The sequence below is a fragment of the Corvus cornix genome, chromosome 1, assembly GCF_000738735.6.
Source record: "Corvus cornix cornix isolate S_Up_H32 chromosome 1, ASM73873v5, whole genome shotgun sequence".
NCBI lineage: Eukaryota > Metazoa > Chordata > Aves > Passeriformes > Corvidae > Corvus > Corvus cornix.
The window spans coordinates 67682984-67804879 of record NC_046332.1 but is presented as its reverse complement, the minus strand read 5'-3'; the positions used below and the strand labels follow the sequence as shown (position 1 = coordinate 67804879).

At 40.1% G+C, this 121896-nt stretch overlaps 2 protein-coding genes and 1 long non-coding RNA gene across 9 annotated transcripts; 2 read left to right on the top strand and 1 right to left on the bottom strand.

Moving 5' to 3' along the window:
* The first annotated feature begins 355 nt into the window (after positions 1-355).
* Positions 356-7929, top strand: COMMD6 (COMM domain containing 6). Of its 2 annotated transcripts, XM_039549359.1 has the most exons (7): positions 356-407; positions 608-666; positions 1222-1287; positions 1456-1532; positions 2776-2944; positions 4050-4202; positions 5218-7929. In XM_039549359.1, the coding sequence occupies exons 1-7, from the start codon at positions 359-361 to the stop codon at positions 5266-5268; spliced, it is 624 nt and encodes a 207-aa protein (XP_039405293.1). In that variant the 5' UTR covers positions 356-358; the 3' UTR covers positions 5269-7929. The 2 variants fall into 2 exon arrangements, with proteins under 2 accessions (XP_039405293.1, XP_039405354.1); XM_039549420.1 differs by lacking the exon at positions 4050-4202.
* On the bottom strand, positions 7484-16992 carry LOC120409718. Its single transcript, XR_005601487.1, has 2 exons — positions 16934-16992; positions 7484-11408 (listed from the first exon to the last, which is right to left on the bottom strand). It is a non-coding gene; the product is annotated as an uncharacterized LOC120409718 (long non-coding RNA).
* Positions 16993-17255: 263 nt separating this feature from the next.
* On the top strand, positions 17256-114255 carry TBC1D4 (TBC1 domain family member 4). Of its 6 annotated transcripts, none has more exons than XM_039549011.1 (21): positions 17256-17913; positions 72019-72621; positions 73989-74078; positions 77256-77360; positions 79900-80032; positions 81853-81944; positions 82714-82824; positions 83482-83601; positions 87116-87190; positions 88167-88393; positions 90271-90420; positions 96421-96581; positions 97509-97718; positions 99623-99625; positions 101283-101441; positions 102769-102927; positions 103371-103615; positions 106328-106487; positions 108405-108574; positions 110215-110391; positions 111983-114255. In XM_039549011.1, the coding sequence occupies exons 1-21, from the start codon at positions 17443-17445 to the stop codon at positions 112208-112210; spliced, it is 3849 nt and encodes a 1282-aa protein (XP_039404945.1). In that variant the 5' UTR covers positions 17256-17442; the 3' UTR covers positions 112211-114255. The 6 variants fall into 6 exon arrangements, with proteins under 6 accessions (XP_039404945.1, XP_039405054.1, XP_039404997.1 ...); XM_019292171.3 differs by lacking the exon at positions 17256-17913 and adding an exon at positions 66407-66548; XM_039549120.1 differs by lacking the exon at positions 90271-90420 and having other exon boundaries at positions 17257-17913.
* Positions 114256-121896: the final 7641 nt, after the last annotated feature.

The following is a 121896-nucleotide window of genomic DNA, read 5'->3' as shown; positions in this document are numbered from 1 at the left end:
GGGAACAGCCGCAGCGGGGCGGGAGCAGCGCGTGCTCCCCGCGCCGCAGCCAATCAGCGCGGCGTTGCTGCCGCTGCCTCGCTCTAGGGGCGCTCGGAGCCAATCAGCGCGGCGTTGCTGCCGCTGCCTCGCTCTAGGGGCGCTCGGAGCCAATCAGCGCAGCGTTGCTGCCGCTGCCTCGCTCTAGGGGCGCTCGGAGCCAATCAGCGCAGCGTTGCTGCCGCTGCCTCGCTCTAGGGGCGCTCGGAGCCAATCAGCGCGGCGTTGCTGCCGCTGCCTCGCTCTAGGGGCGCTCGGAGCCAATCAGCGCGGCGAGCGCTGTGTGGCGGAAGCTGGGCCTCGGCGGGCGCGCGGCGCCATGGCCGCCGGCTCCGCGGGGGCGCTCGCGCGGGCGCTGGGGGCGCTGGGTGAGAGCGGGGGGAACTGGGGTGAGGGAGTGGGGGGCGCTCGGGCAGCCGGGGGCTTCTTCTAGGTACATACAGGTTAAAGTTAGCTGTATTAAGTGAGGGTAAATGCATGCATGATGGCCTAGGCATTTTTCAGAGAAAGATTAGATTTATTATTGTAATACTTCAGGTGTTTTCTTCTTATCGCTACTGTTTTTCAGATGGTGGTGGTGCAGCAGATAAGATTCGTTTAATACCTCAAGACTTTTTTGCAGAGCTGGTAAGTAGAGCGATAAATGGGATGGGAAAGGGCTTCTGGCATCTAGAAACCCTTTTTATTTAAGCTCTTCTGGATTTCGTGTGTTGCAAAGGGAGCCTTATGTATGTTGTAGCTTGAATTTACTCATAAAATAGACCAGTCCTGCTAAGAGCAATGGGTTTGCTTTAAATTTGTTTTTATCACAGAAGACTTATAAAAATCTATTTTTGTCTATCATCTAAATGATATATCAAGGTAACTTGTCTAAAAAACTTTTGGCTTGTTTACTGTAGTGTGCACTTGAACAGTTAATACGAAACTGGTATGTTAATTAGCAATAGTGATGTAGAAACTAAAGTCTTGATGTGCTTCATTTTTTTTTCTTGTATTTGATGGAATTTTAAAATCAGTCACTTCAATTACTTCATTCTTTACTCTGCACTCTTCACTCTTTTTGTCCATTTTTATATTAATAGTTTTCTTTTTTGTTTTGTAGTCTCCCAAGTATTCAAATTATCTTTGTCTCGTGTATTAAAATATGCATTAAGAATGTCTTCAAACATGTCTTCTTCACAGTGTGAACAAATAATTCAACATCTGAACCATAACATCCCAGGTGTAAATACAGCTGAATTGTGTCAGGTGAGTTGGCACACCACACTTGTAAGCAAGTATAGTAGCTGTATCTGCTGTTAAGGATAGAATTCCCAAGTGGATGTGGGGTTTCTTGTGTGTATGTGTATATATACAAAGATGCTTTTACTTATGCGTAATTTATTATTTGTAATTGTTTGAATATTCTGTTTCTAGAGAATTCAGACATCGGGGGTTGAGATTAATATTGGTGACCTGGCAAAAATAGCTAACATTCTTTCATTTCTATTTAGGTAAGCACAAAATAATTTACTTTGCACCATGTCTTTTTTCCTTCCATCACAACTTAAGGGTGGTATTGAAGTTATATTAAATGTAGGTATAAAATGAACTGATTTGGGAAAAGGGCAAAAGTTTGTAAATCTCACTACACAAAAAAGAACTCCTTGGCTTAGTTTGTGTCATTAAAAAGTGTAGTTACTTAATATGTAGTATCAGTTTTTATAGTAAAAAAAAAAGAGAGGAAGTTGTTCCAAGATGCTGTCTACAAACTCTAGAACTAGTGGCAAAGTAGAGGAAGTTAAGCTCACTTTTAAATCCAAGTTAACTGGGCCTTTGCCTGGAAAAAGTGTGTTTTAAAAACTTCTTGTGTCTTGGAGATTAGAAATCAGCATTTGTGCCTTTTTGAGGGATACAGAGCCGATAATACTGCATTGTACCATGAGCTGAGTTTTTAGGTAGTATTTTTAGTTGATAAATTTATATTTTTAGAAAGATAAAATTTTCAAGGTCTTGCTTGCTCTTTTAATATCCAGTATCTAAACATTTTATGTAGCATTAATACAACTGAGGAAAATATACCAGTAGAAATTTAAAATACTACTTTTCCGTCTATAAAATAGAATGCCTGAACTTATATTCGACCGTGCTACTTGGAGGACTAACTCACTTTCTCTTGTATTAATGCCTCTTTAAGAGGAATGAACCTGCATGAACAAATAGAGTAGGATTTTTTTGTTTACTTGTTTCTGTAGAGGAAATCAAGTCCTTTAGACTTGCTGCCTTTTCAGTTGAAGGGTTTATGGCATCATTTGACTCCTGTTAGTACCCATTATACCGTGACCTAGAAGTCCTTACTTTTGGTGATACTTAAACTCCACCTGCTGAATATTTAATTAAATTGCCTTGTTTCTAAAGCAATAATGCTCTTTAACTGCTCTACGCACCCATCCCTCACTGACTTGTGCCTTCCAGTTGCTACAGCACTTGGAGGCTGTGATTATTTTTGGTTTGATGTTGTGCAAGCCCAGCAAATCTAGGTCTCTGCATATTAAGACGTATTAAAGTCATGTTTTTTGCACATGGATACAAAAGATCAGTAATGTTCTGGAAAAAAGGTGATCATGGGCTGCTGCATTATTTTAAAGTACACTTAAGGTAGAAATAAAAACTGGCTCTTTGGGGTAAAGTGAGAAATGGTATTAAATTTGTGGAGAATGAAATTGATGCAGTGATCTCTGGATGTATCTATTATAGCACAGCAGCCAGAAACAATCTCTCTACTGACGAACTCGTCACCACCTTGGGCAGTGCTGGCAGCACGCTGCCAAAACATGCAGTTCAAGTTATTCGTCACGTGTGGAATGAGCAGGGCAAAGCCATTGCTGTGTCAGAGGATGCAAGAAGTATGGCCACAGTGGGGCAGGTAACTGAATGACAAAGTGCAGCTGAGTTAATGATGAACATTTCAGAAATGTCGGTGTCTCACTGTGTGTCTTGTGTTGTCAGGCAGGCAGTGGTATTTTCACTGCTGAAAGCTTTCCTCCCTGTGTGTGCATGTACGTGTTGCCAAAAATCTATCCAGATAAAGCAGCATATACAATAAAGGTTGTCTGCCTGCTGAACAGTTTTCTAATATTATTGTTTGGATGATAAATTCACATTTCATACCTTTTTTAAAAATTCATGCTTCGTAGTACTCTTAGGGAAGATGAATGGCAGTCAGTCTGGCAGACTATTGTATTGGCTCATTATGTAAATCTGTTTTAAGTGTAAATGGTTTAAAGTTGATAACACCAGCACTTGATTGCTTATTCTTTGTCTCCCTTAAATGTAAACATTATTTTTAAAGATACTTTCTGTCAATTTTCAGCATTCCCTTTTTGCTTGGAAAATTAGCAGTCTGTTTACATTTTAAGATTTTTTTTTTTCTGACAACAGTTTAAAAGAGTATACAATTACGAAAAGAGAATCTTTTTCTGAGTTGTGACAGCTTCTAAAGGCCCTTCTTCACAAAAGGTTAAAAATTGTAACTTACTTGTCTGAAATGTATCTGCTATGTATACTTTGGTTTATCTAAAATGCAGTTATGAAATGCCATGAATTTTCTCTGTCATTGCTATTATAAATTATTTGGTTTAGACTTAGAAACTTTGGTTTTGATTTAGAAGCTTCTGAAAAAAAGAAAACATGACAAAAAACCCCCATGCATGATATACAAGCTGGGTGAACTCTGTGGCTTAAGCTTCTCTTACTTAGAATTTTAAAGAGTGTACTTGACTATCGATTGTACCTGAATAAGGAAAACAGATAAAGTGAAATAACTTGCTAAATTACTTCTTTGTTCACCATTAAGGGGAAGGGCAGATGATTCATATTCACAATAATACCTGAATGGTTATGTTTGCTTTCCATTTGGATAAGAACTCCAGGTGTTCTGTATTGTCTGTGAAATATCCCTCCAGGTGAACAGCAGTGGGAGGATAGCTCTCTTTCCTTGATGCGGTTGCCAATGATTTTCATCTCTGTAGTTTGTAGATCTGAAATGGAAACTGGGAGTTGCGATGAGCTCTGACACCTGCAGGTCTCTGAAGTACCCTTATGTCACAATGACACTAACAGTGGCAGACCCTTCAGGACAAATAACAGACAAATCTTTTGAAATGACGATCCCACAGTTCAAGGTCTGTAGTGAGTGTTACTTGAATGTTACTCAGTCTCCTAAAAACAACAGTGCCATTGTTGTGAGGGTCAGCTGTATACCCTGATGCATACGTTTGTGCTGCTTGTTTACTCATACAGTCATGCAAACATTAAGCATTAAATAACTAAAACACAGAAGCTAAACACTTACTTCATATTATTTAGTTCTACATCACTTACCTGAAAATGTTAATTTAACAGTAATTGATCAGTTCTCTTAAAAATAAACTAACAACCAAAGTCAACATCTTTCAGAGCTTGCCAGGTATCATTCTGCCATATTAAAAATTTGTAGAATGTTTTTCATCTACGGAACTCTTCCCCAGCCTCAAAATCTAAAACTTGGCTTAAGTCTAACAATTGCTAATGATTAGGAATGGGGATCAGTCTGCTTTGTCACTGCTGACTCTTAATTGCTATGTCTCCATCTATGAATTGGTGTAACTTTAATTTTTCATAAATGTGGCCTTTGTATGTTCCTGTTTAAAGGGTTAGTACATCACCTAGACTATCATACAAACTTAAGTAGATCCTTGAAATTTGATTGGCAAATATTTGAGAAGGATATTCTGAATCCTTGGGTGCTGTGAAATGTATTCATTCCGGTTAAAGCCTATTTAATAATTTGTTGTTCAGCTACTTTAGGAAATGAATGCTACATTTGAGAAGTGTGGATTATTTCAGCTGGGAGTAGAAACATTCATGTGAGAAAGGTGGTTTTTTTTTTAGAATTTTATTTTTTATAGCACGACAGCTACTTTGTATTTTTCTTATGTAGCATCTTTTCCTATTAATAGGCATCACCTTTGTAGATTTAATTGTTAATCTGTTCAAATGCCAACTAGCCCACAGAAGGAAAAGCAGAAACTTTTAGGTTCAAGCTGTACATGGAAAGTGAGAAATAGGGACAATGTGTTTTATCTAACACACTAGTTTGAACGTCAGTTCCAGCTTTTCTTCAAGCAACTGAAATTTGTCTCAATTCTTGCTTTTTAGAACTTCTTCAGACAGTTCAAGGAAATGGCATCTGTTCTTGAAACAGTTTGAAGGGAACTTGTATTTACAGTGACATTTTGGAGAAAGACCAAGTAAACTTTCCATCCTGACCAGGGAATAAAGTGCCATTGTTCAGCAAGGTATGTATCCTTGTCTTCTTGACAGGAATTGGTCAGCATCACCCTTGCATTGCTGTGAAGATTTCTTCGCTTTTGATTACTTGAAGCCAACTCTGCAGTGTTTGTGAAAACGTGTCCAGCTTTGCTCGTCCGGTAGACAAAAGATCAGGATGTGTATGGAGAAGCATCTCTGTAGACTTCCTAATACCCAGGAGTAAGAAACTACACACTGAACTCTGTAGTGCAGAAAGACACCTGAAAATGTTGACTGGGAAGATACTGAGAGAAGTGTAAATCCCATGTTAATATTTTTGTCTGTAAAATTGGGATGGGCTTGAACTCAACAGTAGTACTACATATAAGGAGAATATGAAGTTACGTGTAACAAGCATACAGCTACTCTTGAACAATAGCATTGTCAGGTAGTTGGTTGCAGCTATTTGCAGATCTGGCTTCCAGTCTTTTAATTAACTGGAGAATGTACTTGTCCTAACAGCTTGTTTATTTCAAATATTTATTTCCCACCACCTAGGCTTATAAAGACTGAATTAATCCATTAAGTTTTTCCAGAGACCCAAAATTCTCTCAAATGAAGCCCAGGGGCTAATTTTATGTAAAGCTAGAAAGGCAAATTTAATTCAAAAGTATTTTAGTGTGCTTCTGCTTTTTCATTTCATCATTTCAAGCATTCTGCTTGATGTTTTGGTCAGCAGTGTTCTTTCTAATTAAATTAGAATATTGACGCAGTTGCCTCACTTCACCTTCTGAACTAGAAAAGTCAAGAGGAAACTTGAAAATTCAGGCTGGAGAGGTAGACAAACACATCAGAGAAAGGACCACACTAAAAGATTTCTTTGGATGTTGCATTGTAACAGGCAACCACTGGACTGTGCTCTGCACACTTGCCCTAAGAAGGTGTCCTAACCAACAAAATTTTGACTTTCATGTTGAACTATGGGGGCATTTCTAAAAGGGAATGATAAATCCAATGTGCTTGCGTGTGCTCTTCTTAGATTTTTTTCCTTGAATTTTCCATAGAGCAAAACACACACTGCAAATATTGTGGGATGTAATAAAAGCAGTACTGTTGCATCTCCACCACCAGATGTGCTGGTGGTGTAGTAGAACAAGTAAATCTGAAGAGAGATAATTCACACTGATAAGCAGATTGAAGTTTATGCTTCAACTTCGGGCTGGTAGAGACTGAGTACCAGCTTTGCTGGGACAGGTCCTCAAATTATTTCAGGCCCACTTAAGATGTGAACATCTACTCTACCTTTCTAACTCAAATCTTTTAAAATTAACTTTTTAAAAAGCTGGCTCAAAGTCATTGATACAGGTTATGCCTGCCTTTTTGCACTATGAAAATAAACTGCAGCACATTGTGCATGCTGCATATGCTACAATCCTTTCAGGAATGCCCCTATTTCAGGCATTATGCATGATGCATAAAAACAGTACTTCGAATTGATTAGAAACCCAAAAAAGTGAAACAGTGTTGGCTTTGACAAAAGTTTTCGGCCATGGCCCTGGATCTGGATGATGCTTCCCTTATGCTGGTTGAAGTCTGAGGTGTTTGCTTTGTGGCTGGGGAGAGCAGATTGGTCTTTTCTGGGACCCTCCCAGTGGAGTGTCACAAAATGCTCTTGGTAGCAGACTTCTGATTTGCCTCTTCCCTTGTCTGTCTGCAAGGGCTCAGGACTGAACATAGAGCAAACAAATGTGTATGGTAAAGTGATGTGAGCAGCTGATTTTTTTTGTTGTTGTTTTTTAATTTGCAGAAGTTGAAGTGTAAGGCTCCTGTAACTGGAAAACGTTGTCATGCTTTGGCCTAGTGAATTAATTGTTTAACATCAATGCAAGAATTCCAGAAAAGAAAAAGGTTTTTTTATTTTAGTAAAGCTGGAGGCTTACAAATAACTTCCTATGTGTTCTAATGCACATAAATTCTTCATATATCTGGAAATAACTTGTGCCTTCATTGGAACTGCATGGAAAGGAAGATTTAATTAATCATGTCTTAACAATTCAGTAGATGTTGGAAGGTAATGAGGAAACTTCCAATTACCATTTTTGCTTGCTCCATCAGCAAGAGGAGAAAGTTGTCAGCCTTTGTAAAGACTTTTATTTTGTCAAGTCAGATATTCTAGAAGTATTGATGAATATTTTTTTTAAATGTCCCTGAACTCCAGCATGTAATTCTGCCTGGAAGATGCTTGGACATGTATGCTATACCAATTTACTGTCTTGGAGATTTTCAGAGGAGTTATGATGTAAAGTTGGCTATGTACTCAAACTTTTGAAATGTGTTCTGATCACTATCAGCAGGAATTCCTCTACTGAGTAATGGAAGAATTAAGTACTTCATTAAAAGGAAACCAAACTAAAAACTTAACAGTTTTCAGGGTAGCAATACTAATATGTCCAAACAAGCTGGTGATTTGTTTGTCTATATGTGTAGAAACCAGATCTTTTCAAAGAGAATCAGGAGTCCTTGTGTGTTCCTAATTCTAATTGTTGATTAATAGAAATTGTATAACATGAATATTTTTCTAAGTCCACAGACAGTCATTAAACATGTCGGTAACAAAGACAAAGCTGGTCTGTGTTTTATTTTAAGCCTACTGCATGGAAGTGTGTCTTGTAAATACTGCAGTGAGTAAAGTTCAGGACTAGACAATGACTAAATTTCTTTCCTTATTAAACTAGGATGTAGTTCAGACATATGCAGTCTTTCTCTGTGATGGGGTACCAAGGAGTTAATGGGTAACTGCAGGCTGCAAGGACTCTTCTTATCAATTACTTAAAGCTAGACAAGATGTTGTATTGAACCAGGAAAAGACAGAGGACATATGAGATTAATGTAATTTCCTGCAAAATTTCATTAATTTTCTTAGCAGTATTCAGGAGACAAGTAAACATTTTATTTTTTTCAACATTTGCCTAGAACAGAGCAGAGGAAGGAAGGGGGGGTGGGATCTTGCACTGTCAGCAAATCCAGGGGAGGGAATAATGAAGGAATGTCCTAGCCATGACTGTTGTATTCATCACATGACTTCATTACTTTTTTTTTCCCATAAATTTCAAACACACCAGCCCACTTGCTGAAAGCTGTTTTGTAGAAAGCTCCATAGAAGGAGTGCACAAATGGCTGGAGCATGTCTGTGCACTAGTGTTTTATATGTTTAGCTTCTGCACACTTTGGCCAAGTAAAAGCATGTCTCTGTTCTTGCTTCCATAAAATTGTACTGCCTTTCTTTAACCACATCTTGAAGGTATGTGACCTTCTTGTTCATCATGAGCCCACCCCCTTTATTTTTCACCTTTTTAAGCCTTTGTGCTCCATTTGAACACTTGAAGACACATTGCCTTGGACCAATTAAAAACAAAGGCAAAGAGGTGATAAATTGAGGGAAGAATGTTTCTTTTTCCTGTTTGCCCTGTTTGAATGTTTTATTACCCTCTTGTCTGTAGGTATAATGAGAGGGTAATTTCCACTCCTTTGCAGAGGCATGCAGGGTGGTTCTGTTAAGACCTTGCAGGTACTAAAAAACCACAAAAACGTGTCTTGAGTCATTTGATCTACCTGCAGAAAAAAAAAAGCCACATCTCTGAAGAACCTCTACTACTGGCCGGGGGCTATGGGGGGAAGCACTTGAAACTGAGCAGCCTCTATCCTGTCCAAGACTCTGGGTGATCATGGTAGGGCTCCTTTCCCAGACAGACTTTTAGTACAGTTACATACCCATTGGCTGGGCTGATAACTTGCTGGGCATTCGCTTCATTAGGAAGCTGGATTGGTGCAGGTCAGTACCTGACCTGAGTGCCTCAACCTCAGCTTGCATGGCATGCTGTTGCAGTCCTTCCTTCCTGAGGCTCAGCCAGCTCGTAACTGCATTTGCTTGTCACTGTGGAATTTTGGCCAAATGCTTCCTTTGCTTCTGCTTTTATTGTACAGCAGTGTCCATACTCACTCATACAGATCTGCTCTTGGCTCTTTAGCGTATGAGGTGCTGTGGTTTAACCCCGCCTGACAACCAAGCACCACACAGCTGCTCGCTCAGTCCCCTTCTGCAGGACGAGAGGGGGAATTTGAAAAGTGAGAAAACTCAGGAGTTGAGATAAAGACAGTTCAATAGGTAAAGCAGAAGCTGCACAGGCAAGCAAAGCAAACCAAGGAATTCATTCCCCACTTCCCAAGGACAGGCAGGTGTTCAGCCATCCCCAGGGAAGCAGGGCCCCATCCTGTGTAAGGGTTACTTGGGAAGACAAGCACCCTCACGCCAACTGTTCTCCCCTTCTTCCCCCGACTTTGTATACTGAGCATGATGTCATATGGTGTTGGATATCCCTTGGGTCAGTTGGGATCAGCTGTCCCAGCTGTTCCCTCCTAATGACTCATGCACCACCCCCCTCACTGGTGGGGTGGTGTGAGAAGTGGAAAAGGCCTTGGCTCTGTGAAAGCACTGCTCAGCAACAAAAGAATCATCTCAACTATTATTAACAATGTTTCCAGCACAAATCCAAAACAGCCCTTACTAGCTCCTGTAAAGAAAATGAATTTTTTCCCCAGCCAAAACCAGGACACAAGCACACAAGTCAGAAGGATGATGCTTGGCATTCCTCATACCCAGTCCTGGGTGCTTCCTGCTTCTTGTTTCCAAGGCTTTTCTGAGAAAAGTTGGAGAAATGACCTGGCATTTAGCTGAGTTACTGGGATATGTCTCTTAATTATGTATGACTTTGTGTCATTGAGCAAGTAAGGAAGCTGAGATCGCTGATCTTCTCTATGAAGGAAGGCTAATTTTAGTACTTTTGGGTTTTCTCTTCCCTAAACTTCATTTACCTGCAATGGCTAATTACAAAGCTTCCCTACTTTGAGAACACTTTCTGTTTGATATGTGTAAGTGCTGTAGCTTCCAAATACTCCGTCAGTGTTTACATTACAAATATTGTTACATTTATATAAATTGGAAGTTTTAATGTCAGTTTTTTTACTTCACATAATGAGCTTTGGAAAAATAAGGAAATTCTATTATTTCATACAATACATCTCTGTGCTAGATAATAATTCCAGCGGACTTTGTCCCAGCATCGGTCACCAGGTGGCACTGCTGCATACAGTCTTGCCTCACAGCAATCGTTTGACAGCATGTCTATGGGATAAGGACCTCTGTAGCTTGGATCTGGAACTGTACGAATTCATGTCACCATAACTTCCATCCCACTTCTAACATTGTAGGGAAACAATCTAATTTCCCTTTTAATTATTATCAAGATGAGCACAAAGATTTCCAGTTACATAAACAACATTCAGCATTTTAATGATAACAATACATACCTTATATTGCATATTTGCAGCAGTTTAAATCAGTAACTTAATTATACTGACATTCCTGCATTATGACTTTCTCTTTAAATAGTATATTGCATTTGGGGCCTATTCTCATTTTACTCTTCCCAGTTTATACATCTCTCAGGGAGATTTTTCTAGATCTGTATCTTGATCATAGAAAAAGCATATGCATTTCTCTATCCAAGGTTTTCATGCTGTTTGACCACTCTAAAATCCTTCTTCCATATTTTGTTATGCAGCCTAGTTATCAGTGTCTTTATGCCACATTTAGGAGTATGCTTCTCAGCCACTGAAAGTGGCCTGGGAGCTTAATGCCCCTGTTAATTACCTCTGAATCTGAAAAGTCATGTTCAGATGTTCTTGGTGTTACTGAAGCTGAAAATAATTTTTCTGTTTCCCATGAATGTCATTGCTGCTGAGTCTTTGGCAGTTTACAGGTGTTTGTAAAAAAATACTCATCTGAGAGCTTGCCCAAATGAAAGCAAGACAGGCTTCCTTCCCAGTGATGCTTCTGAACAGGGAAGTCCAGGATGCTGCAACCAGACATGAAGCTTCAGAATGGTACTCAAGTTTACATTTAAAATGAGGAATGCAGTCGCGTGTCTGGCATGAATCACTGGTGTGCTGTGCCACACTGCTTCTCGCAGTTGGGAATGTGGGGAGAGATGAGAGATGCTCAGCAGTCAACAGAGTCAAGACAACAGATGTCGATTTACCTAGGAGAGAGTCAAGGACGATGAGAAAGAGGATTAAGGGATTCCCATCTGTTCTTTTTTTATGTTAGCAGATACACTGGCACCATTCTTGGTATTGTGTTGGGCCTACCAGTGCCCCGTTGTTCATGCTAAGCTGTACCTTCTTTTACCACACATACAGTATGAAGTGGAGAAGCTACAATAACACTTTAATAGTGGTACACTTGAAGTCATAATGGAATTTGCATTTTCCTCTTGAGGAGGCATAATTTGTGCCCTTTGAAGTACTCTTGCCTTCCAAAGCAACTCTCTTCCATGTGATTTCTGCACTCTACTCAAGATTTGCTAACCTTTCTAGCCTGTGGTTCATCCTTTGTGTTCATCATAATATATTTGTGAAAAAATATCAATATGGTCCTTTTAGCTTTGGAAATGACAAGAAATTCTCTTAGTTTCCATTGCTAGAGAGTTGGAGCAGACCAGGATCCCTTCCAAATCCCAAATGAGGTAGATGTAGTAGGCACTGTTACGGAGAGAAGTAGACTGCAGCAGTCACAGTACTTCATCTCTTCCTCCTCATTTTTTTCTCTTATTTGTATGTTACTGCTACTGCAGTGGCTGGGGAATAGTAGAGAAGTAAATGGCTCCTTTTTATAAAAGCAGAAATAATTGGGAAGTTCTTGCTGCAGAAGTTGCTCTACCTCCTGCAGTAACTAACTTTGCAGCTGATCTGAGCTGCTGACAGCCACCAAACTCTGTATTACCTCAACAACAGGGATTGTAGTAAGATGATGTGACACACTTCTGGGGGGCAGGGGCCTTATTATAAACAAAACAAAACAAAAACCCCAACAAATTTCAAATGTTTCCACATGGAAAGATTCTATGATCACACAGGACTCCAGATTAAAACTTAGTTTTAAAGAAAATGCATTGTGGTTCTTCACTGCATTCAAAGTCTTTTGTCCTGGAAAGTTTCATGGGATGACTGTGATATGAAAAAATGACTTAAGTAAGAATCTTTCCACAATCAAATTTCTCTTTGAAGAGGAAATAAAATAATTTAATGCATTGTCTCTCTTAATCGGTGCTGCATTAAATGGAATAACAATAACTGAACACAGACATAAAATGTGGCAGGTTGCTTTAAGTTCTAGAGATGTTTATGAAATTTCTAGATAGGAATTATTCTCTTACGAACTTTGCTCATTCCAGTTCCCCTAAATCTGTTTTGGAGTGGGTCTTATTGGCAGAACAAATTCTAATCTGTCATTTTGATCAAAAAAGATTAGTGTGATTTACGAAGAAAACACCAACACCAACCCGCCTTTTATCAGATTAATTTTTCATCATTTTTATTGTTTACAAACTGCAGCAATTGTCCCCTGCTATTGACATATCTCTACAAGACCCATATGTCCTATTCAAAACTTTGGCATTGCATTTTTATCTATTGTAATCTTTATACATCCTGCCAAATACACAATTTTCGTTATTTCTAGTGAGGTTTTTTATGTACTTTAAAAGAGGAGGCACCAGAGTTTCTTTAGCAGCTCAAGCTTAAAGCCCTGGTAATAGGTCCAGTCTACTGAACTTTCTAGTACTTCAGTTATATTTCCAGAAGTTATTTCATTACAGTCTTCAAATAAGCCCCAGTAGTTGAAATTAATTAAATGGTTTTAAAAGTAAAAATGCCTATATCTCAGATCTTACAAAAAGGTGATCTTAAAGTAAAATAAAATATGACTAGTTTAAACTAATGCAAATATGGAAATGGACCTTGAATTCTCAGACAGCTAAGTGAGATCATTCTTAGAAAAGCAATTGAATCAGAAGCAATTTCAGCTTCAGGGCATATTACTGAAATAACAGTCGAAGGTGACTGAAGTTATGCATAAATTATGGGATTGTAAAGTCAAGCCTACAGCTTCTCTAATAACTTGATATTTTTTTTGCAACTAAAATTGTGGCTAGAAAGCTTAAGGGGATGGATAATTACTAGCAATTAACAGTCTGATCATGTGAGATGCTGAGGTCTCTCCGCTGCTTAAGAAGTTACTGAGAGCTGTGGTTGCTTACCATTTTGCAGGTCTAAATCCTTTAACACTGAGTATGAACTGAAGATCCAGATATGATATCTGAAATGGCTGCTGTGGTGCCATGTGCAGAAACAGCATATATTATCAAGGTATGGTCTTACAGAACTAAACATACGTCCTCTAATAAACAGAAAGAAAATACATTCTCTGTTTTATTTGGAAAAATAACCCCTACATGTAATACTCCATTGACAAGCATATCAAATCCAAAATGTTCAGAGGCACTTACATTTAATTAACTTTATCTGTGTTTGGTCACTTCAATAATATGCCTTAATTTAAGAGGTTTTACATCTAAAGTCTATGTTTGGAACAAAAGCCAACGGCAGGTTATCAGCAATCCAAAAAAGTCTGATTAGGTCTGTGTTTGGTTTCACTTGACAAACTAAGCATGCACTTGCAGCACATGCTATGGCCACTATTGCCCATAGTACTTTATGTACTTCAGATCTTCCAGTACAGTGTTGCCTTTGGATTTTACAGTTTGTTTCAAGAAGCGTGGTCAATGCTAACGCTAATGATAATAATAAAAAAGGAATTGTTAAAAAATTGTGGCTTTTCACCAGAGACTTTGTCTGTCATGTCTCTGGCATGGGTGCTGCGTTTACACTTCTGTTTGGGATGATCTGGAGAGAAACAGTTTTTTCATCAAGAACAGACATATTTTCAAAGCTCTGTGGATTATTATATTTTCAAAGGGCTGTGGAAAGTTGCTTTTTTCTCTGTCCCAAAGTTTTTGATTCCCATGAACTGAGCTATAAGGATTATATATTTTATGCTAATTCCTAACTACATTTTGTAAAGAATTAGAGAAAGATATTTTTTCATTATCATTATAGTTTAAACACTAGAAATTACATGAGAGTCATGTCAGATGTCATGGGCAAAGGAATACTATGCTCAGTATGAGAGAAATTGGAATTTTAAACTTAGAGGTGCATGAAATCTTACAACTGAAAAGAAATGAGAAAAGGGGAAAAGGGGACCAACTTCAAGAAGAAAAGTTATACAACAAAAGGACTGACTTCCTACTGAAACACTCTTAATGAGAAGGGGGGATATAAAGTGTTAGGCAATTAAAGGATAAGAAATGATGAAGTAGATGGATAAAAGTAATGGACAGCTAAAAGGGATTACTATGAAGAATCAATTCATAGAGACGTAAGCTGAAGCAATAACAAAGCACGAAAACTTTGGATTAACATCTGAGAATTTGATTTTGAAGGTAGTTAAAATATTAGTGGTAGCATTTATATAAATTAATTTCATCTTCTAAGGGATTTGAATAAAGAATTCAGTAATAAAAATAAATTAAGTCAAAATAACCAGATCTCATATCATATTAAGCAAATTACCCAACAGAAAGAAGAAACAAATAGCTTTACAAAACAGGTACAATGGTGACAACTGAAGAATTTCACATTCATTTTTCAAATTTTAGAACTTAAGTTCTACCTGGTAATTTGCAATAATTGAAGTACATCCTTAATCAGCTGAAAACAGCTCTGTAACATCTTCAAGTGAAGACTTATTGTTGCATTTGTATGATGCAAGAACATCAAGGCATCTGTAATTGCTTAAAAGATTTTTTTTTTGCTATTTTAATGTGTTTGCATGACTGTCTTCAAGTTTTCTGATTGTTATTAATTATTTGTATTGCCATAGCACCTAAAAGTCTAGGTGGCTGTCCACAAACTGGCTTTGGTAGGTCATATACAAACATAAAACAAAAGGGATCTAGTAGTCCCAGAGATGGTGTTGGTAAGCAGCCGCAGCTATTCAGTATGTTGCAGCCTCCCCCTTAGGCTTCATTGGAGCAATGCTTCATTGGAGCCATTTAATGATGATCCCATCTGAAACCATTGCAAAAGAAAGTATGCAGGGGTTTTACCGCTGCTCTAGTGCAAGCCCAGTGTTTAGTTCACTTCCCAGGTAGGTTAAATTGGTCTTTGCGCTCAAGTGACTGAATTGCAGCTTCACGCTCTAGATGAATTGCCTCACCAAGCATCCCCAAAAAGGCCGAGTAGTGTTGCTGCCCTCTTCACCCCCGAGCAGTCATTCCCGCTCCCTTTGTGCCAACAGCGCTCTCTCTGTAAGTGCTGTCACTTAAATTAGAGGCAGCTCACAGAACTGAACTGGCAGCATTAAACCAGTGCCAGCACTGCCGCCAGGAACCAAATAGCTCCTCTTCCAGGTGCACTGGTAAGAGGCTCACAAATTGTCATTCTGCAATGCTGTTGCACAAAATCTTAAATGCCATTCTCAGCCAAAGGGTTAGTACTAACTGTGCAGAGTGAGGGACAAGAAATTTTTTAGGTTTGTGATCCACAAAATTTGGCCCTTATTTTTCGAATTACCCTGGCTGTAAAATCTACTGTACAGCAATGCAGTTCAGATGATCAAGTGTGTGAAAACAGTCAGTTTGGGAAAGCAATTCCAGTCTGGCTTTAACTTGTACCACTGTAGCACATATTAAAGCTGGTTCATATTCATATGAACATATTCAGCCTGCATAAGACTTTGTGCATTAGCTCCACTGTCCTAAGGGACATTGTAGGAGGTCCCTTAAGGCTTGTAGGATGCCATGATAGAATATATATTTGAGGTCTTACCGAGCAACAATATTAAGTTGAAAATTACAACTGATAAACCAGAATGCATAAAGTAGCTGGTTAAACTGGGAAAAAAAGAGCAAAGTTGTTTGTTCAGGAAATGAGCAGAGTGGTTTGTAACAGTATGAAAATACCGCAAATGCGACAGTTTTTGTCAGTTCAGACTACTGTGGGCTGTGACCGGAGTGCTACATGACCCTTCTCTGCACAAATAATCATGCAGTCTCAAATTACACGGAGTAGCTCTTCAGCTCAACCTACAGATGTTCTATTTGTAGGCAGGGTTAAAACGGTGGCCGTAACAACGTGTACTGGGAGTTACCGCCGCTGCAGCTACGGATTTAAACAGGGGGGCACTCGCTACAACTGGTAATTACCAAAAGGCTACGGATGCTGTGTGGCTGGCAAAGCTTTGTCCAGCTACTTTCTCAGGTAGAGGAGACTAGTTACTAACATCTACAGTAGGTGGCGGATTTGTCGTAGACAAGAAATGTTATCGCGATAGCGATGCGGCCCCCCCCCCCGTTAAAAGCTCAAGCAGGAAACAGAAGCTTAGGGAAAAAGGAAAATTAAAATCAGCCGTAGCAGTGCAGGGGGACGCTGCTGTAGCACGGCCGCGGTACGGCTGGTTCTGCTCGCGGAGGAGAACCAGCCGGGGGAGGGGCGGCCGTGGGAGAGAAGCCGCCGCGGGCGGGGGTGCCCCGGCCGCGGGCTCCTTGCCGGGAGCCTTCTCACCAGCGACTCTCCGACTCGTCAGAATCAAAACCAACTCAGAGAGCGCTTGGGAGCTTCTGCAAACGGGGCGGGGGGGGGGCGGACCCGGCAGCCTCCCCACCTCCTTCTCTCCGCCGCTCGGCGATCTTCCTCCCCTTGCAGACCTCCTTCCTCCTCTCTCTCCCTGCACGGCCCGCCACGCTGCGAGCCGCAGGCAAAGCCCAGCGCCCGCGGCCGCAGGGAGGCCGGCAGCACTCGGCAGAACGGGGAGCGGAGCGCAGCGCAGCGCAGCGCACGTTGTGTTTTCCTTTAGGGCCCGGCCCGGCGGAGCTGTCCCGCCCCTGGGCCGGGGGTGGTCGGGACGCGGAGCCAGCTTGGGGCGTATCCACGCCGCTCCTCCCCGGGGCGTTGAGGAGGAGGAGGTAAAGGAGGAGTGGGGTATCTTGGCCGTCCTTCCCCGGCCCGCAGGCTGACCCCGCGCGGGCAGGCAGGAGGCGGCGCGGCGGTGGGGACGTGCCCGGCGGGATGTGCGCTTAGCGGCGGCCCCGGCCGAGCGCAGGCCCCGCTGGCTGCACCTGGCGCCGGGGGAAGCGGCCGCGGAGAGCCGCGTCCTGCGCCCTGACACCCGCCATGGAGAAGCGAGGGGAGGGCGAGCCGCTCTCCCACCCCCTGGAGCCCGAACCCGAGCCGCAGCCGGCGCCGCCGGCGGAGAAGCGCTTCAGGCTGTGGTATGTGGGTTCGTCGTGCCTGGACAGGCGGACCACGCTGCCCATGCTGCCCTGGCTGGTGGCCGAGATCCGCCGCCGCAGCCAGCGGCAGGAGCCCGGCGGCGCCCCGGGCAGCGGGGTGCCGGCCCGCGAGGTGCTACTGCTGCTGGGCTGGCCCACGCTGCGCTGCGTGCCCGCCAGCCCCGGCCCCGCCGCCGGCCCCGGCAGCCCCGCGCCCGCCGTCTTCATCTTCGAGCACAAGGCGCAGCACATCGCCCGCTTCATCCACAACAGCCACGACCTCACCTACTTCGCCTACCTGATCAAGGCGCAGCCCGACAACCCCGACTCCCCCATGGCCTGCCACGTCTTCCGGGCCACCGACCCCAACCAGGCGAGTGGGGGCAGGGGGCGGGGGCGCTGCCCGGGGTCTCCCCGTTTGGCTCCGCTCCTCGCCGGGCGGGACCCCAGGCACTGCGCTCCGCAGCCGCGGAGGGTCCGATCTGCTCGGGCGGGGCAGGGTGATGCCTGCGGGGCGCTACGGGACCGCAACCCCCGCACGCCCACCCGCGGCGTGGGGGGAGCCCGCCCGGGGCCGGCCGTGCCCACCGGGCTCGTCCCGGTCTGCCTCTCCAGCTCCGGCGGCTGCAGCGCCCTTGGGCTCCGCGGAAAGGGGGGGAGTGGGGGCACAGAGCCCCGCGTGGCCATGGGGTGCCTTGCCAGCCCCTGGCAGGCTGGGGGTACCAAGCTCTGCGGAACGCAGTGCAGGGCGAGATGGAGCCCCTTTCTTCCCGGTTCATCCTCCGTGGGGAGGCCTCGCATCCTGCAACAGCTCAATGGCAAGGGCACGGTTTGCTCCACGAGCAGAAAGCAGGATTTGTGTTAAAGCATCCCAGCAGTGCTGTCAGCGTTGGACAGGGGTCGAATAGTGGAGGATGGTGCTTTGCCTCAGACCCCCGTGGTACAGAAACCATCGTTTGTGACCAGCGGGCCCTGTTGTGCTCACGGGTCACACTAAGGACACCTGGCCGTGCTCAGGCGCATGCAGTAGTGCTACAAACAAGGCTAGGTTTGGGTGGGGACATTTTTGATAAAGTGCCAACTGGAAAAAAAGACCTAACAGTAAGATTATATTTTCCTGACTATCTAGCTGGCTTTGGCTCACACATCAAATATGCAGCAGACTTCTTTCTCTTCCCTGTTTAGAGTATGTGAGCAATAGTGGATGGACAAGTGGGTTGGATAATCAATTTAGCACAATGACAGCAAGAAAAAGGCCATTCGATAGCAGTCCTTTGGTTGAGTAAGTTAGAATACCTTCTCAGTTTTCATAAACTGGAGGAAAAACTCTTGTAATTAGAAGATAGCTGACTTACTGCGTGTACTGAACAGCTGCTCGGGTTTCTTTTGTTTGGGTTTTCTTAAGTGAGGTTGGTAGGAAGTATTAAGAAAACTACTGAAAAGTTTTCAGTATATTAACTTTAATTTATGGCAGCATACTGCCAGAGAGAACATGGAGGTGTTTAGGTTGCATTCATAGCTGTGGCTTAAGGACAGGTTTAGGACAGGTAGTATCCCAAGTGGAGATAACTGTGCATAACTTGTTGGCAACTGCTATGGGTTGTGCTCTGCCAGGAGAGCACGAAGCAAGAGCATGGAGGGGATCATATCTGTCAAGGAAGGAGCTTGAATGTCCTTTTAGGAGTTTGGCAGTATGGACTGAGGCAAACTAAGGTTCCTGCTGTTGGCAGAAGATGCTGAATCAAATTTATTTCTGGGGTAGGTCTGTACTGGTACTGTGAATTTGTAAACCAATCTTGCTTTAAGATAGTGAATCCCTAGTACTCTAGTGAATGTGCAAGCTACTACATACATTTACTTTTGGAAGGCTGTTTCTGACTAAAGCTTTATCTGTATGTCTTTCCTTCTTTCCTCATGGGGAAAGTGCCCATGTGCATTGAATTAAATCAAACTGATTCTGTAGGTAAAGTCTTCCTATTGAAAGAAGTTGTTAGTGTGAGCATATCTTGTTCAGTCTTTAGCTATACCTGTCAAGATTTTTTTAAATATATCCCTCCCAGTTGCGTTACTCAGTGCATGACTTTGAACTACAGTGAGGGTAGTAAATGCAGAGCTAGCGATGTGATTCACAAGTGTCTGACAAACAGGTTTTTTTTAAGGTACCAAAAGGAAAAGAGGTGGATTTTTTTCCCTCTTCCGAGTTTTGTTATCAATTTGTCAAGGCTTGGTTGGCTAAGCCTGTCCAGGTATCTGGCTGTTGGTCTGTGCTAAAGCTTGATCCTGAGCAGGTGAAGTCAAGCTGCAGGTTACTAGCTCTAAAAATCTTCTTTCGAAGCTCTTAATTGTTTATTATAGAATTGATGCTGTCCTTGCATGCTTTCAAGATTTTTACACACTTGTGTTTCGTAGTGGTTATATGAGCCTCATGTTGTGTATTAGCTTAGAAAGTATTTTTCACAGCTGTTATTTTAAGACGACCTCATTTTCCATCTTAGGCTACAGTGACTTTCAGCCAACCTAAGCTGGCACAGCTACTGAGAAAAGTGATCCTGTCCTCTTCAAGCCACAACCCCTTGTTTCTTCCTCTCAATTTTGTCCTCATGGCAGCACAACTGTTTGTGCAGCCATACAGCAAACAGGATCAGGGACTTGACTGGTGTTAAGCTTGCTTTTCCCTTGCCTTCTCTGGAGTATTTCCAAACCACTTCCCTCATTTGCTTTACTATGCAACCCTAATAACTATTTACATCAAGACAGATGGGTTGGAGGCACGAGGTATCAATGAGTGGCCAAGAAGGGGAAGGGTCAGATAGCCTTTCCAGAAGTTCTAGAGAAGATCATTTCCAGAGACGTTGTAGATACTCCATCCCTGGAATTGTTCAAGGTTGGATGGGCTTTGAGCAACCTGGTCTAGTGGAAGGTGTTCCCTGGCAGTGGGGGTGGAATTAGCTGGTCTTTAAGACCCCTTCCAAGCCAAACCATTCTATGATCCTGTGAAGTTATGCTGACTTCAGAGTAGCCAGAGATGACTGCAAAGCCATGGTATTGTCAATTTTGGCAGTATTAGGTTTAGCAGCACACTAAGTAACTCTGGAATGAAGGAAGGGTACAGGAGATGTCTTGTGGTTTCTGAGTTAGAGGACAGCTAGCCATAATTTTAAATGGTGGATGTTAATTATAAAAGTGAGAGGTTAATGATTGACTTTCAAGGGACTAATGCTACCATGATAATTCAAAAAACAGTGCAGGTGAGAATGAAAGTTTTGGCTTCAAGCCTGTAGCTTTGTCCCACCAGCTGTACTGCACAATGTTTAGGGTGCACATGCATTCACTATGACCACAAAAAGGGCTGCTATTCATAGAAAAAAACACCTCCTCTTGCCATTCTCTGCAAATTTCTTTACCAGAAAGCCAATGCAATGTGTGCTCTGATGACGTCAGGTGGGAAGATAACATCATTTAGTATTATTTATTGTGACTAGAGAAAAATGAGAGAGTGAGCTAGTAGTATGAAACACCTTCATATTTTATTTGAAAGCTTGCAAATTTTAGTCAGAGCTGAAAAGTTGGAGCCAGTGGGGTGACTCCTGTTCTGGAGTAGTACTTTGGCAGAGTGTCAAACCCAGAGCTTGTCAGCATGGCAATGGATGCTGAGATGCTTTTACTGGAGGGGCAGTGTGAGTGTGTGCCTCTTTCTTTTGCTGTTCAATTACAAGGGGAGACATCTGAAGCCATCTGACTGGTGGAGATGGGAACAGAAATTTTTGCCCTTCCCCCCCTGCCCCCCCCCCCCCCCCCCCCCCAGAACTTGTTACAGTGTTTGCTGCTTCTTGTAACTGCTCAAAGCAGTAGCCAGCTGGAGTAGATAAGGGTAGTTGTCTGTTCAGTGTTTCCTGGTAGCTTCTGAGTAGCAGCCAAAGATTTGTTAGTTTTGTGTTGCTGTCATTTGAGAATTATCAGATATGCACAGACTGTATGTAGACATCAGATGACAGCATTGTCTCATTTTATATTTGACAGATTTTCTTTACAATCCTGGGAACAGGTTTGGGGTTTTTTTAACCCAAAAGTTGGAGCTTATAAATATGGCAGGCATACCCTTCTTGCAGTTACAGAGAAAAGGCTGTTTAATTGGTATTTTCAAGCTCAACTTTAACACATTTTTACCATGAAATACCGATTTTTATTCTGTAAACCAGATTTTCATTGTGTGGAACAATCAATGCAGTTTGACAATCGCCTTGAGTTCCCTCTTCTCTGGGGGAGAGGCTTATGGTATGATCTCTTTCTGCACTTCTAAAATTGTTATTATCATGCTGATCTAGATTGCGTGTTTCCTGCTTGAAACATGAATAAGCCTGTTTTGAGAGGGCTTTTTTTAACCTGAACTGGCATCCTAAATCAAATTATGCTATACTTGATTCTTATTAGTGAAAATAGTTGTTTCCTCCAGTTAAGTAAGAACTCATTTCATACATTTTGGTTTTCTCTTCTTAAACTTATAAGCACGATGAAAATGTTACAAGGTTTCAAAAGTAATCCAGGCTGGCTGTGAAAAAAACAAAATGTTCAGGTGGACAAACCTCAGCTGAATTTAGCTCTTGTGGGTATAATCTGTGGCTGTGTCTTTGTGCTACACCCATGTATTAAGGGTCTAGACTTTCTCAAGGTGAAGCAGCAATAATGGAGCCTTTTTAGTGACAGCGTAAAGCTGTGATAAGAACTGAAGAGACAGAAGGACAGAGACAAGAGCCGGAGACAGCTCACTTGTCAGAAACACTTGTCTGTTCCAAGAATGTGTTTCTTTTCTGTTGGATAATGTGTTTCAGTAAAGCAAGGAGGTAGGACAATTGTTCTGGAAAAGCGAGGCAATCAGTACAAAGTCTAGTCAAAGGAGGCTTTTATGCTGTATTAATATCATGTTACATAAAGTTTCTTACTGGAGAATGTAAGTTAGCAATGTTTGAAGAACAAAGTTTGTCAAGTTTCCATGTGTATTTCTGTTGTCCTTTGATTTTTATGTGATATAGGAGCATGAGCTGAATGGCAATAAAGTCATGGTGTACGAAGTACCTATATACAGCATTGCTGGAATTCATATTAAGGTATTGCACTGGTTGAGTTGTCTGATAGATGTGTTTTGAATAGGTATAACAGACATGACAAAATAGATACGCTCTAGGTTTTGAAGGATTCTGTAGGAAATGGGAGAGATAACATTTGGTTGATAGCACAATTTGGTTGCAGAGGAAAGATTTTCCATGAGAAAGATAGGTTGTCCCAGTTTTTACCAGGAAAACAAGTCTTGGAGGGACCAAAAAAAAAAAGAAATGTTTTCTAAGTTTGTGGGGGTCAGAATTTCGTTCATGGGTTGAGAAACTGAAAAGGAATGACTCAGAACAAAGCATGGATGTTAAGGGCTAGCAATGAATGCAGAATTGTTTGGTGAGCAGCTTTATTGTCTCTAGCTTACATGGGCTATACAGCCTCAGATGAAAAGTCTTGCACTCCCTTTTTTTGAAAATGAAAGTTGAGAGCTTAAGGTTTCATTTTAATTTCCTTAATAGATTTGGCACTTTTTTTTTTCCTGAAAATGGGAGTACCTGTCATTTTAGGCTTGTAAAGCTGTCTTTAAATTTTGAACATCTTGTCCATAATAGTTTTTTTCTATGTCACAAACAGAAGAAATAATAAAAACATTAAAATTGTTAAGTGTTTCTAAATGGTGGTATGTAGCCTTTTTATTCCTGGCTAATGTTTAGGAGAGGAAAGGGAATGGTTTTAAATACCCTAATCTGTTGTGTTTGTAGAAAGAATTAATTCATATTTCCTTTTGCAGTTCATGAAAACCACCCATTATTTGAGTAATAGAAGCAATGTCTCAGAGGACTGTATTTTAAAAAAGGCAAAATAAAATACATGAAATTATGTAAGCTCACTGAGACTGGCTGTAGGTAAACAATGACCAGATAATAAGGCTGTCTTAAAGAAAGGAGCTTGTGTGTATCTGAGAATACCAAATCAAGGCTTCTCTTCTGATTATTTGTTTCTACAGGGTTTTTTTTGTTCTGTCTTTCAATGTAGGGGCAGTTTCTTTTAAAAATAATTAAATAGAAACCTGTCTTAAAAAAGGTTTGGCTAGCGTATGTGTGTCTTGGCAAGAAGGAGAGTCTGATTTTTAGGGGTGATGAAAATCTCAGACCAAAATGGTTGAAGGTGGTTATTTATAAAAGTGAATTCTAGAAAATATTTCATTTCTAAACAGTCATTACAAAATAGTGGTGTTCTTGATGCCTATCAATCTCTGCTCTTTGCTAGAGTTTGGTACAGCATTTGATGTGCACAGCTCACCATTCTTTGCATCTCTTCCATTGATCTTGCCCATTTAAAACTCCCTGGACATCTTGAGTTTCTCTGAGGTGAAGTGGCGAATGAATACTGCAGTGAGTTGGGAACAATTCAGAGATTTCTGTCTGGTCTGTAGATCATGCAGATTTTCAGCAGCATTGGCACAGTCCCCTCATGGTACCAGCTGTCCTCTGCCACTTGGTTTTGTTTCCTTTGTGGTTTCAGATACTATTTCAAGACAAGAGGAAAAAAAAGGAGTTTATTTCCAATGTGGCTTTTGTCACTTGTCACGTATGTGAATTGTGGCATCTTCCACCTTTGTGTTACATCCTGTTCTGAGGCACCTTTAGAGACCACAAGGAGGTAAAAATACCTACAAGACCTTTAAGGGTAAAAATCTACTTGTAGAGGTCATTAAATAATATGATGTTTCAGGGCTGCTGTAAACCAAATTTAAGGCAGCAAAGTGAAGTGATTTAATTTAGAAACAGGCTCTGTGCTTTTCTGCTCTGTATCGCCTGTAATATAGTATCTATCACCTAATTTTCTGACACTAGCAGATACATCAAGATCATATGCAGTTACATGGGTTCGGGTTCCAAAATAAAGTGGAGCATCACCAATGCAAGATAGCATATGATCATTTCACAAACAACTACATCGTCCCTGGAGAGGTCAGAGTATAAAAAGACAATACTGAATGTCACCGGGCAGGATTAAAATATGGAAGTGGTTATACCAGGGATGCATGAACTATGTGACTTCCTATTTTGTGATTTATTTTGGGTACCAGAGAGCATGCATAAGTTTTGGATATGTCTGTTTTCATCCATGAACATGTTGGGTTTTTTTACTCCTTTTTAGGTGTATTAATCAGGTGACATCTGGTAGATCAGTGAGTTGGACAAATAAATATTCTTGGTGGTCCTGTAGTTGTGAATTACTCTGGTATTTCAGTTTTCCTCTTGGCATTGGTCAAAGGTAAACCTGTTTGTGCTGGGTGGGTTTAGTTCTGATAGTGTATTTAAGACTGAAAAGAACATAAAAACCCAAGCAAGCAAACAAAACCACATGCATTTGACTGAAAGGGCTCACAGTAGCCCTTGAGTTTTATATTTTTATAAAAGTTAACTGTGTATCTTGAAAAATCCATTGTTGTTATTCTGAATGCAGAATAATTATTTCTGTTATAATAACAGTCTGTTACTGTGAATGCAGTCATGCTCTACCAGCACAAAGCCCACGGTCTCAAGCCGCTCTCCCTTCCTTGCCTCTACCTCTCTGTAGCAGCCACTGCTTGAAATGAACAGCAACTGTGCCCCCCTGTTGGAGGCAAAGCCTACTTAAAGCCATCCCTCTTAAGTGAAATGGGCTGCTTAGCCCCCCGCCCCCTCTCCCTGCTGCAGGGAATTAGGATTTAGAGTGAGAAGTTAATTACTTGGTCTTCTTCTGGAGAGGGTGGTGCTGCCAGGATTTCCACTGCTCCCCTAGCAGACTCTTTCTGCACAAAAAAAAGGAAAAGCTTGGCACCAGCAAGACCATTAGGTATCGTTTTATCTTCCCAAGATCAGACTTGGTGTCTTGACTTCAGTTTCAGTGCTTAAACGTGGCTTTTCTGTCCTTTTGTGTGGTTTTAGTTGAGTCAACTGAACAAAAACCTTCAACATGTACTTCAAAGGCTGTCATAGCATGAAGTTCAGATAAGGTAGATGGAATATAGTAAATACATGTAAAACATGTCTTACATTTTATTTTTCTGTTCAGAGCCTCAAAAAGATGCCATGAGCTAATAATTGCGTAGTTGTGTTACAACTCCTTTCAGTTTGATCATTCATAAGAGTGGCAAAATACTTCAGTTGAACCACTGCAAAAAAGAAAACTTTTTATTCATTTTTAAATTTTTATTGGACTTCTAATGCTATTCAGAAACTCTGCTTGGTGCTTTGGAGGAATTGTATCTATTAAACCACATTATCTGAGTTTATAAGCTACTTGTAGTAGTGAGTTGTCTTCATCTCTGTTCAAATCAAGTTGCTTTCTAATGGAATCTATAATTTCCTTTTTTAAAATCATTTTATGTATTCTGAATTAGGCTTTTACGAAAAATATTTTCTAGAAATTTGGAAGGGTAATATGCTAAGGATTTTCTTGTTCTTCATCTCTGGAACTGCTGAAGATAGGTAGGATTGCATAGTATTGGGCACGTGGCACTTTTCTGAAGGATTAAATTAATTTAAAATGCGAACATGAGAGAGTGTTATTCAAAGCCAGTGTGAAAGACTTGTAGAAGCTGTTGGGTAAGATAAAACCAATACCATAAAAGTGTGGCCTTTTTCCAGCTCTACCATCCCTAGCTCTGCAGTTTTCCCTCTCCCGTTACAGCTGACTTTAAGGGTGTATTTCAGGCATGAAGTTAATTTTTGTGTGTTGATAAACCTTAACAAAGAGCTTGCTCTGTTAAAATGACTGGAGTTATGCTTTATTTCATTACTCTTCCTGGCAGGAACATGTAGCAGTATCTACATAGTGCTGTTTAGAGATCCCTGAAGCATTGAAAAACATGTTGAGGGAAGTCAGAATACTATCCTCCAGGGCATAGCAGTGACTGCCTTCCAGACTCTTTGTGATTTTGTTTTTCCTAGCAAGATAAATAAATATTTATTTTTTAGAATGCTGATGTTAAATATATTTCATGTACTATGTGACGCAGATATGGGTTTCCTGTTACGTTAATTCAGAAAAAGGGCAAAAAGCAGCAATGTCCCTGGTACTTTGGGAACAGTCAGTGTGGTCTGTGGGTTCTTAAGTGTTTCTGAAACAGTAAATATTCAGTAACAGAGCAGTGAAAGGCTAGGATGTGCAGTGCTAACTTGTTGAAGCATATTTTTATGTGCCTGCTCATAGTTCGTTTCTTGCTTTGGCTTGATTATTTCTCACAACTCCATCTCAAGTTACGGTAAGATTTCTAAATAGAAAATAGAGTAGGCTAATATATATTTAACAGTGCTGTATTTGCCAGGGAGGAACCATTTCTGCCCTTCAGCTTGCTTGCTGCTTGGCTGAAGGGCAGAAATGAAGCATCACACCAGCTCCAGCTAAACCCTGTGCTGAAAGCTGATGTTTGACCTTCAGGTGCTGTACAGATGCAAAGGTCTGCAATTCCTGCCTGCCCCAGCTCTGTCACAGTGTGCAAAATTATAGCTTTGGTAGTCTAAGGTGAAAAAATTAATTCCTGCTTTTGTGCAGATTAGAAGGTGGAGGGATTGTGTGTATGACCTGCTGCTGTACTTGGCAATGAAAATAAATACCAGGCTGCCCTCAGTGTCATGGTACTTCTGTGGCAATCTAAGCAGTTAGGTCACAAATTGCCAAACAGGCTACTGTAACTATGCTTTACAAAAACAAAAGAACAAGAACATATCTTAAGATCCCAAAATGCTGCTCTGATGTGCAGATCCCATAGCAACTGGTAAGACAGTTTTCTATGGAAAATATTGCTCTTTCTGTAAAATTTGGTTTAGGCTTGTGTACAAGGCTTGGTTTTTTTAGGGAGAACAATTTCAAACAAGTATGCCTTTTGTAGACAGTACTTCTGACCTGACTTTATGGTCTTACTCAACGAGGGCCTCATTTTCTGTGCAGCACAACTGCAAACTTCAGCAGTACAAAAAATAACTTGTAAAGAGGATACACTTTTTTTTGTAAACCAACTACATTATAAATAGATGCAAGATGTTGGCTCTTCTTCAGCAGTAGTTTTTTGGGTGAACCATGCCAAAAGAAGATCAAGTGAGCCTTTCAGTAGGAGCAACACACCATACTTTTATTTGAGTTATTCATGAAGAAACACACCCAGATTATCCATGGCATATGTGTGCATATATTCAGATTTAGCCTTGAGAAAATTTGCTGACCTAAACATGGAAGCAGAGTGGGAGCAAGGCAATATGATTAAAGCCAGCTCAGAAGGAGTGGGTTTACATCCTGGCACTGTGCCTTGGATTCCCTGTCTGCTTAGTGCTAGGGAGAGCTAAAAATATCTGCAGTTTAGTGGGATAGTGTGAAGTTTACAAAATGAATCAGTTTCTTCCATATTGACCTTCTGTCTGCAGAAATCACCACAGAAGAAGGTGATATAAAAAAAAAATTATATAGAGCTATCAATCAATCTTTATGCATGCTGTGGAGTTTTTTAGGGAATTTTTTTCTCCCTTGTTCAAGATGTATGTTGTCCTTAAAATATATAGCATTACAGCTGTGAGTGCGAGAAACATGGAGACCAGCCCAGACTGCTATGTTTGCTTGAGTTTTGTGTTTCTTTATGTAACCAAGTATTTTATTTCTGTATGATTGCTTACTGTTCTGCATTTTACTTAAAATCATAGTCTTGCTGGTTGTAGCTGTATGGGAGTTTGAAAGAGAACTTCATGTTTAGTGAAAATTAGAGGTTAAAACCCATTTTTAACAATACCATCAGTAGTAAGCTGAACAGAAGCTTAGCTGTGGTGCCTTTTTATTTCTTATCTGAGTTTAAATTTTTAAGATTTGACAACCTATTTGATATGCTTCTGCCCTGAGTTCTCACATGACCGCCATAAAAGGTTAGATTTTGAGAAGACAATTTTTGTATTTCTGCAGCATAACAGAGTACATGCTTTAGGATGTTACTTCTAGAAGTGTCAACCTCAGCAAGACAGGGATGTATACGTATATGCTGCTGTTCATTACCTTTCAAGTAACAAATCTGCAAGACTCACATTATTATCTGGATTATCATAAGCTTTCCTATTATGCTAAGCTTGAAGTATCAAAATGAAACATTGGAGTGCTATTTCACTGTTTGCCAAGCCAGCCTGTAATACTGAAGATTCTTTTAGCTATTTAGTCCTGCTGTTATGCTTTGCAATTCTACTATTAGACTTTATACACGTAGTTTACCATCACCTGAAAAACTGGCAGAGTTCCACTAGCTTTGACACTCATGTTGCGGATTTTAAAATTCTTACCGTAGCTCTGTGGAAAGCTCAGAATGTTCTGTGGAGTCCCACAGGTTGTTGCTGTCCTTGTGGAGACACAGCACTCAGCCCTGTCCTGGGCTGCTTGGTTAGAAATAAAGAGTAGGCTTAATAGTGTCCTGTTACACAGGTCAGTGAATTCACTTGAGCATACTGCTGCCACGTGGGCTCCCCAGCCATGTTTCAGGGAGCAGTGTACACAAATTGTAATGGATCACTGCTCTTGGAAGGGCTGTTGTTATGCACCCACAAGAGCCCTGCATGAAACTATGCAGGGTCTGCTTCATGCTTTCATCCCTGGTTTAATTGCTTTGGGTTGGTTTCAGAGAGCTATTCAGTGAACAGCTTAAGACTCTGTCCAGAGAGCCCTGCTCTGAAATAGGATCCAAGGCACGCAAATCATTGTCAGAATTGCACAGTGTTTTCCTGTAGGAGCACCAGCTGCTAGAAGATAATACTACTTCACTACTCTGTTACTGCTTTAAGTGTCATCCTACTAACAAATACAGCAGTCTCTTACTATTACTACGTCATAAAAGTAATACTCTGAAAGTTTTTTCTTCCTGTACTGTTCCTATTAAAATATGAAAATATCTTTTAGCTCAGCTGAATAAACAGGTGAGTAAGGATGTGACAGGTTTCTAATTCAGTATGGATTGCTATTGTCATTTGTAGACCTAAGGAAACAGCAGATCTACGTGCCAATAGAAGTTTGCGTGACTCTGGTATGCACCTGGAGTGTTCTTTGGGAGCACTTCTTGAAAGGATGTTTTCTCTAGTTAACCTGTGAGTTTTCTCTAGATCACCTGGGAGTGATCACAGTGTGGGTGGGATTGGGAACTGCACCATGAAGGTAATGGGGAATGTGGTACAGAAATCAGAGCTGCCCGCAGAACAGTAAAGAACACAGATCCCTTACTGATTGTTAACAGATGCATTACTTTTCAAATTTTTGGGCTTTTCCAGTCTTTTTACCATATGGGTATAGAAGTCCACTGCTTATTGTTTTCTTATGTTGTATCTGTTGCTCTTCTGTTTCTCTCAGCTCCTTGAAATTGTACCAATCCGGGATTATAATCTTTGGTTTTTGCAGGAGTTGTTGGTACTGCATGCAGTATTATCAATCATGAAGAGTCATGATTCTGACCATAGGGGAAAAAGATAATAGTCCCTTTAACCCTACTACTTCCCACAGGTCACCGGCCCCAAATTAAAACTTGAAAGGAAAAAAGCAGTCATTCATTATTTTGGTTACTTGCTGCCAGGAGCTGAGCTTTTCAGATACAGCTATCAGGTTTATAAAAATTTTAACTTTATTCCTGTTCATACTGCTTGTTCCAAGTTTCAAATTTTAGAAGTATCACCAAGACTAGTTTGGGGTTTTGTTGTTGTTGTTTGGGTTTTTTGTTTGTTTTTTGGTGGTTTTTTGGCTTTTTGGGGTTTTTTTTCTGTTTTCTTATATTGATATTAACAGGTTTTTTAAAATGTATGTTCTGGTAACAGCTGTTTATTGAATAGCAACTTAAACAGAAAATTTTATGTGAAAATGCATGATGTTCATTATAATTTTAATAGAGCTGTTCTGCTGGTCTAATGTTTTTACTTGCTCAAAGTTCCTTTGCATTTAAAGTTTAGTTTCACCTTCACACCCTTTTTTTAAAATACATGACCTGTCACAAATTTATTTTTAAGTCATACTGCCAATGGCCGATGAGCAGTGAAAGCTAGTCTCCTTGGTAACCAACACAGTTGTATTGTGTTTCAGAAGGAAGGTATGAGTAACGAAAGATCCTCAAACAAATAAAAACCCCAGCCTCTACTATAGAGGGAAAGTATGCTGTGCTATATGGTAAAAGGCTGCAGTATTAGCAAAGTAACTCCTGGAGCCTAATATGAACAGCTGAGTCATTTATAGCTGCTAGTGAGACAAATTGCTGCTGAAGGATGCTTGTTATTGCATGGCTGCTGCTACAGCTGGTGGATTGCCTGGTTAAGAGCAAAGTAAACTTGAATCCGGTAAAAACTGCTGTGAAAAGTACACTCCAGATAAGCATACTTTAATCTCTGTAACATTTAATTGGTTCAACAGCATTTTCTAGTGCCTCAGGTTTTCAAATGTGCAGACATACTTATGACATTGACATAACTATAAATTTCTAATTTATTCTTCTCTGTCAGTCTCCTAGTAATAGTAGCAGAGAACACATTCTTTTTTACTGTTAATACAGGTAGGGTTCATATATCAAAATATAATGTTGATATCTGTCCTTGGGAGTCTCCTGAATATTGCTTTTCTGCTTCTTAATGCAGTACTAGGCTGCTATTGTAGGTCACTATGCTGATGGTCATGTCTATGTAATGAGGTTTGAATGTGTTTAATATGAGCCTCACAGTATGCAACTACGTAAAATTAATCTGCTCAAAAATTTCTATTCACTTTGTTATCTTTGAACATCATGTCCTTTGGAAGATTGTTTTGACAGATTAGTTAATTAATTTTAAGGCAAGGAGCGCTTCTACCTTCCTTAATCTTGACTTTGCCTCCCAGCTGCTTTTTACAAGCAAGCAGACTTAAAACTGAGCATCAAGGATAATTGCAAGCCCCAAGCCCTGCCCTAGTGCACTGTGGCAAAGGGTGAGTAGGTAAAGTTCTTAACAATCCTTCAGTTGTCTCACTGATCTTAAAGAAGCTAGCAAATTGATGTGACTTGAAACTATACATTACAAAATTTCAGAGTGCCATTTCGGAGAGGACAGCAACATAGGTTAAAACAAAAGGCAAAAGCTGGGCAATTCCCCTGCTCCATGGGGGAATAGTAGTGCTTCCATGGGAGTCTGCTGGAGGAGTGATTAGTGGCCACTCATAGGAAAGGCAAGCTTTTAGTGTCCTGTATGATAATCAGGCTCCTGAATAATTAACCAGTGACTGTGACAGATACACTCCTTCTGTTTCTTGAATCATGCTATTTCTAACACCAAACACAGTTAGTTGCCGGTTTGCTTACAGATGTGGCACTACAGCTACAAGTTTACAGTTTAAGTCAGTATCTGAATACCTTCCTGGGCGTCATACCTCCTGTTATCCATGTTACCACTTGTCTGCATAGTTTGAATAACATGAAGGAAAAAACCCCAAACACAGTAGTAATTTTTTCAAGCATATTACATCTAGGCACTCACAGATTCGAGTCCCACAGAGAACCAGAGACATGCCCCCTGTCTTTTGACCAGGTAGCTCAGAGTGCTCCGATAGTTCTTTGTTACCCAGTAGCTTCTTTCTGTCAACCTGGATGGTCTCAGCCAGAATGCATCAGTGCACACCTCTTGCTTGAGCCTCCAGAGTATAAACTAACAGATGGTGTTGGCTAAGGAACGAGGGGACATTAACTGCATCAAAATTGCTCATTAAAAGATGCTGTTGCCTGAAAATGTTTTTGAATAGCTCAAGCATGGAAATTCCATTCATAAAAGCATTATTTCTTTGTGCCTCAGAAATAGGTTGGAAATAAATTGATATGATTGGATTAGATGTAGGTTGTTTTAGAGATGAGTAAATTAAAAAAAAAAAAGGTGCTAATAGAGGTGGGTTGGCTTTATGTGCAGAATGCTTATTAGGACTATAAACAAGGTCAGTTATTTTCAAGAATAGATTTGAGTCACTGGCAATTTTTAATAGTCCAGATTAACAAAAATGCCTATTTCATGTGTTTGGGGAGCTCTAATGCTTGTGTATTTCTCCAGCTTTTCAGTGAAGGATGATTGTGTCTCAGTACAATTTCCCTGCAGCTTCCACCATAATTACATTTTCTCAAGCATAAGTGGCTTTTACTTTGCTGTTTCAGAGTCTAAGTAGCTAATGTTTATGTGTTGCATCTTTCACTGTGTATCCCAAGAATTCCCACACGCAGGAGTATAAAGCAAAAACATCCATGCCTCGCAAAAAAAGATACATGGGAACACTTAGACCTTGTAAAGTAGTTTGGATGTGATCAAGCATAAGTGAATTTTTTGTAGCTGGTTCTGCAGTTTCACATAAAGGCATCTGCAGCTATGGTGCTGATGGCTGCTTTGAACAACTCAAGTCCTATTTCAGCAAACGTCAACCTCCTGTTTGTGGGCCAGATCATCTTTAAATGTCCGGCTCGCTCTCTATTGCATAGATAAGTTCCTTTCCTTCTAGATCCCCTGCTGAGAACATGGGATCATAGCTATAATTTCTAATAAAGTACCTTACTCCAGGTTGTTTCCCAGCTTGTAAACAACCTTTGTGACCTTGCAGTCATGCCGCCGCCTTGTGAGCTGCAGTTCCTGGTTGAACACAATTGCCCAGTGTTACAGCTGGGCTGGCACAAAAATGCCAGTTCTTGCACAGAACTACATTATTCTGCTGATTTTACATGCTTAAAAACTTAGAAGTGGTGATTCTTTCCAAGCTGATTTCTAAAGGCATGGGCCTTTCAGGTGTTCTTGGACAACTCTGGCTGACTTCAGGGACTTGGCTCATGTAGAAATTTTCCTGAAATTGGCTGCAAGCCCAAAATTTGACTGGGAAGGTTAATCTGAAGAGTGCTATGGTTAGGTCTTGTTTCCAGATGAAAGCTTGTTTGTAAATTTTGATTTTTACCAAGGCAAATGTTCTTTCATTTATTCATGAGCTGGTTTGAAATGTGCTTTAGTAGAAAAGTGTGTAGGATGTCACCTATCCTCTTCCAGCAGGCATACTTTACTATGAAGTAGAAACTTCAAGTAATTTCAAAACATTCTAAGAATAAGCTGTTACTTGTTTTCCCACAAACTTAGGAACTGAAGAACATGCTATTGGATCTTTTATTCCAAGTACTTCTTGTAGTAGATTACAGTTTTATGTGACCTTCTCATAACTTCAGGGTTTTTTGGAAAAAGCAGTTTTATTAGAATATGCCACAGACATTAAGAGTGAGGGCAAACTGAAGAATTTGCACAAGGCATTTCGAGATGCCTTGAAAGAGTTGCTTGTGGTGATTTTATTTTTTAACAGAATCCAAAACCCAGGCAAAAGTGTATTTCTTTCTTAGCAGTGGCTGAACTTTTTTGCAGATGTCAGTCCAGAAAGGTTGAGAAAGCTGTGATCTGAAAACAGAGCTATTGTGTCATGAACTACTGCCTCATTTGAGCAGCCTTTAATTGTAGGAGTTACATGTAACTTTTAAAATAAAACTATTGGTCGGGGAGAGGCCAACATCCAAGGTGGTGCTCTTCCTTAGAAGAGTGGACATTATTTTACATTGTTGAAAGTGCCATCAAGCATTTCCACATGGATTTTCTGGGCTGGAGATAGAGAATGATGTCTCTTTCTGTCAGATATTTTTGGCTGAGAAGTGATGAGAACTACCAAACTACCAAAAATGTGTGGGGAAAAAGGAATGGAGCTTAATATGTGCAGAAAGGTCTGTTTCCTTTAAGCTCACCAGGACATGGGACCTTTATGACTTAAGGTCCACAAATTTGGTGGGCAGCTGGTTTTGCTATAGAAATGTTAGTGCTTCACTTCTCAAACATTCAGTTTTCTGCAAGCAGCATGGTTCTAGTGCTTTTGAAATTCTGAATGTTCAGAAGCATTACTTCCATTCATGTTTTCAATAAAAATATTGTGTTTTCTGTTGCATTTTAAGCACTGGTGCACTGTCGTTTCCCTCCAGATGGATTGACAGACCAACAAGAGGAACTAGAGAGGAACCCTAGCCTTTGGGGGTGGGAGTGGCTTTATAAACAGAGGTCATTTTAAGGTCATCTTCAAGAAGGATGGAAGATGTTGATGCAGTTAGCTGATCCTTTGCTCATGGTCTCATATTCTTACTTCTGAGCAAATACTGGGAGACGGAGCATCTTCCTGGCACAGCAGTGTTAGGGTTATGAAGAGGTGAGCCTCAGCAGAGCTGTTGGTCCTCCTCTATACGTTTAAGAGCAGACAGTGAAGACAGGACACATGGGCTAGATATTGTGTGCCGTTTGGAGAGCTGGTGAAGTCCATACGTGTGCAGTCCAGTGCTAAGCCTGCTTGTGCAAGAAGAGAGCCCTAAGGAGATGCTTTTCAGGTCAGAGTAAAACTAGGAGGTACTTGCATGTCTTGTCTGTAAGCATCTAGAGCCAGGAGTGTGATAGATGTTCCCCTGATGTTATGGGAAAGGTAGATGAAAATCTAGTCAATTTCTGTAAATTCAGAGATGTTAAGAAATACTAGAGTTTATTAATTCCTTGCGCAGTTCAGTCAAAGTAATTTCATTTTCAAGAGAAGGGCCTTCCAATAGCATTAGAAGTAATTTCACAGCTTAAATGAATTCAGTCATGCCTCTGTAGTAAAGAGAACATTACCCTTTTTATTACCATCTGTGAAAAATGCATTCAGCTGCATTTGAATTCAAGACCACAATGGTTAGACTGGGCTGTGAATAGCTGAAAGTGACTGATCTCATTTTTGAGAAGGTATTTCCTGATAAATGCATCTGTTTATCAAAAAGAGTTTCAGAAGGGAAATGATTACTCATTTACTGAATTTAAAGGACAGGCTTTTATAGCCTAAATTTTAGTAACCACTCTGAATATGCAGCAACTACTTTTTAGAATGGTAGCATGTATTAAGGGCAGATATGACTCTCTTTGAGATGAATAGTCTGTCACCTCTTAAAAAAATCACCATTTATCTTAAATGTAAATGTGAAATTCCCTTTGAGATACATATTATTTAGAAAAAAAAATTGTGGCATTTCTTCAGATTTCCATGGCTTTTTGGTGATTAACACCTAGATTACCTGTAAAGACAGGTTAATTTGTCCACACGCACTTCTATTTCCCTTTGAAGTTTCCAGCTCTGTCTGTTGGTAATGGCTTCTTGGTCTCTTAATTTTCTTTACAGAGTAGAGAAACTGCAGCAGTTTTTAATCACTTTTAGGCATTTCTGAATTTGAAACAATCAGCTTGGACAGGCTGCATTTGAGACAGAAGCAGATTTGGTGCCCTGAATCCATTCAGTATTACAAACTTGTTTAATAGGTTTAAGATAAACATACTTTATTTTTAAGTATGAGCTGACGTGCGAAGATCAAAATTCTTTGCCAGCTGTGGGCAGAGACAAATGGGCCTAACAGGGACAGAGGTCTCTTAAAAAATGTAACACTTTAAAGGGACAGCATTGTGGACCATATGCTTTATTTTACAATTAGGCTTCACAGAAACAGCCAATTTTATTTGATTTTGGTTGTTAACTGTTTTTATCAAATGGAGTTTATCCTGTGCCTTTACAGGTCCAGCTAAACTGCACTTCAAAAGAGTATTAAGAATCAACCTAACTAGATGAGAACATAAAAAATTCAGAAATAAGCTGAAATACAACTCTCTTGCACAGAGAGGATCATGGAGTCTGGCTTTTGTTTGACATAATGCCACAAAGAGTGAGTGGTGTCTAAAAAAACCCTGAAACACCACAACAAAATACAGACGTGATGGAGGGTAGTCCTTCAGTTTTATTAACTTTTCAAGAAGGTTGGAATTGGTGATGTGGGGAACTGTATCCTCGCCTTTTGAGTAAGAAAGTGACTGGGGACAAAAACTGTCACGAGTCTCATTGTTACATTTATATACATGTATATACACACACCCCAAGTGTGGTATATAAAGAGAGGAGAAATTCCATTTGTTAAGACTCTTAAAGAGCCAAGGAGGTTCAGAAAGCTTTGGAACAAACTGTGTGATGGGAGCAGTTGAGCGTTCAACAGTTATTTACTCTCATATTGTTTCAATTAGGATTGCAACAGGAAGGAAGTTTCCATGGGAGATTGCCTCACGTACCCATCAGAATACCAGTTTATTTTAGTTGTTCAGTGCAAGCTTTGTATAGCTCTAACACGAGTTCAGCAAAATTGCTCTGTTTTGCACAAATAAGCTGCACAAATTGCACTGTTCTAGTTCTCAGATCAAAGGTAGGTGACAAATTTGTCTTTACAAGGTGAAATCCATTGGGATTGTTTCTTGATGTCAGAAAATAAACTAGGTCCTTCCTTGGTACTTGTACTATGAGAGAGAGACCAGGAATGGTTTTCAGCTTGTGATTCTGCTTTACTCTGTCCATGACATAAGGTCCAGGTTCACACTGCGTCCTACATACTTCTTATCGTTAGACAGAGAGCCCCCAGAGCAGGAGGAGAGCTGTGCTGCGCCCCAGAAGTCTCCTCAGTCTGAAGAGCAAACCTACCTCACTGACCAGAGGGCGTCATGGAATGGCCTCACCTCTGTCATATCAGAGTCATTTGGCATGTGTTACAGAAGAGGGTCACAATCTGCCTCTGGAAACCAGGCATACCAAAAAAACCCCTTTTCCTCAGAAACTGGAATTGCTTTCTTACCAGAACATTTATTTTCTGCTGCTTTCTGCCTTTTCAAAGCAGATGTTTGGCAGCTGACTGCTTGCTGATTCCTGGTGTGGAAAGAGCCAAGCTGCATCCTAGATCTGTTGATTAGTTGGAGCTGAGGCTAGTCCCCAAAGCGCTGAGCCTGTCCTCTGAGCAGTGAATCAGAACACGAGAATTCCATCCAGGCCATCACTCAGATGATACAATTGATTAAAAAAAAAAAAAAAGTTACATGCGTTCTCACTTTACAGTGGCTCAAGGTCAACCATGTAGAACCTTCTGGTTTAGGGTTCCTAATCTACACACAGTCCTTTAAGCCTTTATTGGAAACACCAAAATACTTCTGTGGAACATAACCTTCAGGCACCATGGACAAGTATTGTGTTATGCAAGAGCTATTTTTAATGTATTAAAGATTAACATGGATGTATAAAGTTAATCAGGAATAAACATCCTGTGCTGATAAGGTAAAAATCATTCTCCATTTGTTAATACTCCTATTTTTAAGAGATCCCAAATTAGATCTAAAGGTTGCTTTTTTATAGCCAGACATTGGTCCTTGGAGTAGTCTGTCAGGACTATAACTTTTCTTAAAGAAATGCATTGTTTACAGTGACTGACCTTTTTTTCTTTGACTTTTCATCTTTATTACTAAATAAAAAAGTAAATCTGTCCCTTCACTTTTCCACTGTTGCACATTTAAATAGCGGTAGAAAAGAACCTAAAATCTAAGGAAGCAATGACTGTAATAAATGTTCTTTGACATCTAGCGTGTATATAGGCTGAGAAACCGTTACTATTCATTTTAGAATATTAATTTGCATTTTATGGTTCCCAATCTAAATTTGACCAAAAAAATGCCGTAAAAGCACATAAACCAATAAGGAAATGATGAGCAGTAGCAGTTCCAGTGATGCATTCTGAAGGGTTTTCTTTAAGCACGACTTGAAAGCAGAGTCCTAAGATTTCCAAATACTTTTCAGTAATCTTGCAAATTTTAAAGCTCAGATATTTCACATGGTTTGTAACCAAAACAAAATGCTCCCATGTAATTGGGGAAAGCGTAGTGCAAGACTGCATGATTCTGCTGAACCTTTTTTTGGCTGCATCTCTCATCAGTCAGAAACCAAGGTTATGCTTATTTCTGGAGTTTGCTTAAGCGCTCAGCAATTATGCTTTATGATTAGCTACTACAAGTTCTCTCGTAGTCCAAATAAGCTTTTAACTCTCAGAAGTGGAATAGGAGATTGTAATTTGTACTCAAGAGGTTTCTTGGCAGAGGTTAAATGTAACCCTGCTCCTTGGCATACATTAGAGAGGCTTTAGCATTGTCCCAGAATGGTAGGACTCGCATTCTCTCACATGCAGTGCCCCCTTAAATGCCAGAAAGTTTTTATTGCCTCTGCAGTTTTTTAGTCCTCCTGGGCACACAATCTGGCTACTTCCAGGGCCACCTTTTCCCTCCCCATTTAGATGTAAAATAACACAACAAAAACTAGTTTGCAGAAGCAAATTAGAGTATTAGGTATTTGGAAGCTGTGGCCTTGAGGATGTTTTCTTTGTCCTGCCCTGGCAGGAGAAGAGGAAACCGCAGCAAGCATGTGTTACCTTGCTTCCTACTCCTACCTATATTTAAACCTTTTCCTCTCACAAGCCATATGCTGCTTCTCCTTTGGAGGAGTGCGAAGTATTGGTAAGGATGTTAGGAGAAAAATGCCTTTAAAAAGGCAGTACATCACCTGGAGGAGGAGGTTGCAAATGTGGGATCATTGGACTTACTTCCCTTCAGGCTCCCTTCCAGTGCAAAGGCAGTCTGTAAAGCTGTCCTGGTTCAGTTTCTAGTATTTCTAGCAGTCAGCAGGCTGTTATCCAGAGTATTTCAGTTTGTGTATAGTTTAATTGTTACATTTTAATTGAAGGGGAAGGATGTCAGTTATTTAAAGCTTCCTCCAAAGGTTTTCACAAATTAAATCTACTATAACAATGACGTTAATTGCACCAATAAAGCACTTGAGTTTCAGCAAAAGCCTTAGCTAGCTCTCTTGGATATATTTCTTGAACTGTTTGTTTCAGCTGCTTAACTTTAATTTCACTTGTTCGAGGGCTGTCGGAAAGGTTACCAAACTGGCTGAAGATGTCACATCAGCTAGATACATTGGAAGGCAGCTTAAATTTTTAAACCCTAAATCCTGTAAAATACAGATAAACAGGGAAGATGTTTCTGCTACAGTCATTTCATCTGCTTCTATATTTAACTGTATTGCAATTTAAGTTCCAGTAGCTTAGAAATAAAGGAGTAAAAATATGATGCTTTAAAGCAGTAACATTGTGCTATTCTTTCCTGAAAAGAGTTAGTATATTAGATAAAATATGTCATAAGTGACAGGAAGGATTAATTTTGACAGTAAGCTTTGAAGTGATGTGGTTGGACAAAAATTTTAGCAGATGTGGGTATTTGCTGAGGAATCTGGATTTGCAGACTGTTAAATGTGGTATGAATTACAAATTAAGGCTACTTGAAAGCTCCTTCACCTTCTATGCCTGCAGCTGTGTTCTTAGACTCCATATTCTGAGACGTTTTTCTCCTCCCTAATTAGAAAGTGCTAAAGAGTAACTCTCAGTTTTGTTAGCTAATTGTTCCTTAATGTTCAGTAGCATAACTGAGTAACAGAAATCTACAAAAGCATGCATTTTGCTAGTTACCATTATAAAAAAACAGCCAAGAAAACATTTCTTTCAGAAAGGAAGAAAACTGTAAGTTTTTATAATTTCTGTTACAATGCTTTTTTTAAAAAATATGTCTGTTATAATGCTTTTATTTTAAAATAAACCTGAATGTTTCTTAAGGGGATGGAAGCACGTCTTGCAGAAGAACTGGGCAAACAGCACCAGGAACTGCTAGAAACAACTTGGGAACAGCTAAAGGGAAAAGGGTTCCAGGGCTGTTCACATCTAAGTTTGGATATCCATTGGTCGAGTTGCTGTGGCTTTCCACAAGAAAGCTACAGACAAAGAGAAATCCAGACCTCTATTTACAAGTGATGCTGTCATTCCCTGACTTTTTTTCTTTTAACTGCTAAATGGTTAAGCATCTTCCATCCAAGCACATTGTTCTGAATGGGACATCATCTTACAACAGGTCTGTAGTCTTACCTTTTTTTTTTTTTTGTTGTGGCTACAGCAGTGCTTTATTTCACTGCAAGTTGAAAAGCTTGTATCAGACAGGTCTTGACAGGCAGGTGCAAAAAAAAAAAAAAATCAATATAATTTAAATTAACTAAGGGCTTCAACTCATGTTGCTGAGTATTTGAAAAGGCTGATTAACATTTACTTTAGATAATGGAAAGTTTGGCTAGGTTTTTCCGTGGGAGCCAGTGACTGACAAAATCAACACCTTAATCAGCTGCTATGTTCCTCACGCACAGTCAAAGCTCGTGCGTGTTTTGTCATTAACCAGGAATGTTTACATGTTTCTAACTGAAATGTTAGTTCAGAGCAGGTGTCCCGTGGACCTGTTCTGCCTCCCAGCAAGGTTACCTGCATTCAGCTTGTAGGCTCTGCCCTCAGTTATCCTGATGAAACTCCGGACTCCTGATAAAACTCCAGACAAAATTTGCAGCTGTAGGAGAAGGTAGTGCAAATGAAGGCAAAAGTTTGCTGTTGCATTTTGTTTGTCAGCATAAAAAAATACATCTTCCCCTCAAAACAACAAAACAATAGTACTTGATTTTTTAATTTTAAGCTTCGTTACCAGAACTACCAATGGAACTAAAAAATGGTTGGATTATGAAAGGCAGGTTGTTACTGAAGTACCAGAAAGTGAACTGTCTCTGCTATTTTTTTGAAGCTACAAAAAAGCACTTGTCCTAAAACACATGAAGGTGACTTGTATGGGCTGCATTGGAGCTCCTGTTTTCCCATGCAAAATCTGTACTCTGCCAGTTTTACTATTGCTTGTTTTCATCTACTTGCCTTTCTTTCTCTACGTATGCTGTTACGAGAGTTCTGTGGTGTTGCCTTGAGAGTAAAACTGTTTAGGATGATGATGACAGATTTGGCTCTTCAGAACAGGTTGCCATGTGGGTTGTACTTAAAATGTCATCTGGAATAGTCCCTTTGGAGAGAAGTTCTAAAATGGTTTAGCCTTCAATAGGAGACTCTGATTAGAATAGCTACACTGTTGGGACAGCCATTATTTTTGGGTGGACTTTGTCCTGGATAAAAACTTGAATGGAGATGAGAAAAAAAAACAATGGAAGAGTGCAAAAATTATAGCATAATGATCTGTATAGATTTATAAGTTGCTTAAATACTGAGATCTCTAATGTATGTAGTGTTTCTGTGTCTGATGGAGCTGAGACATCAGTGCTGTGGAACTAGTGCTTCAGAGATCTATGAAAGTGAGGGAAATAAAGGAAAGGAGGCTTGCTTTGGGCAATGGGTCCTATTCCCCAAACATCTGGGGGGCTAAGGTGGAGTCTGATTATGATGTTCTTTCAGTTGTGGTAGAAGAAAGCTAAAGCTGGGGGAAAAAATTCACTGTATTACACAGAGAGAGGCTTTAGTGCACCAAGTTATGCATCAGGCTGTTACCTTCTTCTATCCAAAAGGTACCTTCATGTTATAGCTGGGGTTTCATATTGAGAGGTAGTGGGAGATAACAGTGAAAATCCTATGACTCTGCGCTGTATTTCACAAAACACTACCATTTTGAAAGGACACCTCCATCAGTGATACAAGGTGCACCTGTTTACCAAAACACCATTTTGGTGATCGGATTGGAGCAGGTATTAGATGTGTTATGATGTTGTGAACCCACTCCCATTAAATTCAGTGTGTTACGATGAGGATCAGTCATTCTTGGAGAAGAGACTGCTGAAACAGTAAATGTTAAACATATTGATACCAAGAAGCATATGAAGGCATCACTAGTTGTAACATTATTGGAGGATAATGACATCAACGAACAGCTTGTGCCTTGCAGGATGTTTAAAGTGTTGTAAGTACAGTTTTGAGTGGCAGATTTAATCTAATTAGCATGGAGCTGGTGGCATCAACAGTTGCAGTCTTTCTTGCACAGCTGAACAGTTAGAGTCAGCGCTGCATTGCAGAGGGAGCTGTGCAAGCATAAATAAAGACATGATCTTGTCCTTGAAGAGTTTCCTATTTCAATTGGTGTATATCCTGATAAAGGTATCTGCTCTGGGAGGTGGCTCTTGACTCCAGCATCAAACAGATGGGAGTCTTGTGTTTGAACTTGCCCAGCTAGCTCCCTCCGGAGGGTACTGGCTCTGTCCACTCTGGCCAGCATCTTCTTGGAGTTTTATCCAGATCTCTTGTGGTCACAGGGCCTCCAAGCATAGATAGTCACTTTGCATGGTTCAGGGAGCTAAAAACATGAGGTGGGAGTTAGCAGTCGCAGGAGTGACACAGTGGCATGGTGTTGAAGTGATTCTGTCATGTCCTGGGAGTTGGCTGAATCGTGGAATCACCGAATATCCTGAATAGGAAGGGACCCACAAGGATCATCAGTTCTACTCCTAGCCCTACACACAATCACACCATGTGCCTGAGAGCATTTTTCCAATGCTTCTTGAGCTCCTGATAGGCTTGTGCTGTGACCATGTTCCTGGGAACCCTCTTCCAGTGCCCAGCCACCGGCTGGGTGAAGAGCCTTTTCCTTACATGAATAGTAGGGGGTGCTGAGGGCAGAAAGCAGCACTTGCATGTAAATGTTGGAGATATAAGGGAAGAAAGGGTCAGATTTGATGCAGTCTCACTGTTTTTCTGTATTGCCCTGCAAGCAGGTGGTGCTAGGCTTAATCCTTAATGTTTGAGGAAGCCAACGGGGAGAGGTGCTGAAAGCCAACAGGGTACTTGGGAGTGAGTTTGTATGCACAGTGTGGGTGAGCAGGGATGAGACTTTGGACTGAAATTCAAAGCAAGTGGCAGGCTGAAAGGAATCAAACAGCATTTTCAAGGAATTTTATTTTGAAGGCCTTAAGAACATCAGTGAAAATTCTTGTCCAGCAGCTTATCCATGGTGAACGAGAGAAAGCTGCTGAATGACTTGATAAACTGTTGAGGATCTGGGTTTTTTAAAGGAAAGCAGGTGTGAGGAGACCTTTTTTGACTGACTGCTGTATTTCTCAAGAGGAGCTTACAGGCAGCTGTAGCCACTCAGACTGGTGGTATGAGAAGCAAATGACTGAACTGATCCCAGAAAAGCTTCTGGGTGTGTAGGGAGAGTTAGCTGTTGGGAAGCTGGTCACATCTGACAGCAACTGTGTCTACTTACCTTTGTAAATTAAGTAGTCTTAACTGATGAAGAGGCAGCTTCTCTAGGAAGAGGGAGCTCCTGTAGAGAACAAATGGGTGATGTTGGACCATCGTCTTCGTTCTGATGAATGTGGCAGTTTTGGCATCCGATTTTACAGCTCATTTCCCTTCCATTTACGCATGAAGTAGGTAATTAAAAAATGGTTCTTTTTATTGGCACAAAATAGAATGTTTGTGAATCATTATTTATCTTCAGCAGAATGCCTCTTTAAGTAAATGAATTAGCTATTCCTAAAGAAAATTTATCTATGCATTTATAAGTTTATAACTTATTTCCAGTATTATGCAGGAATATGAAAAAAGTGTTGTAAATTCCTTGGATTATTATTTGTGTCAAATAAGGAGTTTGCCAATGCTTCTCTTAATGAATGATTAAATGCTTATATGATGCTTCACTGCCTTTGTATTTAAGTAATAATTGAACCTAGACTCCAAATTGCAGAACCAGAAGTATTTCCCTAATGTTTCCACAGTCGAGTTGTTAAATTGCCCTCAGATTAAAAGTGTCATGATGAAAAAACGTAATCTTTTCCGCCAGGATTTGTGAAATTTTGCATTGCCGTTTAATATCACTAATGAAATCGCTTCCATGCCAGACTAAAAAAAAATGTCAAACTGTAGAGTCCCAGCTTATGCTTGGGTGTGATTATGGATTGTGGCATTTGGTTGCTGACAGAGCTGATGCTCTCTTGCTCTGTATGGTTGCTGAGTGAGTATGGAGTAAAGCTTTTTTTTTTTTTTTTAAAAACTACTATCTGACTTTAAAAAAGGTCATTGTCCAACAGTAGCAAACACAGCCATGTGCTGAGGTTCTGCAAGGCACTTGTATTCTGGGTTCTCTGATGCATGTTTCTTAGAGCTTGCAAGAAGAAATGCATGCATCACTGATTATTAAATTACAGCAAATGCAAAATACTGATTTAAGATCTTCAGGTCTTTAGAACTAAACTGTTCTCTAATAGTGTAGAACCTGAGTGGTACTTATGATGTTTTTAAGGTGTTTTCTGCTATGCTGTCTTGATACTATGATTTCTCTGGCTTATTAAAGCAGGTAGGCAAGTAAGGCTCAAATGTTCTGCAGGAATTACAAGGTCAGGTATTGAAACCAAGCTGTAGCTAAAGAATCTGTTGTGCAAATGATGATGTAGACTGCACTTAGGTATGAGCTACAGACATGGATTGAGAAAATGGAATAGTAATGGGAATGGGGGTGGAAACCAGATGAAACATGCATTATTTCTTACAACATATATGGGGTTTTTTTGTCTTCTTTGCCTTGTTACAGTTAGAAATGATGTGTTTTGCCCCTGCTCTTTATTCCTCCACTTGATTGCACTCAATAGCAAAGATGGTTCATGCTGCTTTGGTGGTTAAGAGTGCACATAACATTAGCACAAACACAGACTTCCTGGACACATGCTACTGCTATCCATAATCTGGTACACCACAACTGCAGCCACCAGCTTCCTAAGGAGTGTGTATTTTTACCTAAGGTCATTGTTTCATTGACCCAGCTGTATGCTGAACTCTTTCCACTCTTCCAGCAGTTTCTGTTTAAAGAAATGTAAATATAAGTATTCCATTCATAAGCTTACTGTTTATTTAAGTGGTCCAGCAGTGGTAAGATGCTTCTACTACACACATTAGAACAATGCTAGAGGAGATAAGAGGGACAGAAGGATTGTTATTGCAGGAAGAGTTGAAATCGTCTGAGGAGAAAAAATAATCTGCATCAGTGTGTCTTTGTATTCTTCTATGTAATTTCTGTGGTCTTGGAGCTCTGTTACAAAACTTTTTTAAAAACCCCCAAGTCTTATTCCCTCCTTGTAACCCTGTATTAATTCATTGTGTTTTTCCATTGACTGTATCTCTATTTCTGTAAATCTATTTCCATTGATTGTATCTCTATTAAGGCGGGAGATTACTTTTTTGAAAAAAGTTTTATGTCCATTCTGTTGTAGTTTTTGGAGTTCCTTAAACAATGTGCTCATGGAATGGGTGCCAAGCTTCCACATGTTCGCCATTTTTAAACCTGAGTACTAAAACCCAGTGAAATTGTGTGCAGTCATATACAAACAAGTGATTTAGATCTAACTTGGCTACTTTAATGCTTACATTTTACAGAATGGTAAAAATGGAAGGGTTTTGGCCCCAAATTAAGTTGTTTCATTTATCAAAAATCGTAAGACCTTAGTTAGAACACATTCTGCACTTGTGCACCTCACTCTGAATCTACTTTTTAGAACCTGCATGTGTTTAGTATTTCACTACTCAAGTGCTTGCATTTATCATCAATGCAATAAACACTCACATAGCAATATATCCCTTATGTAGAAAAACGTTAGTTCTTTCCTGCTTCCCCCACCCTTTCCCACCTATCTATCCATGACCAGAGCTGAGTGTGCAAGGCCTGGCCTTGCAAGACATTTGTCATGCTGGATGAAAGAGGCTCCCTAAGCCGCTGCTCACAGGGGTGAGCTGTGGCTGCATGTGTGCTTCTGTAGCTGCTTTCAAAAAGGGAAGCTTTGAAGTGCTTCAAAGAACCCAGCGGTATCTGTACCTTTTGATTAAAAGGATGTTCAGTACAAATAGGAGAATATACTGAAATACTAAGATAAGAAAATTTTGTGGTCATGAACAATAATTCCTAGGGGAGAGCTGATGGTGACCAAAGTGTACCTAAGCAAAACCGTACTTTCACCCAGCTCATAAGGGTTGAATAAACAAACAAACAACCTTGATTAAAAAGAAAGTGGACTGAAACACAGTAGGGACTGTAGTTACTGCCCTGTACTAGAAGACACAATTTATGGGTAAAGCTAAAGTCTTCACACTACTGAGTTTTTCTAAATGTCAGATCAAATGTGTTAGGGTTTAGTTTTATATCTTTTACTGCCAATACTAAACAAATAATGGGACTAGCTATATCTTTTTAAGTGGGTAACCCTCCTAAAAATGTTTTTACTTACGTTGAGTTGGTTTTTTTTTTTCCCCCCCTCTACAAAAATGAGGTTAGGGTTTTGGCAGAGGAGAATTGTCTGTAATGTAACAGAACTTAGTTCATCTTATGCCAAACACCAACACTTGATATCAATAATCGTCGACTCAAATATTGCTTTTGGGTACATTAATCATTCCCATTGTTCCATAACACAGCAGGAAAAACAGCCTTTAACAATTGCTACCGGGGAAAATTGCACAGTGGGAGCTGAAGCAGTTCTTGCAGTTGTGTAACAAAACTCCAGAATGTTGGCAACACTCTGGACCTGGAAGGGGATTCTTGTTGGTGAATGCTAGCAGTGGTTGCAGACTGATGTGCACCGTCTTTTTCTCTCTTTGTGGTATTGAGTTACACTGCACATGCAAAAATGTAATTTTTAAAGGATGTGTTTTTCTGCTTGCTGCCCCAAGGAGGGTAGCTTGTAGGGAATATATGACTGGCAGATTGTGACAGTATGAATTTGAATTTCCTTACTGAACGACTGTCAGTGTACATTTGATGGGTGATGCATTTGTACTGTGTAGTCAGAGCAAGCTTTTTTAGCATTCAGTGGTGCTAGCCTGTGCTTTAGAGCATGTACATTTTAACAGAAAAGAAGGTACAGGTTATTTCCCTTTGGTTTCTTCCTAGTAAGAGTAACTAAAGTAACTAAAATCCTGAACATTCTCTTCCCTCCTGTACCTCTCTTCACATTGTTTTTGCCGCAAACCATGCTTAGAAAGAGTAACATCACTTCTTAAGACAAATGGTTTTAATTAAACTTTAGGTGAAAATCCTTCTGACTTCAAAGGATGAAGATCATTTGAGAAACAAAGATATGTTCTGAGGGAGGCACAAGATGATGTCTCCCCTGCTCCCAGTTAAAGGAATCTATTTCTTTACATTTATAGAAAATAATTTGAAACTCTTTGAGGTTTAGGTACACTGTTACCTTGATGCTTTATGAAGTGGAGGAGCATGAGACTTTCATATCTTGTTAATTGGTTCAGTGTGCCTTCGAGTACATTTCCACTAAACCCAAGCTCTCATTCATTGGCTATGGCACTGGTGTGGAAAGTCTTCAGACCACCCCTGGGACTGTTAGAGGTGCAGGTCAGAGCACGAGACGTGTTCCAGCTGTTGTTAAGACCTGTCTGCTTTGCAGAAAAGGTGCAGGGAAATGAGCTCAAGTGCTGACAGCTCCACAGTAGCTCTGCCATAGCTGTGTTTTCCTTGGAGTGGTAACACAGCAGGCATACAGCACTTCCCTCCCACCTCAGCCAGGTGTCAGCACAGCCAGCGTGGGAGATGCTGTGCAGAGAGCAGGTGAGCATGTGGAGCTCTGCTTGGGTAGGGTGATGTGGTCACTCATTAGCTGCAAATGTGGCATTTGCCTGATAACTGTGCACTGTTAGGTGCACACTTTGACTTTTAACTGGTCATTGAGACACTTAGCATTTCTAAGTCTCCCATTAAGATTTCGAGTCTCCATGGTAGTACAGTTGGATACAAAGGGACTGGAGTTGGGGTTAGAGAGGGATTTCTTTATTAGGAATTGATCCATAGTAGGACTTACCACCCCATACATGCATAAGATTTCTAATGTGATCTCTTGAGTGTTTTAAACATTTATTTCAAGTTAGTAATTCATTCCCCTATAGTGCTTGAATGCTTCCTTTCAGTTAGTGGTTTCAAAGGATTTTTAAAATATCCATTGGCTGGTGACATATTGCTCTGCCTTTATGGTTCCAGATACTAGGATCTGGGTAAGTTGCTAGCCTGAGTCTTATGCCTGAGAATAAATATTACACCCACAAAATTAACTTGCCCTGTCTCAGGCCATCTGAAAACAATTTTTGTTCTGGGTGCGTTCATCTAGTTTGCATTTTGTAGTGGAAACCTCTGTGTTCAGTATTTTGTCTGCATGTCTACTGGCTCTACAGAAGGCCTCTTCTGTTTATGTTGATGGCTTTGGAGAGACTGCCAGACCGAATCACTAATGTAGCAATAGTGTTTTATAATGCTGCAAGATAGTTCCCTTGGCTCTATGCCATTTTCAGGAAAAAAGTCTAGGTAGGGAGTTATATGCTGTCAGGTAGTGTCTGCCTATGTATCAGCAGCAATGCTGTTCTTCCATTAGAGCTTTAGTTTGGGAAAAAATCCTGACCTCTTCTGGAATATTTCATGGTGTGATACTTGGCAATGGTGACCAAAATAAAGGGTTTTTCCATTGTAGGATGTATGGTTGACAGGGTATATTCTAAGTTTGTTTTATTGGTCCTTTTAAGTAGGAGCTGTAAAGAGCAACTTCTGCCCACTTCGCGTTGGAAGGGGCTCTCACTAAAGAAGAGCTCTTACTACTGCTTGTGCTGTTTTCCCCAAAGCACTGGGAAAATGCTAGCTGCTGCTCTTCTACTTTCTGTCACCATGAACAAAATCCCTTACTAATTTTTTCAGGCTTCGTAGAAATATCTTTTGACTCCTGCCACAATTAATGAAAAGCTGTCATGTGAAAGATGTACATCTGTATCACTCCAACAGCATTCTTTGTATTTAAAGCTAAAGTTCTTCACTCTTACCCAAATGTTTCTTCTTTGCAACTGTCTCTATAGCTATAGTAATTTCTTGGATAATATGCTTTAGATCACAGCTGGGGCAGGAGAAAAAAAGCAGCAGGGAGAATCTAAGTTAGTACAGGTGGTGTTACACTTGATTAAATACTTTGATAATGGCCCTTACTAGCCAAGAATCAACTGATATAATGTAGCTTGGTTTTGTGGGATTTAGCAATACCTTGTTTCCCAGATGATGGCGTTGGAAGGTGTTCAGGTTGCCCTCACAATGCTGTGCAACTTCCAGCAAACAGGTTGTTTCCTACAGTTTACTTTGTTGTCATCACTTGCAGATGACGCTCTCTGACCTCATTTGCATTATTTCACCCACAAACAATTTTCCAGTTGTCAGAAGTCAAATTGCTGAAGATGATCTCTCCTGTATGGTAACTGTAAGCCCTTTGTATGATTTGAACCTTGATACAGATTTGTTAATTTTTTTTCCTTCAGCAAATATAGATGAAAAATCAGCTTTCCTTGCTCTAGTAGTTCAGACAGAACCAGTTGGAAGAGAGGTTACATGCAACTGGCAAGCGCTTATCTTTCGCAGGACTCTTTGAGTCTCAGTATTTGAGCTTCTCTTTTCAGATCTGGTATGCTTTGCTTTGTCTAAAATAATAAAAACTCACAACAACCCAGGAAGTTAAGTTTCTTTGTATGTCTTCCTCAAGCAGGGAAGTTGGCTTTGGGGTGCAAAAAGTTTCATGTATGCATAACTTCATCACCGCTATGAACCAAGTTGTAAAGTTGCCTTTCTGCAAAATCATAGGATGGTAGAATGACGAAGGAGGACTTCTTTGTACAACTGACAACTTTCTAGACAGATTTGTTTTTTCTCCAACTTGCATTTAATTACTTCTATAGTAGACTCTACTGTTTTCTGAAAGTTCATGCACTTTCACAGAAAACTGTCAGTGCAAGACAGTTTCGGTAAAGCCGGTCCCTGAATTAGGGTCTGGCGTAAAGAACCTTGGGCATACTCCTTAAATGTCTTTCTTTTTAATCAGTATTGTTGCCCAAAGTTAACCATTTGCACATAGCAGGACCGCTTCCTCATCAGAAGGGAGTCTGTGTCTCAGACTGCTTTTAAAATGTGTAGTTGCTTTCTGTGAGCAAAGGTCATCGAGAAAACCTTGATTAATGTCTAAAACTTGAGCAAGAATTTTTTGGAAGCTAGAGAATCCCTGCTGGAAGGGAAGGGCTGTAAGGGCTTTCTGCAACTTCCAGAGCTGTCAAAGTGTGTGTGATAAATTATTCAGTAAATGCACATGAGCTGATCCTGTAGCAACTCACTGGAGCTTTGGGATGGGACTCCCTGAGGATCCCAGGCTTGCTAGACACAAATCAGCATAAGCCTCCTTAGGATTTATCGTGCTAACCACAAACTCTGCCCAGAAAGGATCCAGAGCTGGTAGCAGGGACACTGCTCCCTCTGAAATCAATGTCTCTTTTCAGGCTTATGGATTAAGAAGGGAACAAGCTCTTAATGGCCACATGAGGGTGTGGTGGAGGTGGTAGGGCAGGAAGTTGATATTCGGACTGGAGTCTGGATGTGTGACCTTCTTTCTATTAGAGGGTACTTATGGCCTGAGACTAAAGTGGACGCCTTCGAAATACATCTCTCAGATAGTGCTGAATGTCATAGGACATGTTCTGCCTTCCTGGCTGTTGATGCTTTGGATGATAACAAGTGGTACCCCTGGTCAATAAGCTCAAATGTCAGTTGCTCATTTAGCCAGGCTTGTGGGTTAAAGAACCTTTCGGATAATAGTGAACTACAGGAAAAATATATGATGGATTTTTTTTTTTTTAATGGAATTATTGTCATACCTGGAAAAGAAAGTTAAATTCTGGATAGGAGGCAAAATTGAAGTACATAAGTTCTCATAATTAGATAGTTGGATATTAGGAAATACCCCTGCTGCCTCAATCCATTTTTTAAATGGTATCAGTGAGGAATTTACGAAGGATTTGCTTTAGGAGGAATAAATTTCTTAAGAGTAAGCATTAATTTTTGACTTTTACAAGTCAAATTACAAGTGAGAAAAAGGTAATAGGAAATAACTACAAAGAGAATGGTGAGTAAAGGAAAGGTTTTAATCTGCTCAGTATAATTTGAAATACCAGATCGGGTTCAGTAAACTTGATTCTGATGTGGTTACTGCAAAACTTAACCCTGTCCTGAACAGAACCAGGACAACTGGAAAGTGGAAGGCTGTATTTATTTGTGTTCAGAAGTAGCTCTTGCCAGTTTGGCTTAGACAGTAACCTTGGGGTTTGTATATGAAGAGATGATAAAAATCAGAGCTGCTTCTAAGTGGATTCTCTCTCTATTGCTATTTCATGCTTTTGAGTTTATTCATAGGCACCTACACTTGGCACATTATAGTTGGCAATGGTCTACCAAATTCAGTCTGGGGTGCCTGACCAGATGTCATCGAGATGCAGGGCACTCTGCTGTCTGTGTTTCTCCTGTGAGAATTCAGATTCTTCAGTCAAACTCATTTCAGGGGGGAAAAACAGAAATCTCTTTGGGGATGGGACAGGGCAGGATGCGATTCAGCTACAGGTTTAAGTTCCATCTCCTACATGAGGTGGCTATTGTACCTCACTTACATGGAGTAGTAAAACTCCTCTCCATCTTCTGTTAGCCACCCCCTAAATTATTAATCTTGTCTGTTCACTCACAATAAATAGTCTTGCCTAAAGCATGAGAAAGTTGTGTTTTGATTGACAGTAACAGAAATATGGTATGCATGAGTTGCTTTAGCTCAGTTTAGAAAAGACAATCAGCATAAGACGAAATAGTTAAATATTACATAGCTACCTAGGATTTGAAGATTCCTGACTAGCCAAACACAATACTTCTACACTAGCATTTTATGTGCTACTTAGAGTCCATCTTTCTGTTGAAAACAAATATGCCAAAAAGTCAACTTCACTAATTTTTAATATGAATTTGATGGTAGCTTAGGTAGCTGTGGCATTATCTTACAGAATGGCAAAATCCTTGCTGTCTCTTCCAAGGTTGAAGAATTGTTTCTGTGCATGAGGGTTGTGTAACACTCTTTGTGTTCAAACACCTAATCATTTCAGTCCTTGAAAACACATAACAGATATTCCAGCTTGTCAGTATAATGCCCTTGAAAAATACTTTGTGGAAGGAGGTGAGGGGATAGTTCTTATGCATTTGGAAAACCTGAAGTTTTACCATCTAGAAGCTCTGGATGTGCCCTGTGAGACAAGCTGATGGAGGTGTGTTAGGCTCTCTGCTGTCCTGCTGGGGATACAGCTCTGTCTTGTTGCTCTTGTAAAGTTCAGCTGTTAAGTCAGCAGTTTGGCTTAGGAGGCAGTATCTGAGCCAGGGAAATGTTGTGCAATGTTTTCAGTGTTCTTAAATAGTGGGTGGTGTTCAGTGACATGCTGCAAAGTGTAAATAGGAACAGGTTGAGCTTAAACACATGAAATTGGTGTAGCATTGGAGATAATGGATAATGTAGTCTTAATGTGAAACATTTGGCTTAATAACTCTAGAGAGCTATGACTGCAACTGATGAAAGGCTGCAATGTGTGTATGGCTAAGAGGGAGTAGGAAGGAGGGATGCAATTTGTGATCTTCATCATGCCTGAAATAACACTGTGTTAGTGTTTATATAAAACTGTAATACAGCTTCTCCTTCACAAATCGGGAAAATCCAGATTGCTGCAGAACAAACACTCCTGCCACTTCATGAGTTACAGAATTTCTTGTTTTGATCCATTTCCTTCTGTTTCAAAGAGATAAGAAAGATCTAATGTGCTGGGTACCTCAGAAGATTCAGCTAGGCCTTCAGCATTTCCTGGAAAATGAACATGATATTGTCCAATGAGGTGGAGCAGAAGTAAGAGGGCATGGAAAAACACACAAATAAAATGCACAATAAGAATTTCTTTCATATAAAGCAGTTTATCACGTTCTTTGTTTTAAACAGTCTTTCAGTTTTTCAGCTTGTTCTATGTCCTCAGGTAGTTGCTGGCAAGAAACAGTGTGTTATGCCATCTGTAGTGATGTTTACTGTGCCCACACTTGTGTGTGCATTGGCCAGCCGAGCAGAGCAGTTGCCCTCAGTATAAGCTTGTCAGTTCTGCTCTGTGTGGGCATCTGTGCTTTACACAGCCACTTGGTCATGTTCTCTTCTACACATTCTACTTGTCCTTCCCCAGCAAAGGTTACTCTAAAGGTAGACATAGCAGTCAGATTCAGTGGAAAACATGGACCTTAGGTGCTTGTGAGAATGGAGAAGACAACAAGGAACTGATGATGTGATTTCAGAAGCCTTTTTTTTTAGCTAGGAAATGAGGTGTACAAGGTTTCTGTAGATGGTCCTTGATGTTTCACAAGAGACTTGTGATTATTTCTTCCAGTCTCACAGCTGGACATGCAACGCTTTCATTGTGAGAACCGTGATCACACTGTGATCCCTTACAAAGGCAGATCAGGCACCTCCAGATTATCTGTGGAGCTCCCAATAAGGTCTTTCACTCTTACTTTCTAAACAGTAGGTGTTTTCTTGCAAACACTCTTTCCTTTTGCTGTCTAGGAACTGGGAAGCTCTGCTTTTCCCTGAGAGGTTCAGGTATCTGAAGCAAGGAATGAAGTTTAAATGCTGCACATCAGGTAGCTCATAGCAAAAGAAGGCCACTGAATGTACCTTTGCTCTGTCTGTGCTTGAGGATGTAATTTCTCAGTATTATCCTGACATTCCTCATGATGCTGGGGATGAAATACAACTGTCTGTACATGAGCAGCATTCTTATATCCCTGACTGTCCCCCAGTGAAGGACCTCTGTGATAGACTAGGCTCATCTAAGAACAGAACTAAGACAGGCAGTGTGGAATTCTAGTCTCAGTCCTGTTTCCAAACACTAGTTTTATCCAAAAAGGAAAGAAAAAGCACGTTGTTATGGTCTGTTACACTGTACCTTTAATTTGATAGGTTCATTCTGTGAAATGATAAATGATAATGCTTTGTAAGCAGAGATCAGCCTTGCTTCCTGCACTGGAATTTCATATAAACTGAAGGGTTTATGAAAAATAAATCAAGTTGTAGTTGTTGCTACAAGCACTTGTTTGCTTGTAGGAATGGTTAAGCTGGCTATGCTTTCAACAAAAGTTAAGATGTGCAGACACAGCCTACCATGTTGCCCTGTTTCTGAATCCTCAAAACAAGCTTTTGAGAGCAACTAAATCTCTTCCCAGCTCTGTTGAGTTCAACTGAAGAACTGCAAACAACTTCCTTCCTGAGAGATGAAGTTTTCAGTAGCATGTATAAATGTCCTGTCTGTCGTTCATGAGGCACCACAAATCAGATTATGCTCTTCATGCTACTTATGTGCTTTGTAATGTAAATCATCTTTACTAGTGAATGAAGTATCCAAAATCTCATTTTTTGAAGTATGAAAGAAATAGAACTTGAGGCCTAAAAATAAACTTGGATATAAATTGAGTATAACTTCAGTAAATCAGAGCTTTTAATTCTTTTAATGCAGTTCTCACCAAATTTTTGATAATGCTTGGCAATGCATTGAAGTGTTTCCAGCCAGAATTCACTGTAAAACACCTTATATCTTATCTGTCCAAGTTCACCTTCAACTTGTATTGTTGCCATGTTTTCGATTGCTTGGTGCGTTAAGACTCAGTGCTGTATTTTAAAAAAAAAAAAAGAAAGAAATTTGATGGTGGCTGTTTCCTGTTGCTGAAATTTGAGAGTCTGGCGTCTTCCATCAGATTCCTTGAATGTGTAGAAAAATGATGCTGGCAGGAGTGACTTCAGAAACACTTAACAGAGATACTGAGTGGACACTGCTTGTTCACCTTGTGTGAGCTATTGTATTGTTTGCTAGAACCTGGCTGCTTTGGGAAGTGTCACCGTGCAGTTGAATGTACAAATGACACAGGTGACATGGAGGGAAAGCTTTGTCTTCTGTCATCTTCTTCTTGGAAAAGACGGACTTCATTATTTGGTTCAAGTTTTTGGAAGAGAGACTTTCCCGTCCTTCTCCCTGTGCAGATTTAACTTATTCATTATTTGCTACAAGACGTAATAAAAACTCTTTTTCTTTCTTTTTTCCTTTTTTTATAAATAACCTGCTCTTATTTAAACATTCTGATACAGAACAAACTTTTACAAAAGTGGTACTTATTCTTGTACAAAAATTTTCTTCTTTTTTCTTTTTCTACTGCATAGCCTTTGCAATTACTTTATTGTAAACTTACTACGTCCATCAGATCAGATGAACCTTCATAGGCATTTAAAACTGATCTTGCAGTTTGGTTTGAGAGGAAGACCTTCTGCCCTTTCACAGATCCCTGCTGACTAGAACTGATTGATCAGTCTATCTGGACTCTTCTGGGCATGGCTGTGGAAGGAAGGAGATTAAAGCCTGCACTTCTACAGTAATGGAGAAACAGTGCTGGTGCAGGGGACAGTTTACTGCCAGGGGTCTCAATTTTTCATCTAATTCTTGAGTGTCTCAGAAAAGCAAGTTCTTTTTTTCCCCCGAAAGCAGTTACACTGTAGCAAATTCGATATTGTGACCTTATCCTTTTAGTGGTAAACTTGAGAGATCTGCCAAAGACATGAAATGGCACTTGTAAATATAATGAATACCGTAGTAAACTATTTTCTTTGGTTTTTTCCCCTCCAGAGTAAAATAAAGAATAATTTACTATCTTCTGCTTTTAAAATTAAAAGCATTTGCAGAGGGTCCTCACAGAGCCTAAGAATCTGACAAAACATTACAAATGAGGGTGAGCATTGCAGCCTCACGGCCACACTTTGTTCCAAGAGTCAAGCACTCTGTGCATTTTTGCAAGGTTAATTTAGTGCACCTTTGTATGTGGGTGTTGCTTGGACCCTTCCTTGATGACCTCAGGACGTCATTAAAAGAAAAAAGTCTTGCAGTCTGTTTTCTGGCTGTCTAGATGGGAAGCTCTTGGCTAAGGTGCTCAGCCTAATGTGGCTGATGGTGTTAGAAGGTAAAGGTTAAGATGACAAGATCTCAAGTTAGAATAAAAGTAAAGCAATGGCAGCCAGTGCTCTTTCAGGCTTGTGGGCGTGCAAAGGCTTCACTGTGCGGCTGCTGATTAAATCCAAGCTGAGTACATAAAGCCTGAAATAATCTGTTTCTGTGCTGCTTGTAATAGAGCTCAGGACACATGTTCACATCCCGGTGGAGAGGTACAGCTACCTTAGCACAGGGTGTTTTATCAGGAAAGTGCAGTGTGTGTTTTGTTAGATAGCAGAGGGTGGTGTTCAGATAAGCAGTGAAATGACATAAATGCAGCTTTGTTCTTAACGTGTGTTGTAAAAAGCAGCTCCCCCTCCCCTACTCAGTTTATGAAATATTTTTTAATTATCTGGGAACTTAAAAGCTCTGAAGCTTCAGTTTTGTCGGTTTATGAGCAACACCTGCTGGGTAGAGTCTCAGCTCAGTTCTTTGTATTCAAGGAAAGTCTGCTCATAAAGCCTGTGAAAGTGCTGGGTAAAGCTGGGGAGGCAAAATGGAATGTTTTTTGTAAATGAGTACACTCATTTGTACATTACACATGTAAATTTGTACACTCTTACCTTCTGTGGGTGTGAGCATCCAACCAAGCTTTATAGAAATACAATGATGTCTGCAATCCTATTTGTATGCAGCTATCAGGATAAGTCATAGATTCGTTAAAGTTGGAAAATGCCTCTAAGATCCCCAAATCCAACTAGTAACCTAGTGCTGGTTCAGGTTCACCACTATTCTTGGTGTGATATCTTGAGAGAATACTGGGGAGGTGGTAGCAGGGAAGCTCTTCAGCATCTCAACTTTGAAATGAATCTCTTCCTTTCCAGCTGCACATACGAACCCTTCTAAGGACCAGCTGTTGGGGAGTGGGGTGTTTCGTCTTCCAGTAGGAGTTTCTTCTGTTATCTTGTCACCACTTGGGTAGTTCTTCTTGAAATTTGAGGCTTTCCAATTATGCTGCATATAATTATGGGTTAAGAAACATTTAGGCTGTGCACTGTAGTTTTGATAAATGCTTGGGAGTTTCAGTGTTGGATTGACATCAAGTGTGTGTTTTTAGCAGCTCACTCTTTTTAAAATCCTCTTTTTAAATCCTTCTAATTACATAAATATTTTTCTAAATGTCTGTATGGGTTTTTTTGCAGAATGAAATTGTAGGATATTCTATAAACTGGGCAAAATGATGATCCATTTTTTTTTTCCTTAGAAGAATAAATGAAAAATATTTTACTGTAAATTTATAGATTATGAAATAAGCTGCAACTTAAATTTTGAGTGGAATCGTAATTTCTGAGTAGCAGGTGTGCATCCCCCAAGTTTTATTGAGGTGGGGCTGTTTGTGAAGTCTGTGCATCATGAGCAGTTCTTATCTGCTTGGGAATTCACAACAAGCAGTATAGCTTATAAACAATACAGGATTATTGACAAAAGTTGCTTTCATAGATGACTCTGCCTTTTTTATTTCTGGTAAAATCCTTGTTACAGTCAACATGTATTATACCCACATGACCTCAACTTGATCTTGATTTCCTGCCTCTGTTCATAGACACAGAAAAAAACCCTAATAAAATACTGTGATTGCCAGTTGTTCTTCACCTGTGTCCTAATCTTACACTATTTGTGTATTGGAAATAAACCCTTGGTGTCTTAAACCCTGTATTTCAGCTTCATGCCACTTATGAATATGGTATAATACCAGGATGTTACTACATGTCATGTATCTGTTGTTACCTAATATGTTTCTTTGAAGTGCTGCCTTAAAATTATCCTCCTACTTAGCAATTTATCCTCTTAAACCAGTGACTGATTCCAGAAGTGACAACTTCTGACATTTAGGATAATTTTAGTTTCTTTGACTCAAAAGACTCTTACTCCTTGGTTGTACATAAAAATTTCAGACCTGTCAATCCAGTAACTAGTAACAGGCTTTCTTCTGCGTCCCCATAATTAACTGAGTTTGTGTGTAAGTCTTTTTTTCCCCTTTCTTTCTTTTTCCTTTGATTAGCTCTTATTTCATGGGTTGCTTTCCTCTTGTGTTCTTAACACGAAAAGAGGGCACAAGTTTTAAATTTGCTGTTCAGTAGCTGTTTTTTACCAAATGCTATTGGGGCTTACAAGTTCCTTGCAACAATTCTGCTTTATTGTGTCCTCCTAGAACCCCTGTCTCTGTGGTTAGCCTCAGAGCTGGCATCATCTAAATAAATTGGGCTAACAATGATCATGAAGCTGCTACTAACTGAAAGTAATACAGTTTTTTACATGTTACGTGCTGGTAGCAATTCCAAATTGCTTGATTCCAAGACTGGTGTTTATGTGTGATGTATCTTTGAAGGAGTCCAACAGACTGAACAAGGATTGTGGTAAACATAAGGACTGTGGCATAAAAAGGCTCCTTTAGTACTTCTCTGCTTGGGGAGAGGAGGTGCAGTACTTTTAGTGTGATATTAAATTGAACATCCAAGTCTGAGATAGTCATTCCCACTGTTCCCATGAGGGAAAATAGGATGTTAAAATCTCTTTATGGGATATAGGTTCGAGCACATGTGGGGAGCAACCTCAGCTGGGCAGGTTGTAATGCTGCAGAAAGCTGCTCTCAATTGGCACTTTGAAATTGTGTATGTACCAAGTACTGGATTTGGGAGCGAACATGCCTGTTCTTACATTTTCCTATTACTTTCACTTAGGATTTTGTCGTTGTTTGCTCCAATGCTTCCTAACCCTCTCATGAAAGACTCTGCCCCTTAACAAAATAAACAATACCCGAACAAAAAAATTTACACGCTGGTGGACTTGGCTTCTGTTTATGAAAAAATATGGATGGAGATGTTAATATATTCAGTTTTATTTCTGTTCATGTAAATCCCTTTGAGCTACATCTTGGTTAACAAATTCCATAGTGGCTTCTCAAATGGATTATGTATTTTTCAGATTTTGCTTCTAGCTGACAGTCCATACTAATTTCTGAACCCTTATAAATTCTAATAAAGTTCTCTTGATAAGATATGAATCTATTAAATCTGCTTCCTTATAACTGTTTTGAAGTTACTCAATTTATGCAAGATGTTAAGTTTTTACAAGAACAAAAACACACAGAAATGATCCAATTTGTGTCCTATGCTAGCTTCAGCTCCCTGAGAGCTCTTGAACAAACAGAAACTACAGCACTTGGGACTATGCCAGATGGTTTAAAGATTCCCTAGAGAATAACGAAATCTAACTAGTGCTGTATATTTCTGTCATGTTTGGCATAACCTCTGAAGTTGAGATGTTTGTTGTTTCTTCTTGAAGTTTACCAGTATCTACCATATAGAAATGTATGGAATTGTTTTGGAAGCCCTTGTAGGTGTCACAGCTGAGAAATGACTGAAGCTTGGTGAGTAAGACATACCTTTGTTCTGAGATAGGATGCTGGGAATCACAGAAAAGATAGTTAAGAAATATGCTTAACTTTTATGATACAATGTTTCCTCACTGGCTTTGCAAAACAAGTTTCAGCCTTGACTTCAGTGAGAACAGGACATTCAGACATGAACAAGAATAGATTCCGAGCATAGATAATTCCCAGATCAACTAAGCTCCCCCAGGGGAGGGAGAGTTGATGAGCAGAAGGAATGGAGTTCACTACTTGGGGGACCTTTTTTCTGATTTCGGTTAATAGTTTGTTAATACATGTTCACTGCTAACTCTCACCAGTTGCAGAGAGAAATCTTTCATAATCTGGGATATTGGAAGTAAAAATTAAGCTGTAGAATGACCAAATTGTGGATAAACTGAGTTCTAAGTTCCTCGGTCCAGAGAAAACTGTTGCCTTCTATGAAAGAACAACTCACATACTTACTTCTGAAACTTTAAGTTACTTGAAGGTGTATCTTGCTTTGATGGCCACTGAGTATGACAAGTCATACCTTAGTGAAATTATTAAGAAACTCCTGTAGTAAGCTGAAGTGAATGGGATTTATATTATCCTTCTAAATAACTTACTTAAATATCATGAGAACACGGTTGTGTCTGTGACAAAATAACTCTTCCCTTCTCATCGCTTGCCCATCAGACCAGAAATAGGAGTTTCTATTTCCAGGCCAGACAGGAGCCACATGATGGGATTTGCCATGTTACATCTAAGTATACTTTCACCAAGCCCTAGACATTAGAACTAATGCTGCCCTTCTCCTTTACAAGCATGGAAGATACCTTACTATACAGGTATCCAGCTAAGATGTGCTAATAGTACTGGTGTGGGGGCTGCCCTGGCTGGACACCAGGCACCCACCAAAGCCACTCTCTCACTCCCTGCCTCAGTCGGACGGGGATGAGAAAACAAGAGGCCTGTGGGTCAAGGTAAGGACAGGGAGAGATCACTCACTGATTAGTGTCATGGGCAAAGCAGACTCAGCTTGAGGAAATCAGTTTAATTTATTACCAATCAAATCAGAGTAGGGTAACGAGAAGGAAAAATCTGAAAACACCTTCCTCCCACCCCTCCCTTCTTGGACTTAACTTTACTCCTAATTTTCTCTACCTTCTTCCCCCTCAGCAGTGCAGGCACAGGGAATGGGGATTCATCACACACTGTCTCTGCCGCTGCTTCCTCCTCAGAGTCAGGACTCTTCACACTCTTCTGCTCCAGTGTGGGGCCCCTCCCACAGGAGATAGCTCTCCACCAACTTCTCCAATCTGGGTCTTTCCCCTGGGTGCAGTTCTGCAGGAACAGGCTGCTCCAGTGTGGGCCCCTCCCACAGGGTGTAGTCCTTCAGGAACAGGCTGTTCTAGCGTGGGTCTCCTGCTGGAGTTCTGCCAGCAAACCATCTCCACTGCTGGTTCCTCTCTCTACAGATCTACAAGTCCCTTCCAGGAGCCTGCTCCAGTGTGGGCTTCCCATGGTGTCACAGTTTCCTTTGGTCTTCCTCTGCTCCAGTGTAGTGTCGTCCATGGGCTGCAGGTGGATCTCTAAATCCCCATGGCCCTCCGTGGGCTGAAGGGCGCAGCTTCACTGTGGTCTGCCCCAGGGGCTGCAGGGGAATCTCAGTTCCGGCACCTGGAGCAGCTCCTGTCCCTCCTTCTTCACTGACCTTGGTGTCTGCAGGGCTGTTCCTCTCATGTGTTCCCATTCTTCTGTCCTAGCTGCCATTGCACAGGTTTTTTCCCTTTCTCAAATACATTATCTTGGAGGGGCTACCACCATCACTGACTGACCCAGCCTTGGCTGGTGGTGGGTCTGTCCTGGAGCCCGCTGGCATTGACTTTGTTGGATGTTGGGGAAACGCTGGCAGCTTCTCATAGAAGTGCCCTTTGCTACCAAAACCTTGCCACACAAACCCAGAACAACTACTGAAATGAAGATACTGCTACAGAAGGGGAAGCAGTGTGGGCTTTGCTCTGCAAAACTGCCAGAAATCCTGGGTTAATTTGTCGTTGTGTTGCTAGGACATCGTAAAGCCAGTGCCACTCTTTCTGTGAATGTTGTTATCAAAAAGTTAGCTGCAGTCATTTAATTTATCCTAGCTATTCTTCTTACCTGTGTGGTCTCAAGCAAATGCCCAAAATCTTGCTGTGTATGCTGTTAGGCAGTGTTGTGCAGCTGCTGGCGTAGAAATACCTAGCACATACCAGGCACAATAAATTCAGAAAATAAAGTTCAGCTGTGCTGAAATAAGTAGCATCTGCCAGTAGCAATTAGTGAAGCAGTGCAAAAGTTACTTTACCTGATGTATATGAAAATGTTGCCTAAAAAAATGAGCAGAACTTCCCTGATGATCTCAGAAACAACTTCTTCCTGCCCATCTTGACTCTATATACCTATTGTGCTTTCTTACTTACACAGTGATTAAGTGCCTCTGTGCTCCCTTTTTCCCTTCAGTTTTGTGGAACCCATATTCATAAACAAAACAAAATGCTCTCACGGACTTTTTGAAATATATATAAATAGTCTAATGGGTCTCTGTCACACCCTTAGCTTACTCTTCATGTATGTCACTATTGGTGCAAGAATCACCTTATAAAGCTGTTTCTCTGAAAGGCCCTTACACTGTTTACTTTATTGATTCCTTTATATCAAAGCTTTCTAGGAAAGCATTTCCTTTTCTGTTGATCCTGGGTCTTGTAGGTTGTTTTTGGTTTGGTTTGGTTTTTTGTTTTATTATTAGTAGTAGCAACAGTAGCTCTGTAGCTCTTCTAGAATTTCTCTGTGTTGAGAAGGAAAAGGACCATGCATTTAATTACTTTTAGCTCTTAAATTGAAATACTTGCCCATCGAGCTGTGTCTGGATGGATTTACATTTGAACACCATAACTATCTAATGATATAATTCTCTTCACAGCTACCATAACCAGCTGATGAAATCTTAGTATTTTAAACAGTTACTGATTGACTAGATTAGACTAATGTGACTCCCAGGGAGAGTAGTGTTTAGTGTTCTGTGCTGTGCTAACTTTGCCTTCAGGCATGGTATTCATTATTCCTCTGACTCCTAGGCAAAGTGGTGGTTCAAGACTTCAGTGCTGGAGGAAGTCTAGTTAGGTGGAAGTTCCCTGCTCTTCCCAGCGCCTCATTTCAAAACAGTTGGTAATTCAGCATCTGGAAGAGTATGGCTTTGAAATCCTTCCTTGCTGTGTTTATGCTTAGGTTCTTTCCTGGTTGTTATCTGGGAAGAGTTAATGGTACTACTGGTTGCTCAGGCATTTGATACTGTCACAAGACAGTGCAGTTGCTCTTGTGAACTGTGAGATGAGAAAACAAGCTGGAACATGTACAGGTGTGTTATCTCCAAAGTACTAGAAAACTAGTGGACATTATTTGGCAGGTGTGGAGAAGCTGTTGAAATGCTACTAAGTTGCAATCTATTTTCTTTATACTCCATGCACATTGTTTGATGAACCATGTGCATTTGTCTTTCACAGTTTCCTAATGAATGTTCTTTTGAGAAAAGGAGCCTTGAACCCAGTAGTAACACTTTTTGTCTCTGCCGTGGTATCATCTGCTGCTTGACACTGGCTTTGGTGTCCAACTTTCTGTAAGCAGAGCCTTTTTTAAGGAAAGTGTGTAGTCTGAAACCTCCCACTGCAGTTGAGAGTTTGTGGGAAAATTCCCATTGAATAGGAAAAGAACTAACGCCTTGGTTTCATGTCACTGAGGAATTTCTAGCCTCATTAAGGGAGCTAGAAGTTTTTGCAGTGCCTCACTTTATTGGACGAAGTATATCCACATGTGCTAGATCTGCCAGACTGAATAGAATATAACTTTTCCAATCTCCCAGGTCAGCACTGAATTACTAACCACTTGCCATCTTCTCCTTCAGTGACAGTAGAAGAAGGTGGTTATCGTAGCGAATGAGTTATAAAAGTGGTGTCATCCATGGGTATCATAGTGGGTTTCAACCAAATCTGGGATGATACTCACTTTAGGAGTCTTCATGTTCTGCCATGTAGGAGTCCCAAAACTTTGATCTTGTGACTGGGGAAAAACAGACTTTTCAAAGTGTGTTCATTTCATAGTGAATCAACATGTTAGTTAATCTCTTAAATTTAAAATCTTGGGAACGTCTATCTGAAACTACAAAATTTAAAAATTGCCGCCTTCTTAAACATGGTGCATGAAGCATTTATTTCAGTGTTACCACTTTAAATCTGCTAAAATGAAGTTCATGGTCTTCTGATCTATATTTGAGAAGTGAGTAATGACCATAAATGGGCAAAATACTTAAATGAGCTCTCCAACTCCCCCCTCCCCCCCCAAAAGGAAATGAATGCAGAGAATGTATTAATTGTTTGGGACTGTCCACGTGACAGCCTTATCTTCTCAGGCAAGCCCTTTTAAAAATAGGGTATGTGTTAAACATGATGGAGTTTTGAAAACAACATCTTTAATAAACCTCTTACTAGAACTGCCAAGTTAAGCTAGAATGCAGTTTTCGGGAGAAAATTCCTAGCTAATATCTGAATTTGTGCTTTTATAGTTTGTAAGAACTTGGCTTAAAGAAGTTTAAGAACTGCTGTTCCAGGCAAGCTGTACTTTGCTAAGTCTTTCACTGAGAACTATGTCCTAAACTTGATGAATTGAGTTTTACTAATCTACGTATTCAAAGAGGATAAGGATCATCATGAGACCTCTGTACTGACACTGCTGTGGGTTGCAGAGTACTCAAGCTGAGTGAATGTGAGCTGTATCTGAAAGGTGGAAAAGTATCAAGCCTGACTGGCCTAAACACAGGAGCAAAATACTGAGTGCAAGACCCTTCCTTGCTTAAGCACTGCTCCTGTTGTGCCGTGCTGTCACTGCCATCGCTGAAGTTAACTTTGATACACCGCGGTAGAGTGCTTACATAGAAGTATAAAGAAAGGCACCTATTGTCCGCTCAGGCATCTAAACCATCTTGTAAGTCTTAGACATTCTTTCCTGTTAAGTAACTTGATCCACTTTGTGTCATTATAGTGCTTATTTAAATTTGGATATTTGGCATAGAAGTGTCTTGTGTGTGTGTAGCACACAGAATGTGTTCGGTGATCCACAAGTTTCCGGCAGCAAATTAGGAACTGTGATGGTTTGCCAAGTGTATGCTGTGCAACTCTGGCACGTTTTTCTGCTTGTTGACTGTATCAAAAACTAAACAGTGTAAGTAATTGCTGAGTTGATCTTGAACAAGAATTATTTTGAAAACTGAATTTAATTTTATTTTCGCTTACCTATCTAAAAATAGATTTCTGTTTAAGGTGGTGTAGTAGTAGTCTTCAGCTTTGCCTTCGGCAGGAGTATGTGATCTCCCCAGTATGTGGTCTGAGGCTGAATGTCAGAGTAAAATACATGCACTGCTCTGTAGGCAGTTCTTTAGAAGCAAAGCTAGCTGGGTCTTGACCAATCACCTAGGAAAAATATAGGCCAGGCAAATAGGAGGAAGACTGTCTCCTGAAAGCAAAACTTTATTCTATGCAATCCTTTAATGTTCCTCTATGCAATCCTTTAATGTGTTTTCTGATGCTTTAAGCTTTGGCTAAACTCATGAGCAGAAATGTGAAAGCACTAGCTGTTTCACTGAATCTTTCTTTGCCTGTGTTCCAGCTTTCTGCTACTAGGCTTGTGTTGTGTTGGCCCAGACATGCAGCAGAATGAATTGGAGTTGATGGCAGATGCTTATTATTGCCTGCTGTGACTTTGAGTTTTCTAAACTGTATTTTTAGACTGTACACTAAGTGCAGATGGGTTATAGAAATATTCAGTAATTTGGCTGTTAATCCTTTCCCTTTGTGATAGCATTTCTCTTGGCTACAAGTCCTCCTTATTCCTGTAAAACAGAAGACGGTCAGTATTCCTTCAGCAGTAAGTCAGCTGATGGAGGCAGAGTCTTCTATTCTAGTTTCTAAATACCTCTAGCTTTAAACAAAGTCAGCAAATTGCTTGTGTGACTGCATAAGTTGAATCATGTCAACCTGGTCTTTTATCTCTTTATTGGAAAGATGAATTTTTAATGGTGAAAACTGTTAAGTGGGACACTGTCACCAGAGTGGGAAGCAGCAGAATGCAGTAGTTTTAGAAGTACAGCAGGTCTGAATGATCAGCGTTGGACTAACTGGATGGCAGTAAAAGCATTTATAGCAGTTAAAGAAAAACAGTTCTCTCCCTCTGCCACCCTTCTTTCTAGTTGAGAATAGTTACAGATACCTGCACTTTGGGTGGCATTTGGGTGTGTTTTTATGTAAGATAAGAACTTTGCCTCCATGTCAAATGGCTGGTACATAGCAGGATATGATATGCGGCTTATTTTGTCTCTGTTCATGTTTCACTGTTGTGGCTGGGTTCTCCTATCTCGTGGATATGCAAGTTAACACTAACAAAAGGAGAGTCGTTCCAATTGCTCCTAATTTTTTCTCACATTGCACTGCTTTCTAGCTCATAGATGTCAAACTCCCAGTAATTAGCAAAGCGCAGGGTGTTGATTTCTGAACAGCATCCCGTTTCTCTTTTGTTTGCTTTTAAGTGTACATAGCCTGATCATGAGTGGGATGCATTATTCAAATCCGAGGCAGCGTGGATGCTTCCAGCCCCAAGTCAGGAAGTACTTGGCTTTTGAAGAATAACGGCTGCTGCACGGATTTCTGGCTCTGCTGTGATATCATGAAATGAGCCTGAGGAAATGCCGTGACAGCACTGCCAGCCCTTTGTGAGAGGGGGATCCTTTCTGCTCTCACTTATCCCAGGAATCTGTTCCAGAGTCTTTGTGTTCATGACACTTAAGGTTTGGTGACAGTTCTGCTTGGACATGCCTCTGCTTCTGAGCTGGCTCTCACACCAGAAGGTACTGACTGCTCCTGTCGTGTGTGTGTGAAGTTCATTCATCTCCCGTCTCTGCGTATGGTGGAAGGGATCTGCCACTGCACTTTGTGTGGTGATGGAGTAAGAGGGGTTGAGCTTTTTCCTTGTTTTGAAAATAATTGCCTTGCTAGAATTGCTGTCATTAAGTAGCCAGATTTGTTAGGCATGTTTGTTAGATTAGTACTTCACAGTCACACTAATGTTTATAAGCCTTATGGAATGAAGACGGGCTTTGCTTTGTTAATAAATTCCAGACTGAAATTTTCCATGTGGAAGCTAGACACAAATTAGGAAGAACTGCAGCTTCTCTGCAGGGAAATTCTGTTCATCTGTGAAAATAATGAAATACAGCCAGTGAATTTTGTTCTTTGCGATATCCATAGCATTCAAGTTCTAAGTTTGGATTAAAATTGAAAGCACTGCTTAGTAATTACCAAGGGATGGACTGAAAGTTATCACTCCAGCAAAAACGGGACATCCACCTTTGTTCACTGGAGGCTCTTGTAAATTCAAAGGGATTATTATTATTTTTTTTAATCCTCCCACTTCTGTCCCTGCTGTTCACGAAAGCATGTAGTATTATGATGGAGATGCTCTGCCCATTCTAGAGTTGTGACAGTGTTCTAGTGTTATGCTGCAGCAGCCATGATTTAGTAGGCTCAGTAATCTTGCTGTTTTACAGCTTCAAGATATTGATGATAAATACTCATAACTGAAGTTCTGGTTTTGAAGTTTTAAGGGCTGCTGAAGTTGGAATTAATTTTAACAAGACCTTGCATTACTTATATCGGTTAAAGTGATGTTTCTTTGAACATGAAAATACTATTCTGCATAGAATGCAGTGAAGTGCCTTGATGTATAGTAGAATATTTCTTGGCAGTGCTAATCACATGCCCTTTGTGTGGTGTGCTGCTAATGCACGCGGAAGATGTTTGTTTGTTCTCCTTTATGAATTGACCCTATTACAGGTCTAGTTACAAGAGACAGAGCTAGATCTAGCCCTTGAATTGCAGAGCAGGAGTTAGCTGAGTGCTGCCATGTTATTCTACGCTGTCTGGCCAAATGAATGATGTGGTGCAGTAGCTCAAAAGGTCTCTAGCCAAGACCATAGGGGGAGGTGTGTGGTACAGATAGAGGAGATGGAGGATTATCTGGCTAAAATTGGTGCTGTCATTAGTTTCAACTATCAAAACACTACTGCCTGTAGTAAACAGAGTTTGTGGCAGTGTCATGCTTTACTTCTTACGTTGTTTTTTCAGAGCAGGATCTAATTTTAGGTGATGCAGAACTCGGCCTGTGCCATCTGTTCTGATTTGAGTACAGCTAACTTTTCCTTATTGAATCGCCACGTATGAAATCAGATCTGCTTGGGTGAAGACTGGTTCATATAATCTTAGGCTACTCAAATGTGAATAAGAAATCTGATTTGGGTTCCCAAGTGTGGGGTTGTTTCTTTTTCTTAAATTGCTTTTATTAGATTAATATATTTCCTGGGAGGGAAATATTGCCTCTTGGATGACATTATAGAGCACTTACTATTTGCCTCTTAACTCGCAGTCTTGTTTGGTTGGTTTTGGTACTGGGGTTTGGTTTTTTTGGTTTGCTTTTTTCTCAATCAAGTTTTGTAGCATTGTTCACACTGACGAGCCAAACTAGTGTCACAGGTTTAGTTTCATACTTATGGGTACCCACTGTCCATCCATGTCTTAATGACCTCTTGCCTTTGGGGGCATTGTTTGGTTAATACTGAAAACCTATGCAGTAACTCATTTAACATTTTAATTTTGCTCTACTGTAACAGCTGGTAGTAGATGTCCAGGAAGATTGTCAATGGTCCTATGGGTTTCAGGAGTAAGAATCCCATTTCTGCCCTCTGGCTGCTTAATTTAATTAGACTTCTGCAGGGAAATACTAGAACTTGGAAATACGTTAGTAAGTTTTCACTGTTTCAGGAGTCTGTCTTCTAAACTGATTTCCTAAAATCAGTTTTCCTAAACTGGTTTCTAAAAGTAATTAGGCATTTTCATTCTGGTAATTCAGTATTTTAAAAGCTCCATTCTGCTTATTGTCTTGTCTAACTTTGCCCTGAAATTTTGACAGTAACGGATAATAAGCTAATATCCATCTCAAAAAAAGTTACACAACTTTGATGGTGAAATTTTATTACTGGGATTTCTTGATACACAGAGGAGCAAAATGTCAAAACCCAATGATATATGTCAAAGAAATGTGTAAAAAGCCATACTGGGATGTATGCTTGATAATTACGTAACTTTTCCTGTATCTTGCATTTCAGGAAAATACAGATGCAAACTGTTGTTTAGACTCCATTTGATCCCACTTAGGGATTTAGCTCAAAGTCAAATCTTTATGTGAAAATGCTGTACTCTGCTCGGGTACATCTCAGAAGTAGCTCCTGGTTCTTGATAAGAAGGCGTCACTCTGGGAGTGAAGAGGGTCAGGTCTAGCAGCACAAGCTGGCACACTGTCAGTCATTGGGTACATCATCAACAGCACACAGGTACTCCTGTACTCTAAAGACCAGTAAAATCCATGTGCACAACTTATAGCCTGGCAATGTTAGTATCTGTCTTTAATGTTATACTTGAAGCTGTTTTTTACACCATGCCACTCATAGTACCCATGAAACAACCAACAAGCATCTGGAACTAGTTCTGGGCTGTCTGACAGATATTAGTTATCAATTGTGACATGCCTGTATTGGATTACATTGTTTTTCTCTTCATCTGTGTATAAGGAAAGTATTCATAACCACAGACATTAAACAGGTCTCAAAATGTTAACTTTTCACATTAGTTTTGTCTATAGCCTGAAAAGAAGAAAAAAGTGAATGCTGATGAGGGAGCACCCAAAAAAATAATATAACCTATTAAAAAAGTTTACCTAAACAAAGCAGGGAATAAGGATTGTTTGGGCTGTATGAGCTGAAACCCCTGCTCTAATGGTAGGATCCCTCTATGCATAAGTGAAAATACTGTAGCAATTTATGCGATGCAAAAACTTTTTGATGAGCAGAGATTCTGAAATAATAATTGTGACTTAAATACTAATGTCTAAAGACTAAACACAGTCTGGAAAGTATGGAAATAAAGTGATAAACAGCAGGATACTTAGGATGATGGGTTTCTCTAAGTAGAATTGGAATAACTTAAAACTCTGTATTTGTGAGGGAGATGTCTGACTGAAGAGGGGATGGATGGGTATTCCTTTGGAGTAGAATTGGTGGTGTCTTATCGTCAGCCTATCTGGACATTTGCTGGTGAGGGAGAGAGTGGGAAGGATGTGTTAGGAGGCTATTGGGTATTTTTAGAAAAACTTACGAATTTCCAGTTTTTTTCTCTTAGAGGTGATGAGCAAGAGGCAAAACTCAGTTACTGGAGTGGAAGTGAGGGTACCCTTTAAAAAAAATCTAAATTGCTGATTAAACAGATGACAGTGGTTGCTCTAGTTGATTGTGTGTAAAGCATGTGCATTTTGAATACAATTATCATTTGTCACTGTACTTTGAGTAGAAATGTATGTGAATTGCCCTGTAACAGCTTCTGGATTCTAAAAAGGGAAGTTTTAGTTAAAAGATAGCTAGTTTGTGAATTCTGTTAAAATAGAGAACTAAGAAATTTAAACTCTAGAACTTCTTTAAGCACAGGCTGTGGAGAGAATAAGAGATCGATCAGTGGAAAAAGAGCTGTGTCTTGGAATACAACAGGCAAGTGCCAAGTGAGGATTGTGCACGTCCAGCTGAACTGGCATGGCTGGGAGGAAGTGCACCTTGGGTGATGGTAAAGCAGCCTGGTAATGAGAATGAGGAAAGAATAGTTACACTCTAGTATCTGTGTCAGATAGACTTAGCTTTAACCTCACTGAAAACTGAGATGGTGATGGCATCTAAAGGGATAGAAGCCAAATGGTCAGCAGACCTTAGCGCAATCAAACTTCATTTTGCAATAAATGAACTGGAAGCAGATTTGAGTTGAATGCCCAAGGGATGAGGAGTGTGTAGTAGGAGAAGGGGATTAAGATAAGGTAATTTTCCACTGTGACTTGCAAAAGTATTGGTATATGAGATTGCTGCCTCAGTAGCAAGCTTCAGGTGTATCATGTGACTGAAAGAAAGAAATGCTGTAGGGAGCGTGGATTATTTACTAAGGTGTGACTTTAAAGTTACCTTTTTTAATAGAAAAATTCTTTGAAAAATACTACAGACACAGTGGAAAGCTGTATAAAATACAAAAGCTGTTGTTTGATTATATCGGATTAGTTGCATGTTGAGATCTGATTTCTCTTGCAAAGAAAATTGGATAGATTGTCTCTCTGTTATTGTCAGCAGTAACTTCCCCAATGCATGTAGTGTGATGCCATTCATTATACTTCGAGAGAAAATGGGACATGTTGGAAAGAGGCATGGTTCAGAAGAGTAGGTACTGTCTAAAGAGCAACTTTTGTCACTCGGATCTGCAGTTAGTGGAGTTGGGTAAGTCCTTGTTTTCTTTAGTGAAGCCAAAATGAAAAACAAGCTCAGGTATTGAATATGTTGGTACTGAAAGCAGACTCCTCCCAGGGTGATTTGGATTAAATGGAGGAAGACCCAGGTGTCTGTGAATGACTCTGTGATACAGGGCTGAAATTGTGAGTTTCTACTGGAGATGCTTAGTTTGGCCCTACAGTAGTAGGGCCTTGTGTATGTGTATATATATATATTTTATATGTATATATACACACACACACTATATATATATAGTAGGGGTCTGTGTGGAAGAGAAAAGAGATTTGTGTGTGCTGCTTAATTGCACAATGACTGAGGCAGCAGAGAAGTGTGACCTTAAGGTGAACTGTGTCATAGGATGGATGGGGCAAGGTTTTTATAGTTGATAATAAGTAAGACCTAATGCAATTGCACATGGTACTTCAATAAAATGTCCATATTCTTGCTACCTGTATTCCAAAACTGTCAGTTGAAACTGATGGAGATTGCAGGTCTCTTTTCCACAAAACTGTTCCCAAAACAGTCTTAAGAATAGAAAAGTGGCTCTGCAAAATAAAAACAAAGGAACAGTGATGGCCCTTTACAGAATACAGCAGTAAAATATGCCAATGTGGGCAGAGGACCATGGAAAAGAGAAGGTAGTCTCAGTAAAAACAAACAAATTTAAAAAAATGTGAACATTTGCCAATCGACCTTATGTAATTTAAAACCTTATGTATTGGAAGACATTCCAGGAAAAAATTAGAAATTATTTGCTCTGCTTCCACTCCGTCAATTGTCCATACAGAATTTAGACTTTGCTGGTTTTATATTGTTTGCCAAGAAGCTTGTGGCACTCTGCTGGAGAAATAGCATGTGTAACTGCTTACCTTAACAAATGCTTGACGCATCACTGTCTATGCTGTCTCATTTGTGGTTACTAAAAAAGCCTTTCACACTGTCCCCTTAGGTTCCTGATGTCATCAGCAGCATAAGACAAGTCTCTAAAGCAGCACTGAAAGAAGATGCCAAACCAAGTAAGGATGGTGAAGATGCCTTCTATGACTCTCAAAAATTTGAGGTCTTGTACTGTGGAAAGGTGACAGTGGCTCACAAGAAAGCTCCCTCCACACTAATTGACGACTGCATAGAGAAATTCAGCCTTCATGAGCGCCAGCGCCTGAAACTGTTAAATGAGCAGCGGAATAATGAGTCGAGTTTGGACTTGCCCCTGTGTGAAGAAAATGTGCCAGCTTCTCCACTGGACAGCCCATTTGAGGAGCTGGACAGCCCAAACAGCACTTCGGGGCATGCTGCAATGTTTACAATTGGCAGCCAGACCAACTTGACCAACCTGGCCAGCACTCGTGGCTTCTTTCCAGAGAGGATTTTAGAGGACTCTGGCTTTGATGAGCAGCAGGAGTTTCGCTCCCGGTGCAGCAGTGTCACTGCAGTGATGCAGAGAAGGGTTCATGACACAAACCTGAAAATACAGTCCCGCAGAAGACACGCAAGTGCACCCAGTCATGTTCAGCCCTCTGACTCTGAGAAGAACAGGACAATGTTGTTCCAGGTGTGTACTAGGACGAGCAATTAATTTCCTGTTGGTTCTGTACCATATCTTTTTCCCCTGTGCAGTTTGAGACAAGTTTTGCAAGATAAGTAATATGGATCCAGTATGGCTTCATTATTTGAATTTGTTGTAAAAATTTTTGTATCTGTTCATAAATGGTTGGAATACTAGTAGTTGAACTTTCTTAAGGAAGTCACCTCAACTCACGAGCTCAGGCAAATTTTAAAAAAAAGTATTTATGGAGTAATCACTCAAAAGAGTAGAGTTTTTAGAGAAATAATTCTTTTATATGCAGCTTTGGATTGTCTGTATTAGTAATATCTAGAACCTAGCTGAAAAACATGAATATTCTTTCAAAAAGAGAATCAGTGAAGACTACCATGCAAACAAAACCTCTTTTTTTGTGCACTTAAAAAGAAATTCACAACTTCACGTAAGACTTTTACAGCCTTATGTTTGAGCCAGCCTCTTTCTGATAATTTGTATTAATATCTCCTCTTTCCCAGATGAGTATTCAAACATCTGTGCACTGAAGGCTTCTTCCTTCAGACTCCAGTGGTTATTTGTCTTGCCTGAAGTGCATTTCATATATTTGGAACCTGTTTTGAGAAAACAGAAGGACACATAAAGAAGGTGACCCATAAAAGGAAAAATCTTTGGACCTTAAAATAACGACAGGCTAAATGCCTGGATTTTGTCTTTCCATTTGTTTTAAAGATCATTCTTGTTTTTTATTCTCTTGGGGAAATGATAACTGAAGCAAGAATGCATTGCCCTTCAGAAAGCCACAGCTTATCACTAGTAATTAAAAGGATTTAGCTGAAAAAATCTCTGAGGTCTGTACATTAAGTTCCGTAGGCTTAAGAAACAGTTTGGGAAAGCTGAAAGGTATTTTGCTGCAGAACCTGCTCTTTCTCATTTAGAATTAGTACAAACCAGAAAGTGTTGTCTTAGTTTCTCAGCTTATCTATGGTATAATTTAAAAACCAAAAATCCCCAAATTATTATTTTTTTTTCTGTGGCTTTTAATTCAGCCACATTGTTTCCTAAAGGTTTTAGTATTGTCTGTCAAACGTGTGATCTTTGGACTAAAATAACTTGAAGAAAAAAGGTGGGGGAGGGGAAGAAAAGCTGTCTTCTTTCCAAGTCTTTTTCTTATTCAACTGAGTGTATTGTTCTTGCTGAAATATTCTTACTCAACATAGGCTGAATTATGGCTCCCTGGCACCCTTGTTCCTGCTGAGTAAGTGGTTGTGCCAAAAGGTGCTCTATGTGAACAAGAAAGGGCTAGATTCTGGCATTTTTGTTGCTGTCAGTGCTGTGCCCCCAAGACAGTCATAAATTAGATTTGTTTTCCTCCCCCTCAGGTTGGAAGGTTTGAAGTTAACCTCATCAGTCCAGACACCAAATCTGTTGTGTTTGAAAAGAATTTTAAAGATATCTCCTCATGTTCTCAGGTAAGCACTAAAGAGAAGCAGTATGTAGACCATCAAGAGAAAAAGATTTTATTTGTTCTTCAGCTGTGTTGCCTCACTGGTCAATAGGCAGGAGAAAAAAAGAAATGTAGAATTCTATTTCCAGAAAAGTCCAGAAAGTATGAGTACAAAATAACCAGTCTGAGCTGTGTGATAGCAGCAACTTTGATCACTGGTCAGCAAACAAAGTATAAACTGTTCTGCTTTGGGAGAGTATGGGATATGTTTTTGGAAGTAGTTTAATCTCTATTTAGGATGCTCTGAGTGTGCTGTTTCTGAGCAGATAAGCTCCTGAAATCCTTCAGAATGAAAGGAGGAGAGCATCAAATCAACCCTTCAGAAAAACAGCACTTCACCTGCATCATTTCTTCTGGAGAATATGGCAGTAGGTGTACCTAGCAATGTTCAGTAGTAAATGTTTCTTATAAAGTTAAATGTCAAGGCTAAGAGGTTCACCTTTCCATCTTGCTCTTGTTCAGCACCAGTTACTACAGACACTTTCTGGTTTGAGGTCTTACTTTATTATCTCCTTTCATTTGCCATGCCACATTATCACTTCAGGCCTCCTTTAACATGATTATTCTAGTTTGAAGTACACTTTTGGCGTTCTCTAAACCTGTATTTCTCCTCCAAGTGTTTTCATTTTAATGATAATAACAAGTCTGCTCCTGTATGACTGGGCTACCAATGCTTAGAAAAATTAAGAATTAGGCAATACTTGTAACTCAAGTGGAATCTTGAGCTACCAACTAAAGGTCCAGGTCCTTAAATTGACTCTACTGTTTGGCTACAATTTGTATTGCTTTTGGTAGAGGAAAAAAGCTAATGCAAATACAGAATGGGACAGTATAATCAAACAGTGTCGTAATAGGTTTATAATACAGATCAAAATCTTAAAGCAGGGGTATGGAAAGCAGAATTTGCAGATGACTTGGGTCTTCTCCTGCTTTTTGGGTGTACTGAACTAATAAAAGTGACACTTCAGCTTTAGGTACTGAGCTCCTAGGTTGTATATATACATACTTATGATAGTCAAACGAAACAGTCCTAAGTGGGGACAACTTTTTGTCTGCTGACTTTAAAGTATGCTGACCAATAAGACCATGGAAGACCTTCAAGGCCCAGCTTTCCTTCAGGAAAATAACATTGTACAGTAAACAGTGTTAGGTAATTCTGTGTGTTGGGCTTTGGGTGTGTTTTTCACTCCACCTCTTTGCTTTCATTTGGAGCAAAGCTTCTGTTACTTTGCATTCTTGAAGAACTCAGAGGCACAGAAGAAATCACAATACTTCAGGGATTTTGTTTGTTTTGTTGGTTTTTTTTAATGAAAAGCAGTTACTTCAGAGAAGTCGAGGGGGTTCTGTGTTCAATAGAAATAAAATATTATTTTGTTCAAGACTAAGCATTAGTTTCATAAACCTCATCGTTATTTCCTTTAAGAACTTGGTGCTAGCCCCAGGCAGGGCTACTCTGTTAGGGATTTATAGAGCAGTGATTTACTATGTATTGTGGGACTGTGGCTTAGGAATATTTGTCCTTTCAAGCTTCACAAACAATGAAAAGGAGATGTTATCGTCAGTTTGCATTCTGGATTCTCTTAGTCTGGTTTAATAAAGGTATTTTTTATCTTAAAGCTTAAGCATGGTTGAGCTGCTGCATTCAATTAATTATCCACGCTCCTTAACATTGACAAGCAGCAGACATAATTGATGATAAACCTCTGTGTGTGCAGTCTAAACTCAGATATCAAATAGCTGTAGAAGTTTTGTTGTTGCAGCCTTACCCTTAAGGGAACCCAGAAAAACAGAAAACTTGGCTCTCTCATCATGGCAAGTCCAGCCACCCTCTTAAAGAAATGTGATGGAAGTACTGTTGATTTAGGAACATACCGTGCTATTTGTGCTTCATTAGGGCAAGTGTCACATCCGTTTTCCCCCTGAAATGTTCTCCTATGGAGACTGAGAAGTCAAGACAGCAGTAGACTTGTTCAGGCACTGTCAGCAGTGAGGGAACTGGCATCTCACCAAGCCACCTTTAGTAAATATGTTTTCTTGCAAAATAGAGGTCAGCACTTCACTGTACTATAGATCAACATGTGTATGTATCTGACGTTTTTTATTTTATGCTTCTGAAGACTTCATGTGTCACGAGAAAATGAAGTCAAGATTAGTTGGACCATAGCTCAACTAATGGCATTTGTGTCACCTTAGCGACCCTTTGCACCTATTAAGTGGCACAAATGTGACTATTGGAATTTTGTTTTTAAAAACAACAGTGTGTAGCGACAATGTGTTCAGTCTGTCACGTACTGCATTTCCAATTTTGTCTAGAGTGTTTTCTGTAGTGACAGGCAAGTTGCTTTGCCTCCTCCTCTCTTTTATGATATAGGTGTTTTCTTTGGAGATGGATCCAAGCAGCCGTGTTCTGATTTTGGTTGTATTTGAACTTGAGGGATTAGGCTTTCATTTTGAGAAAATCGACTATTACCATACTCAGATGATAAAAACATTGGCAAAAGCTTTAACAATAGTGAGTCATGTTCCCTGAATTGAGACTGGGAATACAGTGCTTCTTAGGAAGCAGATGTCTTTGATCTTCTCACTGTTGTTAGCAAGGTAGCATTCCCTGTCAAGCTGTTATACTAAGATCTTGAAAGAAAGTATCAGTAGTAATGTGTAGTATGTCTTGAAATTTCTGGTATGTAACTCAGTCTCAAAGAATTTATTTCAGAATTTGGTTGGAATTCTGTATGTGGCCACTTATTCCGTGCTTCTTTTTTTTTTTTTTTTTGATGTAGTATCACAGGAAAGTAAGGGTCTGCTGCTACCCTGATACTTCTCCAATCCTGTGTTTTAGCATGGGCTTATTACATCAGATTTTCACTGTGGAGGCAATTCCAAATGCAATCTAGCAGTTTTTAGTTTGCTTCCCTGAAAATCTGGTTTTGCTAATGGAGTAAATTCAGGTCCAGATTTATTGCTGTATAACTTTGTTTTTGATTGTATAAAGATCTTTATATAACTTAAATACAAAAAACAATTTAAACAATACTACTTGTAAAATAAATCATTAGGAGTATGAACTTACAGTTTCTCAAATTTTTGGAAACTAAGCCTGTTTATAAAATAGTTCCCTAATGCTGTTTTAAAACTCTCTTAGGGTATAAAACACGTTGATCACTTTGGTTTCATTTGCCGGGAATCTGTGGAACCTGGGTTAAGCCAGTACATTTGCTATGTGTTCCAGTGTGCAAGTGAGTCTCTGGTGAGTATTTATTAATGATCCTAACGTTTTCATCAGAGCATTTCCAAGGCATTTCCTGAACAACAGGAGTCTCTGTTATTCTGCTGTGTCAGCTGAGCCTCAGTGGTCACATCTGCTCAGGTGCAAGATGTCAGCTGTGCCTATGCAAATGTGCAATAGGAAACGCATGCGTTCCGTTCGTGCACAGCTGTATCCTGCTACTCTGCTGATGCCTATTTCAGTAACAGATAAATCCACATGGGTGTGTTTGTGCATGCAGACTGTGAGCATATTCGGGCTCTGTATTTGATTGTAACTCTTCCAGTTCTAACTGTTGAGAGACTTGGTTCCCCATTAGACATGTGAAGACATGTATTGAATCGGTAACAAAGCTGACAATAAAACCCAAACATACCCTTCAGGGTAGGGTTTAAACTATTGGCTGATCCTGCATGTGTCTTAAGCCTACATCTGGCTTTAGCTTTTTCCCTGTAGTCTGTTTTGTTCCTCAGGAGAAGAAAACAGCAGCATCTGATCACAGAAGAAGAAAACCATAGTACTCGTGCATGTATGTAACTATAAGAAAAGTACATAGGACATTGTATAAAGTATGTATCAGTTAACAGAAGTTTCAGATGCTACTGATTTTACTGATAACAGGTAGCTTAATAGTGCGAGATGCATACAGTAAATTATTTTGACTGTTCCATTTTTATTTTAAAATTCTGACACTTTAAAAAGAAGTTGTTTCCTGTTCTGAAATGTGTTTGTTTCTGATGGCTCTGCTAAGAGCTGCTAGCTCTTTCTCAGATAAACCTAAAAATCACTTTTCTAGCTAGCTGAAAATGCAATTTGTTAATCCATTGACCAGCTTGAGAGTGAATAGATTTACATCAACAGAACTTCAAACAGCTAACAGCTCTAGATGTACAATGGCAGCCGAGGCTGCACTTTTGTCAAAATGGGAGCTTGTTATGAAATTAGCTTTATCATTGCACTAACAGGAAATGTTACATCTGACCTATCGATAAATCTGACCATGTATAATTCAAAGACTTCAGTGGTCTATAAAACCCCCATGTTTTTATGAACCTCTTTGCCTATTCTAGTACTGATACGTGTGGGTATGTCCACAATGCAATATGAAATCAAAAGTCCTGAGCTACTGTCAGATGCAGTCACACAGATCCTGGTGGCAGTTTGGCTGTGACAGGGCAGAGCTTTCCAGATTCTCCACTGCCAGACAGGCTGTGTTGGGAGGCTTGTGTATATTTGCTCCTAGTTACAGTTTGTGCTATAGTTATTACGATTTTAGTGTAGTCATAATCCATAGGCTTAGCACTGTTCTATGGATCTTGCATTGGAGAGGGATTGTAGCCAACTTAAAAAACTTACCAGTCCGTGTTGTAAGATGGACATTCACTGTTCAGTGTCCTGCTGATTTATTGCTAGTAAGAGAAAGCACCCAGAAATTACTGGTAATGCGTAAAACTGCGAGGTTTAAAGCAAACAAAACAAACCTAGACATACTGGGACATAAACTAGTTCAAATTTCTACGTTCAGGTTCCTTTCCTACTTTTTTTTTCTTTTTTCTCCCAAGTGACAGACCCTCAAAAAAGTCTGTATGTTTCTAGTGTTAAACTGCATGATTTTGGTCTCAAATATTTCAGCTTTTTTCTTCCTGCTTATAAAAAAAGCAGACTGAGACCTGATCCTGAAGTTGAATACTGATTTCATTCCTAAAATTGTTCTCACGCTGCTGTCTCTCTCTTTCCTTGCTAATGCTAAGACTCAGCAAACAGCTTTTAATATGCATTATATTCCCCTGAAATACAGAGAGGGGAGCTCCAAGTGCTTTGTATGCAAGGTCTGGGAGAATATTTGAATGAATGAGGACAGATGCTGTGAGCTCAGCCTTCCTTAGATACAAGTTGAGCTTTTCCAGTGCTGGTGTGTGGGAACATAGCACTGCTGTGTTTGTGGCAGCAGCAGAGGAAAGATCAGGGCAGACTGCAGGGCAGGCCAGCAGTACTTAAGGATATGTGGTGTTTGTAATGAAGCTGGTAGGCAATCTGGTATCCGGGAGAAAAGTGAACTCTTATGGGAAACTCCTGTCTGGCAGCAGGGATGGGTCTGTGGGGGTTGGTGCTAAAATGGTTTAGTGGTGGGAAGACAGAGGTTAAGAGGGAGCATGTGCAGTTTACAGGAGAAACTTGAAGCTAAAGAAATTAATGCTTTTTATTTAGCCAGCACATACTCAACCCAAAAATTCCCACTAGCAGCTTCTTAAAACGGTGGGTGCCTTCCCAGTAAGCTTGACTAGCTGCAGTTAGATACCAAAATTGCACTGTCTGGCTGAACTTAAAGATGGTGACCATCTACAGAAAAGGTAGAAAGCTGGGAATTCAACTTTGATCTCTTTAGAAAACAGAAAATGGGTTTGTATGGTTTTGGTTTTTTCTTTAATTCTAAAGCACCTGTGATGTGATTTATAAATCTAATTTCATGTATATGGCATGCATTTTTGTTTATATACTCTTTTCCCTCTGTCCCATATAGGTTGATGAGGTAATGCTGACCCTGAAACAAGCCTTCAGCACTGCTGCAGCTCTGCAAAATGCCAAGACACAGATAAAACTGTGTGAGGCCTGCCCTATGCATTCATTGCACAAACTTTGTGAAAGAATTGAAGGTAGCAGCTGAGTTTATTTTTTATTGTTGTTTGCTGATTTTTCTAGCGGAATAACTTAGTGTAAGAACAGAGGGAAAAGTATCCCAGTGTGCAATTCTTACTGTCACTTTGCATTCTCTCTCTTTAGGTGGAGTGTTAGCAGTAGTGATACTGTGACAGAAATAGTATGGCTTCTGTTATAAATACATACTCTTTCATCCTCATACCTTTCTTAAGCAGAGCAGCAAAGCCCACCAGTTGACCCTCCATTTGTTTGGCTTTTTTTTTTTTTTAATTTGCATGCTTTCAAAATGATTCATAAAAAGACAGTCATGATCAAAAAGGATCTTTCTTTCCTGTGTGTTCCTTCTTTCCTGTGTGGGGTTATTTTTTCCTTCTTTGTGTTTATTCCCTCACACACTTCAAAATCTAGTTATATTATGGGAAAATAAATTTTTAAATTTGGAGATTAATATCTAATGAAGAAAGTTAAGGCAACTCCCCAACTTCAGATATGAATAGACAAACTTTTGTATTGTCTCTGGAAGTGAAGTATGCCAGAACACATGCAAAAAGTCTTACAAGACAAAATTAAAAAAAAAAAGTAAGAATCCTATTTTTATAGTCACTCTGCTATGTGTCCTTGCAAAGTATTTTATGCAAAAAAAAGCATATATGTTACAAAAAGCAAATAGTCTTGTATCTTCTGGTTTAGTGATCATGGTGCTCCGTATTTACAGTTCTCCCATTCATTGAAGCTTCACTGAACTTACTTCCCTCTGGTGGATGAAAAGTGAAGTGTAAAATCCTAGTGGGGTGAAATTTTGTTAGGCTGAGACTTACAGTTTCCGGGTTTAACAACAGGTGTTCAGAAGTGGTAAAGCTTAGCTGGGAAGTTTTCTGTAAATGATAAGCTATAGAGGCTGCTGTATAAGGCAGTGTAGGTAACTTGAACACAGATGCTTGCGGGATAATAAGTACCCAGTATCAAAATAAAATCTCTCTTAAGGCAACAACTAGAGTACTGTAATGGTAGTTTCATAACCTTTTTTACTTAGTGACTGAAAGACTTATTTTAGTGTCCCTTTTTTTTATCCATCTGCTTTGTTTTGAGTCTAGAAGTTGAGCAAAATCAAACCTAAAGCTGCATGACTTTGAAAAAAATTTTTTATCTGTTCTGATTGCAATTTTCTGTGAATGGTATCTTAGAAAAAACATCGTTATCTAGTTCAAAGGGTTTGTTTTTGCTCACATTTTTTGTAGCTTCCTAGAATGAGCTCTGTGACAAAACGTGCACTTTATTGAGTATCAGAAATTCTTTCCTTTATTCTTACAGCTTTTATGCTGTTCTTGCTTTTAAAAGTGTCTTCATTTCTCTGGTATGACCTCTACCCTATCCTTTCCTTGGACAGAAAGGCGTCTAAGTTTTTCAGTTAAAAGCTTCCAAGTATCCTATGCATTGGTTATCTCTCCAGTTGTTACCCTGATCTGTTCCTTTCCTCCTCCTCTCCTGTTCACTTGTCAGGCTTCCAGCTGTCAGTGATCTCTTGGTATTAGGACAGAAGCCATTGGTGGGGAAGGGAGCCCGACCTTTTACACAGGAGCCAGCCACTTAGCTGCTGCTGGTTATATTTTTGCTAATAAAGAAAGGGGACAAAGCCAGAGGGTTTAGCAAAACCTCAATTATTTTGTATCATGTATACAGTGGATATACAACTGTCATACATTTAACTTGTATAAACTTAAGTACAGGTTTATATCTTCTACTGTCATTTTTCTTGAATGTTTTTTGAGAGATCTTTTGAGACTCTAGAAGCTTTAATGGTCCTTTCTTTTCCCAGGACTTTATCCACCAAGAGCCAAACTTGTAATTCAGAGACATCTGTCATCACTAAGTGATAATGAGCAAGCAGACATTTTTGAACGTGTTCAGGTAGAAGCTGTTCTTCCTAATTTGAAAAGGACCATGATAAAATGGACTAGATATTTTTGCTTTTGATTATGTTTGGTTTGTTATGTAGTTGATCTAGAATTTACTATTTTCCCACCAAACATCATAATGAAATCGCATGCTCCAACTTCACCTTATGTGTGATACACTGCTGTTGGAAAAGTTTTGTTTCCCAAACTTGCTGAGGTACTGTGTGTTTTTACCCAGTGTGTTTTTTTATTCTGAGCTTAGTTTTTCATCTGCAAACATGTTTCCCTGCTGAAGGTGATGTGGGAGTAGGCTGAGAGCAGGAGAGACATTCATGTATCAGGAACATGTCTGGCATCTTCAGAATTTGTCTTTTTTGACTTACTTTGGCACAACATTCTGGTGTAAGCAGATGTACTCTAGTGGATGAAGTTACAGTGATTTAGGCTTCCAAAGGCTGTGCTCCTCTATAGATTCCTGAAGAATAGAGTGGCTTGGTTTCCTTATGCCAGATATAAGGCTGTATAGTAACAGACAATCTTAGAAAACAAAATGTATGAGCATAAGACTCCGTTCTCTCTACAGCCTGCAACATTTTTCAGTTTTTGTTCTATCTTGCTAGGGAGTGTGAAGGCGCACAGACAGAATTGCAATACAGCATAGTGACAGTGCACTCTGGCGTTTGGGGTACCAGTATATTCATTTTAAAGAATACCTACATAGGAAGGAAAATAAGCAAGTCATGACTTGAAAGACAAACTCCTTTCTTTGCTGTTACTGACAGAAAATGAAGCCTGACAATGACCAGGAAGAAAATGAACTTGTGATCTTACATCTCCGTCAGCTCTGTGAGACTAAGCAGAAAACGCACATCCACATTGGTGAAGCACCATCGGTAAAGCTTGGTTTTGTATTATTCCTCTCCCTCTTCCCACTCTGTTAAAATGCTATCTTAATTACTAGTAGGATCACTGCTAGATTTCTTCAGGAGTAGCTGAAGCTGGGTATTGTAATTAAGAAAGGACTGTCCAGGAAAAGAAATCTGATTTAATTTGTAGTGGCTTGTTTGGGTTTTATAAGTTGAGGGGACACAACAGAAAGAAAGACACCCAATTACTTTTATGTCTATATTTCCTTATGTTGTGAGGATAACTCTTCTTTTTCTTTCCCCTTTGATCCCCACTCCTAAGCAATAATATCTAGGGAGGATAGGAATGAAGAGGGCATTTGTTTGAGTTTAAACTGTGAATTTACCTTGCAAAGGAAATGGGCAACAGTATCGTTAAATTGGTATGCTTTTACAATATCGTCTTTGGGGATGGAATGTGCCTTTAACGGTGGGTTTGTTTGTTTGTTTGGGAGGTTGTTTTGGTTTTTTGTTTGAGGTTTGTTTTTTTTGAAGGAGGGTAGTATGTTTGTGGTGTTTTTTTTAATAAGGCCAAGGGTATTTTGTTTCTTATGTAACTTGGTTCAGCTCTAGTCTTTGGAAATAGTCTTCACAATTAAAAGAAGAATTGGCAAAGGTGAATAGTGTCCTTGCTCATTTCAACAGGTCATTTCTAACAGTGCAATTCCAGAAAGCACCACCAGTGGTGGCAGGTTTAAACTTGATGTTCTGAAAAACAAGGCCAAGAAATCCTTGACTAGCTCTCTGGAAAATATCTTCTCAAGGGTAAGTTTAACAACTCATTACCATCAGCTGTCCCAAATACCCTTGACAATAATGACCTATCAGATACTTTTTGTTTTGTCCCCAGTCTGATAAATGCTTAATGAAGCAATATCCCCATTGTGAAATCCATGAGTTACGGCTGGGTTGATTGTGTCTTAACTGTACTAGAAAGTTTACAGTAAGGCCACACATGCTGAGGGGAAAAAATATGAATTTGTGAATAACAAACATTCATTGTAGGTGGCAAGTGAGCTAGCTGAGTATTGTTGGATGTGTTGCTTCAGAATAAAATTTAATCAGGATGGTTGCATGATCCCATAAAGAGACATTATTGGTTTTTTCACAGTGTGAGTAAATGTGCCTGCATATATGGGAAATCTTTCTGTTCTGAGAAGTAATGCCTTCCAGCTCATAGCTAAAATTGCTAAAAATTGCTAAAAAGAAAAAAAAATTGCAAAAGTTCCTTTTGCAGGCGGAAACAAAAGCGATAGTCGTAAAAAAATGGGTTGATCTTCATTTTAATGTTCCTAGCCAGATATGATGTGAAATTGCAGATTATCACTGAAAGTCTCTTACATTAAGTAGTCTTTTAGTAAAGAAGTCTGAATGGCAAGTTTTGCTTAGTGTCCCTTGCTCAGAAGGGTGAGTCAGAGAAGAGGCATATAGGGAAATATCTCAAGAAGGCTGTGTGCCTGGGATCCAGTGTGTCACTACAGAGGAAATGTCATGAGCTGTGAGTACAGGATAATTTGGACCAGTGACATTAAGTTCCTTTTGCTAGTAACTTTAAAAGCGCTAAGATGCACTTGTCCTGCGGCTTACATGGACACGTCATAAAGTAACCTACGAATGTAGGATGCCACGGATGTTCCCTGTAAAGGAAACAGATAAGTCTTAGCCAGAGAGAATCCTTAGAACTTACAGGTAGGTGTCAATTTGATCTAGGACTGAAACTAGCAGTAAAACTCTCCTGGTCAAATTTGACCTCTGTGGTGTAGCAGATTTTACAAACTAGGGACTTGGTGAGAATATGGAGAGAGAGAAAGAGAGAATGTATGCGAAAGAGAGCAAAAGAGTGATAGCAGTCAGAAGATCTGGGTAATTTCAGCAGTTTGGAATATCATCAAATGGTGACAGCTACAGTTGTGCCTTTGATGAGTCTGGTTTCTTTTCCACATCTAAGGGACATGTGACTGGCAAGTGATGTAGCTCTGGTGGTGGGTCACTAACCCTGTGGTGGCTGTGAAAGAAGCCTATATCACTGAAATAACTCAGCAAAGCATGCCCAGCCATGCTGGCACTCCAGTCATGTAAAGGAAAAATCATTTGGAGGAAATACACTGCTTGAATTGAAAAGTCTCTGAAGGGAAGTTTCTTGCGAGTAGATGTCAGGGTTTTTTTGGTAAAGTGTATTTCTTCTCCCCAGGGCCACTGAGACATGCTGTATATTTTAATATAAGGATCTACCTCAGCCCATAATTGAGTTCAAGAGAAGGGGACACCTGAATCTGAATTAGGGCCATTTCAAGTTTGCTGTTTATGAAGTGGATTTGTGATTTTAAGAAAGGTTGTCTCATCTTTAACTTGACAGCACGGTAGATCAGGAACAGCAGTATATTGCAGTGAGTCATGATAAACATCAGGGGTTCATCCTTGCAGATCCACTTAAAGGTTACACAATGCAAGACCAAGAAAAATGACTTAGAGTGCAGCTCAAGCACTAATTATTTGTTTAAAGCAGGTACATACAAGTGTCTTTGTGCAGGTGTGCTGTGTGTTATGTGCATACATGTGATACGCAATGACTGTTTCAGGAGTTCTTAGTCTTCATCAGGCTATTACAACAAGCCTAATGGATCATGGTTAATTCCTAAAGGTATTTAATCACTAAATACCTATTGGTGTAGTGGGTTTTCCTCTCCTTAAGCCCAGTGCAGATGGTTGATGCAGTAGAGCTAATTATGCATAAGTTGCCATCTTTCTTTAAAAGTACATTTAGTAACAAAGTGACCAAGAAAGAACTTATACTCATTTTGTTTTAAGGTGGCATTTGGCATCTTCTTATAGATAAAAATTTTTAAATAAAAGTTAGAGGTCAGTATAAGTTGGGGAGACTCTTAGCCTCAATCTTAGGAAAGTTAGAAAGAAAGGAGTATGTAACCAGTATCTAGGAGCACTTTAAGTGGATGGCTTCTTAGGTAGGTAAATAGCATCAAGGGACATTTTAAGCCACTCACTACTTGCCTCAGGAAACATGCTGGTTTCTGTGCCCTGGTTTCACATAGTCCCAGAGGAATGTCACTTCTTCACTTGTTTGTTTTGCTGGACCGATCTTATTTTTGTGAGGTTTGAACCAAAAACAGGCTTCCTAATGAGGTACTTCAGAGAAATAAATATAACCTTTCTTTGACCTCTTGAACGGATTTCATCCAGTCCACGCTGCACTAACCTCTTCTGTTGTTGTTCTTTCTTAATGAAAAAGTCTTTTTTACGGTGCCAAAATTGTGTGTTTTCAGAGGTAGTGAGAAACTTCCGAGTTATACTTTGCTTGTGGTTTTTTGGGAGATTCAGTGAAGAGATGCTTCAGGCAGAGTATTTACTGGTAATGCACTTGAGTGGGATAATGTACTTAAAGGGCACTCCAAGTCTTGGAAATAGCTCTTACCAGGAAAAAGTAGGCTAAGTAAATTCTGATGATGTTGACAAAACTTCCCCTGGAGTTGCAAGCATAGCAAGAGAAGCTCTGTCTATAGTTTTCCTAAAACCTAGGCTATTATTCTCCTGATAAAGTACTGAAAGCAACTTGCTTCAGCAGTCAGAAGTGTCCAACAGCAAACATCACCAGGGAGTTAACATTAGGAGTGAAAGGTAGTAAAAAAGTGTTGCGGATCTATTGCCTTTCCTTGTGAAACCAAAGGACACTTACAGATTCAGCAAAGATCCTTTAACATAAATTTCTAGCAAATTTGCATCAGGTTTATCTGCATTATAAATGAAAAGTCTTGTCTTGTCTGGTGGTATTTGGCTGGATTTGCTGCCAAGAGAGCATTTTTTCCCAGTTTTAGTACTTTTACTCCTTTGGCTCAGGTGGACTTAATTTGTCTGAAATGTTTAGGTATAGATAAACTGTGTCTCATGGGACTGTGGTGTGTCAGGTGCATCCATCAGGAGCAGTGCCTGCGCAGTACTGAAGCCTGGAGTTTTTTGAACTCAGCTGTTTAAGCCGACTTAGCTATTTTGCCTCGGTCTAGTCAGGAAATACTCACTTGCCTCAAACAATAGAGCTGCAGGTTTAAAACTCCTGGGAGCACTGTGGGAGAAGATACAGTTTGGCCAGTTAAAGGTGTCATTTTTTGTGAAGTCCAGTGCCTGACCCATGATCTGTGGTCTTACGTCAGACGTGTCGCATGCCTGAACTGTCCCATGTTCACCTGCACAGGTGTTGCCATCTTTGCCTAACCTTCAGAAAAAGAGAAAAAAGACCAGATTAAATTGCTTGCCTTTTTTCTTGCAGGGAGCCAGCAGAATGCGAGGCCGCCTGGGAAGCATGGACAGCTTTGAGCGCTGCAGCAGCCTTGCTTCTGACAGAGTATGTAAGAGCTTAGCTTAAACTGGTGTTTTCATACACAGGTGTCAGTGAAGCGTAAATACGGCACTCTGCTTTAATTTGAAGGAAGTAGAACAAAGCACATCAACTTACAAAACTCAAAGATGTTTCCACTGGGAGGCAGAGGGTGTAAGAAAGCTGGGCTTTATGTTGACTTGAAGCTTTGGCTTTAATCTGATTGCCAGTCCTTTTTTCCTACACTTCCCTTGCTTTTACAAAAAACAAGGAATTTCTGGTTTCTGCCTTGTTTTACTGAAGTAATTAAGTAAGGTCATGTCTCAACAAAAGGAAGTGCTCTGAAGGTGAAGAATCCTTTCTGTAAGTAATAGTTGCTTTAGGGAAGTAAGAATTTTTGACCTGAGCCCAGCTGTTGGGGATGCTGTATGGTAGCAAGAGGGCGGAACTCTGTTCACTTTCGTTTTATTTCCTGTTTTTAAAGTTCTACCTCACATGAGGGTTGGTTACTGGTTTTCCCAGGAGGTGAAGATTCTGTTATGGTTTTCCTGCTACAGTTACTCATAAACTGGCTGTGTAATAACAGTCTCTCTTCCAGGATGTTGCTGTGACGGTACAGGAAGTATGCTCGCGATATGTCGAGGAAACTAGCTAAAAGCAGTTTCCCTAGTCTTTTCCATTCCTGTGTTTTCCCGAAAGAGACAGAAGTCTGGTAGCTGGAATGCCAATCCCTGTGAGAGGATGCCTGGAATAATTAGTATGTTGTTTGTGTTGCGTATACATTTTTATTCCTCCCTCTGCTTTCCCTTTTTGGAAGAAGGACGCTGCTGGTTTGGAGTGAACTATCAAAGGATGTCTGGTTTGGGTGATATTAGCATACAATAGGCTGTGACCCAGAAGGGGGAGAGGCTTTGGTGCCCCGGTGCTGGTGGCCCGTGGGTTAAGCGAGAGATCTCCTAGGGCACAGAGCCTCAGGCCTTATTCCGCCAGCACTTCCTTTCAGGACACTTCGCCGGGCGATTCCCCGCCAGCTACTCCTCCAGCGTCCCCCGTGTCCTCGGCCTGGCAGACGTTTCCCGAGGAAGGCTCGGACTCCCCTCAGTTCAGGAGGCGTGCACACACCTTCAGCCACCCGCCCTCCAGTGCCAGACGGAGGATAACCTTCCAGAACGGGAGGTCCCAGAGCGCCCGGTCCCCGCTGCTGCGGCAGAACTGCGTGGAGGCGGCAAGGTGAGTTGGGGCATGCAGTGCCACCCGCCCACGGTCCCCTGCCATTCCCGTGCTCCAGCCTCACCCGTGGCCCTCCTTACGGAGGCTGTGACAGCCCTGCTTCTGACAAAGTATGTAAGGAGCTTAGTTCAGATTGGTTTCTGCACTTCTCCGGGGTTGGTTCGTTCATTTATTTATTTATTCTCAGCCTATCTTGTCTGCTTCTGAGTAGTTTGGTACTTTGCAGTAACTCAATAATCCCTGAATTAGTGGTTTGGGGGAAGCATCAGTACATCAAATTGATGATTTGGCTGGATGCCAGCACCGATCTGTTTATTTATTTATTTGTCACCTCTGAGCTGAGCCTTTTTGGCAGTCTTGGTAGTCAGACCCTTTGGAGAAGAGGGCCTCCATGCTTTGAACAGCAGAGATGGCAGCCTGAAACTTTTACGCCAGGATGAAAAAGGCACTGACAGCTTCAAGTGTCTGTAGCTGTGTTAGTCAAAGCTCACACAGATAATGTCCAGATTTAAAACTGGTGAGGAGTCTTGCAAAAGGACAAAAGGATTAAACACATCCACTGAACTCTGAGGCATGTGATTTCCCCATTTGCCTTTCTCCAGAGCTTCCCTCTGTAGCTTCCCTCTGTAACTTCTTTCTCCTTCCTTTTTGGAGACTCTCCCACTGTTCACATATGGAACGCTGTTCCTTCAGGAGTTCCTTCACTCAGCAGAAGAGGTCCCCAGAGTTCATTGTGGGCTTCTTTGGTTGTACCTTCTTTTTTACTTCTAGGCTGCTGGCTACCTGCAGTAAGTGACTCTACAAACTCCAAACCCTTTACAAAACTCAGGTCCAGATGAGCCGAATTTTTTTCTGTTGGAGGATCACATTCTCCAATCTATTGTCTGTTCCAGTGCTTGGCTATAATAGTACTTTTTGTGGGCTCTTTTCTAAAAATGGCTTTATATAGTAATTTGTCACCTGTTTGATGTCTACATTAAAATATCAGTGTGAATGCTGCACCAGCTAGTAGAGGAGGGCAAAAAATTTTACTCTGTTTTGAGAGAATGGAAGGGAGTGAAGGGTAAGAAACTAGCCTTTGTTAAATTGTGTTTCGATAGAGATAATGTGTTTTTTACTGAGATAAACTTTTTTCCCACTGCCCGTGTTGTATGCAAACAGGAAACCCTGTTCAAAGTGAAGGACTTGCTGACTACATTTCTTTGTAGTAACTTGTAAGAAGTCACTGATTAAGTGGCATCAGCAGATTTTTAGTCAAAACAGTTTGTAGCAGTGTGGTTCTAGGCTGAGATTTTTCATTCTTTCCTTTTGAGGATTAGTCATAAATGTTAAGCAAAAGAAACTGAATTAGTTTTTATGTCCCCTTCAATACTTGTTACTACTGCTAAGTAATATTTAACTGTGTAGTAGGACTACCTTTCTTAATTTAATTACTTCACAAAAATTTGTCCAGAAAGACTGCATTTAAATAATCTCTACTTCCTAATGTGTTGTTTACAAAAGGAAAAGAAAACTGAAGGGGAAGAAACAATGAGGTTCATATTATTGAAAGAAGGTTTCTAAAGATATTTTCTGAATGTTTAAGAGATTCTTTTTTCTAAATTTGCTTTGAGAATAAATAAAGCTAAAGAAATAAGGTGGTCTCCCTGTTCTGCAATGTCATTGAAAAGTTCTTAAATAGAAATCAGCTGTAACAGCAAAATCAATATCCTCAGGGAAGCTGCCAAGGCGTGCACATGGTACATTTTATCATCTGGGAAACAGAGTTAATGTAAGCCAAGATGAGGTATTTGGCCAGTGTCTTTAATCTGGTGGTTTTGTTGTTGTATCCAAATCCATGCTGACCCATCTGCTGTGTTCTCTTGTTGCCTGCACAGTCCTGTGGTCGGGGTTCGGCGCGCTCTCAGTGAGAGTGAATCTGCGTCACCTGGTCTCCCCTCCTCTCTCTCTGCCCCTTCTTTCCTGAAAAGCTTTTACCAGGGCTCAGGAAGGTTGCTCCAGCACTCAGAAAGTGACCTCTCCAAGAGGTGAGAGCATTGTCTCCTGGCTAGTTCTCCAGTGCCACCAGCTTAACAGCAGGATTCCCAGTGGAATGCAGCACATGGCATCTCTCCCACTCCACCTTGTGCTCCTGCATTTCTAACAGACTTCCGTGATGCAAATGGACAAGCGGGCTTTTGGATAAAAAAGCCTGTTAAAAACAGAGGCTTCTATGCTGACACCTAGCAGCTATTAACCTATTTCTGTTGTAGTGTTGCAAATCTGCTGCATTGATTTGTCACGTGAAATGCAGTGGATTTTAGGAGTTTTATGCCAATTTAACGCTTTCTCTGCTGAATGCAAACCAGCATGTGTTGCCATGATCATTGGCATGTGAAAATAAGAAAAGAGCAGTGTGAAGAGTGTACAGTACTAATGTGGGATGCCTGTGCATGAGGAAGGGGAAACACCAAGTTAACTGAGTGATACTAACTGTGAGACATTCAGAGAGAATTAACAAATAACTTCTAGTTGAAGAGGATTTGGGAAGAAGCAAAGGTATGAGAAGTGGCAAAAAATACCCCAAACCTGTCTCTTACAGACCACTCTATTTTTATAGCTTTATTTCCAGCTTTATTTCTGTGTTCCTTTTAGATAGCAGACTTGATCCAAGCTGAACCAATGCCCAGGTCAGTTTGTACAGGCAGTGGACACCATTAAACCAAGCTTTTTGGATCTGGAGAATGAAGGATTGAGTATTGTATGAAAACTGTACTTTATTGCCACATAATTCCAAACTGAAATTTCTGAGATACTGTTTTTGGAATTGGTTGTGCAGGCAGGTCAAGGTACTGTGTTTCATTGTAGTGGAGTTTTGAACTCTTAAGGAGGGGAGATTTTCAAGGAGTAATTCCCAGAAGACCACCATGCTTCCACTTAGGTTTTACAGTATACACATTCCTGGTACAATTTGGTCTTTAATTTGTATGAGGACTCTTGTGAAAATGGGATCTCATTAGCTATAGGTCTTGCTGGGAGCAACTGGGCCTGAACTGTCATGGTGAGGAAATTGCAGTAGCAAGAGTGCACAGTTAGCATCTAGTTGGGTTTGTGGAGGGAATATGACAAGTATGGTCAGAAAGAAGTGCCAAGTGAATACTGCTGATGTGATAAGGGTCACTGAGGTAATCCACTTCATCTGGCTAATGGAGAATGAAATATATTGTCCAACTGATGGTGGCCAAAAGTTGCGAATGTATGTTATGCCATCAGGTTTAGGAATGAGAGGAAGTTCTAATGTTTTACAGTGTTTTTTTCTTGTAGGCTTCTTCTTTGGTTTGTTGGGATTTTTTCCCTTTTGTTCTTTTTCTCAGAGGACCACCATCTATCCCAGTAGGATCACTGTGAGGTGTTCTTAGCGTTCTCATATGAGTGAGTATATGTTAGGTTGGAATTAAGCTTTGCAATCTGCAAACTGTAAACTGTTTGACTGTTAGGAACCCTAATTAAAACTTCAGTGCATTTTCCAGAATAATCATGGTTACTATGCATTCATGAAGTGTGGAATTCCTGTTGCGCCAGAGAAGAATTCTGTAGAGTCTCACTTCTTTATCATGTAGCTTTGAGACTACACATGATGCAGCAGGCAGCTTTTATTGGTGTTCTGGCAATCTTCAGTGTGAAGGAGCAGAGACAGTTTCAGCTGGAATTCATTTTAGAAAGATTTTGGAATTGTAGCAGCCAGATGGGCCTATGCAAAGAGAATGCTATAGAATGGCATAGGATTTTTCGTTGGGTTTTTTTTGGTTGTTTTTTGTTTGTTTGTTTTGTTTTTTGTGGTTTTTTTATTGAATCACAGAATGGTTTGGGTTGGAAGCTTCCCATACAGTTCCATTCTTTAAGGAATGAACAGTATAGTAAAATTTTGGCATCACCGTAATATTTTTAGGTGCCTTCAGAATGTTTTTATGGCATTGTCAATACATTTCTCTGGAGAGAAGGCTAGGATGGAAATGATCTCCACACAGTCTTGACTTTTCACAAGTGTGCTGTGCAGCATTCAATATTGAACAGAGTTGCAGATAAGGAGTAAAAATAAGGTCTGATCAACATAGAGGTAAACAAGAATTTTTAATATAAACGTAAAAGCAGCACTTTTAAAAATGGAACAACCTTCAGCATAGGTTTGATAGCCCACAGTTTCTCTGTTCATTGCATTGCTGTGCAAGGATAATTTAAGCTGAATTTGAATTTGAACAGATTCCTTTTTTTAAAAACAGCTTCATGTCTCATGAAGGAAGTAAACTACTTGAGAATATTCTTTAAACAAAATAGCAGAAAGTAATTATTCAGAATAAAAATATATGACAGGAGTGAGAATGAATAGAGGGGTGTAAACTGATAGAAACTGGTTTTTCTTCTTCCCAGATGGGAGGAATGCTTCATGTATTAGTCTTACGTACAGGCTTCTGCCAGCTGAAGTGCTGGGAAGTTGAATTCTGTACTTGATCTGGGGGATTTTGTACTGTCTCAGCCTCCAAATTGCAAAGTAGGTTGCATTGATTCAATTGCTACTTAGAGCAATCAGAAGAGAAGTTGAAATGAAAGCAAAATGGGGAAAAATACAAGTCTTGGCATGAACAACAACAGTATTTGTTCACAAGTCAGTTGGCTTTCATGGACTCAAGTGAAAAATAATTCAGGTAAGTATTATGTGAAGAGTTCACAAGAAAGGGGGTAGCATTGTGGTTTTTTAAATATCAGTCTTCGGGTACATTTTAAAGAATAGTTCTGGAAAGAGATTTAGCTAATCAAAACCAAGCAAGAAGCATATTTGTAGTCTGACCAATTTGTTGAGATTTCTTCTTTCTTCTCTTTTTTTTTTCTTTCTCTGAAGTAGCTGTCTCATCTTCATGCTATGCATTATCTGATAGAATAGTGAATGGGTGAAACCGAGTTGCAGTTAAAACCAGAGATAAAACCTTAGATGATCAGTACTTGGGTTATTGCTTGGAACAGCTTAAGGATAAAAGTACAGACTGAAATATTTGAGGCATTATATTGAATTTACAGCTGTTCATTTTTTATTGTATACAAGCTGCTAAATGCATTTTGGTTTCTGTATTGGGTCAGAAGCGTAGGCTAAGTAGCCCTACAGAGAAGCATTATTCTCCAAACTGAGTTGTGATGCATATATCTTAAATACAGAGTATTACATTGTCACCTTTTTCCAGAGATTCTTCTGCTAGGTGACCTTGCAGCACGTTTCCCATGTAGATGTCTGCTTAGGTGGTAGTGAAAATTCTGCTCTGCTTTTCAGTAGCAATGACTGAACTCTATTTAAGAAGTTGTTTTTCTTGTTTTGGAGATGCTTTGGCTCTTAGTCTCTCCACTCACATTAATAAACCTCTCATTTTGCTGGGAGCTGATAGCTAATTTTTTTCTTTACCCCCACTCTGTTTAGAGAAACTGGTTTTTGCACCAACTTCCTGAATCTTTTCTTTAGGGTAGGAGACACTACCATTTTACTCTGACTTCTTCCTGCTTTTGCTTTGTAGGGTATTGTTTCACATCTTCAGATCTCATACTAAGCTAGGAGTTGTCTGTCTTGAAATGAAGAAACTTTCTTTGCTCCCTTTCTACCCTCCCTTTCCTAAGTCTTGGTGTTTTCCTGGGTTAATATGACAAGGTGTGTTTCTGAGACTTGGAGAGGTTTTCCTCTAATCACTTATCGGACAGCTCTTTGAAAGAGGAGGTGATTAATACTAGTTGCCTAAAATGACTGGGGATTTTTGTGGAGAGAGGATTTTTAACAACAGAATACAGGTCCTCAGAACTGTCTGGTTTGCATGCTTCATGAGGTAGCGTACATGATTGGTTCATCCCAATGTAAACTCCATGACTCAAATGGTGTAAACAACTTAGTTTCATACCCTAAAATAGCCACCTTCTTATTCTGACTTTTCTGTGAATTGCTACTCTAAATTGAACACTATTCCTAGGACTGTCTAGAGGCACAGTAGCTGAATATGGATTTTTGTACATAGCAGTAGAAAGGAAGTTTTCATTCCCTTGTTATATAGCATCTGTTTAGTAAGCCCTGGAATGACTCAGTTTTTGTGTTGTAACATGTGATGATATGTAAGACTTGAAACAGTAAGCAGTAGTTCTGTTACAGTTATTTATAGAAACATAAGTTAGAATTATACGTATCCAAAGTCAGTATCCCATTTCCAGGAGCCTTTGGACTGAAATACCTTTGAGAAACAGCACCTATGGGTTCAGAATTAGTGTTATAGTCTATGTAGTCTGTGTTTGGCTACCACAGGCAGTGGTTACCCATCATCAGACACGGAGTTAGATAAAGAAGATTGTCACAGTTGCTGTTTAGGTTAATGCAACATGGGGATCTTCAAAGGCCACCCACCAATAGTGTGATGCATAGGGAGCTGAGGCACTACGGAAGCTAAATCAGGAGTGGAGAACACTTCAGACTGTGTGTTATTCAGGGCTCCCAACCAGTAGCACTGTTCTTAGAGGAGAGGAGGGGTGGTGCCTTGTGCTGGGTAGGTGAATATGAAGTCATGGTTATTTCTCCACCAGGATATGAAAGAAGGGTCTTATACCTTGGTATGATAGTGAGTTCAGTTGGTCACTCAGGCTTGCGAATATCAGGGAGCTGTTGTAGACCATTAGCATCCTGACAGCTTTGGTCAGCAAAAAGGCCGGTTCTAGCTTGGTGAATTCGGCACATTCATTCAGCACAGAGTATTACTTATGAAGTGCTGGTTAAGATAGTGTAGCTGGCAGACTGGTATAGGTAAAACTTCTTAGTCCTCCCTTGCAGATCTCTCCTGTGCAAGCCAGATGTGGGGGGACGGACTGTAGCTGGCAAACTGCAATCATCTGCAACTGCCTTACCACTAAAAACATAGTGAACATGCTGGGCTTTCCTTTCATCTAACTTTTTAGGATCCTTGCATTATAGCATGGAAATTTGTTACAGGATGAAGGTTTAAGTGTGGCTACTGTTTTGATACATCAGTATTCCCTGTATTGAAGGTGAAGCTGCAGAAACAGCTCCCCCTGTTTGATGCTCTTTTCCTAAAAGCTTGTAATTGTGCTGTTGACATTATGTGAAAGGATTTGTGGCAGATAATCAATGTACCCATTGCTATATAATATCTCTGCACGTAATTTACTACCACAAATGCAAAATTTTGAAATATTTCTGAAAGTGGATCAAGTACTTATGACAGCTAAATGTTTTTTTCTCTGGCAGTAGTCAGTAGAAAGGTATGCTTGGTGTGTCCCCCCAGTAAAGCTTTCCTCTATCCTCTCCTTACTTCTTCCAGCAGCATAAAATATTATTAAAATTAATGTGTAATTATATTTCTACATGGTAGCTGGAGAGAAGATCTGCCCTCTGTTTGCAGGGGCTCTGTTCCTACAGCTGGAGATGCTGATGAAACATGAGGACATCTGTCCCCATTTATCTAAGTGAAGCATCCACTTCTTGAAGCTTAGGAAAGAGACTGTATGAGAAGGCAGAACATTGTCTCCAATAAAATACTCACCTGTGAGCTCAGCACGACATTTAAAATGGCTCTAAATGGAGTGTTGTGCTCCACTGGAGCACCATCTCTGCTTTTAGGGGTGTTACATCAGATTGCTCCCAGAAGACTTGTGTATGGCAAAACAAAACCCATTGCTGTCAAAGTTAGAGGCTAAGTATTACAATGTTTCTCTCTTAGCTTCTCCAAAAGTTAAGCTTTTATTCTAAGCTTCCAGCTAAGCCCTGTATGAATGCTATGGATGCTTCCTGGTGGTATACAGTGCAAACTTCACAGCACTGTGCTACAAGAAAACAATTGGGCGCTTGAGTATTCAAGGTGAAGCTCACACACAGCATGCTTTGCCTTCTTAAGCTTCCCCTCAAATGCTCCTGCAGGTTTGGTTATACATTAGACAGAGTTAATAAAGATTTTTTTTTCCCCCTACAAGGAATACTGACTTTAAATACCCCATCTGCTTTTTCTTTCCTTCAGTGATGGGGAGGGAAAGAAAAGAACACCAACCTTCTGCAGCAGTGAATCTCTAAATGCTGTGGGGGCCACGCTCACACCTCGCCGCATCTCCTGGCGGCGGAGAATATTCCTGCAGGTAGCTTCACCTATGAATAAATCTCCTTCCAAGATGCAGCATCCAGGTCTGTGTGTGCTTTTAAAGAAAATAAACAAGCAGTTGTTACTTAATACTGTAGTGAACTGCAACATGTGATAACATGAAAGGGAGAAGGGACTCAGTGTGGTACAATATTCATGCTAGAACCTTGCCAGAGATCAGTTGTGCTCATTTGGCTTTAGACTATTTAGGTTTTTGTTGCTTTGAAGAGAGGCCTTTGGCATCAAAATCAAATGAATTGCAATCTTCCATAGCTGCTGTAGCAAGGAAATTAAGACAGGTCTCTTGCTGACAAAGATAATCTTTTTAACAGTTAGGAAATTTTTACCCTAGCCTGTGTACATAATAGGAGTATTTGCAGAAAATGGTAAATTTTATGTCGTGTCCTTGTGGTGTACATAGCACCTCTTGAGTGTATTAATAATTGTTACAGCTTTAAGCCATTTAAGGTAGAAACCTCTGAAGTAGCTGAAATCATGCTATTGATAAAGTCCTGTTTGGCAGAATTCAAAACCATAGGCAAATGACAAACTCAATGTTTAGTGAGCATAAAGTGCTACAGCACTCTCTGTAGTGTAGGTTAGCAGATGGAAAAGGTTGCTTTTTATAGAACCCATGGTAAATCACAGCAGTAAACAAGTTCAGCTGTAAAGGAGACTTTATGGATAAATGCCTCATTGTAAGGCCTGTGGAAGGAGCTGGCAGGGGAAAGGTTTGAAATACTGGGTGACCCTTTATTTAGCTCTATTTCATTTTAATATAAATTTATTTAATGTAAGCAAAACACTTACTTAAAAAGAATCCTCTACTGTTGAACTGCATTTTCTCTGTCTTTGGAATCAGCAACTCACTGCTGAATGTAAAAGACAGCTATTTTTGTTCTGCTATGACATAGATTTTTTGTATGTCAAACAATCTGAGTTTCCTGTAATAGCTTTCTGATTCTTTGCAGATGGTCATGATGGAAGTGAATTGTTACCCTTATCCCCCCTTGCTCCACCCCTGGAGGAGGACCCTCTTGTTCTAGTATTGCAAAATGAGGATGGTCCAGATAAAACTGGAGAGAGGAGAAACTCAGAAGAACTACAAAGTCTGTGGAGAAAAGCCATCCATCAACAAATTCTGTTACTTCGAATGGAAAAAGAAAACCAGAAGCTGGAAGGTTAGCTATTTAGAAAATACCCCTAAAAGCTATTGCAGATTCTGCTGCCTGAAGATGAAAACTGTTCTGGTGTTGGGCACCTCAAACAGAGATGTGGTTCTGTAACTTTTCAGTTAACAGTACTAGAAAAAACCTGTGTTTTCCTAGTCCTGTCTCACAGTCTACCAGATTCTCTGTCTACCTGACTTTAAATGAGTAATCTTAGTGACAGGAGAAAGTGATAAATTTTTCTTTTTGAGTGCATGTTAGACAAAGGATGCTACAGTCTTTGTTGTATCTGTCTGAGTCCAGGAGTTGTAATGTGGAGTGAGGAGAACAGGAGCTGTGTGAACACTTAGGTATGGTAAACCTTACCCTTTCTATCTCGTTTCAGTCCTTTGCAGCTCATGGCCTTTCTCTCCAGGCTTTTTGTTCTTCATTAACCACGTCACAGTGGTAATTTATTAATGCTTGAATCCAAATATGATTTTTGAGCAACTGGCTCTTGAGGTATGTCAGAAAGTTCTGTTTTTTGGAACCATGAGCACTGTACTCTGAAAATTGAGTGCTGTTAGTGAGGGGTCTAAAGTTGACTGTTCTGATTGTCAGTTGCCTGAGCTTCTGTCTAAGATACTTTATTATGATTGGTCAAGACTCACACAAATAAAAGATAGGATGCAATGTCTGTCCTAGCATATAGAAGTTCTTCAGTAAAATAGACTAGCAAGCTTTTGGTGCAAGTTGAAAATTCCAAGTGTCCTCTCTGCAGTTGCTGCCTTCATCTTCTCCTTTATGCTGTACAACATATACGGTAGTCTGAGTCTTCAGACAAAACATAATGATCTTGTTAAGGTCAGTTAACTCTTTGGCCTTCTTTAGACTAGCTTACTGGGAAGGCAGGGAGAGGAAAGAAAAACATCAGGATAGAAGTTTTTCCCATATCCCTCCAAGCATACATCCTTGAATGTATTTCCTGCACACGTAGAGTATTTCTTGGTGCCATTTCTCTCTACAGTTTGTCTCCCTGTTGGCACACAGTTCTGTGGAAACTCCTAGATTCATAGGGAACATCTAGAGAGAACTTCAGCCAAAATCTTCCTTTCATAAACCATTTTAGCAAATAGTCTATTGTTGTGGGGTGAGGAAGCTGGAGATCTGCTGGGGTGACTAATTTCATGTTATTCCCTCCGTTATTTTAAGCTGCTGAGGGATAAACTCTTTGCTATACCCATCCTATGTGGCTAAGGGTACTGAAAACTGTTAAATCAGTCCAGTTCCTTTAAGACTCAGTTACAAGTTGCTTCCATTCTGTAATGGATATGTAGAAATTAGGTTCTTCCTACCTGATCATTTGTGGTGAAAACAGGAGTGTTGGCAGTGGAGATGCCAAACTGGCACTCATTTGCCAGCCCACGTTCTTGGTTTGTGCTCCAAGGAGCATGTCTCCATTCTTATTTTCAGGTTCGTAAGTACTGCTAGTGAAAGTGGTGCTCTGGCTACCTAGAATTCATCATCTTATTTTCAAAGGGTGAAAAGTAAACTATTCTAGCACCTATCTAGGTTTCCTTCCTGTGGTCTGTTATAACATGGGCCATTTTATGGACAGGACATGTGCAGAGCTGATACATTCCAAACAAGCCTTAGTTCAGGTGGTTCTTGGCCTTACAATTAAATGTACATCTCAGGAAAGGGAAATGTAGTAACAGAAATGCAGAAATACCTTTACTTGAAGCCAGGTTCCTAGCTGTGAATTTATTAGTTGTATATATTCCACTGGTTTAAGACTGGAATTGCTGTGGAACTGTTTCTAGTGGTTTTCTGTTAATCATTTGTTGACTTTTATGTACAAAATATTAATAGAACCTCTTTTCCTATTCCTTTTGCTGTCGAGGAGACTTGAACGCTATTAGTTCTTTATTTTACAGAAGGTAAGTTCTGTCAATTGCGCAAACTTGCTTTCTTTTTCTTTTCCTTTCTTTTTTTCTGAGAACCTAGAAGCTCCTTTTTCCAGTAGGTCATCTAGAAATATAAGACCTGCAAAAAGTAGCAGGCCACCTAGCAATGATTAGGAAAAATGTAAGGATGGCTGAAAACAACCAAGGATGGTGTAGTAGGTAGAGCAGGTATGATCAATGGGCAAACTTGCTGGCTTTTGCTAGGGTTAACTGCACAATTAATGTGGGAGTTTGTTGTCACACTGAAGTATGTTACTGCTCTCTTGAGTTGCATGCTGCCTCCAAGAGTGAGTATTCTTGGGTGAAATCGTACAGCAGTAGGGTAGCATTTGAAATCGCCCCAGCTGAACTGCAAATTCCTGTGGTAAGATCACATTTGCATTTTTATAGCAGTGTACTGCACTTTGCATACCTGCTTCTGCAGGGGCCCCTGTAGTATTGAGTGGGTAATATCTCAGAGGTGTAACAGAGCTTTTGGAAATAATTTGTCATTTTTGAAGTGGGCTAGGCAATGATCCTGTGGACTGATCCAATATTAACTCTATCTGAAGTGAGGTGAGTAGGTGAAGGAACAGATTGTCTTGTTTTGCAGGATGTATAAAAATGTGAGTGAGAGTTTGCTTTTACCTAGAGGTGATGGTGGGGAAGGGAATACATTTGTAAGAGGAAGGAGGCTTCTGCAAGGAGTATTGTGCACAGATCAAGGCAAATTTGGGATAAAATCAACTGCAGCTCAGAGGTCAAGTTGTGAAATGTACATTCCACTCCAGTGACAACTAAACATATCTCTCTAAATTAAGACACATACAAGTCTTGATTTCAGTTTTTTGTACCAGTAGTTAGAGGAATTGAAGTGTTTTTCTGCACATGCATCATGAATAATACAATACCCAGAGTTAATTTCTTAGTAATGGAAATGAAAGCTGCTTCTCAATGAAATGCCAGGATGACAATGCAGCTTTGTTTCAGAAGTAGTGTAATAAATACTTTGTACCAGGTAGTCCTATGCAGCAAAGCTTTTTAGTTTATAACATCAAGAGTTCTGTGCTTCAGCACAAATATATCTTTTTGGCTATGGCTCATGTTGGTTCATTCTGTTTGCTCAGCCCGATGATGCCAGGTAGCAGTGCCAAGAGCTTTTCTTGCTCTCTTAAGGGACATGTAAGAGCTGGAGCCAGTGTGACTGACTCCGTTCAGAAGACTTGCTTAGCTTGCTTGCCTATATCTCTAATACAAACATTCATATGTTTGGGACTTTCCATACTAAAACAATGGTAATGTTCAATATAAACAAGAACAAAATGATCAAAGGTGTTTTTGCAGAGCAGGTGCTGTGAGGTTTTGTTGAATGTGGGTTTTTTTGCCCCAAGCTTTAAAAAATGTTTTTATGTGCTTCATGAATTGCTAATATTCATGACCCAGTAAGAGAAGTTAAATTGTTACATGCAGCATCTTACAACAACTGTCCCCATCTAAGCTATAAACTAATGAATTGTAGATGTATTTATCCCCAGTCAGCTTATTGGATAGATAGATCTAACTTGAATGGGGTTTGTGCATTTGTTGTTATCTTGTAATTTTCTGATATTCTGGTTTTCCATGTGCTCTTCCTTTTTGTTCCATGTTCTAGCAAGCAGAGATGAGCTCCAATCACGAAAAGTAAAACTGGACTATGATGAAGTTGGCACATGTCAGAAAGATGCCATAAATATTTGGGATAAGAAGTTACTAAACTGCAGAGCCAAAATCCGATGTGACATGGAAGATATTCATTCCACTTTAAAAGAAGGTATTTATGTAGGAGGCTTTCAGCTATGAAGTCTGAAGATATTTTTTGTTTTCTTCTGATCCAACAGAAATCTGCCAGCAATACACTTCTTCCAGAAGCAAAAAATTGCCTTCTTTTCAGAGGCGCTCACCTTCTCCTGCAAAACAGAAAATAGGTTCTGCTGTGTCTGCAGCTTGCAATGTCAGCAATGCAGAAACATGTACAGTCATACCCCTGAAAGTAGCATCTTGTTTCCGTGTATCATTACATCCAAGATTGAACTAGGAGCCTCTGCACCTCTGAACTTCTGGTTTCTGATCAGTGGGTCCAATTGACTCTGAGTTTCAGATGCTCTGATTTTACTTGCTTACTGAGAAGGGTGGACCATAATGTCTGCTGTGGTCTGTGCCCAAAACCTAGGGAAATCAGAGCCAAGTTTTGGAGAGTCCTGGAATACGGTCACTTAGTATTTCATTTCCTGGAGTGAAAGGCTGGGGATTTTGTCTTGAAGTAGATCTTCCTGTGGACTAGCCATAGGCCAAGAGGGTATCCAGAGGGCCTTGTTATGATGCAGATGTAGGGCCTGATTGCACTGCTCTGCCCTCTTCCATAGAATATCGTATCTGTGTTACAGATGCTGAAAAACAGTTCAGCCTGATCTGGCTGTGGTACAGAAGGGAGGTTTAAATTGCTACCAAAGTAAATTGTAGTAGATATAAAGCAGTTCCTATTAGTGTCCTTCAGAAGTCTGCCAACAAATTACTTATCTTGATACCCTATTTTCTGCTGTTGGATAGCAGTTCAGAATTGGGAACAAGAATATGGTATTTTAAACTTGCATTCTTCTTAATTATTTACCTAGAAGGTATTAGCAGAGTTGACATTTTGACTTTCAAATAGAAAGGGAGAAATAGAAGGGAGATGTATTTCTCTGTGTCTGTGGACTGACATGAGCAGCCTTTTGAGAAGGGAAAGAGGAGGTGGATTTCCTTGTACTTTACACTTGAGAATTTAGTTCAGACTTCCTAAACAGGTTGTTCTACATTCTGTGTGTAGTTGTGCATCTTTTCCTGCTGGAGGCTAACAGCTCAGAAGTGGCAAAGCAAGGGATATCTGTACCTCAGTTGCCCAAGATACTGCTCAGGGTAATTGCTCTTAAGTTTGTTGTTCACGTTTAGTTTGTGGGACTGAGCTGTGGCTACTGAGTGAACACACTGCAGAGTGGAGTTCACTTCGTAAGGGATCATCCAGAGTGGTTCAGCCAAGATTATGACAAAGCAAATTCTTTTGTTGTAGCACTAAAAGTATCCCCCTGCTTAGGCCTCTTATTTTTTTGACTGACCTGCAGGTGTACCAAAAAGTCGTCGGGGAGAAATTTGGCAGTTTTTGGCTGTGCAACACCGAGTCAGGCACAGGCTGCCAAACAAGCAGCAGCCTCCTGACATCTCTTACAAAGAACTTCTGAAACAACTGACTGCTCAACAGCATGCCATCCTCGTAGATCTAGGTAAGTCTGTTCTTTCTGACTGGTTTTGTGGGTCTTTCAGTGAAAAACACACCAGTCAAAATAGAAGCTGTTGCTGAAGGTAGATGCTGCTCTATGAACACCATTTTCTATGTCACCAGGATACATTCTGTGTATGCCATTTAGAGTCCTGTAAGCAGATGATTTCTTAGGCTATGCCATTCATATTTATGCCGTTCTGCATCTGTCTGAAAAGAGAAGTCAGGCAGTTGCTTCTGCAAGTTCTGTGCAGATGAGAATATTAAAGGAGATCAAAAGGTACAGTCTAAAATCAGTGGTAAGATACAGATTGATCTGGTTAAAGGCAAACTGCATATGAAACCAAAGAGAAATGGTCTGAGAGAGGAGAGATGCTGTTTGGGGTTTTTTTTGGGGGTTTTCTTTAGAAGAATTGAATATCAACTACTCTTCTCTCTTTACATCAGGACGGACATTCCCTACGCATCCTTACTTTTCCGCCCACCTTGGAGCAGGACAGCTATCACTGTTTAATCTCTTGAAAGCATACTCTTTGCTGGACAAAGAAGTGGGTTACTGTCAAGGTATAAGCTTTGTAGCTGGAGTGCTGCTTCTACATATGAGTGAAGAACAGGCCTTTGAAATGCTGAAATTCCTCATGTATGACCTTGGCTTCCGTAAACAGTACAGGCCAGACATGATGTCGCTACAGGTAAGTCAGTCCTTCTGGAGCAAACCAGAGTTTTAAATCACTTTTGAGCTCTCAGGGGTTGCTTAGGTTCTGCAGGGCCGTAAGAAGCTTCTTACGCTGTTTTGGAGGTTGTAAGGTGCATGTATATTTTATTGTCAAACCCCTCTCTGCCTCTCAGTTTGCAAACAGAGAAGTTTAAAACTTGCAGACTTTATCCTGTTGCACATCCCTGTCATCTCCTCTTCAGAAATTCTGATTTCTGCTATTTTGCCCTTCCTTTTCTTTTCCTCATTGCTCTCTTCCTTATGCTAGAGAAAAACTGATACACTTTGTCGTGCGTGGATAGAGTTTAAAAATTAATTCGATTTTGTTTTTATTCAGTCCATGAGCACTTGGATGTAGATGTCTGTCTTGTAAGGCCAAGTCAAGTCAATAGTGACACACAGTGGTCAGTCAATGTATTCCTCAGGCATTTGTACTTGGGGCTGCCCTGCCTTGACTCATCGTTTCACCTCTTTTTCTCTCATTGTCTTCTACTCCATCACGCTCAGAGATAGAAAACAGATGAATTTTTAATCGTTTAATTAGCTTATGCAATGATGCAAGCTCTGCAATATTATTTAGCAGCTAGCTATAGATACTCAAGACTGTTTAGGAAGGAGACAAAAATTTTCAGATCTGTGTGAATTTCAGGGTTTAAAGTTTGAGAAATCTTTCACCTTGACATGCAACTGTCCACTGACTTGAATAATTATATTTTATAAACCCCTTATAATGTAAAGGAATATACCACTGATGAGTTTTTATAGTCCACAGAGGAGGAAGAGAAAACAAAGCAGCAGATACAAAAGTCTCCTTTTTTTTCCCCATGCTCCCTGCAAACAGTTATAATTAAGTAAAACTTAAGGGAGAGTTTTAGCCCACTTTTCATGACCAGTCTCTTTAGGTGCTTATTTGGAAAATGTTCAGAGCAATGGAATAGATCATAGTTAGAGAAACTGTATGTGCTTATTCTAAAAGTGATAGAGGACTGTGGATGTAAGTATGCTATAGCAAGTTTGTTGTTGATGAATTGTGAACAGCCATAAAAATCATTGTTTTACCTCCTCCTGTTCCATTTCCCCCCACAAATACGTTTTAAACCAGTGAGGGTAAAAGGGTGATAAATGCATGTTTGTGGGGTTTTTTTTTCCCTAGTAGATGCTCTCTAAGTGTGTGTGTGTTATACTGCAGTTGTAGACTTCCAACATCTGATGATTTGAGAGCATTCACATGTCCAGGATTTCACATTATAGTTTAAATGAGTGTGACTCTTTCATTGTAAGAGTACTTTTAAATTTGGAGAGGTTTACCACTTGTAGTACTGTTTGCCTTTTAAAATAAATGGCTTGTTTTTCCCACAGTTTGCTCCTAGGCAGTTCTTCTGTTAAAGTCAAATTTTGTCTGCTCAAGACAAACTAGACAAGAAGACTTAGAGGATCTTACTATATTTGGGTTGTTTTCTAATAGGAGTAGAGTATTGCAAATTCTTCTGCATTTACAGTAGTGAAACACAAGCAAGCTTTTATGCAGAATTGGCTTCACTCCTGTAGAAGAAAAATGTTGGATGATTCTTCAAGATAATGAAAACTTATTTGTCTTAGATTTTTTAGTTGTTTTCTGGAAAAAGTAGTAATCTAGATCCTTAGTTCATAATGAACTGTCCCAGTTGGTTTACTACTCTGTGATGGAATTCTGACTTAACGTGTGTTTTCTATTGGCACTGTCCAAACTGGGCTTAATTGGTATCTTTTGCAATTAAAACAGGGACTCAAATGCATGCACAAATTTAGCTGATTTGCCTAAATGAATGATCCCTCTTCATGTACACAGTGCTGACAAACAGGTAGCTTCAAGGGCTCTCAGCTTTTGGTAGGGAACAAGCATGAACTCTAGAAGTAGGAAAATAGCTGGATGTAATGAGTCATTTTCTTATTGAGGAGCAGATTCACCTTAAGCATAAAGCACTGTTTACAACAAAATTGGGCCTGACAACTAATCAATATATGTCTGCTTTCTGAGAGAAGTGTCACAAGGAAATAATTTACCACAGAGTGATATTTTTAGCCATGAATAGCACCTTTTAACCATTTTCCCTTGCAACCTTTTATAGGTTGTATAGCAACACTTTTTGCACCAGTATCTTAAATTCCTCAGGACCACTGGGAGGTGTTCTGGGAAATAAAATGTGTTCTGTGGGTACAGAAACTATCTAAAGTGATGACTGTAGCACTAGAGTTTTAAATGCAGCAAAAATAAGGCTAAAATTTAGAGAATGAAAGCTGGAATGTGTAAATTCAGTCAGAAATAATTCATGGAGAATTTGGACATCTTGGAGGTACCTGTACTTTCATTGCTGTGAGACTGAAAATTCTGGTTTGTTGACAAAGTTGGAGCAATATATTCCCTTCTTACTTTAAGCCTGTGAATCTGAAATGATACTTCATTAGTAATCAGGTTCAAACTGTTCTTTGTTATTGACTACCCTGTTGATTTTAATTCATTAGTGGCAGGTTGTTTATATGTGAGTGGATACCACTCGAGGCCCCAGGCGGCAATTAAGCTTCATTTTACCGTGCCATCTGTACTGCAGTTAATTTCCCTCGAATGAAATGTGAATGATTGGGAAAACTGAGTAAAGCTGAACTTTTCTTTCTTTACTTCCTTCCCCCCCAACCCCCTCATGCACTGTAGATTCAGATGTATCAGCTCTCAAGGCTTCTACATGATTATCACAGAGACCTGTATAATCATCTTGAAGAAAATGAAATCAGTCCTAGTCTTTATGCTGCACCGTGGTTTCTTACACTGTTCGCATCTCAGTTTCCATTAGGATTCGTAGCCAGAGTATTTGGTAAGAAAGCTTATTCTATTGCAATAATAAACAGTCCATTGTGTTTTGAAACTCTCCAGTAGTTTGCTACATGCTGGGGACATTTGGGGTGACTGTTGTGGGTGGCAAGTAGCAACACTTTTCATGGTGGGGTGTCAGCTCCTTGAAGAGGAAAATCCAAAGGGTATTCCTTGAAACATCAGACTTGAGCAAATAATTATGTATTCTCTTGTTACCTAAGAGACTCCTGAAGTGTAAACAGCAGAAAGTTTATTGTTGCAAATGTATTCAGTTTATATCTATAGAAAAGTTCATTTTGGCCAACTTGCAAACTGAAAAAAGAAAATGCGTTTCTGAATTCAGATTCTAAAGTGCTTTCTAATAAAATTCAAGCAAATTTGAACTTAAAGGCTGGTTTAGGTATTCATGTATATATTGAACAATTTCCAAGTCTTAATATGCCTCTGATTTCATTCAGCTAGGTTTTTTCATTATATGCTCCTCTTCAGGTAATGCGTAGTACAGAAACCTAAATATTGATTATGCCTGGTAGTGTTTACAGTATCAGAATGTCAAGTAATTGTTTTTTGTCATCTTTTCTTGTCCATAAGAACTGCCAGCTTAGTCAAATCTCTAGTAATGCACCTGTTTTTTAAATTTAAAGTTATTTGTTAATGCAAAACTCACTGTACTTGTATATGCACCAAGAATCTAAATGCACGTGTAAGGTACTTCCTCTTAAATCAGATACTTTTTTCACTTTGATCTTTGTTTTTGTATGGCACCTTTTGTCTTTTCTTAAGAAATTCAACCTGACTTCGTCTCATGTTTTAATACTGGAGTGTGTTAGATTCTCAGTTTGTGTGGTGTGTTGTCTTGGGGGCAGGAAGAAGGTTTTGGTTGTTTGGGTTTGGTTTTAAGTTTTTAATTTTTTCTTACCCAATGATTTCTCCGTTATACAGGGTTTTTTCCATTTACAGCAAATGTTTTCTATCTGCTGTCTGTATGAACAAATGATTGGTGTATCTCTTTTTCAGTGGTGTACCAGTCATGTGAATATCTCTTTCCCTTTGGGATTACTGAATTCTGGGACACTTGAGCATTTCACGTTCCTTTCTTTTTTGTTGTTTGTGGTTTTTTTTTTTCCTAAATGAATTTTTTAAGAATGGGGGAAGGTGGGAAAGAGGTTTGGTGGTCATTTCTCTGTAAATAAGTTGACCAAGGCATGTTCCCATTTTAAAATTGCAAAGTTATTGTATTGTTTTACTTCCTAAGGCTTTGAATTCCTGAATTTTCAGTGTCTTATGGGCCATTGTAATATACCAGGAGCAAATGGCTATTGCCTACCTGTCACAAATTATATACTTATATTTATGCTGTTTGAATGTCCATCATAGACCTGAGAAGGGGGAATTTCAGAAATTTCAGAGCCCAGACTTTCCTCTCTTATTCATGTAATTATACCTCAAAGAGTTTGGGGCTTACATTATAGCCAGTAAGATCACTACCATGAATTTTGAAAATATTATAACCCGTTATGGAATCTACATGATTGTTTTTTAAGAACTAGCTTCTGCCTGTAGAAAAACATTTGTGTTGTGATCTGCTCCCCAGTAGCTTTTCAGTCACAGGAGCACTTAAAACCAGTTAGCAGTTGGTTAACAGTCTGTGGCAGACAGTGATGAAATGCTTATTGCAGATAACTGCTACAGACATAACAAGCATGCAGTATTTTCTTTAATGCTCTCTCACATCTGTAAGATGAAAGAAAATTCTTTAATATGCTTTATCCTCTTGTTGAAATAAGACATTGCACTTCTGAACTGAATATATCTGCACTGTGATTGATTACAAAGAAGAACATCCCAGCAAATACATGTATTTATCCAATGACTCTAGCTCCCATTTTCAAGGTACTGTAATTATTTTCTCTTTTAGACATTATTTTTCTTCAAGGAACAGAAGTCATATTTAAAGTAGCACTGAGCCTACTTAGCAGTCAAGAGACATCTATAATGGGATGTGAGAGTTTTGAGAACATTGTTGATTTTCTTAAAACCACTATTCCAGATATGACTAAGCCTCAAATGGAAAAAATTATTACTCAGGTAAGGATGTTTTTCGCTTTTCTTTTTTTCCCCCATTTATTTTACTTTAAAAGAATCATGCCTACAGTATAAGCAAAAGTCTTCTCAGAAGAAGATATGAAAACCTTCTTGAGAAATACTGTCTGTGGCTGGAATCTTCATCTCTGTACCTAAACTTCCTCTGCGCTGAAGCTGCAAATTGAGAATGAGCCTCAGTCTAGTACCTTAATTGTGAACCTGGGAGCAGCTCTCCCCCTTCAAGTGGTAGTTCAGAGATAACAGAAGAGCTCTAGAAAACCATGTGTGTGAGTGAGCACTTATGCATTCCTGTGGCTTGTTAAGGTTTGAATCTTTCAGGTGCTTTTAGATAAGAATTCAGTTTTAGACAATGTAAATCTTCATTTCCTCGTTGCATTGACTGTGACTGCTGTGCTAAACCTGTGTCAGGCACCTTCATGTCTGTCTTCACAACTTGTTGATTCTGGCAGTGATAGAGATGGTAGTTTAATACTGCATGGGTTGCAGAGCAGCTGTGCTGTGTGGGCATGGTAGAAATGGCTTTGTGCAAAGCCAGGTCTGATAGAGTAAAGAACGGGTTATGTTGCCTGCAGAGCTGCAGCTGGCCTGTGGTGTGGTCTCATGCTGAGCAGCCTTCCAGATCTGCATTCATGTGTAGACTGCCTGTATCCTATTGTTCCTACCTAGCCTGGCTGCAGGGACAGTTGTTTGGCTATCTCACTCTGGTAGTTCCCAGGACCATCCCCTTATAATGGGTAGTGAAAGAAAAATGTAGACATCATGCAGATCTGTAATACACGGGTGATTTATCGGGTAGCTATGTAGAGGAAAATGGTACTTAGCCAGCTTGAACACTACATAATTTAAAGTTTTATCTCATTTGAATAGAATAGAACAGTGAAAGTAATACAGAACTTGGTTTTTCAGGGAATCTATGTGTGTCTGTGTTGGTGGAATATTTGTGATCTCTAGGATAAGGAACAGAAAACATGTCACTGTAGACATCCTTCCAATCCTAGTCTAAAAATCTTTGGTAATTTTCCAAGGCTGAGAGGCTGTGACTAGATGTGTGAACAGATAAGGGTCATGCGATCCATTCACTGTTAGAGGCTCAGTTCTGTAGTCTTCACAATGCTTTATCCCTAAAGTATCCCAATAAGAAAGTAGTGTGTCATCATGCAGAGATAGAGCACGTGGAATCTGTAACTGTGCAGAATGTTTTTATAGAAGTCTGTAAATGAGCTCTTGGAGTCAAGGGATCCAGTTTTGAAGGCAGAGATCTGATGAATCCCAGATTTAAAAACTTTTGTCTTGAACTTCTTAATATTCCTGAGCAAGAGTCCATAAAACTTGGTCATATTATAAAATTCTTGGATTGAATAAGATTTTCCTGCTGATACATCTCCTAGTAAGAGCTGGTATTTGGTAATTGTAAAAGGCATGATCCAATTTTTTCTGAAGTCTATGATTTATTATGGCTACAACTCTCGATGTTATAATGCTCTTACTGTAGACATCCCCTTAAACACTTTTTTGAAGGGGACAGGAAAAGCATTAATCCAGAAGAGCTGACTCTTAGTCAAACATTCGTGTGGAATAAGTCCTCTCTATTGTAGTTAAAAATGTTTTTTCTCTCATGGCAGGTGTTCGAGATGGATATTTCAAAACAGCTCCATGCCTATGAAGTAGAGTACCATGTTCTTCAAGATGAGCTACAGGAAAACGTGAGTTCTTGTGATGAAGGTGAACCCCTGGAGAAGCTGGAGAGGGCAAACAATCATCTGAAGAGGCAAAACATGGATTTGTTGGAGAAGCTACAGGTAAATGACTTAGGCTACAAACTCATGGAGAAGTCATTTCTATGATTCAGCCAATAGTGGAGAAAGTGTTGTTATAAGTCTGTGTGAGAAGTCTTCTTGCTGCAAGACCTTGTGCAGTTGAGGAGTTCTCTTAATTATAGTGATTCACTTCTGCTAAGCATACTTCTAAATCCTTTGTCATTCCTTGGACTTTTCCTTCTTGATTTAGATTTCTTTTTTCCCAAAGCCTCTCTTCCCTTATCTTCCATAAAATCTGTTGGCAAAATTTGTGTGTCTTACTGAAAAATAAGTTCTCTGTCCCTTCATCTCTTTGCTTCCCTGTTGGAAGGTTTTAAGAAATAATCCATAATGCAGCAGACTTGTTTCCTCCAGGCCTTTGTAGGCAGTGTTATTTTGTTTCCTTCTGCTGAAACTCATAGTCTACTTTTGGAAGGTGGTCTCTTCTAGCAGACCTCACTACATCTGAAAGCCACCAGACTTTGCCTGATAAAGTTGTGCTTTAAAGAAGTCCTTCCTCCTTCACTGTTCACCTGTAGCTTGGCCAAGACTTGTTTCAGTTGCAATATGTATTGTCTTGCATGTTCCTGAAAGGCAAGTTCTTGTTTTTTCATCACCAGGCTATTTCTTGTTATATTTGTTAATTTGAACAAACATTGCAAAGAGCTCAGAAAGCACTTTCAGCTTCTGAAACATGAAAATAGAAGGAAGGAAAAAAAGGAAAGATGAAGTCCTCATTATTTTTGTGTTCATGGGCTAAGGGTGCTGTGCTGTGTTCTTTTGATACTGAAAACAGGAATCACTTCAACGTTTTGCTATTATTATTTTTTCTTTTTTATTTTTCTTTATTTTTTTACTGCAGCTTTGGCTTTTACCTTTGTTGTGAAAATGCACCAAAGGCGTAGAATAATTGAGTGGCTGATTTGAAAGGCTCTATCAAAGCTTTTCTGTTCTTTCAGAGTGCCTTACAATAATGCATCTTTCCCAGTTCCTTAACCTCTTCACCTTTTTGTTTGTGTAACTTCTTCATTCCTCTGCTTGTACCCTTTCCTAGGAACAATCAAAATTCTTCCAGTTCCCACAGAGGGAACTGCTACTGCTGTGGTAAAGGGTTTCTTTGACTAGTCAGAGGAAGCTGTAGGTTTTTAATTGGACAATAGAAAACACAGTCTGCTTCTAGACTTAATGTTGAGGTTCTCTTTCCCTCCAGCCTCTCCATGCTTCTAACTTTATCACAGAGGGTTCCCCTTGTTCCATCACTGTCACACAGGTCATTTCTTCCAGTACTACTCCAGCTGCTGATTTCGTTTTTTCCCCTCCAGCTCCAGTTCCTTGGTACTTTCAGCTGTCCCTTGCTTGCTGCAACTTGTAGGTCTCCTTCCCTCTGTAAAGCTTTGAGAAATCCTTCAGATTGATCTGGTCACTGTGAGGAGGTTTGGTGTATGATACACAATGCACATTCCTTGTATTGTCTGCCTACACAGATGTCTTTTAGAAGTAGCTATGTAATTCCTTCCTTAACAGATACCTTATCATAATATTAAAAGAAAACTATTCCGCATTTATAAATTTATTATGATGTTATTACTTACAGGTTGCTCACGCTAAAATTCAGAGTCTGGAAGCCAGCCTGGAGACTGTTTTGACTCGGGAGAACAAAATGAAGACTGTAATTCAGTCCCTGGAACAGGAGAAGATAACATATCAAAAGACTCTTGAGCAGATAGTGAAGTATTTGCCAGCGGAATCGTTGTCTGACTGTGAACTGCTCCTGAAGGAAGTAAACTACAACCCAAATAATAAAATATGGAGTAAGCCATAAGCCAGGGTCTTCTAGGCAGCATTTCTTAAAAAAAAAAAAAAGAATGAAAAAATGAGTATGCTGCTTTTTCAATAACTACTTAGCAATAGGCAATGGTATTACCCAAAAATAGTGCTGGGACACTCATAGCTACAGATGGGCCTTCAAGTGTCAGTATGCAAATTCAGGCTATTAATTTTTTTATGGTTATGTAAATAAATCACAAGGGGGAAATAAAGGATTCTCACATGTAATTATGATGAGTAGATGTATATTTAGAGTTGACCTAAAGAAAAAGAGGAATTGGAGTAGAGAAAGGTAATTCTGATCTGCAAATTCACTCTGGATGTGCTTGTCTTGTAGTGAAATGAGGATAGTGTGTCTTTCTATATCTGTATATTGAATATGTTGAATAATACTTGAAGAAAAAGAAAAAGGAGAATGTAATTTTCCCTCCAAAGAGCAGCATGTTTCACATCTTCTGTGGAAAATCTGTGTGAACTCATGCGTGCCTCTCTTTTAATTCTACTGACATTGTGAGCACAGACCAATAAGCAGAAAAAGTGTCATGACATGTTTTGCACAGAAAGAGCTGTAGTGCCATCCGCTGCCTGGGCTGTCCCAGTCAGCAGTGTGATTCCACATGCATGTTGGAACTGGAAACAAAAAAGCATTGCATCATAGCTCCACCTCCGTCACCCAGAGCTAAGGAGTAGGTGTCTGCACGCACACGCAGAGCTTGCAAAGGCAAGAGCTTGGTGACTGCTGCTCCCTTCTTGGCCTTTTTGCTTCCACCTGTGCTGGGGTTGATCGTGATGAGGAGAGGAAGGAAGCCCAGCAGTGGGATGGGATTCATTCCGATGTTAGTTTTCCACCGGAGATTTGCCTGTTGTAAGTTAGATGTGTAAGGGGTTCTCATTTAACCAAAGAAATGCTGCAAGAAGCCTTGTGTAATTATATTGGGATGCAGAAAGCTGTTTTAAATTTTATTTGAGAAGAAAATTGAGGTAGGTTGCAGGCAGTTAAGCATGAGTGCACAAGAGAGGACCAAGCAAGTCTCAGATATTATGTACCTTTCAGTTTTCACATATACAGTGGCTATACATTTCAAAGGGGATCCTGAAGTACAGGCACAGTTTTAATAATGCTTTCCAGGCTATTCCTGTTTTAATACTGCTTTGTGGTCTTCTTTTTAAAACAAAAGTCATGAATTTGTGTGTTCTGGACGGAAGGTGAGATAAACTCTGATCATTTCAAGGGAGAAATTATGTTTATAGAGGTAAACTTATAAAAAGTTGCATATAGATTTGAAAATGTTTTCAAGTGGAATTTTTGAGAAGGGTTAGACAAATGTGTAATAGACAAGTATTTTGGAGTGCATGTCTGAACCCTTAATTGCGTGTTACAGTGGCTCATGTTATCTCTTTCCCTTTATACTGTATTTCAGGAAACACTTGTTCTTTTTAGTAAGAAAACCAATTAAGCAAAGTGCCAAATCCAGCAGTGTCTTTTTGCATAAGATTGTCCAATTTAGAAAGCATGGACTGAATATCACTGCTTTCTAAGTATTACGCTTTATGTTACCATAAAAGTGAGCAACAACAGTGCTTATTTGCTGCACACTGCTGTGGAACTTAGGGGCTTTGGCTCTCCTGGGTTTTTTGTTGTTTTTTTTTTACTTCCATGATGTTTTATTTGATTAAAGATACTGATTTACTTAACAGTCTCTCTTTTTACATTTTGGGTGAAAGGTCTTAACACTGTGTATAAAATTATGTGGAATCTGTCTAGATATTTCAAGAATGTCGTATTGTACTAGATGGGGAAATGCCAAGTGACAAGGCAGTTCTTTGCAGTTTTGTTCAAGAGTGAGTTTTATCTGATGTGTATATAAAAAACTAATCCCAGGAACTGCAGCAGAATCTATTACAAAGAATCAAGATTATTCAGGTACATCTTTTTTTTTGAAGATGCACTGAATGAGCTTTATCGTCTGTTTCACTTTAAATTTTTTTCATGTAATGCCTGGAGAAATTCCAATAAACGTCATTGCTGCATTTCCCACAGCCTCTGGCTAGTTTTATTTTTCTACACTTCAAGTACCAATCTCATTCTCAATAATACTGTTCACATGAAATATGAAAAGGATCTGGGTTTAGTTTCTAGTTGTGGGGAAGAAAACCTGCAGGATTTGTAGAAGTACACAGAGTACAAGGATATATATTCTTCTCAGGGAGAATAATCTTGCATTGTTCTTAACTGAAGATGAAATTGTTAAAAGGTATTTTTGTTCTGTAGCAGTTCAGTTAGTACACATGCATGTTGACAATAGTAGTTTGATGAACTTTGTGTATCTACCTTTGAAGTGGGAGGAGAGTGCAACAACACATGGGAATAAACTACAGAAGTAAAACCACAGTGGGGTAAGTGCCTCATGGCGTCAGGACACTTCTGATAGTGTTTGTATGCTGAACCCAAGAGTGCCTTGTAACTGGATATCTCTAGGCTGTGTAGCTTGAAGTCTGCACTCAAGCAGCTCTCCTCCACACCATCTTCAGATGAATAACCAGCAAGATTATCTAGAAGACTGAACTGGATGTGTGTATGAGTCCATCTATCAATGTATAGATGGCTTTACAGCTATTCTGTGCAGTTGCACTTGTGCAGCTGTGAGGAGGGGGAGGTCTTAAGGTCCAGTGGGCCAGAGGCAGAGCTGCAAGGATAATTGCTTGGGAGAAGGGGCATTTCCTGGGATCAGACAAATTGCTCTTCTGTTTCTGTATCTTGTTTTTCTGATTGGAAAAAAGTTCTCAGAATAAAGCTGCTGTTCTCTCTGAGCTAAGCACAACAGAGCTCTCAGTTTTTGCACTAAACTTGTGGAGACCTAACTCTTGAAGAAAAAGTATCTGCTGTTTTCAGAAACAGGTAACTTAGACTGCTTTCTGCTGGTAGAGGGCTTTTTTTCAAAGTCTGAGGAGATGTATGTCCTTCTAGCTAGCAAACTGGCTAGGAATAAATAGGCTGAAATAAGTCAGTGTGGTAAGAAGGGCTAATGTAGGAGACTCTGGTATTTGCTTCTTTTACAGGTGGAAAATCTGGCCAGAAAGTTGCTTCTTGGGGTTTTTTTTCTTCTCTTATAGAGTATTTATTTATCTCCTCAAAAGAGGAATGCTTATTTAAGGTGCCTGAAAGTTGCATTTGTTCACTTTTGTCTAAAAAAAGCATTAGATTTTACTGAAAATCGACCTTAGTTGAAATCACAAATCTAGTTGAGTGGTTTGACTCTGCTGTCTTCAACATGACACTTCTTAGCTCAATATCACTACAGGAAAGCTGAACAATTTGTAACGTACAAAAGAATTTCAGCAGTTTGATCCAAGAATTTGATATTACTAGTGTGATCCAGAGGGTCTGCATCTGGACACTTAATCTAAACCTGAAACCACATAGGTATTAGTGTGAATAGCCTTTTCTGTGTTGAGGTGAATAACCCCAGGCAGTGTTAATAGTGATTATCCAGTCAGTCTTTGTAGTCATAGATGGGTGTTGACAGGCATGTGCAGGCTGTAACATGTCAAGATTTATGCCAGGCTATACCATCCTTTGCAAGAATTGTAATTGGTTCTGTGCTTCATCTTTTACTGCCAGTGTTAGCTATTGAATGCATTTAACATATGCTTCTCCTTCCTCAGTCTTTCTAGTGACTAGAAAAAACAAAATTTAATGCTCTTTTCAAAAAAGACATATCCAATATTTAGCTATATCCTTAGTCCAGTGTGCAAGAGAGAGTTCATGTGCCTAAACTTTAACACGTTAGCTCACTCTGTCTGAAAGCGTGTTGAACTCTGCAGTGACAGTAAAAAGCTGGGCAGTGAAGCAAAGATGACTGGTGCCTTGAGCAGCTGATGGGTTGTGTGCTGACAGGCTTGCAGTGTAGTAGAATCTGGACAGACTGGCACTTGGTCTGTTTGCTTTTATTTTAGTGTTGACCTTAATTGTGGACCAAAGGAAGGAGCTGGCAGTGGTCCTTTACCAAAACGTTGTGTTGGCATTTCATTTGAGTTGAGAAGTCTTCCAGTCCTTAACTGTGCTCTTCAGAACTCTTGCTCAGCAGCCACTTTTAACGAGAGATTTGGGAATTGTTGTTTGTAGTCTTACCATTAAAAAAACTTCTCCTGGAGCTTATCCAGGCTGTTTCTGTGCTCAAACTGCAGCTTACTCAAGTCTTCACTCTGATAAAGGAAAGTAAGAAGGTTTTATTATATAGGTTTTATTTTTGATCAGAGCATGTGCTGAGAGATGACACAAGTGCTATACATTATTTCTTGCTGAAACTTACACAGGGAAAAGTATTCTGTGCCTGATGCACCCCAGAGTGTGGTTGGCCCTTTTGCTGTCATGACTGTTGCTGGCTCAAATTTAACTTGCCATCAAACACCTAGATCACTTTCTGCAGGACTGCTCTGCAGCTTCTCATCCCCCAGTTTGTACATATGACCAGGATTGCCCTATCCTAGGTAGAGAATACATCACTTGCTCTTATTAAATTTCATACAGTTGGTGATTGGCCACTTCTGTAGTCTATCCAGATGTCCCTTTACCTTTGAGGGAGTCCACAGCTCCTCCTAGTTGACACCAGCGGCAGACATGGGGACTAGAGATACCCTGGGGACAGTGAAGTGCAGATCCAGGCTAGCTGGAGCCCAGAAGCAGCCACAGTAACACCATGCAAAGCCTGGCTTGCTGAACAGCCAGGACCAGTCTGTGGGAGGCTGTGGGCAGGCTGGCCATCACCTCCATGCTGCATGTTTGGGCTCCTTGCAGTTGGTGCTCCCAAATGTTGTCTTCCAGTTAAGTCTTGTGTGCTGGGACAGCACTGGGATGCCAACCAAATTGGGGAAAGTAGGGGTGAGGGGGAGATGTCCTTTGAAGTGCACACCTGATTCTAATGAAAAATGCTGCTGTGGGCAGGCCCCCAGTGCCAGTCAGGACTCCCCTGGTACTGCTCCTGGAGGATACAGGACTAGTTCCGTGTGGAGCTGCTGGGCTGTCTGCATTATCCTGTACAGCACTCAGTAAAGGGTGATTTTTTTTTTTTCCCCCTAGTGCTAAAAAAGAACATATGCCTTCATTTTTTTTAATGATCAATGTGCTAAAGTTGATGTTCCGGAAGAAATCGTAGTTAGTGTATTTGTGCTTGAATATTGCCCACGAGGTGTCACTGTTGGTTTTGTACATGCAGCTCGTGTGTGTGGGTCGGTTTGGTGGTTTTGTGGCTCTTAGAGAGGAGAATGAACTTAGTGTCCTGTTTGATGAAGCATGATGCTCTATTTGCATGCTGTTTGTAATAAAATGTGATGTTTGTGGTCAAAGACTCTATTATAATGAGAGGACTTACTAAATGACACATAGGGCCTTCTCAGAAGCGGATGTCTTACAGTGTTTCATCTCTGCTCTTGTGCAAGAGAATTATGGAAGCACTTCACCCTAAAACTGGCATCTATTGTTCCCAGCAATCTGATCCCAGGTGTCTCCTTTTGTACAGTTCTGTTTGAGCAGAATCTGTATTTCTTGAAAGCAACATCAAGTTGATCTGGTCTAACTGCTGTCTGATTTCACACTTACCCTTTTTTTGTCTTTTAAAAATAAGGTTTCCTTGCCATAAACTTCCCCATGTCCACTAAATCTTGAATAATCAGTTCTTCTTCCCTGGTTTTCTTTTAATTAAATCGTACTGGGTTTTAGTGGTCAGAAGGAAGATGGAGGATTTGCTCCTAATTTTCCTAGACCTACAGAAAAAACATGATTTGCTGCTTCCATTTTCCAGTTAACACATTTTCCCTCCAATGGCAGTGGAGCCCTGTGCTCACTCTGAGATGTGAGGACGTGTTCAGATAATGTGATGTTCCAACCACCCAGACACAGCTGTTCCCAAATGGGTCTGGACAACATGTTTACCTCCCGACCAGAGCCCCATATTCAAACCATACTCAGGTAATTATGGCATGAGCAATTCCCTGGGGACCTCTGGGCATAAGCAAAGAGACTACAGCCCTTCTTCAACGCGTTTGCATTTCTAAAAGCACCAAATTATAGATGGGCCTAATGGGTTGAAGGTGCTTAAAGCAGGGCCAGTGCACTTCATGTGCAATATACCATCATTTGAAAAGCTATCACATTGTGGAAACATCATTCAAGTGCTAATTTAAATAATACTAACATCTGAAATGAAGGCAATGTTCTGACATTTATAGGTTTAATGTCTATTTCTGCACTCTACCAAAATAGATGGGCTGTGGGTGGTTCTATGATTATTGCTGTGCATTAGCAAGACAAAAATCGTGTAGGCAGCTGCTATTATGCCTGAGTAAATATAGATGAGGGAGAATCTACAGGGTAATTTTTTGATGTCACATGTTTATTTAAGATATAATTAGGAACAACGTTAACTTCAGTAGTGCTTAAGGCTTTGGAGAGGGAGAGAATATCTTAAAAATTCAGTGACCGACATGCCTTCATACTGCATAGCCTGGGGTCCTGGTAGTCCCAGGGATGGGGTTACACAGTCCTGGGAGCAGTGATTCCTTGCAGCCCTTTGCCTGCTGAGCAGTCACAGCTATTGAGGCTGGATGCATGTCAAGCCATTATCTTAACCAAAAGTTGTGACTTTTGTGTTGTCTTCCATTGCGGTGATCCTGAAAAACTTCAGAGGGCTTTGATAGGCTGAAATGGGTATTTTTGCCCTGAGTTTTGGTATTGCATGTTGTGGAAGGAGGAAAGGTAGCAGTTCTTTTGGAAGAACATAATTTTATCATGTTTTGCCCTAGACAAGTAAAAGCTATGTCCTTCCTACTCTAAACAGGAAGGGAAATGAGGAATGCCAAGCCACTAAACTGCTTACAGTGGCATAACTGCTTTTAGTACTTTATATCCTTGGCAGGAGGACAGGATCCTGCTGCCTTTTTTTTCCACCTGGCCCCCACATGTGTAGCCACTGTAGTCCTGTTTGCATTCCTCATGAAGGGTGAGACTACTGACCATTTCCTTGGCTTGTGCGTGGTGTTCTTACCAACCTCTGCCTGCTGGAGAACCATAGCATCAAAGCTCTTGTGTTTTCCTAAGAAATGTATTTCCATCAAAGCTCTGGTGTTTTCCTAAGAAATGTATTTTCATCAGCTCAATGGACAGTGACATTGCTTTCCATCTTTCGTGAAAAGGCAGAGAGCCTTGTGTGGCTGTTCCTTGGGATTCGTTTGCATGCTCTTGCAGAAATTGGGCACAAGCAATGCCAGAGGATGTTTCCTATGCCTGGCCACAGCTGGCCACTCATTAAAAGGTCCAGGGCTTGGATGTTGGTAACATCCCTAGTATATGAAGGTGTTGGGTTTTTTATTTTGAACTGTCTGTCAGTGGAAGAAAGCCTGATGAAGTTAAACAGCCCTGGAGGACACTTCAGCTGAGGGGGCTGGAGATGTGTAAAGCGGTTGTGTGTGGGAGGGCAGGAAGAAATGGAATTAAGGTAGGAAATCATAAAGTAGATGTGACAAACACTTCTGCTTTTATAGCAGCTTATTTATACCAAAACTCATTATACCATGTCAGTTTTTGAGGAATTCTGGCTTCTTGACGTTTGTCCTACTTACCCTTTACAAAAAGTATATATTTTTCCTAGCACCACCTGAAATGATCATAGCACTCAATGAGCCAAAGTTCTGTAATGGTGCAAAGCTGCTAAGAGGAGAATCCTGCATTTAGGAAACTGTATTTATTTGTGATGTAACAGAGCCTAGAGAGATGCTACAGCATCAATCTCGTAAGATGGCAAAAGATGAGCACTGTCCCAAAAATTTACCATTAAATCAAAGAAGTGGGAAGAGCAGCACTGGCCCAGGGCAATTATGATCAGTTTAGGCAGACGTACCACTGTATTGTAAGTGCCTGTTTTTAGAGGTGGGATGATTTCATTTAACCTTCATCAAGCTTTTTTGGGTCAACACTGGCTTTGTAGCTACACCTGCAAAGAGTAAATCTGATTAATCTGGGTCCTAAAACATTTACTCCTTCCTTCTCTCTCATCCACTGCAAATACCAGCAAGAAACATATAGGTGCAGCACCTCTTTTCACTCTATATAATAGCCTAATGGTTAGCCCAATTGTTAAGGAAACAAAAAGCCATATTTCTGGTCAAAAATGCATCTTGGAAAAAAACCACCAGCAGAAACATGTAACATGGACAGCTTCCACAGCCTCTTTGTTTATTCTTATACTTAGGAGATTCAAATAATGAGCATGACTGAACGCCCAAAGGATGTCAGTTACAGAACCTCTCTCCCCCATCCCCCCCCTCCATTTATGGCATGCTTTGAGGGAAATTATAATGAACATGCTGTTAAACAAAACATGAACCCTCAGGCTATCTGGGCTGTGGCAGATCCTCTGCTCCTTTGAGTGTGCTCCCTCCCCTGTGTGAGCTTCAATCCTGATAGGACTTTACAGCCCATTCTTGCTCCCAGACCCCAGAGTTGGGATCTCTAGTCACCGAGTTGGGGAGGGCAGGAAAAGGAGAAGAGGGACGTGTGATGCTGTCACTCTCTCTCCATACATGCCAAGACTGCTGCTCTTCAACTGCAGTGTCATCTGAGCAAGTAGTTCCAGGGGGGTTTATTATTACTATTTTTATTTTCTTCCTTTTCTTTCCCCTCATCTCAGAGGAGCCTGAGTCTGAAGAGAGTCTCAGTGTAAACCTCTGAACACAGAAATAAACTGTAGTCCATCCTGTGTGCAATAGGAAAATGAATAGCAATAAAATTTTGCCTGGAGCTGGAGGGAAAGGTGAAGGAGGATTTGCTGCTGCCTGGGGCTGCAGGGCAAGGTGAAGGAGAAGGATTTGCTCCTGTTGCTGCCTTAAGTAGATAGAGCATGCTGGAGTTTAGGGCCTGGTTCCATGTATCTGTCATAAAATGAATGTGTGCTCTATCACCATCTGTAGTGTGTGCACAGCAGCAAACCACTTCAAACACAACTAAATGTGTAATGGCCCAGAGGCAGAGAAGGAAAAGGAGAAACAGAAGGAAGGAGGGAGCATATACTGCAGGAGAAGACAAGGGCTGGGGTTGCATTAGGCATGTGAGGAGAAACCCATGCCACTTTTCTTAGCCTGCTGGAGGTGCCTGTCCCCATGAGGTCTGGAGTCACAAATTGAGTTGGGATATCTCTCTTCGGCTCTGCCAGAAACTCTCTCCAAGCTGTAAACATTTCAAGATATAATGTTTACTGTCCTTTCACAGTAACAATACAGGGAGGAGAAAGCACCTACCAACAAAATCCTTTGTAGCCCTAAAGCACACTGATGGCACCCTCAATCACTGCTCCCCACAAACAGGGTTGCTTTACCCACAGGAAACAAGTCACACATTAGGTTTTGCCACAAAGTCACTTTAACACTGAAGTGGGTAAAACATTTTCCTCTTCCCAAAGAGCAAGTTCAGCAAGTTCACTTAAAATTTCTGAAGTTATGGAAAGGAAGAGGTGACCTTTTGAGCAAAGATCCAGTGCACAAAATCCCTGCATCTTTTTGGCTTGGCCTCTGACCAGCAGGTGAAGAGGAACTCTTGTTTTCAGCAAAATCCAAATGTCAAGTCAGGCAGCTAGAAGCACCCCCGTGGCATTAGCTTTTTATAACCCTCCAAATGTAGTAGCACCCTTA

Bases quoted from the DNA above. Each gene is read 5' to 3' on its own strand.
- COMMD6 (XM_039549359.1), top strand. From the start codon at position 359: ATGGCCGCCGGCTCCGCGGGGGCGCTCGCGCGGGCGCTGGGGGCGCTG. The intron at 408-607 runs GTGAGAGCGGGG...ACTGTTTTTCAG, and splicing joins GCGGGCGCTGGGGGCGCTGG to ATGGTGGTGGTGCAGCAGAT. The intron at 1,533-2,775 runs GTAAGCACAAAA...TATCTATTATAG, and splicing joins ATTCTTTCATTTCTATTTAG to CACAGCAGCCAGAAACAATC.
- TBC1D4 (XM_039549011.1), top strand. From the start codon at position 17,443: ATGGAGAAGCGAGGGGAGGGCGAGCCGCTCTCCCACCCCCTGGAGCCC. The intron at 77,361-79,899 runs GTGAGTATTTAT...TGTCCCATATAG, and splicing joins AGTGTGCAAGTGAGTCTCTG to GTTGATGAGGTAATGCTGAC. The intron at 96,582-97,508 runs GTCTGTGTGTGC...GATTCTTTGCAG, and splicing joins TTCCAAGATGCAGCATCCAG to ATGGTCATGATGGAAGTGAA.